Source organism: Schistocerca cancellata, chromosome 1 (assembly GCF_023864275.1).
Source record: "Schistocerca cancellata isolate TAMUIC-IGC-003103 chromosome 1, iqSchCanc2.1, whole genome shotgun sequence".
Classification (NCBI taxonomy): domain Eukaryota; kingdom Metazoa; phylum Arthropoda; class Insecta; order Orthoptera; family Acrididae; genus Schistocerca; species Schistocerca cancellata.
Genome location: NC_064626.1, coordinates 371,261,578 through 371,405,756, shown reverse-complemented (window position 1 = coordinate 371,405,756; position 144,179 = coordinate 371,261,578). Strand labels below are relative to the sequence as shown.

The following is a 144,179-nucleotide window of genomic DNA, read 5'->3' as shown; positions in this document are numbered from 1 at the left end:
ATCCGCTCTTAGCTGTTATGAAACGGCGAGATGAAACTGTCATGCCTACATTTTCACTTTGAGGACTGGTGAATTTCGTAGAAAAAAATCCGAAGATATAATCAGATAACTCGCGATATGTTATCGGAATCCCAGTAATCCCCACAGCAAACAGGGTCCCGCTCACTCTTTTCACAAGGCTCAACAGCGAACAGTAAAGAAGTGTGTCAAACAGGCGAAGTACCGGAAGTAGCAAATTTCCTGCCCGCGACAGCTCTCGTAATCGCTATTATGACATACTATCGTCTTACGTAAGACGCCAGAATGCAGCTGCAAAACATGCTTATCACAACGCAGCTACCTTTACTACCCAGTAACAAATAAAGTGTTATGATGTAACAATTCATAACTTTGTCAGCCTACTTCCATAATTCAGTAAAGCAGAAAAAATATCTATCTAAAAGACGCTCTCTGTCTGAACTCGATTTTCGATTCTGTGATGCGATGGATAGTTATTTCTACGCCTCACACTGAAACACAAATGCAATTCTTCGCATGGTAATGGAGTATTGTCGAAAAGGTAGGTTTGAAGAGTTGAAGAAAAAAAAAACTTCATTTTAGCGTATTCGATAATAAGGGTGTAAGTAATGAAATGACTTGTTCCCCTTTCGGCCTGCGCTCGGGAAGCGCCTATCTATGTTTGTGACATTCACAGATTCAACACACTAACAAAACCTCCAAAAAAAACTTCGGAGCTTTTAACAAAGTGCTCAGATCTATCGGGTCTTCACTATGTTATTCGAAGATTCCTCCACTGTCACCCGAAGTGCTCAGAACCAATCTGCATTAATTAGGCCTGTCATTCCTGTTGGATGAATTTATGCATTCTGCCGATGTGAATTATACATGCGTGGGTATATCCGTTTCATAGTTTTGGATTTGATCAATTTGTTCATTGCCCTTGGTCACTGTTCAGCATATTAGCTTTAGGTTGGTCTCTACGTTCCACGCCTGAGAGAACGTTTGTTGAGCATCATCGGGATGACTGGTCAACATTTCAAAGTAATCACACTACTTGTACATGCAGTCAATTCCCACACAACGACCTCAGTTTCCATTCCTACAAGGTACCGGCCCTTAGCGAACATGAGTTTATTAATAGCTTATAAGGGAAGATTGGGACCCTCACAGAATGCTGTACGCTGGCACCAGATAAACAAATGGTACATGTGTTGCAGATATTAACTTAGAAAGCTAAAATTCCGCTTGAATTTTAATATCTTTGTTTTGGATTTTATCGCATTTTAAGATACAGTGTTTAGGAGTTAATGACTATACTAACTGTTGGTGATCTCCGGAGCACATCCAACACGGCGAAGCTCTTCTTGGACCTCTTAATTCGAACATGCAGCATTTCTTCATTTGATTTTAACCCACTTCTTACCTTTGTGAAGTATATTACTCTTCAGATATTTCCAAGCTTAGTTTTATTAAGTATGCAAGTTCGTTCAACTCATGCAAGTTCGTTCAACTCCCTCACCACACTGTCCACAGAGTGCCTCAACACAACGGTGCCTCACTTGATGCCGCAACTCGTGCTCTTCACTACTTGTCACTATGATGATGGTCCATTCAGTACTTTACAATTTGTGGCTCTCTAACTATGAAGAAATATAAAATTTTAAAAGTTGACACACTCCCAAGCTAACATTCGCTTGCATGTTTTCTTCTTATTAAACAAATGTGATGGACTTCTTTCATTGAAAAAATTGTAATATTGGAGTTAACGGAATGTCCTCCAACCACAGCCAATAAGCCGCAAGCTCTTTATTCTATAACCAAGATGATATGTACTCTCAGGGCCGAGGAAAAGAAGACTTAGTGAAAGAAATCGTTACTACCCCTAAGCAGTCGATCATGTTACATTCCTCTTTGGCCCAAAGTATAAGCTCTTTCACAGTACAATCGCAAAACCACAGTCACAGAAGGGCTGAAAATGTAGTTATATGTGTAATATTCTAACACCCAAAATAACAGCAGTGAAACGCATGTATTATGTCGTAAACATAATTTTACCTCATTATCCTTTTAACGTGGAGTTTCAATGTGAACTAAATAAAAATAGACCATGTTCCGCAACATCACTATCGAAGTGGGAGATCCTGACTTTTAGTAAGATGTGTAGCGAATCCGACAATGTTTCGCAATTGCGAAATATGTATGGGAATTGTGTATACGTATTCCATAAGAATATTCTAATCATAAGTCGATAAGCCTTAAATACAAGATACCACTTTCCTCTTAAAACTACGACGAAGAAAAGAAAACAGCACACCGTTGTGTATACAGTTTTAGTTTAGAATTATACATCAGGAGAAAAAAATACATGTGGAAGAAAATTTGTCTTCGGTTTGATGGACATGATTTACAGGTTAAAACTGACTACGAGAAAGCAAACGAAACCGCACAGTTTCACAGTACAGCATTTCCTTTATCACAGTCAGTATGAAAGAAAATCTCTACGCCGTTGGTAAAAAAAATATGCAGCCTATATCGATCTGAATGTTATCGGAGTATCGTGTAACAATCTGAATTAAAATGGTCAAGAATTTTTTTCAAATTTTTACTAATAATCTTTCTCCTTTAAGTATTACATATATACCAGATACATTTAAAAAATATACAGCCTATGTCGGTCTGAACATCTTTTTAAAACATCATGTAGAAATTTGAACAAAGTCTGTCAAGATTTTTTCGAGAAACTGTAACTTGTCTTTACATAGTAGTATAGATGGGCAGTTACTACCATAGCAACTGGTGCCGATCTATACTGCTATATAAAGACCCATGGATACCTGTGTTAGAGAATTTTTTTTTTTGACAGAGAGAAACGAGGGGGGGCTGCAGCTAACATTCTCTGTCGTTTCTTAGCAATCTATTAACTGAAAAAATAAACACTTTTTTTTCTCTTCTTGGTGCAATTCGGCTGAGTTGGTCACAATAACAGAACGGCGCTCCTCTGTTTTCGGTCGATACTGAACTTAGAAATATTACCTCAGTCTCAGTATGTCCGCCTGTCTGAAGTAGAAGCGCCGTCGGATTGTCTTTCGACACGCAATATGGCCCCCCTCTTGTAATTGCTATGCTGCAGCATGCCGTAACAAGTTCGGACATGCAGTGACACAGTCTCTGACAAATTACCTCGTTCTTGGACTCATTTAGTGTATCCATTAGTTGATTCCGAGACGTAAGAAGAAGCAGAACTCTTCGCCGACGGATCGATGAGCGTTCTTCAGAAGACGGCCAGATGAAATCATCAACCACGTATCCCGCATTCGACAAGCTTGTCTCTCGCTTGCTCTTCTTCCTTCCTGGCAATTATTTGATATTGTGGGAAATAATGTATCGTAACTGACTTCGCCGTACGACCACGTGAGAGAATGAGCTGTAACTGTGCTTTAGCACTTATGACTTTTCGTGTTCTAATTTCGTTGATTTTAAAGCAAAAATTGTCCTAAATTTTACCCCCTCGATCCATGTAAGGCCACTCTTTGCCGCCATTTCAGTAGTCAATTTGTGTTGTGAATATATCTCTTTGCTGAAAACATACATCCCTGCATAGTCTAAACTGGTTTTATTTCCGACTTTTGTTACTATTTTTACTCTACATAAACATGTTGCTTATGAGTAACTACCTTCATCGAGTGATTAGGAATAACAATACATGATACCGCATGATTAAATGCATTGCTGAGCGTCAAGCAATTGGTTTGGTCAAAGAGACAGTGGCGCTCATAAAGCTTGAGGGACCTCTACACACAGCAACAGGCTAACCATCACAGAGCGTGGGGCAAGGAGCTAAAATACAAAAAAAATTGTTCAAATGGCTCTGAGCACTATGCGACTTAACTTCTGAGGTCATCAGTCGCCTAGAACTTAGAACTAATTAAACCTAACTAACCTAAGGACATCACACACATCCATGCCCGAGGCATGATTCGAACCTGCGGCCGTAGCGGCCGCTCGGCTACAGACTGTAGCGCCTAGAACCGCACGGACACTCCGGCCGGCGCTAAAATACAGAATCAGTGCTTTCTTTCTCGTATTTTCGTTCAACTAACATATCACAGTATTTCATCTTCAGTGTTCCCTCCGCGACCAACAAATCTAACTGTCCTACATTCTTTTCAGATAATGTTTTGCTCCTGACCTATGTCACTCATTGGTAGTTTATTTTTTACTATTTTTCCAACATCGTAATCCTTCATGACAGAACCAGTAATTTGGAAATTTATGGAATCTTAGTATTACAGCTTCTAACCTATATCGGTAACCTGCGAACTATAGCAGATCTTAATTAGCTTTCTTGCCCTTTTGTGGTTATCGTATGTTGAAATAGCAACTGTTAGTATATCATACATTTTTCTAGATCCAGTATCTGTCATTACATCAACGCACTGTCAATCTGAAATGGAGGGAGCTTAAAAATTATAGAGGGAGACAGAGGTAAGTGGGATCCAACGGATTTAAGTTGCGGAAGGTCTGTAGAAATGACGAGGCTTGCAACCGATAGCCTATCTAGGAAACCTGCATCAAACCAGTATCCGGATGATGGATCACAAGAACAACAATAAAGAAGGTGTAACTATGCACTTACAGGGCGATTGCAATTAAAATTAAACTTTCAAAACGCTGTAGAAGTAACACCACTGGTTAGAAAGACGTCAAATTGCAACGGAATACGAAGAAGGGGGAAAACGTATGACAGAAGAAAAAAAATTGTGTGAAAGTTGATCAATAGATGGCGCTGTTATGTGTCAAAATACGTAAATGGCAATACCTGTGGAGCGCACGACCCATTGAAGTTGATATAAACACGTCGGGTACACGGCTTTTCCTCCTTTCGCGTCTGTGACGTTCACCGTGACTGTCTCAATGCAGGATCGCGCTCTGCTTGTAAAATTGTATTACAAGAATGATGCCTGTGTACACGTCGCTCTGCAGAAGTTCCGGACACAAGGGTTTGGAAAAAGGCGTTAGTCCGATGAGTGTCGTGGATCTGGGGAAAATGATACGGAAATTCGAGAAGACGGGTTCTTTTGATGTGCAACCTAGTAGAGGAAGGAAACGAATTAATTCGACATCGGTGGAAGCAGTGGCTACAGCAATGCAGGAGGATACGAGTGGTGGTGTACAAACGTGTAGTGCACGTGCAAAACTGGACATAACCGTGAACACGGTGTGTAAAATCCTACAAAACATCCTTCTTTGCTATTCATTCAAAATTACCCATGTGCACGAGTTGCTTCCTGTTGACCTGTCAGCAAAAGAGATCTTTGCTTTAGAGTTTCTTGCTCCTATGTAAGTGGACAATGATTGTCCGTGGAAGATATTGTGAACAGGAGAAGCCCACTTCCAGCTAACAGGATATGTCAATACACAGAATTGTTGAATATAAGCAACGGAAAATCTCAACGCAAATCAACCAGTACCACTTCATCCTGAAAAGGTCACTGTGTGCTACGGTTTTACGGCATCCTTTATCATAGGGCCATATTTTTTCGAAGAGACAGGTGCTTCCGATCATGTTACCTGTATCGTCACTGGTAAGCGCTATGAGTGTTTTTTGCGCAACCACGTCATTGCAGCTCTCCAACAGCGTGGATGTGTGGATGGAATCATTTTTATGCAAGATGGCGCACCTCCGCACATTGCAAATCCAGTTAAGCAGCTGCTGAAGCGCGATTACTAAAATCATAGAATGATCAGCCGCCATTTCCCTACAGCCTGGCCGTCCCGATCACCTGATATTAGTCCGCGTGACTGTGGGGATATCTGAAAGATGTTGTGTTCAGTTTTCCGATTGCAAACTTAGCAGCATTGAAGATACCCATTGCGCAACACATTCTGAACGTGACCCCGGAAACGCTTCGATCGGTTGTGGAACATGCTGCTTCTCGATTTCAACTCGTTGCAGAAAACGGTGGACAGCAAATCGAACGTGTTTTGCGCTAGTCACATGGAAATTAGCCGGCCGCGGTGGTCTCGCGGTTCTAGGCGCGCAGTCCGGAACCGCGCGACTGCTACGGTCGCAGGTTCGAATCCTGCCTCGGGCATGGATGTGTGTGATGTCCTTAGGTTAGTTAGGTTTAAGTACTTCTATGTTCTTGGGGACTGATGACCAGAGCTGTTAAGTCCCATAGTACTCAGAGCCATTTGAACCATTTGAACCATGGAAATTAATAATCCGATTTGATTTTGAATGATGCTTTTTATGCGGTTTTTGGCCTCAGTACAATTAAAGCCAAATTTAATTACTGATTTTTATTCGGTTTTTGTCCTCAGGACAATTAAAAACAGATTTTTCCCATCCGATGTGATATGACCTTGCCGTGGTGGATGGGCTTACGTAAATAACAGTATCACACCTGTACACCCATGCACACTGAGTGGTAGAGTTTGTTTAACATCAAACGTACACATTAGGCATTGTTGTATGATTCATTTGTCATCTGTAGTTGACCACTATTACATGATGATGCTTACAGCGCCATCTACTTTTCTTCTGCCATATGTTTTCTCCCTCCTCCAATAACATTCCTTTGCAATTTGACGTCATTCTGACCAGTGGTGTTACTTCTACAGCGGTTTGAAAGTTTAACTTTAATTATAATCACCCTGTACATTCCACTGGCACATTCATTCATTCATTCATTCATTCACTGCTTTGCAGAGTAACTACCGTGTTAAAAATATGATACAATTGAAGGGGCCGGCGTACAAAATACTAACTCTCAATTTAGTAAGAATTATTCTGATCACAATATATGTTGTTTTTTCGACACCACCACGTGCTGGTAATTAACAGTTTCACATATACCGCTGGAAGCGGCTATCTGCTATATGAGTTTCAGGAGCACTACGTAAAAATCATAGGGCATTACAACGTTCTCCAGTGCTGAGATCGACGTTTATGCCCCTTAAACATGCCAAGGCTGTGGTCTTTTCCTGGCAATTTTGAAGTCTCTTCGTCTAGGCTGCAATGAAATTACCTTAATTACCTCTGAAGAAAGGTTTATGGGTACTCCACTGCCGACAAGGTAATTCCAGCTGCAGTAAGACGATCCTCCTAAAGTGCAGTTATACATGATACTTACCACATAAAACCATGCATTTACAACGTCTCTGACTTCAGCACACTCGAAAGGGATCCACTATTGAGTATCCAAAGATAAAATTCAAATATCACGAACTGAGCTCTACGGCAAATCTAAGCACGTTCCCGATAGTTATATAAATCAGTTCATCGTAACAGGAGCTTACGAATATTGTTATTTGATCCGCATAGGTACTTTCGTTTTCACGAATCCAACACAATTCATGAGAAGCAAATGACTTCGTATACAGAACCCACCCGTTTTGAATGCTACAGGAAGGGAGGAACGAAGGAGAAAGAAAACAAGGGCTCAACGTCCCGTCGACGTTGATGTCGTTTATTTCAAAAGTGAGTCTGTGATTCAAATTAACTTGTTAATGCAACATTTTCATCCATTAACAACCACCGGAGTATTCCCGAAGCCACAGACATTTATTCTACATTCTAGGACATATTCCACTCGTCATAAACGCCGAACTTTCACTCACGTCAGGAACAAAGTCAGCTCTTTATTTATCGTCACAAAATGTCGTGTATGTATTTATTTCACCAGACTTACCTTTATTTTTGGCAGTTACGCAGCTTTTGTAAAAAAAACTGACTGGCTATTTCTTTCTGGCATATATCCTGAGCTGAAGTGCCTTTTCTGTACGATTAAGACCACAAGTTACTGCTATTTTCCAACATGGCCCGTTATTTTCAGCCTGTATGTCACTTTCATTTATATATATCATTTTTGGAAGCATTTATCTGTGCTTCCGTTGGGACAGTAATCAGACAAAGAATCTATGAGGTAATATATTTTATGGTGTTCGAATATCTCTTAACATTTGAACATGAACGTCTTTGTAACGCTGTATCACAAATTTTGTATGAAATTTAGTTTTAGTTTTCGTGTTGGTGACAGCAGCCCAAGGTGTTCAACTGTGAAATTCAGTTAATACCAGTCACAATGAGTTGTATTGGAGCGTAACTAATGTAAAGAATGGTTTGCACTGTTGTGCAAGTTTTATTTTCAGCTGTTTCCGTCAGAACTAAAAAGCTAAAGTGATAAACCTCAGATCTTCAGATACTGGTTAAAAAGTTTGCTGAAGACACAAAGTTTATAGTATTTTCGAGCAGTAGTTGAGAGTCTTGCATTGTAATATGTATAAACAGGTGTCTGCACTCAAATTTCCACATTAGTTGTCTGAATGTTAGTAAGTGACTTGTTCGATAACCAAGCGACTTTGGCTCACGTGCTGCCGCGGACCTCATGAACTAAACAGAATTCATTGTGTTCTTGCCGGCCGGAGTGACCGAGCGGTTAAAGGCGCTACAGTCTGGAACCGCACGACCGCTACGGTCGCAGGTTCGAATCCTGCCTCGGGCATGGATGTGTGTGATGTCCTTAGGTTAGTTAGGTTTAAGTAGTTCTAAGTTCTAGGGGACTTATGACCACAGCAGTTGAGTCCCATAGTGCTCAGAGCCATTTCAACCATTGTGTTCTTCTGTGTCAACAAATAGAGGCCACGAACCTGTACTTTGCAATTATTAGTTTCTTTTGACTGATGGTACACATGTCGTCATACTGTTGTTTATGGTAAGGGAAGAAGTGGACACCGCGTACAGTATCTGTGTGCAAACTATGCTAACTCTTATCTGTGAACATTCGTTTTTTACGTGTTGAGTTTCTAGAACAGCTGTTTGTTTCTGAGAGTATGTTCGTTACAAATACAAGAAAATGCCTATTTTTCTCACCAGACGCGTTTCGCTTCATTGAGGTAAATCATCATTAGTGGTCTGTAATTAAACATTTTTACAATTTGACTTGGTTTTAAGATCGAAGAACAGTTCGTTAACAGTTTGTTGGTTTTGATTTACAGTAATTTCAGCTTGATTTCTCACCTACATCAGGAAACGCCGTCTTTTAGCCCGTCTTTTGTTTCCTTCTACGTAAAGTAGTTGGTAGTCTAATTTTTCGCCGGTGTGCAGAACTATGCATTTTTTCTGGATTTTTTTTTTTTTTACGTTTTACGCAGCACACTTTATCGCACACCACAGTTTACTGTTTGTTTTCATACTTTTAAATGTGTATTGCATTTTTAGTGTTGCAAACATTGCCACTAATTTGATTTGAACTATACATTTTGGTAGTTAATTATTTGTGAGACCAAGCGCGGTGGCGCAGTCATTAGGACACTGGACTTGTATTCGGGAGGACGACGGTTAAATTCCGCGTCCGGCCATCCTGATTTAGGATCTCCGTGATTTCCTTATATCGCCTCAAGCAAATGCCGGGATGGTTCCTTTCAAAGGGCACGGCCGACTTTCTTCCCCTTCCTTCCCCAGTCCGACGGGACCGATGACCTCGGTGTTTCGTCTCCTTCCCACAAATCAACCCACCAACCATTACTTTTATTTTTGTGTTATTCTATTTAGTTATGTTGCTGTGTACTTATACAATGTAACAGTAATGAAGCAATAGTGATGGAGTGTTTGTTTTTATGTATAGGTGGAGGAGGGAGAAGCAAAGGTGAGTGGACGTAAGTGCATACTTGTGTGATGGAAAGTGAGCTGGAGGAAAAGGTGAGGACCAAGAAATGAAATGGAATGCGGGAGAGGCGGGGGGGGGGGGGGGGGTGGGGGGGGTTGGATGGGAGATGGTAAAGGATGGAAAAGGCTGTTTTCTTTTTCAAGCGATTTTTTCTATTATTTTATGAAGTGTCCTGTTTTCAATATTTATTTGGTCTTTGAGCAACTGCTTATTTTGTGTTAATGCTTTGTGCACGTGGAAATTTTCTTGGAAAGGGAGGAGGTGACTCTTTTGCTAATTCTTAAGATGTTCATATCTTTTTCAATAATTCTTGGTCTGTGAAATTCCTGTTTTAGATGATTTTCAAATGTTGAATGCTGCGTACCGTATTTCAGTGCTCTGTATGTTTTGTGTCAAATGTCCTGCCAGTCATTCCAATGTATATCGCGGCAACTGAGCTGAGAGCTACCACATTGTTGGTATCTGTGTGGTTTTCAAATGGTTCAAATGGATCTAAGCACTATGGGACTTAACATCTGAGGTCATCAGTCCCCTAGAACTTAGAACTACTTAAACCTAACTAACCAAAGGACATCACGCACACCCATGCCCGAGGCAAGATTCGAACCTGCGACCGTAGCGGTCGCGCGGTTCCAGACTGTAGCGCCTAAAACCGCTCGGCCACTCCGGCCGGCAGGTCATCAGTCCCCTAGAACTTAGAACTACTTATACCTTAGTAACCTAAGGACATCACACACACATCTATGCCCGAGGCAGGATTCGAACCTGCGATCATAGCAGACGCGTAGTTCCGGACTGAAGCGCCAAGAACCGCTCTACAATGTTTGGTTTCGATTTCATTTTTGGGACTTGCTTTTTTATTGAGCTGTATGTTTTGTATGCAATTATTATGCATTGATTCTTGAAAATTTTACCTATTTTTTGTATGAATTTGTTATTATGTGTCAGTGTATGCCTTTTTTGTGGTAGTGCAGGTCGTATTTCTTGGTGTGGTTTGTCTCTTTATTTTTCTGTTTAGTTTGTCTAGCATTGTTTCTTTGTGTCCATTTTCAAAGCCCTTTATTTTACAACGGACAGTTCCTGTTGGTAATCACACGTGTTTATTTGAGTGTTACTGTATAGATAACTGTTTTGCCAGTGAGTTGTACCGGCCGGAGTGGTCGAGCGGTTCTAGGCGCTTCAGTCTGGAACCGCGTGACCGCTACGGTCGCAGGTTCGAATCCTGCTTCGGGCATGGATGTGTGTGATGTCCTTAGGTTAGTTAAGTTTAAGTAGTTCTAAGTTCTAGGGGACTGATGACCACAGCAGTTAAGTCCCATAGTGCTCAGAGCCATTTGAGCCAGTGAGTTGTTTTCAGTAATCGCAAAATATCTTTGTTCAGTACACACACACACACACACACGCACACACACTCTGCTCGGGCTCACCCTCGTTCCCTACGACAAAGGCGTTGTCCTGAGCGCCCGACATGTGTGGTCGGCTGGCGTAAGGTGAAACTCGACGTTGTCCGCAAGGTCAGGGCCGGCCGGCGCCTGAAAGTATGCTGCGGCCAGCCGGAAGAGGATGGAGTACCGGCAGCCAAACCAGCCGCCGTCACGGCACACCAGCTGCTGCTGCTGCTGCCGCCGCCACAGGAGCGGCTCCCGTCGCGTCAGCCTCGCCTCAGGAGCGTGTCCAGGTTACCGTCACGCTCACTATTAAGGTGCCTCTGATTGTAATAAAACCTGCTTGAGTATTATAAATGCGGAAGTAACTCTCTCCGTTACATTTTCATGACTGAACTGCTGAACCGATTTCGATGGAATTCGGCATGAAGACTGTTTTATCCCAGAGAAGAACATAGATGTGGTGTCGCCGCCAGACACCACACTTGCTAGGTGGTAGCCTTTAAATCGGCCGCGGTCCGTTAGTATGCGTCGGACCCGCGTGTCGCCACTGTCAGTGATTGCAGACCGAGCGCCGCAACACGGCAGGTCTATAGAGACGTCCTAGCACTCGCCCCAGTTGTACAGCCGACTTCGCTGGCGATGCTACACTGACAAATACGCTCTCATTTGCCGAGACGATAGTTAGCATAGCCTTCAGCTACGTCATTTGCTACGACCTAGCAAGGCGCCATTAACATTGGTTATTTATCTTGTCATGCCTGTACCGTCAGACCGATGTACACCAATTATGGATTAAAGTTAGGTATTCCAGCAGCAACGTACCTTATTGGCTATATTAATTAAATTGTCCTGCTCCAGACCTCACGACAGTCTGAGTGAGCTTAAACGCGTGCCATTCGGCTTCCTCCAAACTCCGTGAATTGGCTCCTGCCAATTCACAACAATACTCTAAGTTAAAAAGTATATAAAAAAATCAGCCCCTGGGTGGGTGAATCAAGGAACGAAACATCCTTTCATCAGTAACATAAACCATGTCCATCTCCAAATAGCTGAGTGGTCTGACTGCCACGGGGAGGACCCGAGTTCCATTTCCGGTACTGTCATGGATTTTTCTTTAATGAGAGCACTGGAACAGGGTATACTCTACCTCGTGGTGCCTATGAAGGAACAACATATGCGAGTAGTAGAGTTTCCGGATCAGAACCTCGAATTGCGTTGTGCTGACACCACGCCTCTTTATACCGGCTCAAATGACGCCACTGGAAAAGGATGGCACGGCTGCCGGTCAGTGACGATGGACCTTTCCAGGGCCTGTGGACGGAGTTCACAGTTACGAACAGAAATCATGTTAAAAATTATTAAATTTGCCGGAGTTGACATTTACAAACAGAAAACACGTTAAAAATGATTAAATGTGTTGCGTGCTATACGTACATGTTGTATAATGTACAGCTACTTCAATGGCACAATGCATAGATGCACGCTCGTACCCATGCCCCTCCACATGCTTCGGTTAGCGCGTGTCACGTCGCCGTGCGTGGGGGCAATTGGAGGAGGGTCAGGGGCCGAGAAGGGGAAGGAGAAGGGGGAGGGGGAGAGGGGTGGCGCACGTCAAAGGCTAATACTACTCGAGAATGTAGACACTGAGGCCAGCTAACCAACTATCACTCATCATCATAGAACAATTGATCTAAGAGAGCAGCCTTAGGTAACAACTAGTAAAATGGTTCAAATGGCTCTGAGCCTTGGGAGAGCCAGTCGTGACAAAACTTCTCCATCTGGTTCAAAAATGGCTCTGAGCACTATGGGACTCAACATCTTAGGTCATAAGTCCCCTAGAACTTAGAACTACTTAAACCTAACTAACCTAAGGACATCACACACATCCATGCCCAAGGCAGGATGCGAACCTGCGACCGTAGCGGTCGCGCGGTTCCAGACTGTAGCGCCTAGAACCGCTCGGCCACCCCGGCTGGCTAGCAACTAGTAGTAGTAGTAGTAGTAGTAGTAGTAGTAGTAGTAGCAGTAGTGGTAATAGCGGTAGTAATAGTAGTAATAATAATGATAATAAAATTTGAAGGCAGAAATGTTTTAATACAGCAACAATAATTTGTTTATATGAGTGCTTGGTACATTCCTTAAACAAAATTACCAAAAATTGCAATTTAAAGAGACACAATACGAAAAGTATTCAACCGAAAAACAGAAATTTACATGTGTGAGGCAATTGATTTAATACTTGCGGTGGCTAAAACCATAGCAACTTTCACAGTGTCATAATTTACCCAATATAAAATAGATGTGCACATTAACATCATCAGTATTTCTTGAAGCATTGCAATATTGAATATTGGACTGCACACTATGAGTAAGCAATGGTGTAAAATTGTGAAATTCTGTGTCAGTCTTTATTGCAGTTTTTTCGCAGTGAACGACATTTACCTTTCTGTCTTGCCTCAGTCAGATTCTTGCTGTTTACCGGTTCCACCGGCTGGACTCAAGAAGTGTGTTCTATTTGTTGTTGGCAGCAAGTATGAACAAATCCTGTGGATGAGTTTCTTTAACTGGAAAGTTATCTGCAGGCGGTAATGCCGCAAGCCCATCCACGTGTGAAGGCCCTAAAGCCGTCGGCACGTGGGACGGTGCAGCTAACGTTGACGTGCAGCTGGTTAACGTGATACTAAGCTATCAGCGCTCTCCAGCGGCAGTTGTCGGCCCTATTTGGTTCGCAAACCGCACATTATACAGTACATTCACGAAAATGGGCTCGCGCAGAATTCCTACGTTACCTCTATTGAAACGTTTGTTTCCTTTCTTAACCGTATATGCTAGTCATGTTGTTCTGCTGTGGTTTGCATAAATAAAAACTTTAGTGTCCATGAGCATGTAATAATACGAAAATGGAAGGTCCATGTCCACTTAGTAAGGACATCATCTTATCTTATAAGACCTCAGCAAATCTAACAACCTCACTTCTCACAGAGAGCGCACTTATATTTATGTAGCTTCAGATGTTACGAAAATTATTTCTATAAATTACATAGGTATGTCCTATAACCCTTTAGCAGACGCGAAGGCGAAAAGAAAATGAACTGTATACAACAGGATGCGAACCCTCGACTGATTGACCTTGGAACATGGTGCCTCGACCAATTACTCTGTGCTGAAAGTGTAATTCTTGTTACCTCGTACAATGTTCTAAACGCTTTAATCCTCGAAATACTGTTACTGGCATTTAATTATAAAAATCTAACAAGAATGAAACATTTTCACAAATCTTCTGAGGGTCGTTGTCTTACAATGGCTTACACTCATAACACGCGAGTTATAACGCGAAAACAATTAGGTAAGAAAATTCTTTAACTACCAATATGACTTTTCCGTCATTCTATTACAACAAATCGTACCAATAACGATTCATTCTCGAGACATTCAATGTGTTGGTGCTTAGGAGCAGCATATATTCAGATAGTGCAACATATGACACAAAACCCATCGAATATGAGTCTCTATTTAACACGACATATACAGTTATGACGTCTTGCTTTCTGCTTGTGAGATAGGGAACATCCTTGCTTCCTATTGGTTGATATTATTTCGTTTATCACGTGACGAAATCCCTCCTCAACGAGAAACAGCACGAAGTGAAGTCACAAAACTTTTAGAGCGCCTCGTCAACGTTGGCTAATTCGTCCTGTGTGCCGACGGCTTAAGGCAGGCAACTGGATAGCAGCTAGTAATTGTCTAGAATCCCTGTCATTTTCCAGGCTGTTAGATTTTTTTAAGCCTTCGAAAGTTGGCTGAGACAACTAGAAATCGATAAATGTAAAAACATAATTGTCTTTATAAGAGAATGAGGGGGGGTTGGGGTAGATTAATGGTCAAAATCTTTCACATTCTTTCAGTGATATTGCGCACGAATTATTAGTTTTGCAAACGTAATGAAAATTACACATCACTTACGAGGCACACCTAATTCAGTACGTTTTTATGATTATACGTATGAAGCTACATATTCCTTGGCGGAACTGCGGTTAAGACGTTAGGGAAAACTCCAATGCTATGTCAAAGATAAGTGTTTCTGGAATTTCCGGTTTTTAGGCAGTGGAAATATTCCGAGAAGCCAAGTGAATTTTTGTATCAAACGTTAATAAATTACAGGATGTAACTGTTAATGTGCTTCAGTCTGGAACCGCGTGACCGCTACGGTCGCAGGTTCGAATCCTGCCTCGGGCATGGATGTGTGTGATGTCCTTAGGTTAGTTAGGTTTAATTAGTTCTAAGTTCTAGGCGACTGATGACCTCAGAAGTTAAGTCGCATAGTGATCAGAGACATTTGAACCATTTTTTTGCTCGTAGATCTTAAGGTATCCAATTTAGCGCTCCTGTTTACTGGACATTTTCTCGTTTTAGTCCATACCACTACCTCTCAAAATATGAAATACTTTTTTCCCCAGCAGCCTGTAGACCGAGTATGTTTTACGTACGCTTCAATTTGCGCCTAACGATGTAAAACGGCCTAACAGCTGAAGCAAATGTAGCGTTCATTATATTTATACGGTCCTTGAAAATGGAACTGTAGATACGAAACGCGCTGAACAGTAATTAGAAGATAAAAATTTTCCGACGGAATATTAATAAAAAGTATCTTCCTGAGCTAGATATTTCGTAGTCTGCCGAAATCACTTTCCGATTCTACCAGGACGTCTTCCTGATTAAGATCACGGCCGAATGTTTACCAACGTCAGTGTCGAAATGATCTCGTGGTCTGTCTCCAATAACTTCCCTTTCGACACGGTATAGAAGCCTTATCCATGCTTTCGCCTTCAGATGATCTGTTTTCGTACTGTATGTACTGAAATTTTAAGCAAGTCACAATTATTTCCATTATTGTCGACGGAGGCAAAATGTGTGTAAATAATGTGTGTTTCCGTCTAAGGTGCACCGACACTATTTCTTCCTTAACTGGACCTTTAAATATCCAACTGACCTTGTGCTTCTATTTCAAGAGTGGCTTGTTTCAGGCCGCATCGATTCAGTGCTGGAAGATTTACCAGAATCGACGTCTTTGTGGCTCTCCGTGTTTCCTCAGGTACTTCGTAAGCGTAGCATCAGTTACAAAAGTAGATGATGACACCGGACTGCGCGCACCAAGACATTTTACTGAATATTAGCACTGCGAGAAGCCTAAGCGTCTATAAATATGTTCTGTATTTACATTACCTGGTCATGATTAAATATCGTGGAAAATCACATTTATTACCATTTTACACCTACAAAGAAAGACGGCCGTCATAACAGTGACATCCATGTCGGTCAGTTACATTCTAACTACACAAACGGATAGTGTCTGCATAAAATTACCTTCCCAATTGGTAAGGGTGAGAATAAAGAGAGAATATTTTCCAGAGTAACTTTTCAGTGACAATACTGTTATCAGCACACACTCTGCTGCACAGCGAAAATGTGATACTCACAATAGAGTTTTCAACTCCAGAACTTAAAATTATATCATCCACCCTTTCCAATACTCGACCAAATTTATCCCTCACACATAAAACTACGTAGATTTTCTTAGCAGAAACGACATCGAAACTTCAGAGGTGGAAAAAAAAATTGGCTGATCAGACTGTCGTCTTTCAGTTATTGCCTACCCTTTGGATGTAAGTTAACTCAGTAAGAGTCAGTACGGGAATACGTTCATAATTAATTGTAAAACTAATACAGAAGTATATTTTTATTGCGTTTCCTTTCGTGGTAAGATGCCGTAGGGAAGTAGCTTCGGTTGTCAAGTTGTCTTCCTCATGTGAACTTTCATCGCCATAAAAATGAACCTAAGAGGAGGCAGACAACGTTTTCAATCGCAGCAAGTATTTTCTCATAATCAGACACGACAGCGATCCAGTTCTCACGTTCGGTCAACGCACGATCTACTTGAGCCGCAGTTCTCATTTCTTTTTTTTAACTCAGTACGAGAAGATCTTTGTCTGCGATGACGGCACGTTTTTATTTTGAAAAGTTTATTTCAGAGCTTGAAAAACATGACAATAGCGTACCCGCTTTATTAAAATGCAATTTTCCATGACGATCACTTAGCTCGGAAGGTTTCGTAGTTCTATTTGAAAATGTATTTTCACACTAGCAACGCACAGTGGTACTTACACATTTGTATTCAAGGAGATTAAACCGTACTTCGACTACTCGTTCGACTATTGGTGGCTTTTCTTTTTCTCAGCCACTTTGACGCAATATGCTTCCAAAATGCTCTGGTAATGCCAGTCCAGACACCAAAGATTCTCACTGTGTTTCAGCTGGTGTAGAGGACCAACAGGGCTTAATATCCCGTCGACGACGACGTCAGCAAGGATATGAGAAGGACACTGCCCATGTTCTCTTCAAGCAGTCACTCAGCCACTTGTCACAGGCGATTCATAGAAACCACAGAAAATGTACATCTTGACAGTCGGACAGAGATTTACATCCTCACCCTCTCGAACCCGAGTTTAGGATGGTAACCACTTCGTCTCGTCGCTTCTACCGTATACAGCAACGACAAACCGCAACATAGAGGCATTTCAGCATCTCGACACCGAACACATCGCTACTGCCAAATGGGTGGCCCGTACTGTGTCTGTTCGCCGATTTCCCATGTAGGAGCATTTTCTGATTGAGTTCATAACCCTCGTGTGTGTTTACTGACTCCAAGAAAGCTCACGTCATGAAATTGCAGCGATTTGTGGATTTTACAGGTATTATTTCTTATATAATTATGCTTACCAGTACTCATGTGTAAATACGCGAGCATAACACATTTACACTATTCGCCAACAGACCGACGTCAGAAATAGAGACGTATAGTTTTGTGGGTCTGTTCGACGACCCTTCTTGAAGACGGTATGATCTGTGCTTTTCTCCACTCATCAGGAACAGTTCGCTCTTCCACAGACCTACGGTACACTATTGCTAGAAGACGGGAAAGTTCTTTCGCATACTCCACATAGAATCGAAGTGATATCACATCAGGTCCAGTGCAATATCAGTTGCTCGTTTATTTCCATATCTGTCATTTTGCCGTTCGAGTGACAATTTAGAGAAGCAACTGCAATGGAATCATCATTTGTGAAAGAATTCTGGGAAAACACGTTTAGCATTTCGGCCTTTTCTATGTCTTCCTCTGTTTCAGCGCCATTATGTCTAGATTCGTTTACTCATTCTACCTAAGATCAGAGCTTCTTAGAATTTCCTGTCAAGTCGGTAGACAAAATTCGCTGAACGTTCCACCCATGGTTCTCCTTACGCTTCGTTTAGTTTTTTCTTGTCTGTGAGGCTTCGGCTACGCTGTCTTTACATTCGTAGCAGCTGTGGAACCAAATCCGGTCTTTTCCATGCCTCACAACTTTGCTAAAGCTTAAAGCATATTGTTCAGTACTCAATCTGTCCATTTGTGCTCCACGGAGTCGACGCTGGAAACGAATTATGTGATGGGTGCTCAGGTAATCTGAAATCTGTTTCTGTCGCTCTTACTAAGGACAAATAGCTTCCTTCCCTCGTAGTCCTATTTAAACCTGTATCTAGTAAAGTTGTAACGGCCTTCCGATCACTGGTCTTCTCTTCTACGTTAATCGAGTCAAAATGTTCAGGCCTGTCGGTGACCAGGTTTGATACCAATTGTTCCTCCTCGTTTCTGAAGCGTTTAGGGTGCAAGTTTTCGGTACTTTGGTGTACTCTTCGTCCACGCCTGCCCTTTTCTTTCACAGTTCCCTTTGACTCTCTCCTTCTCCTCCCGCCCTTCTCCACCCTCCTTCCACCCATCTTTCTCCGCGCACCTCCTCTGAAACCTCACTGTGCGAAATGAGACATTGCTGAACTGTTGAACTTAAACATTGTCGTGGATCGCTTCTGGTATTTTGTCATGGACTTACGTGGAAGAAAAAGATCGCCTGTCTACCAGGCGATATGCTCATTTTCTTGAGGACCGATGACCTAGCAGTTTGGTCCCTCCCCCCCCCTTTTTTTTAAAAAAAAACCAACCAACCATTTTCTTGAAAGGAGTAACCGATTCGTCTGTTTCGGTCTCCAAGAAATTTGTTAGCGTCGTTTCCTTCTACTATTCGGTGTATTGACAAAACTTCTTTTTGCATTCTTCCCTCTTGCAATCTCTCAAAAATTTACTGCTAATAGCTTTACGAACCAAATTTACATAGTCAAGAACCCTGACACTAACTACGACAAAATAATTATCTCAGTTCAATATTAACTACTTGTGAGTAAGTGGCATCAGAAAACTGTTGTATTTATTTACAATTTTCCTCATTATCTTTAAAGTGAGCATCATGGAGTTTCCAACCATATTTTCTGATAGTGCGAAGTCTCATAGCACGAGGAAGAATACGTTTTCACAGTCAGTGTGCGTACTTGAGTAGGTAAGTACTACAGGAGCAAAGCTTGCAGTTGAAACACCTGTCACAAAAGGTCATCACATTGACAGAGGGCCGAATTTCAAAAAATATGGATCAGTGCATATAAGCTAATGGAAATATAGGTTGACAGTTATTAAACTATATGTTCCTGCTTCAATAAAAATTATCATTCTATGTCGTTAGGGATCTTCCTACATTCTGCGGTCCTATAATTTGTTTCAGAGGTTTGATTTTTGACATTTGTGCTAGCCTATACACCTCTGATGTAGGGTGGTTCACAATTCCTATTACAGGTTTCTAGGAGTTGCAGAGGGGACTTAGCAGATGAAGTCTGATACGAAACTGATATTCCGAAATGTACCGTTTGGATGTAAAATAGATCTCCAGCTTCACGGCATGCACACAGCAGAAACAATGAGCCATGATATGTGTGCTCTAGAGCAGACCATGACAATGAAGTGTTTGGAGTGTTTGTCATCGGGTTCTGCTGTAGGCGATGAAGGACGTCCTCTTGAAGGTCCAGAGTGCGACGTATCCGTGGAGCACTGCAGGCAGCTATCTCGTGATGGGTAACGTATCAGTTTCTCGTAGCCGTTGCTGCAGTCCTATGTTATGTCATAATTACAACATAAACTGACGACGGTGCCCTCTCCTCAGTTTGTGTGTGTACCGTGAAGCGGGGCAAATGAAAGTGATCCTGTCTTCAGACTTTTTGTCTATCCAAACGGTACATTTCCAAACCTAGATCCTTTATTGTAACCTAATCAATTAAGTTCCCTCTATAAAGCCAAGAAATCAGTAACAAGAACTGCAAAACGACCTATGTACTGTCAGTTCTTCCTGCCGTATGTTAACACAAAGTCTGCCGCCGCATTAAAGAACTTTTTGTTTTTCTTTTGATTTCTGGGATTTGCCCAGTAACGTTCTGTTAACTGTACCGCAAATTATTTAAAATTTCCTGATTTCAATGGTAATCTTCAATCTTTCGCAATAGGATACGGACAAGTAATTGAAACACAGCAGTTGTTTAACAGTTTCACCATTTATAACTATTTTAGTTCTTAAGTGTTGTTTCCTAGCCCATCAGCTCGGCTTTTGTTACTATTATCTCCAGGTTAAAGTCTTTCATTATGTCACTATTAATTCCCTGTATGTCATTTAACAACTGTACAAACGTGTGTTGGAGGTAAATCATATTTCTAGCTATCACTCAATGTCGGTGTAAGACTTTCGGCCACGGAGACACCAGAAGTTTTGAATATTTGTAGGATGTTCACAATACCATTGACAAAACTAATACGATTACCTGACACAATTTTCAAGTCTCTTTTACCTTGGTACAGATTGGAGTAAGATGGCCTGCTTCCATTTGGCGGCGACCTTTTGTAAGTGCAACCAGTCGAAAGTTCTTACAACAGTCTCGACGACAATCCGGAGAGACAAGTTCCAGCTCCCATTTTCGGGCAGTGATCGAGGACTTCGTTGGAGGCATGGTAAAACAAGTGTGCAAGGTCACCCAGAATTTCTTTACGTGTCTTGCGAAACCATCCATCACTCGGTGCCAATCCGTCACAACAGATCGTTTGTTACGGCTGCTCAAAGGCAGCATGGGATAAATCACATTATTTGGCTCCTACGCTACACGCATCGAATAATCTCTTACTTGTTCCCACTGCGTTATTATCATCTGTTCGGAACAGAGTTCCTAAGGCCACCACATCACGGAGTAAGACAGTTATTGTAATGGTGCCGTACAAAAGGACAGGCAACGGAATTAAACAAAGGGGGGCAAGTCTAGTGTAAATGATCTAGCATCAAATCGTATTTGCACAAAATTGTATGGTCGGCCATATTATTAAAATGCTTTGGAGCACTCTATCCCGTAATTTTGGTAGTAGATGTCGATTATGTTCCCCCAGCCTAACTATCAGCAACGCCACACTATGTGCATAAACGCTTCCAGGTCAGTAGAGGCAATTAGCAGTTCGTCTTCAATCTGGTCGCTCTGGTCAGTCTGCTCTATCCCTCGTGGATCGGCAAATTAGTTTGTTGTTGTGACGGTCTGATTCGTTGTTCTTAAGTTGTTCAGAGAGCTTTGAATGTGAAAAGCCAACCGTAAAAAAATTAGAACAGACGAGGCAATTGTGTAGGCCGACAGGAAAATTGAGATTTCTGGCGGAGAAGATTGAACAGAAAATGAAAAACAGTTTTTCTTTTTGTATTTTAGAGGCTCCGTCCAAATCTCCTACAGCAACTCACTCTGTTACCAATTTTGTATTTCCTCCATCTCTTCCTAGATAAGACTTTCTTCAAACTATACTGCAGATTCACTCTCGCTTCGAAGATCACGTATCACTGGACGCTCCACTCCAGTTGATACTTCACCACAAATTTAACGAAGTCTGATCGTACAATCGACTGATTGCTGTTTCCTGCTTTATTAGAGATGCTGAATCTCTCTACTCTGGGTTAAATTACTAATCTAATGTGAACCAGGCCTTAGTCGTAGACGGAGTGTTGTGAAAACTGATGAGAAACGAAAACAAGGACGTCCGTCACGGGAATAGGTTCTGTAATTCCCGGAATATTATTTGAGAGCGTAACTGCGCATTGTTTAAAGACGAAAACGGAGACGGGGAGGGAGGGATGACGCGACGCAGCAAAAAAACGTGGGTTGGTTCATAACTTGCCTAGCGTAAGTGTGGCTGCTTGGTGATTAAGTGTACCCCACTGTCTTCTGAAATCGACTGATTATTACTGAATGAAGTCACTTTCGGCTATCAGAGTGTTTTGCTAAGCAGCCTCGCGATTCACATTGTGCGTTCGCCAAATTCCACGCAATTGGCAGACCTACTGTTTACTAAACGTGGGTCTTCCATGTGACTGATGCAGCATAAATGAAACTATGTGAAATATGTGCATCGTTTCTAGAATATACATAAAAATTCTTTCATCTCTTACGTCTTGGTGCCTTTGTCACTATTTGTGCACACGTGCTTCTAGGCTGTTTGGTCTGTGTTCGTAGCTAACGAATTTTGTTAGCTCTTCGGAATATCTTTTTAATCGTCATTCGAAGTTGTATTTTGTATCACTCTTTCGAAGGCTTTCACTTTCATTCATTTCCCAATGGAACTGATGTTTTTGTGCCGAAACTAACTGATGTTTGTGTGCAGTTCCTGCCTTCTGCTTACCGACATACTCAAATAAATTAACAGAATACCAAAATTTATCACCCTGAACCAGTGGTCTCTCACGAGCAATGGATGATACACGTACTGTGCAGATTATACAATCAGGAGACAATACGAGTTTGGACGTTATGTCTTCGATAACAACTTCACTTTCTTGCATAGCCTCTTCCACTTACAGTGACGTCATGCAGAAAGACAATCATCGAAATATTATGTATCATATTCCACGCTACGTTCACGTTCTGTCCTGTTTTCTTCGGGGATTGTTGCCGGTAACGTATAAGACGCCGTACCATCGTGTCACACGCATGTTCAGTTGTAGGGTGAGTGTGGTAATCTTGTTGGTCATGAGAGTCAGTGTAATATCGTTGAGACCACATTGGATAATGTGGGATGTCCGCGTAGTGGACTTGTCGTGCTCCAAGAGCACATCTTGACGTAGGAAGAATGACACTAGAATGGACTCGATTGTGGAATGATGACTGATTTGTGGGGTGCTCAACTGCGCGGCAATGGAGCCACTATCACGAATGATAATGATGAATCGATGAGGACAGCACAAACTCCAAGTCCTCGGGCAAAGAAAATCCCCGAACAGGCCGGGAATCGAACGCGGAAGCCCGTGATCCAGAGCCAGCAACGCTAACCACTAGCCCGCGAGTTGCGGACTCGATGGTGGTATGATCGTACTGTGCATTGTTCAGTGATCTCTCAACAAACACCAGAGCAGTAGTTAGTTAGTTACATGGTAGATAGGTCACTTCGCATGAAATCCTATCTTGACTTGAAGCGAGTTAGTTTACAGGATATTAACTTAATTGGTGTGTAAATATTTCTGCATGATGATTATTTTCGTATGGGTTCACAGAACAGAACACAATACTTTGTGCTTCTTCAATTTCTACCGGTGTTTTTGATGGCTGTTTGGATACACAGCTGGCAGTACACAAGTGGATTATTTTGTCAAAATTTAGCTTAATAACACAAGTTAGTTTGAGCAATTCCTGCAATAAATAACCTACAAGTGTATATATAAAAATTCTATTGAGAAATAGGAGAAATTTTACAGAAGGTACTATGTCGACTTAGTTCCAAATTTAGCTTTGTCATTTGTCAGGCATGAATATAACAAGATATGTGCTTACAACTTTTGACAGCAGCACTATTCACATCCCTGCAAGGTGAAGTCAGTTTAAATAAAGACTAATGAAGGTTTGTTTCTGGTGCTGTAATTATGGAGGACATCTTTCTGAACTCTAATGGATTATTTACTTCAAATTTCTAGAGAGGAAGTATGTAATAGAAGCTCAAGTGATAACACCTAACTCTTGAACAATTTTCAACAACGCGATCAGTGTTAGCGCCACGTGTTAGACTTACGACACGCTTAGGTGCATTTAATACTTGCTTTCTTAATGACAACTTACTCCACAGCTAAATTCAACGCGAAATAACAGAATGAAAATACTACTGTTTTCTCTCTTGCGAAAGCTTACAGTAGCGTTAAGTGCAAAAGTGACTGGACTATTTGTTTAGAAAGCCCTAAGATGTATTTTCCTTTCCATTTAAATTTTCATCAGTATGTATAACCCCAAATAATTATAAGAGTCAGCCTTGTTTATGAACTTCTGGTCACGCTTTATACGTGGTGGAGGCGGGAAACCATGTGACCGGCTGGTAGTCCAGCTTCCAGGAAACGATTACCGATTGTCCCAGCCGGTAGTCAACACAACACTGGTAGTCGTTAATTTCTAAAGTGAGCACCACGCTTTCAGCAATGAATACTCGTCTGAGACTTTGGTCCGTGTGTGCATCTGTTAAGCATTTGCCGTCCTGAACCAGGCCAAAGAGTAAGTGTCAGTACTATTAACACACAGCGAACCCATCCCGACCAACCTCTCGGGAAACGTCTTCGAAATGCCATCCAAAACCCTAGAAGTCCACAGTAAAGACTAGCTGATTTTCAGTAAATAACACGAAATGTGTTCGACGGCTACATCTTGGTATTGGTATTATTATTATTGACTTTTTTTCTCAGACTTAAGTCTGGTTAAAAATGGAACGTGACGCGGATCTCGGTCAAGCGTGACTTCCTTGTAACTGTATGGTATATGTTATATTGCATTTAGGAACTTTCGGGTAATTGAACATGTATCAATAATTACAGATTTTTGTAGTTGTATATATATGTTTGGATGTAGCTGTATTGCATTGATGTACTGGTGAATATTGTGAGGTATGACTCCTGTAGTTGATAGTATAATTGGGATAATGTCGACTTTATCCTGATGCCACATGTCCTTGACTTCCTCAGCCAGTTGGATGTATTTTTCAATTTTTTCTCCTGTTTTCTTCTGTATATTTGTTGTGTTGGGTATGGATATTTCGATTAGTTGTGTTAATTTCTTCTTTTTATTGGTGAGTATGATGTCAGGTTTGTTATGTGGTGTTGTTTTATCTGTTATAATCGTTCTGTTCCAGTATAATTTGTATTCATCATTCTCCAGTACATTTTGTGGTGTGTACTTGTATGTGGGAACGTGTTGTTTTATTAGTTCATGTTTTATGGCAAGTTGTTGATGTATTATTTTTGCTACATTGTCATGTCTTCTGGGGTATTCTGTATTTGCTAGTATTGTACATCCGCTTGTGATGTGATCTACTGTTTCTATTTGTTGTTTGCAAAGTCTGCATTTATCTGTTGTGGTATTGGGATCTTTAATAATATGCTTGCTGTAATATCTGGTGTTTATTGTTTGATCCTGTATTGCGATCATGAATCCTTCCGTCTCACTGTATATATTGCCGTTTCTTAGCCATGTGTTGGATGCGTCTTGATCTATGTGTGGCTGTGTTAGATGATACGGGTGCTTGCCGTGTAGTGTTTTCTTTTTCCAATTTACTTTCTTTGTATCTGTTGATGTTATGTGATCTAAAGGGTTGTAGAAGTGGTTATGAAATTGCAATGGTGTAGCTGATGTATTTATATGAGTGATTGCTTTGTGTATTTTGCTAGTTTCTGCTCGTTCTAGAAAGAATTTTCTTAAATTGTCTACCTGTCCATAATGTAGGTTTTTTATATCTATAAATCCCCTTCCACCTTCCTTTCTGCTTAATGTGAATCTTTCTGTTGCTGAATGTATGTGATGTATTCTATATTTGTGGCATTGTGATCGTGTAAGTGTATTGAGTGCTTCTAGGTCTGTGTCACTCCATTTCACTACTCCAAATGAGTAGGTCAATACTGGTATAGCATAAGTATTTATAGCTTTTGTCTTGTTTCTTGCTGTCAATTCTGTTTTCAGTATTTTTGTTAGTCTTTGTCTATATTTTTCTTTTAGTTCTTCTTTAATATTTGTATTACCTATTCCTATTTTTTGTCTGTATCCTAGGTATTTATAGGCATCTGTTTTTTCCATCGCTTCTATGCAGTCGCTGTGGTTATCCAATATGTAATCTTCTTGTTTAGTGTGTTTGCCCTTGACTATGCTATTTTTCTTACATTTGTCTGTTCCAAAAGCCATATTTATATCATTGCTGAATACTTCTGTTATCTTTAGTAATTGGTTGAGTTGTTGATTTGTTGCTGCCAGTAGTTTTAGATCATCCATGTATAGCAAATGTGTGATTTTGTGTGGGTATGTTCCAGTAATATTGTATCCATAATTTGTATTATTTAGTATGTTGGATAGTGGGTTCAGAGCAAGACAGAACCAGAAAGGACTTAATGAGTCTCCTTGGTATATTCCACGCTTAATCTGTATTGGCTGTGATGTGATGTTATCTGAATTTGTTTGGATATTAAGTGTGGTTTTCCAGTTTTTTATTACTGTGTTTAGAAACTGTATCAATTTAGGATCTACTTTGTATATTTCCAAAATCTGTAGTAACCATGAGTGGGGTACACTATCAAAGGCTTTTTGGTAATCAATGTATGCGTAGTGTAGGGACCTTTGTTTAGTTTTAGCTTGATATGTCACCTCTGTATCTATTATCAGTTGCTCTTTACATCCTCGTGCTCCTTTGCAGCAGCCTTTTTGTTCTTCATTTATAATTTTGTTCTGTGTTGTATGTGTCATTAATTTCTGTGTGATGACTGAAGTTAATATTTTGTATATTGTTGGTAGGCATGTTATGGGGCGATATTTAGCTGGGTTTGCTGTGTCTGCTTGATCTTTAGGTTTCAGATAGGTTATTCCATGTGCAAGTGTATCAGGGAATGTGTATGGGTCTGCAATGTAACTGTTAAATAATTTAGTTAGATGTGAATGTGTTGAGGTGAACTTCTTTAGCCAGTAATTTGCTATTTTATCATTTCCAGGGGCTTTCCAATTGTGTGTAGAATTAATTGCTCGGGTGACTTCATGTTGCAAAATTATCACTTCAGGCATTTGTGGTATCATCTTGTATGTGTCTGTTTCTGCTTGTATCCACCGTGCATGCCTGTTATGTTGTACCGGGTTTGACCATATGCTGCTCCAGAAGTGTTCCATGTCTGTTATGTTTGGTGGATTGTCTATTTTAATGTGTGTGTTATCCATTGTTTGGTAAAATCTCTTTTGGTTTGTGTTGAATGTTTGGTTTTGTTTCCTTCTATTTTCACTTTTTTTGTATCTTCTAAGTCGTTTGGCCAATGCTTGCAATTTCTGCTTTTTTTCATCTAATTGCTCTATTGCTTCTTGTTGTGAGATTTTACCTAACCTTTTTCGTTTTTTGTCTGATATTTCATTTCTTATAAATTGTGTTAACTGTCCGATGTCTCTTCTCAGTTTTTCTATTCTGATCTGTAACCTGTGTTGCCATGCTGGTTTTGTGGGTTTCTTCTGTGTGTTGGTTTGTTCTGATCTCTGCCTAGTGTGTATATTTAGTGTAGTGAGTGCTCCTATATAAACCAGTAGTTGTAACTCTTCCATAGTTGTGTTTTCATTTATTTTGTTGTGTATGATTGTGTTGATAGTTTTTATTGTTGTTTCGACTTGTGGGTTATTTGGCGGTCTATGCAAGAATGGTCTAATGTCTGTATTTGTGTCTTTGTATTCTATATATGTCAGCTGAAATTTCTCTTCTATATCTAACACGTGTCTCTCTTCGTGTTCTATTTGTGCTTGTTCTGCTGGCTGTCTTAAGATTTCGTTTTCCTCTGATTGTTTAATTGATGCGTGTTGGTCTTTGTTTGTTTGCTCTGGGATGTTTGAGTCCATTACTGTGTTTTCTTCCTCTTCTGATTGCACATTATTTTGTTCCAGTATTTGTTGTACTTGTTGTTTGATGTTTTCTAATTCTGACTGGGGTATCCTGTTATTTTTGATTATTACACGGATCTGATCAGCTAGTCGTTGTTCTGTTAAAAATTTTAATTCCGGGTATCTGGTAATAAATGTTGTGTATACTTGTGATCTGTATCCAGTTGTGTTGGTTCCTAGGTTTGTTGCTTGGTAATAACAGAACATGAGGTGTCGATTAACTTCATCTGACCATCTCATCCTCTGTCTTTGTTTTCCTTCTAGGGTGGTTGCAGGAAGCATATCCTGCAAAACACCTCTATTCGGATTTAAATCCTTTTCCAGTTGGCTAGCAGTGTCGTTACCATTGTGGGCGGGCATAGGGTTCAAGCGTCGTCCCCGACCATGACGGCACTTGTCCGAGGCTTCTTTAGTTCTGTCCTGAACCAAGTAATCACACTAAAAGGGGGGTTAGCCCTATTAGTGGTTTGTTCTTTTCGTCGCCTTTTACGACTGGCAGAACATACCGGAGGCCTATTCTTCTCTTTATTATTATTATTATTATTATTATTATTATTATGATTATTATCATCGTCACCCGATGTAGTACGATGTTCGAGGCGGAAAAAAAAAATAAATAAAAACTCACTGACAAAACCAAATGCAGCTGTTACGGGGTCTTTCACCCTTAATACAGCGTTTGTACTCTGACCACATTACATTTCAGTTGCAGTCTTCCATCATTGACCGATACATTTTTTTTAGTCACACGATGATTTCACATTTCGTTTCCCACCTGTGCATGACATCAACTTTCTTCGTTTTCTGCATACGATACAGTATCGGAATACTTGCGGAACAATAACTACGGATGGTGTCTTAGTTTTTCTGTAGGTATTACTTATTGCCACTTTGTTTCTTGAAAGTACTCTGGCTATTGTAATTATTCTTTATAGTGCTTGTGTGGCTGTGAAAAACATTCTGTCAAATTGTTGGTTCAGTAACATTTTTTCTTAAGTGTTAAGAGTATTAGCTTCCTTTACGGATAATCATAGATAGCCGCGTTCAAATCGTCCCCGCCACGCTGTACCGTGTCGTAGAAAACCAACGAAGGACGTTCGGCGCAGCGCGAACCATGCGGTGTGGCCGATGTGAACATCAAACGGTGCCCTCTGCACCGCGGTGCGCAACCACAAACTAGTTCCGCGTAGTATCGGTACGTAGTTCATTCGTGAGCGGCTCTGCTTGGACAGTGTTTCACGTTTTCCATTGTTACTGACGCACCGTAAAACATCGTTGCGCGATTACAAATACTCTGCTCCATTCTGCGAAGTTCAGCGCCGCTCTACGTAACGCGTTTGTGTGCGATGCTATCGGTGTGGCGGGGCCTAACACGGCAACAAGAAAGAAACGATGGGATTATTTTCTTACTTTTTAACGTATGTATCCTCTAGCTTAGTCGGCTCTAGTGATATGTCGCAGTTTTAGGCTCTTGTGTTAAAGAAAATTTACATGATGGTAGTTTCTACCAAATTAAGAGTAGGGTCACAGCTGGTGTGCCTACATTTAGTTTTTTTTTTTTTTTTTTTTTTTTTTTTTTTTTTTTTTTTTTTTTTTTTTTTTTTTTTTTTGAAGTAACAAGCAATATTATGACTTTGTTAGCAGGCGATAAAACATTTGTACTGTTGCTGATAGTGATACGAGACAGGCTTGACAAAGCTGCTTAGACTGAATAATGGAAGAGCTGTGGTATCTCTTTCCCATTTCATATTTAACCAAGATAACGAACATTTTCTAAGTAGCTTCAATATTGCAATCATTTTCTAAGTAGTTTTCCTTGTTCCTGTCATTCTGGACATCACTCATCAAAGAGTAAGTACTGAGTTTTTCAAGAGATATGAGGAAAAAGTCTTTTTAGAATTATCTGTGTCATTTAAACGAGTAACGAGAAAACTTTTGAGATAGGCTAAGACAAAAAGAACACAATTCAGGGTTCATAACAGCAGGAATATAGGAAAGGGTGACAATTACACGCTCCTCGATGTAACAGCCATTAGAGACAGAGCGCTGGTACGGATTAGACGGGGATGGGAAAATAACTAGTTCCTGACTATATTACAGGAAAAAATCGCAAGAAACCGCCATCACGAGTACAATGCTTTTAGTCACTGTTGCACTCCAATTAGTAAAGAAACCATTGCATCAACCTAAAAGCAGCAGTATGACTTTCAGTGATGCGTGAGATTGGAAGTAACTACGCGAGAATTTTCTTGTGTCATCAGCCACGATCTCGTCCGTCATTTCTGTCGACTGCTAATATTTTCATCTCTACGTAACGGTATTTGAAATGCTTCAAGTATCTTCTTTTCCGCGTATTTCACTGTCCACTATACAGTGTTTTATTGCAGGCCTATACAGTATGGAACTTCCTCCTCAACTGAATTTCAAAATTTGGTACAAGTGCAGTTCTGTTGTAGAAGAAAGACATTTTCTCTTACGGTAATCTACTTATGAAACTCCATTTCGTCTGCTATCCTGTGTAGTTTTATTTTCAGGATAACACTGGTTTACTTATTGCAATTTAGTTCTTAGCTGAGGAAGGCGCTGTTGTTCTTTCAGTCCACCATCACCATCGTTTCAGCTCTATTGACCTTAAACTAAATTCTGTTTCGTTCCACTGAGAAATCCTTTACAGTCGTCCGTTATTTCGGCCAGATCGGCTGTATGGTCTACCAACCTTCACATTCGTATCTGTTTTCAGTCACCCTCAGATAATGCCACTCACCTGCTTCGTTGCTTCTTAGAGATAATAAATGATGCAGACAAGCGGTTACTCTTCATTACACCTTTCTTAAGAGTAAATCGTGGGAATACATCCGAGAAATTATTTACTCTCTGAATGAAACATGAGACGAAAACGCAGAGCAGATGAGTGAAAGCATCTTGCAATGGAATAAGGAAGCTACATAGTTGTGGAATATGCGGTAACATTTTGCTCAAGAGAGCAGTAAACACAGTATTCACTTAGTCCGTGTACTGTCAGGAGGGGGGGGAGGAAGAGGAGGGGAGGAAGAGGAGGGGAGGAGGGAGAGAGGGGGAGAGAGAGAGAGAGAGAGAGAGAGAGAGAGAGAGAGGGAGAGGGAGAGAGAGAGAGAGAGAGAGAGGGAGAGAGAGAGAGAGAGAGAGAGAGAGAGAGGGAGAGAGAGAGAGAAAGAGAGAGAGAGAGAGAGAGAGAGAGAGAGAGAGCGCTCCACAGCTCGATTTTATGAAGATAGCACTGTGCTGTGTTGTACCTTAAAAGAAACAGATTAAGTTATTTGTATACTCAAAGTGGGTGAAAATTGGAGAACGAGTACAAAAATTAACTCTTCGTAAGACTAAGACACGGACGGAGTACAAACGTGTTGTTCTGTGTACATTGCGCCCCACATATTTCCGAAATGCACCATTACCCAGCCAAGCTCATACTACGTTTCGTCGTACTACTATACATTGCACTGCAACTAATGAGGATAGACTGAATTTTGAAAACTGAACTGTTTCAAGGAGCAATTACAAACTTCTTGTCGTTTTTCAAAAAAATAGCTCTGAGCACTATGGGACTCAACAGCTTAGGTCATAAGTCCCCTAGAACTTAGAACTACTTAAACCTAACTAACCTAAGGACGTCACACACACCCATGCCCGAGGCAGGATTCGAACCTGCGGCCGTAGCAGTCCCGCGGTTCCGGACTGCAGCGCCAGAACCGCTAGACCACCGCGGCCGGCTCTTGTCGTTTTTGTTGTGGTCTCCAGTGAGAAGACTAGTTTGATGTAGCACTCCAGGCTAGTCTATCCTGTGCAGGCTGCTTCATCTCTGGTAACTACTACTATCTACGTCTACTTTAACCTGTTTACTATAATGAAGGCTTGCTATGCCTCTATGCCTCTACAATCCCCCTCCCCCTCCCCACGCGAAATTTTCCTCCATTACTGAACTGATGATTCCTTGAGGTCTCAAGATTTCGTCTATTAGTCATTCACTTCTTTTAGTCAAGTTGCGCCGTAACTTTTTTTCTCCCCAAGTCGATTCATTACCTCCTCATTACTTATCCTATCTACCTATCTAATCTTCAGAATCCCTATGTAGCATCACATTTCAAAAGCTTATATTCACTTCTTATAGGAACAATTTACTGTCCACATGCAAGTTTCGTACAACCCTACACTCCCCACAAGGTCAGAAAAGATTTTCTAGCATTTGAAATTTGTATATACTATTAACAAATCTTTGTCTTTCAGGAACGATTTACTTTCTTTTGCCAGTATGCATTTTGTGTGATCACTACTTCGGTCGGCGTCAGTTGTCATGCTATCCAAGTGTGAGACGTGAGGCGAAGAGAGACCTCTTGTTGGAGAAGTGAACTTTTCAGTACAAGAAAAATTTTCGATAATTTCAATAAAACACATTTTCGTTTTTTGTACGTTACTATAATTTACTTCATTTTGCACAGTTCGCAGCTCGTGGTCTAGTGGCTAGCGTTGCTGCCTCTGTATCATGGGGTCCCGGGTTCTATTCCGCGCCGGGTTGGGGATTTTCTCTGCCCGGGGACTGGGTGTATGTGTTATCATCATCATCAGCATCATCATCATCATCATCCATGACAGTGGCTCGATTGGACTGTGTGAAGAACTGGACTGTGTAAAAACGGACTTTGTATGGGCGCTGATGACCGCGCAGTTGAGCGCCCCACAAACCAATCATCATCATCATCATTCTGTACATGTTCGTACTGATTTCAATGTTTGAATCCAACAGGAATCAATAATATCATTAAAAGTAATCCATATCAGTCCTCTGAAAACTAAACTCATGACATTATGGGGAAATAACATTGGCCTGATAAGTGCCTTATTTTGAAAATACCGCACCTCTATATGCTATGCTTCAAAAATGCCATTTCCTAAATTTTGGAGGCATATTAAGGTGCTCCCAGTGATTTTTATAAAAATTTTAATTACATTAGTTCCAATCAAGCCAGATGGTCCCTTTTTATATTACAGCTATAAATTCCTACAGATGTTGCCAATTTGCATCTGGTCTTAAAACAGAGTAAAAAATACACATACTTTCCCAAAAGAAAGCAACACAGGCTTCACTAATTTCTCCCAATTTGTGGTCAGTTTACTTTGTTTTAAATCTATGTACACTGCAATGTGCTATAGAATTGAAGTGGTTAATCAGATAATATGTAATGTTAACTTTAAAAAAGCTCTGCACCATTTGAAAAATGGTTCAAATGACTCTAAACACCATGGGACTTAACATCTGAGGTCATCAGTCCTCTAGAACTTACAACTACTTAAACCTAACTAAGCTAACGACAGCACACACATCCATGCCCGAGGCAGGATTCGAACCTGCGACCGTAGCAGCCGTGTGATTCCGGACTGTAGCGCCTACAACCGCTCGGCCACCACGGCCGGCGCACCATTTGACAAAGGACGTTTGAAGGGTAATATACATGCAGAATCTGTTGCTTGAATATGTTCAATTAAATCATGGCAGTAAAGTGAAACTTTAAAACGCATTTCTCAAAACACCTCTTTCCCATCGCAAATATTCAACCTGTCATAACTCACTAAAATTTAGAGGCAGAATTTTTTTCAATTTGTTCAGAATTTAACGCTAAACTTAAAAATTACAGCAACTCATAATCCAAAATTTTCAACACACGGTCCCTTTCGGCTTTCCGTCTCACAAATAGTAAACATTTTCTACAACTTTTAGTGGTTCATTTACTGACCTAATTTGCCCGTCGCCTCATATAATTCGACTACATTTCATAATCCTTATTAAGTTTTGTAGATGTTCGTCACATAATCTCTTTTCAAGACACTATCCATTTGATTCAACTGCGAACCTCAAAGTTTTTATTTCTTCTTCCTGAAATTCAAGTCTCTTTCCATATGTCTGCTTGGTTTCTTTTGCTGTTTGCTCAATGTACCGATTGAACAACAGTGGAGAGAGGCTACAGCTCTGTCACACTCGCTTCTCTACTAATAGTTCCGTTGCACTCTTGCAACGGCAGTCTGGCTTATGTGTAAGTTGCAGCTGATCAGAATTTCAGAGTATGTATACTCATAAACACTGTCAAAAAGTTTTTCTAATTGTACAATGCTATAACCGTAGGTTTGCCCTTTTCAGTCTATGAAACAGAATATAAATGAATGGGTGGAGTCCAAATCAGTCTGTTTTCTCCCGATCCATGGAATATAAAAATAATTGCATTTCCACTTCCCACGACCCGTCATTGACTCGAAATAGGCATGTATTTAGACGATATGTAAGAAAATTTGTGTCAGACAGGGACTCGTAGCTGATTTCCTGCATACTGCGAGCAATCCCCTTAACCTTAGAAAATTTGATATTTTTTTTATTTTGTCCGCCTCAGTAGCATGAATATAAAATTTTTGTTGCATTTGTTACAGATTTCGGGCTGACACGCTCATTCTTAAACCGCGCACCGTGCTATTAACTGTGACCAGTCATACAATACGGTGCCAAAAGATCCGAACAGCTTCTGTACGGAAAGTCAAACTGTAGGCAACAAGTATTCTCATTGATAAGTTAGTCTATTTGTCTACTGTTGCACCTGAAAGACACAACCAAACTCCAGTTTCCTCAGTAATGAACAGTTGCATACCTATCATCCCGAGACAGCATTCCTCGAGTCAGTGTGTCCTTAAACTTGGGCTCACAGGGCACGCCTCCAAGCCAGTGGCAACAGGCGCTGAAGTCCGCTCTGGTAGCCTAATGGTTAAGAAAACGCAAGTTCGAGTCACTTCCTAGCACAAATTTTCTTGTCCCGACAGAACACAGAAAATACCAAACATACGAATTCTCTCTTCAGATGCTCTGGATCTGAATTCATTTTTTTTTAAATCTTGTGTTAAATCGATAGCATGAAAACTGATAGTCCTAGACCCTCTCCCTCTCCTTGTTCTATTCCGCTGTGCTGTTTATGTGGAGCCTGATATTCGAGGACACTGTAATTCACTACGCAGATGACGATCTTTGTCAGGTACTGAATTACTGCCCATCATTTAGCCCTAAACGTCAAACAACTTACCATCTACCTCCACAGCTCGCCGGGTAACTGCACCGTCTGTCAAAGCATGAAATACGCGCAGGTCACGTGGAGGCAGTGACACAGAAAGCGAGGGCACTGCCTGGCGCCACACGGTTGATATTCGACTCCCGCATCGCCCGTGCCTTTCGCCTTGACACAGAGTCACTCGCCTGTGGCAACGCGTCCAGCGACACCCATGACGAAATGCCGCGCGCACGCGCTACGAATATAAACGTGCCTGTGGACAGATCGGCAAGAAACCCTACACTGTAGTCCAGAGATCACGAGATGTGTCAGCGTCTACGTGCTTTCCTGTGCGCGACACAGATGGCGGAGTTGAGGCCTGTTACTGTCAGTAACTTAGCGCAGTACCAAATCCCATTTTCGTTCCGCAGTGAGGCAAGGGGCCATTTTGAACACTATTAGTGAAGTCTGAAACTGGATTAATCACTATTCATCAGAAAAAATATAATACTTATTCTCGGAATAGAACACACAAAACATTGAGATTACTTTATTAAATGCACACAGTCGATAAAGCACACTGAACTTGAATAAACACTGCTCTATTGTATAAGGAAAGGAAGTTAAGCACAACAGGCAAACGAGAGAGACAGAGAGAGAGAGAGAGAGAGAGAGAGAGAGAGAGAGAGAGAATCTGACTGCAGTTATTTGTGTGAAAAATAATTTCCACAAGTAAGCCAATGACAAAAAATTAAGCGTAATGTAAATCTACTACGGCAAGCGTTCTGCTACAAAATTTGTATTATTGTACACAGCTTTAAGGAGAAGGAAGCAATACGTCTCACCACCTAAGTCTGTAAGAGAAAATGACAATTTAAACGCTCTGAAATATATTTCAGCATTTTGCTTTTCGTTTGGATACTCAATGAAAATATCTATCAGACATGAATACATTGTGAATCAACTTACCTGCACCTTTACGAAGCGCTATTTTCATGATTCTGTAACATTCTTTCACGTTCCTAATGAATCCAGTATTTAATTTTATTGACGAAGTGTGTAAAGGCAGTGAGTTACAATTTATTCAGTGCAGTGGTATTTAATATCTATTTCGGGGATAAATTCAAAGATTACTTACACACAGTGTTAGAAGCGTAAGTTCATTGCTGCTTTCTTGGTCATCTGGACGGGGCTTTACCACGCCAACACTCAAGCGCTGAATAACTTATGATTGAACTTCTAAATCAAGTATTAATAAATTTGAACACTTATTGCAACGATGTGAAGACCTCACATTATTTATTTTATTGTGCGAGTTATGTTTGGAGCAAGGAATCTGGAGTACTGACATCATCATAGCAAAAATATGTAATATATTACAAAATATCTTTATTAGACTTCACATTAAACAATACAGGCCGTAATATTACCGTTAAATAGATTAATTACAACTTTCATCTTCAAACGAATGATATTTACACAATTCAACTAAAAGGATGAAATAACAAAGGGCGACGCACAGACACGAGAGATTGTTTTTTAATTACACCATGTCTTAAAGAAATTGCGCCTTACTAGTATGATTTTATAACAGTCACATGGTCACCTTAATCAGTGACACTTATTGTTAGAGTGATTATATGTTTATACCTCACGGACGCTAATGAAGAAAAATAAACGTGGAAGAAGTTATTTCAGAATACAACCTATTTCGACGACGAGTCATAAGCGCAGAAGACTTGTTTAACATTCCAAGACTACGTACATGACTTAACAAAGTAGGCGGAGAAGACAGGCAGACGAAAACATTTCGTGCTGTAGCTGCTATTACGTCACCGTTTAACAGCTGCTGTTTTGTCAACCCTGTATCATAGGAACTATTGTTTTGTAACTCTGACAAAACAACGCTCACTGCACTTGGAAACCAACTATCAGCGGTAGACTCTACGACGATACACTACTACTAACGGTCAATTTATCGAGGAACCCTGTGACACCTGTGAACTTGTACATTTCCAAGACACTGCGTTCATTGTCTTCACAGCTAATTGATCGGTAACTTAAGTCTTATCACCGGCGAGGGCTTTAAGCGACAAATCGGCATAGTTTTATTACTTACTCTACACGACACCGATATTCAAGCTTTAGGATACGACACAGTACCAGCAACAAACAAAGATTGCAGGAAATACTCAGGCATTTACATAACGTGCTGTTAAGCACGCTTTAATTTTCGGTTTATAAACGCAGGCTATTTGTTGCGTTTATTTCTTGTGTATTCGGAGGCTACTATGCACTGCAGTCATCTAGCCCACCTATCGCCGAGTTACTTTACATCTGTCTCCAAGCCAGTATGAATAAAATGTTGTACGCCATTTAGAATTCAGTTTAGGGTAGAAAGCGCAATTTACATCAATTTACGTAGTGCTAAAATGTTACAGATTATCAGTAGTACGGAAATGATTGTGTTATTAGCAATCATGACTCATGGTTATGTAATATATCTTTTAGTTGCTGCGGAAATAGTCGATCAATCATTTTCGATGCGCTTTTTTTTTTTCTTTCAAATGCTTGGAGAGAAATGTGATCAGCGGAGCTCTGTCTCCTAACAAGACTTCTACGGTCACTTTTAAGACTATTGTTTTTTATTCGTATTGTCAGCATCGGGACACTCAACCTCGATATTAAAAGTTACCGTCAGCAGAACTCCGTTTATTAAAATGGCCTATGTACCTTTTTGTAGAATGCTTGTATTACATTCAAAATGCTGTTGGTGCATCTCGTTATTACCATCACAGAAAATTTCAGATTGTATTACAACAGAAAAAAGCATAACATGAAATCATAAATAAATTGCAGTGAACTGACATACTAGTTACTTGCAAAAATGAGAAGATTGTCAAACAGGATTCGTAGTAGGAATTGGAAGCAACATATTTAGCTTGTACTTTTAGGATAAAAGATAAATTCAGTAAGACGAATTTCTTAATTTTGAACAAGAAAGCGGGATATTTGAACGCGAGTATTGAGTGCCTGTTTTACGGAACATGGCAGTTTCTCTTGAACAGTTAATGAACAGGTTGAAGTCTATATCAAAAAAGGCAATTAAACAGCAACCAAATTAATACACGTCCGTTAACTTACAAAAATCCGTAGTTGGATACGTTAGATTAGTTATCAATATTTTGTTACTGCCTACCAAAAAAATATTATTAATGACGACTGCCACACGGAACTAGTCACCCGGGTATCACAATAAATGCTCCGTATCTTTGCCATAACGTCAGACTGTAAGTAAAGATTTGTTATCTGGTGATGTCGGCCAAAAATTTCGAAAAATAGTACTTAGTAACAAATTATTAGTGGTATATATGCAATGTGGTTTCTTTTAAAACCTGAACATGACATTTTTATATTGGGAAGTGATGATCCATTAACAGAATAAAAATCCACTTTACAGGGATACTTACAACATAGAACACCAGAAAAGCAACTATCACAGTAGTAGTAGAAGCGTTATCACTATTCGTAGACCGTTTCAATTTGCTTTTGTAGAGTTTCACTGAACTGTAAGTTTTATGAAACGATCGCACATCAAAATATTACAGGTGTAGTTGTCTCATCAAAATCTGGAAAGTTTTCGTAGTATTCATAACGGGATTAGCAACGTCTGCTAAATCGACAGAAGAATTTCGAACATGTCTCTGGCTCGTTTTTGGGATGGATGACTATATACTACTGAAGACAGAAAGCTTTCTAGGTGCAGAGGCTACCGGTTTGGCTCGAGGTAAGATTTTTCTACAGTGGAATGGTCTGTAGAGTGTCGGAATGCCTACCAGTATCATTCAAACCAAACTTACCCACAGTGCCGTCGATTTTATTAGACACCGCCTGCCCAGCGAAGAAGTCACATTTGAGGGAGCTTTATCACTAAGACCTAGGGAAGTGAAACAGTTGTGGTCACTAACATAAGGAGATAGATCTGTAGATCTCGATGTTACTCCACAGGTAACTGCGTCGGTGAAATAAACAGCATACCATCTCTGAAGTTCTATGTAGCATGAAAGTTTAGTACCAACACCTAAGTATACATCGATGAGATGTAATATATAAAGTAATAGCAAGAGCAAGAACTTCATTCATTAGAGATGCTCGTATTGATCTGGTTATGAAGAGTCTCCCTCAATGATAATATCAAAGCTCGACAGGAACGCTTTAAGGTAATCTCCAAACCAATTCTCCTTAGACGGAATTCGACAGACTCCAGATGAAGATAATGATACCCGGTCTTGTGCCAATTAGATGGGCTAAGGCTAAGTGAAAAATGAAGGAGATGATAGAGAATAGCAAAATCGAGAATAGCAAAATGGAAAATAGATATGAATAACATCAAAACTGAAGGGGACAATATAGTAGAAGTTGTAGAGTTAGCCTATTTTCGAAGCAAAACTACGCAGGATGGCTGAGGGTAGGAATTTATCAGAAATAGATTGCCACAGACTGAACTGATATCAAACATACAAGAAGAATTCAGGAAGATGTTCCTAAGATTTTAAGTCTGAAGCAAAGAATTGAACTTAAGTGAAATGAAATGTGCTACGCGAGAAGACTATACATAAAAGTGACTAGAACTATACGAAGTGTGTTATACGCAGTTATGTCGAAAACTAAGTAGCCAGAAGGTATATGGCATGCACAAGCACTAAAGAGAACTGGTGATGAAAAATGTCAGTGAAAAATACAGGTCAACTATTCCCGGCATCCGGGAATAATCTGGCGCTGGAAGAGGTAATAGAGGGAGAAAAATCACAATGGTAAGCAAATATTAGAATATGCATGATTATCGAAAATGTTGGGCGTAGGGGGAGTTGAAAAGAAAGTAACGAAAAAGCAAGAGACGGAGCTAGACATCGTAACGGCTAAAATGCTAACGAATTAAAGGGAAACTATCTGACAAGATGCAGGAAGTATATCCAAACTTCTCGGAACTTTTTTTATCGGGCACCTGACAGCCAATGATTAAGTGGAGAGCGTTATCAGCATATGGCCGCCATTATCTTGATGGCTGTACACTGCCGAGACCGACCTATGGTAATGGCCGTGGGAGAGAGCTCGGTGAGAACAATCGGTCTTCACCAGGCTGTTATGGAACAATGCAGCTGTCGCCTTTATGTAACCTGCGCGGCAGCCCGATTAAGCAAGACGGTCTCGCAAATGTATTGAAGAGCCAGAGTAACTGCTGGTATGAAAGCGATGTCAAAAACAATATGTACCTAAAACTGAAAACCTGGTAGACAGCAAAGGAAGGGAAACGGCAGAAGCAGTATACTTCAATCTTAAGAAGGTCTCAAACCATGAATGTCTCATTTACCTAGAGGTAATGAAAAAGGTTTGGACCTTAACGTGCACTACGCATTGAGATCATTCATAAAACATGGAACAATGGCACTGCTGTGAATGGATAGGGAAGGAAATCCATCATTCTCGGATGAGGTGATTTGCTGAAACATGGGTGACCATAACGAGGGTCGCCAGACGGGAATCTGAACACCATTGCTGGCAAATACGAAAAAACTACAGAGGGAAGGAAGGTCAGCGTTTATCATTAATGAAAGACGTGGTCACTAAGTGCGAACCATAAATTCTGAAAGCACATGGAGGACGGATGCATATAGTCCGTATCTTTATAAAAGAAATATAATCAGTTTGCGGAACCAAGGGAAACCCAACTCTGGATGGCTGGTTGCGAGTTCGCAAGCAGTTCCTCCCGGAAAATTACACAGCATATACATACGTTAGCCTATTCTGCATGCAACCATGAAATTTACCAGAACTGCTGACCACTGATGGGTGTCAAGACAGACGGCGAGACCTTGAGGTGTAATGACTGGGTAGTGGCTGAGTTTCTATGCTGTGTGATGTAAACTGCAACTCAACGCATTTGTCTCTGATGACTATAATTGACGTTAAAAAGTGGACACCTCCCCACCTTTGGGAGATGCTCGTAAAATCTCTTGCGTATTCAGGTGAGTAGAAGCATGGGATGCGAGAAGTGTGCGTACTCGTTGACAGGACAAACATTATACATAATACAACTCGCAGCACATGAAGACGACTGCCTGGGTGGTCAAAATACCTTGCAGGAAAATGGAAACAACAACTCGGCTGTACATATACAAATTTAACCACAGAAGTTTGTTGAGTGTATGACTAGGTTGTTTTGTAAAATGAACCTATTTTTCGGCCATTATTGCGAATGACCTTTATTAAGGTGATCTTAGGTTGAGTCATAGTTCGTCAGCCAGATGAAAGCAACCTTTAACAACTACCGAAGCCTTGGAACGTGCTACAACATGACGCAGTCCAACACACACACACACACACACACACACACACACACACACACACTGTTCATGCAAGCTATGCATGTGTATGTAAACCTGTTTCCACAAATTAGACAAAACCATAACAAAATAATAACTCGGGAGTGGACTAAGCGACTGGAACAATAGTGGCCGGTGGGTTACCGTTTCTCCACACTTCCCCCTAGCAGAGAACATGGAAGGAAGGAAGGAAGGAGGGAAGAAGGGAGGGAAAACAGGATTTCAACATGCCGTAGACAACGATGTCATAAGAGACAGAGCACAAGATCGGAATACGAAAGAATGGGGAAGAAAATCGGCCCGGCCTTACGCTTTTCAAAGGAGGCATCCCGGCGTTCGCCTGGAGCTTTTTAGGGAACCAATGGAAAATCTAAATCTGGATGGCCGGAGGATATGAACCGGCGTCCTCCGGAATGCGAGTCCAGTGTGTTAACCACTGCGCGAGCTCGCTCAGTAACAACAGACAGGGACGCTGCCTGTGGTCTCATGTCCATGAGATACATGTGTACGTTCCTTCAGTACCAAAAGAATCAAGCCAGTACCAAAGTGCAGTTTGGAAGTAACGCGTTGAACACAAAACGCACAGTTTATGGTGTAGATAACTCTTACTATCAGTGACTCCACTATGCAAACTAATGTGCCTCGGTGCAACAATTCAAAAGTTGCGTAAGAATGGTATGGAACGAACAGAAGTAGAGTCAGCAGCGTATCAAAATACGAGACTGATGGGATAATTTGTGAATTTAAGAGGCAAACAGACTCCCCCTGACAATCTCGCAAAACTACTCAGGTTGCAACACACAGGTCATGTTGCGTTTGCTGAATGAGCATAATATAAATTGAAACTATTCCTGAACTGATTGCTACTTATAGTTTGACGAAATAATTAACGTGACAGACTCTATACCTGTGACACATTCGAGTATACGACATAAAACTAGCTAGTCCTTGACTGCTTGCTGACAGTTATTCACTTGCTCTTCCACAAACAAAGTAAAACCGCAAACATACGCACACGCACAGGATGAGACTCACCCAATACGAATTTGCATCCATTCTAACCAAAGAAAACATTGTTTTGGAGGTTTCGATAAAGGTGCTCGTGCTGAACACAAACTCTCATCAGCATTTCGTTTCTGTTTGGCGCTTCATTGTTCACCGACTCATACGTATTTTACCAGCGAGCTGCAAGCCATCGAAAGCATATGAGGTACTCTCAAGGAATTCTTAATGGAGGGTCAGGAAATTACTTGCAGAAGAATTGCAATATCAGTTACAGACACCACAGAACCCCGCCTCCCCAAATCTGTAGTACAGGTCTCGCTTCCCTTTACACGTTAACGATGGAACAAGGAAGTACATGACCTCACCCATCATACAATATTGCATGTGGAACGTCTCACAAGAGGAGGACAGCGTAGCATTTTCAGGTGAGTAATCTCGACATTAAGTTGAAGCATAAATTAATAATGAAGTGTTGAATACCTAGTTGCTCGAAATAGGAAAATTATTTGCGAATGAGGTCGAAATTAGCGTTTTCCGGAAACGAGAATGTTTGGTACAGGGTTGACATACGCAGTGTTCGTTTAATGTCTGCCTGTTTACAGCTCTCTGATGTTTAAAAGGAATTCATTCGTTTGTGACATACGAAAAAAATACACTACAACCAAATGTTTAGATGCCTGTTAATCATTAAGTTCTATAACCAGCAAGCTATATAATTTCATACTCGTCAGGAAGTTATTAGATAATCGAAGTAGGTTTCTGAAACTGCCACATCTTTTTGCTGCAGCAGAGGAAGCGTGGAGAGTTAAACTTCTTTTGTGCCTGCACACCATAATTTGTAATTAGAAGGCCGTACGGTAAAACCAAGTACTGACATATGTACCACGTTCGTAAGACGCTTTGTCACAAATGGCAGTCACAGAGTCTCATATATCATGTAACTGGAATGAAATATAAATTCTCGATACCGATAGTCAGGGAGACAGGAAGTGAACAGGGCTCGTTTTTAGCATCAGGTCTCGAAATAAGTAATAAGTCTGCATTATTTTTGGTTGTCGAAAGCCGCCAACAGCAAGAAACAGAACAATATCCTTCAGTTGTTATCTAGACACGTTTCGGAAATGGAGTGCCAAATTCGGTGAGTATCAAATTAGTTTTCTTTCACTGAAACACACTAGGTAAATGGAAATCCTTACTGTCTTACAATAGGAAATTTTGGTGAGTTCCTATGGGACCAAACTGCTGAGGTCATCGATTCCTAGGCTTACACACAACTTTAACTTACGCTAAGGACAACACACACACACAAACACACACACACACACACACACACACACACACACACACACATACACGCGCGCGCGCGCGCCCGCGGGAGTACTCGAACTTCCCTCCGCGGCTGTCTTCGAATACAGTTTCACACGGTACATTCAGAAGATGATTTCCTAATCACAGGTAAAACGCCTTTTTCTTCCTGTATCTCACGCACTATCACTTAAAAAAGGACTTTAAAACTTAATTCTACCCACAGAATAACCGACTATGAAGGCACAGCGTCCCAAAAAGACACAAGAATCCGCCCTGTTTAAGTCACAATAATGTAATTATCTCTCGTGCACAGTCTTAAAATGAAAAAGGGAATCAAAAACGTTTCTTCCGAAGGATAATTAAGGTTTATGGGTAAACTTCATTTAAACTCGTCCATTCAATGTGTATTGCACCTACAATAGCACTGCACGATTGTCATGGGACAGCAGGCGAGATTCGTTACAGACAGACGAAGAGGGAGGAAGAGACAGTTGGATTCTGGTTTACTGGAACATTTGCTTCCACAGTCATCAGAGAGGAGTCACAACGCCACTGAGGATGACACGGCACGTCACACTTTTACCGCCGGAAGTGCGAGGCGTCACTCGACGAGCAGCCACTGGTAGGACATGGTGATGACGATGACGGCGACGCAGAGGAAGCAGACGAGCACGGAGGAGGAGGCGGCGGCGGCCGTGGAGGTGTCGCTGAGGCGGCGCCGGGAGCCGGCTTTGGCGCGCCGCCGCCTCCGCAGCGCCCGCTGCTCGCTGCGGTCCAGTCTGGGGCCCTCGACCCCGGAGGACGAGGAGGAGCTCTCCTCCGAGTCGCTGGCCGTCACGTCGTCCTCCTCCTCCGCCTCGTCGGCCGGCAGAAGAGCCGCCTGGCCGTCGGCGGCTGCAGCGTCCTCGTACTCGACCACCTGCACGTCGTAGCGGAACTTAACGCGCGACGCGTTGTCCGGGAAGGCGGCCGAGTCCCGCCGCCAGAAGAGGTGCCCCGACGCGCGCCGGTCCAGCTTCCACTTGGGGTCCATGGCGGGCAGCTGGCCACTGGCGCGGTCGCCCCCCTCGTCGTCGTCGCTGGTCGACGCCGGGTCACGTGGTCCGCGCGCCACGGCTCGCGACCGCCGCTCCGTCAGCGCCGCGGAAGGCACTGCGGACCGAGCGGCCAGTCACTGTTTGTCTGACAACCTGCCCACCCGCAAGCCACATTCCGCTTGCGGCCTTGCTGCTGCTTTCTCTCTGTGCTTGCATGTACGTGGTGCTGTAGTGTTCGGGGATGCGTACGAGCAACCCAGTTCCTTCCGCATATCGCACAGTGTAGAGGACGACCCATTTAAGGGGGGTAGGACGTCAAACGGGCCGACTTGGAGCAGGAGAGGCATCACAGGACATTTTAATTTCCAGTGTCTATACTTTTACAAATAAATTTGTGAGCATGATCAGGAAGGATTCAGGATTCACACTCCTAGCAGTGGAAGTGAAAAAACATAACAAAATAAAGTTTTTTTTAGATATGAAATTTCATCATTTTTTCACTTACTGTTGGCTACATTTGTTGCTATAGGTACATTTTTCTTCACAAGTAAGAGAGATTCTTTGATGAATTTTGCACAGCATACAAACCATACTTACAGGTGTATGAAACTCTAGATTTTTCCAAATCTATTAAAAACTGTGGTAAAAATTGAGCTAATTAACTACAAAATTTGATTTTTTTCTAAACATAAAGTTTAAAAAGTAACAGCACATTCATTTTTTCATAAATTAAATAGATTCTAGAGTTTCAGACACCTGTAAGTATGGTTTTTATGCTGTGCAAAATTCATCGAACAGTCTCTCTTACTTATGAAGAAAACTGTACCTATAGCAACAAATGCAGCCAATAGTAAGTGAAAAAATGATGAAATTTCACATGTAAAAAAATTATTGTTATGTTTTTGAACTTCCGCTGCTATGAGTGTGAATCCTGAATCCTTCCTGGTCATGCTTGTAAAAGTATAGACAGTGCAAATTAAAATGTCCTGTGGTGCCTCTCCTGCTCCAAGTCGGCCCGTTTGACGTCCTACCCCCCTTAACTGACAATCCGCATGAAATGTAAAACAGACACTCGTTAAACTTACGGGCTGAGCGTCCGGCACTGGTCCTCACTTTTAAGAGCGTTTCAGGGGAGGTTGTGCTGAGAACTAATTGTTAAAAAAGAATCTTCGATCGTACCGCCGTTTCAAAATTTATCATCATTTAAGCTAGCCAATCAGGTCGACGCGCGCACAAATTCACCAGCCTGCAAGAGGTGGCATCACCAAACGACGCCTTCGTTTGGATTGCTCATCTAGATTAAATTTATTAGTACCGGAAAAGGCTGATTTCAACTGGTAACGAGTGTATCAAGAAGTGGTTAAAAAATGGTTCAAATGGCTCTGAGCACTATGGGACTTAACATCTGAGATCATCGGTCCCCTATTCTTCGAACTACTTAAACCTAACTAACCTAAGGACATCACACACACCCATGCCCGAGGCAGGATTCGAACCTGCGACCATAGCAGCAGCGCGGTTCCGGACTGAAAACAAGTGGTAATTCACGGGCCAACGGATATCTGTGCATTACCGCCTTATATCGCGTGCAAGGGGCTGCATGTGTGTGCGCGCGAGATGACCTGTTTGGCTAACTTCAATGCTAAATAACTCGGAAACGGCGCAAAGTATCGAATTGTTTTCCTAATAGTTACTTCTCAGCTGAAGTTCCCCTGCAACACTCTTACAAGCTTTTGAGACTGTTTGTAACCGCCCTATACAGAGCTACTGATCTACATCAAAACTCCGCAATCCACTTTACGGGTTGTGGTGTAGGGTAGCTACACTACCACTAATTTTCCCCTCTCTTTGTCCCATTCGCGAAGTTCTCTAATGTCTCATTTCGCGACATATATTTGGGAGAAAGTAATATGTTGCCCAACTGCTCTTCGAAAGTACACTCCCGGAATTTCAATTAAACCTTCTCCGTGATGTCTGTAACGACCTAACGCTTGCTAAACATTCACGAGACGGAACATTCCACTCTCAACTGGATCTCCTCTATCTCTACAATTAGTCCTAACTGGGAAGCGTCCCAGTCTGATGAACAACACTCAGCAATAGGCTGAACAAGTGTTCTGTAAGGCAACACTTTCGTGAGTGAATTACACTTCCGCAAGTTTCTTCCACGGAATATCGGCTTGCTATCTGCTTACAACTCGCGTCTTATGTGCCCATTCCACTTTAACGCGATTCGGACCGTTGCCCTTAATTATTTTACAGGTATTGCTCTTTCCAGTGGTTTTTAATCAATGGCGTAATCGAATAGTGATTGATCTCTTCCCCCATTTCCACGCTGTGTGTTAAATTTATCTTCTTTCAGGGTCACCTGCCACATCCCGCACAATAATCGACCGTCTGCAAGTTTTCCTGCAATTCACTACAGACTTCATGCTGTCACTGAGATTTGGTTCCCATCTTCGGGAAACATCTTAGGAAGTAAATCGGCATTTCCATCTAAAACTCAAGTACGACCTCAAATTTATAGAACTGTATAGAGAACACCACCATTCGTTACGGGATGTCGAATGCGTGATTATATGTGGCTAGTGACATCAGTCTCAATTAAAAGTAATTTACGGTTACTCTCGATGGCGCAAAATCGTCAACCATATTTTATTATATTTAACTGCCTCCGTTTTCTGCTGAAATTATTATGGTGTTTATAAATATCTTTTGTCATTCTGTCCAACGCTTATTATCATGTGTTCTGTTGGCTAAAACGCTGGTTTTGCTAAATTTCATTTCATTGCCTCCACTTTGATAAATCATGTTTCTCTACGGTCGGTTTATCAGTTTGAGGGAAGCGAGGGTTCCTTTCTCGTTCTGCAACGCGGGTGTTAATACTATATTTCGTGGTTCCAATGTCTATTTGTCTAAAACTGCATGGAATTTTATATAGGCTACCTGTCGCTATTGGATGATGTACATATTTTGCACATTCGGGTATTATTTTGTTTCCCTGCTTGGTTAAAAAATTATTGAAATCTCACGTCTGGACAAAACTTTTTCGGTGCCATCAGTAACATCGGTAATAAAAGGGAAGAAAACATTCCCTGTTGGTGCTCGTTGTTCCTCATCAATCCTGCACCCCGAACGTTGTGCTCGCCGTACCTCCTTAATGACATGACCATTTTTCTTAAAAGTCGAGCCTAAATAATTGAGTTCGACTTGTAATTAAAGTGCCTGGCATATTTTAGCATCCCTATCACCAAGGTTTTAATAATACCTCTTTTTTGACTTGGATTGTTAGACTCCTGTGGAGGTATCGAGCTCTGTGTTGATTTCTTGTACATCTTATGGACAAAAGTTCCGTATGCTGTAAAGCTCACCTTCAGCTACCGATACAGTTGCCGATTTACTGAAGCTTTATCCGTCAGTTGGGGACGGAACGTGAGTGAATGGTTTGATACGTCGACCACGGTTTCTCGAACCTGAAGTTTTAACAGAAGTACATACCGGCTGTGAAAGCCTACATTACATTAAAGATCCTCAGATTCTGTTGCGGAGTATACTCTACGACAAAGATGACTGACGGATGTTACTCCGACGTCGCTAATCCAAGCAGGTTCAAGAAGGTTTCACAAGAATAATTTGGTTACTAAAAGCAGAAGTGGAACATATTTCTGATCGACAGACGCCCACCTTCATGAACAAATCGAGGTGGTCTTTTCAACTTCAGCTAGTATATTACACGTATGTTCATCACCATTATGTGACCAGCGTACGCTGTTGGAAGTAGTGCTGACGTAAATTTCCAGATGAGTCTTCTGGGTTAAATCAGGAATCTCTCCGTGGGAGATGTGAGCATGTCGTACTGTTTAGGACGGCTCGCCGACTGGTTGAGTCGTTAAATTCGGTGACTCGTTCGTGCTATTCAGGAGAATGCGACTATGTACTCTTACTAACTATTCACCCGCTCCCTTCCTTTCATTCTGCACTGATTCATAAGAAGACGAACACAACAGCATTCCCTCCCAGTCACCTATGTGATACGAGCACACACTTGACTATGCACGACAGATTGGAGGAAAGCGGTGGACAACCACTACCAATAATGGCTTGCCCAAGAGCTCGGTGCCGGATTCCTGCATTGTCTTCAGCGTTTCAGAATGTAATTTGAACTTTTCTCGGTATGTCGGTGCCATCAGTATGACGGTGCCACCAGCAAAATTTCAAACCTGTGGATACTGTCACAAGTGAGCATGGGACGCTCCAGATGTTAATACGCACATTGGATGAGGATACGAAGCACGGTGACTCGTCTGTTATCTGCTGTCAAACTTTCAAGGGCATTTCATGTGATGCAAGAGCAATTCATTAGACAAAGCGCATATGAAAAAAAAAAACACACACACACACACACACAATACATTGCTACAAGCAACGAAGTAATGTGGATGCGCCACAAACAAGTTACGCACCTTTTCGTGGGATATGGGGTTGAAAAACGTAAAGGAGGACAAAATGCTTCGCACCTTTTTGTATAGTTAGCATTTTAAATATTTGTAGGAATATTTATACGTTGGTGGAAAAATGGTGGGCGTACTGGAAGACAACAGTACATTTCGAAAGGTATTACATTTCAGTGGCCGCACTGTCCTTTCACTTTGAGCTGACGCCTAACAACGTGTGCGACTAACATATAAAGTTAGTTACATTCCATTGTACTGTTGCCTCTGTCCGCAGCTCGTGGTCGTGCGGTAGCGTTTTCGCTTCCCACGCCCGGGTTCCCGGGTTCGATTCCCGGCGGGGTCAGGGATTTTCTCTGCCTCGTGATGACTGGGTGTTGAGTGATGTCCTTAGGTTAGTTAGGTTTAAGTAGTTCTAAGTTCTAGAGGACTGATGACCATAGATGTTAAGTCCCACAGTGCTCAGAGCCATTTTTTGAACTGCTGCCTCTGTATGTAGCATACACGATCCGACAAACCACGTACATCATTAAAGGTAACACAAATCACAGCGGAAGATATCAGACTGTCATATGAAAATCGCAATTTTTAGGACCCTTGAGAACAATCCAGGTGTAGTGGATTCACCTAGGGATAAAGAATGACGAGCTAAAATTTAGATCTTTGTGCACCTGTGTTTGGGCAACAGTGATGTCAGCCTAATACAGAGAGATAACACAAGCGTTCTCTGTAATTGATTTGAAGATGAGAGACTAAGGTGGCACGTAGATGCCTCGTCGTTTACAGTGGAAAACTTCGAAGGTTACTCCGTGGAAATTCTTGTGGCTGGACAGCTACGTTCACGGCGTGTACAGTATTCCCCCGTTCGCCGTGACAGAAACCGCTGAACAGTAACTTCGAGGGTGGGCAAAACGAAAAAGCGTAAAGTGTTCAGTTTCACAGTGTCGCGAGGGTTCCTTCTCATTTATAGTGATCATTTGTTTTAGTGCCTTCATATGGATCATTATTTATTTTTATTCTACGGAAGGCACTTCGTTTGAGTGTACGTGGTTCACCAGAGGTCCAAGAAAATGTAACCTCAGTGTTCCACCCTTAGTTTGAAACCCTTCACCTCCTCAACTTCCCCCGCTGTTATCAAACACGTTAGTTTGCGTGTCTTACCACATATGGCATCACGGCTGTAAGACATTAAGTAATATTTAGTTCATTATTAACTTCGTCTCAATTATCAAATTTTTAACTGTTTGTGTGGTATCAAGTTTCCAACAGTTTCATTTTTTCACTTTCATGGTTACTGACGTCCGTGTTTCATTTGCATTTGTTTCTGTGCCCCCACATCGATAGAATTTATTTACTGCATCCGTCGTTCCTTTCTAAGTTTTGACTGTAACACCCCGTTTGAATCATTTACACCGTTTTGTTTGTACATCGGTGTCTGTTTACCTAGTCATTAATAGAAATTTACTATAAGCAAATGTGTATCAGATTTGTAGTAAGGCTGACGACGTACGTCGTTCATCGGACCATAAATGCGACATACAGAGGCGACAGCATAGTATAATGTAGTGCTTTAGTCACAGGTTTTTTCATTCGTAAGTTCAAAGGAGAGCGAAAGGACAATTCCGTCACTCAGACTTAACCTCCAAAAGGAACTCCACCATCGTTTCACTTTACGCCTTCTCGTAGCTCCACCATTTATGAGCCCACATATAAGTAATCACTTACACACAAAAGGTACCTTAAACATGGTTTTACTTTCCTTAAGCTCTTGTTATCTTTCTCTTCCCGTTCTGTCTGTTTCAAAATCTGATACAATTGGCCGAACGGGATTAGCCGAGCGGTCTAGGGCGCTGCAGTCATGGACTGTGCGGCTGGTCCCGGCAGAGGTTCGAGTCCTCCCTCGGGCGTGGGTATGTGTGTTTGTCCTCAGGATAATTTAGGTTAAGTAGTGTGTAAACTTAGAGACTGATGAACTTAGCAGTTAAGTCCCATAAGATTTCACACACATTCGAACATTTTTTTAAATATAATTGTATAATTGAGACGAAAAACTTGGTATGATTGGGAGGTGACAGTGGTTAAAACACTGGACTCGCATACGAGAGGACTGAGCTTCGAGTCTCCTGATTGGTCTAGATTAACCATGTCAAACGCCGATTTCCTACCTTACAATGCATGCATTGCTCGATCTGTAGTGTCACTGATGTCACCGGCGCATTTAAAAAATAGTTCAAATGGCTCTGAGCACTATGCGACTTAACTGCTGAGGTCATCAGTCGCATAGAACTTAGAACTAATTAAACCTAACTAACCTAAGGACATCACACACATCCATGCCCGAGGCAGGATTCGAACCTGCGACCGTAGCGGTGACGCGGTTTCAAACTGAAGCGCTAGAACCGCAAGGCCACACCGGCCGGCGGTGCATTTAACTCCTTCCTTCCTTTCTTCCTTCTTTGTACTTCGACTCCGTAGTGAACTGTTGAGTCGCCTTGTTACACCTGAACCAAACCCTAGTAAATCTCAAGTATCCGGCTTCCATCTCAAGAAAAAACAAACCAAACGGAAACACCGAGTCATATGGCAATATGGCAAGGGGAAGATCTGAAGCATACAAACAGCCCAAAATACCTGGGAGAACATCGGACAGAGCGCTTACTTTTAAGCAGCACTGTCACAACACTAAAAAAAGGTCTGTGCCAGGAACAACATACTGCGGAAGCCAACAGGTTCATCGTGGGGAGCTCAACCACATGTTTTGCGCACCACGGGTCTGGCGCTATCTCAGCAGCGCAATACGCGGCGCCAGTTTGGATGAACTCTGCTCACACTAAGCAAGTTGACGTCGCCGTAAAAGAAAGTGTACGCATTGCCACAGGATACCTCAACCCAACTCCCAAAGGCAAAATTTACCCCATCATAGGCATTGCACCACCCACTATCCGCAGACAAGTAGCCCCGAGATCGAAAGATCAAAACAAAAGAATGATCCTCGAGACCCGATGCATATGCACCGAAAACAACGTGTCCGGCAGAAATCCCGCACGAGTTTCAACGAAACTACTGAAGAGCTCGCCACCAAGCCCGTCGCAATGCGGCTATCTCTTTGGGAAGAAATGGTGCCACACTCCACAATGGAACTACTTGAGGAGGTATCTGCAGGATTTCAACTACCTTTTACAACTTGGAGGTCATTAAACCGGCTGCGCACTGGAAAACTGGGTGCAAATCAAACCTATTTAAATGGGGCTACAGTGATAGCGATAGGTGTGAATGCGGAGCAATACAGGACTTTGACCACCTACTGATTTGCCCAGATATGTCTATAACATGCATTAAAGACTATATTTTGTAAGTCAAGCATCCGGATACGGAAGAAGAAGAAACCTGAACCAGATTGTATACCGATTAGGTTTCTTTCAGATTACGCTGATATAATAGCTCCCTACTTAGCAATCATATACAACCGCTCGCTCACCGATAGCTCTGTACCTACAGATTGGAAAATTGCGCAGGTCGCACCAGTGCTTAAGAAGGGTAGTAGGAGTAATCCATCGAACTACAGACATATATCATTGACGTCGGTTTGCAGTAGGGTTTTGGAGCATATACTATATTCAATCATTATGAATCACCTCGAAGGGAACGATCTACTGATACGTAATCAGCACGGTTTCAGATAACATCGTTCTTGTGCACGAAATAATGGCCGCTATGGACAGGGGATCTCAAGTTGATTCCGTATTTCTAGATTTCCGGAAAGCTTTTGACACCGTTCCTCACAAGCGACTTCTAATCAAGCTGCGGGATCTACGGGGTATCGTCTCAGTTGTGCGACTGGATTCGTGATTTCCTGTCAGGAAGGTCGCAGATCACAGTAATAGACGGAAAATCATCGAGTAAAACTGAAGTGATATCAGGTGTTTCCCAGGAAAGCGTCCTGGGACCTCTGCTGTTCCTGATCTATATAAATGACCTGGGTGACAATCTGAGCAATTCTCTTAGGCTGTTCGCAGATGATGCTGTAACCTACCGTCTAGTAAGGTCATCGGAAGACCAGTATCAATTGCAAAGCGATTTAGAAAAGATTGCTGTATGGTGTGGCAGGTGGCAGTTGACGCTAAATAACGAAACGTGTGAGGTGATCCACATGAGTTCCAAAAGAAATCCGTTGGAATTCGATTACTCGATAAATAGTACAATTATCAAGGCTGTAAATTCAACTAAGTACCTGGGTGTAAAAATTACGAACAACTTCAGTTGGAAAGGCCACATAGGTAACATTGTGGGGAAGGCGAGCCAAAGGTTGCGTTTCATTGGCAGGACACTTAGAAGATGCAACAAGTCCACTAAAGAGACAGCTTACACTACACTCGTTCGTCCTCTGTTAGAATATTGCTGCGCGGTGTGGGATCCTTACCAGGTGGGATTGACGAAGGACATCGAAAGTGTGCAAAAAAGGGCAGCTCGTTTTGTATTATCACGTAATAGGTGAGAGTGTGGCAGATATGATACGCGAGTTGGGATGGAAGTCATTAAAGCGAAGACGTTTATCGTCGCGGCGAGATCTATTTACGAAATTTCAGTCACCAACTTTCTCTTCCGAATGCGAAAATATTTTTTGAGCCCAACCTACATAGGTAGGAATGATCATCAAAATAAAATAAGAGAAATCAGAGTTCGAACAAAAATGTTTAGGTGTTCGTTTTTCCCGCGCGCTGTTCGGGAGTGGAATGGTAGGGAGATAGTGTGATTGTGGTTCGATGAACCCTCTGCCAAGCACTTAAATGTGGATTGCACAGTAATCATGTAGATGTAGATGTAGGCCAGAACTCCCGTTGGTCGGCAGAAGACAAACGAGAGCCGAGAGCCGGGGCCGGACAGCCCTGCAGATACTGACCACGGCTGGCACGCTGCCCACTGTGCCGCAACCTCCGCAGCTGACGAATAGTCGATACGCGTCACTGTCCTCCAAGCCATCCTCTTCTCCTGCATTACGATTGCGGTGCTGCGGATTCTGTCAGGTCAACGTCGATACATAGGCCCCTCTAATGGTTCAAATGGCTCTGAGCACTATGGGACTCAACTGCTGTGGTCATAAGTCCCCTAGAACTTAGAACTACTTAAACCTAACTAACCTAAGGACATCACACACATCCATGCCCGAGGCAGGATTCGAACCTGCGACCGTAGCGGTCGTGCGGTTCCAGACTGTAGCGCCTTTAACCGCTCGGCCACTCCGGCCGGCCATAGGCCCCTCTACCTCACATGTGAAACCGGTCAGCTTCCAGTGTACTTCATTCTTCATATTGTACATCTGCATCCGATTTCTTGGTCAAGGCCACGAAGTCATTATGACGTCATCGGGCTCGACCCCGGATGCAGCAAAATCAGCTGTTTGCAGGGTAAGAACTTTTCGTCTTTAGAGTTTGAAAGGGAGGATGGGAAAGTACTTAAACGAACCTCCCATTGTGGGGGTTCACAATCGGGCAAAACTTTTTAAAAGGTATTATAGCTGCAATTTGTTGTAGAAATTATTTTCACTGTTGAAATTTCGACATTAAGGGGACATTGTACGTGAAATTCGTTGAAATTTGACATTTTCTCTTTTCTACCCCATAATGTACCGGGTGATCAAAAAGACAGTATAAATTTGAAAACTGAATAAATCACGGAATAATGTAGATAGAGGGGTACAAATTGACACACATGCTTGGAATGACATGGGGTTTTATTAGAACCAAAAAATACAAACGTTCAAAAAATGTCCGACAGATGGCGCTTCATCTGATCAGAATAACAACAATTAGCGTAACAAAGTAAGGCAAAGCAAAGATGATATTCTTTACAGGAAATGCTCAACATGTCCACAATCATTCCTCAACAATAGCTGTAGTCTAGGAATAATGTTCTGAACAGCACTGCAAAGCATGTCCGGAGCTATGGTGAGGCATTGGCGTCGGATGTTGTCTTTCAGCATCCCTAGAGATGTCGGTCGATCACGATACACTTGCGCCTTCACGTAACCCCAAAGCCAATAATAGCACGGACTGAGGTCTGGGGACCTGGGAGGCCAAGCGTGACGAAAGTGGCGGCTGAGCACACGATCATCACCAAACGACGCGCGCAAGAGATCTTTCACGCGTCTAGCAATACTTTGGTTCTAATAAAACGCCATGTCTTTCCAAGCATGTGTGTCAATTTTTCCCTCTCTATCTATTTATTAAGTTTTCAAATTTATACTGACTTTTTGCTCACCCGTTACTTTGGACTTTCCTGAACATTTCGGTATATAGTGCATTAAAATCAGACTATTGTGAGACCTTCAAATAATATTTTGAATGTTGAGCTGTGACTGCGAAATTTCGCGGCTACGCATACACTGCTACAGCTGAGCAGTCGTATCTTGGGGTCTACACAGTCTAGAAGGCTGTGAATTCCTTTGTTTTGTGCCTACTGCTACGTCTCAGAAGTTGGCATTACGAATAAACAAATCAGTCCTTTGTTTCCGATACTAGTTTTCATTAAAATTAGTGTGATTATCGGCTATTTTTGTAGTAAGCTAACTTTTATTGCATAAGGAGAGAGGTGTCAGATATGTAAATTACTTAGGTGATGGAGACAGCAAGGGTTTCATTGCAGTACAAAACAGTAAGCCACAGGATGTTCCTATACAAGAACTTGAGTGTGTAGGACATGTCAAGAAAAGGATTGGAACACGTCTGCGTAACCTAAAAACCAAGCTGGGTAGCACAAAACTGTCTCATGGCAAGACAATAAAATGTGCTGGAAGTCTAACGGACAAAGTAATTGATGAATTACAGGAATATTATGGGAAGGCCATTAGAGATAACTGTGACAATTTAGAGAAGATGAAAGGAGCTGTGTGGAGCACTTTCTTTCATCGAATGTCAACCGATGAAAAGCCATGTCATGCTTTGTGTCCACCTCCACCAAACACTTGGTGTAAATGTAGGCAAGCTGAATTTTCTGGCATCCTGCATGAGTTTACACATACACATTGTTTTCCTTTGGCAGTAATGGAGACTATCAAACCTATTTACAAATTTTTTGGCAAATCCTGAGCTACTAAAGAAGTGTTTATATGGGAAGACCCGGAATGTGAATGAGTCCTTCAATAATGTTGTGTGGTGCCTAACACAATGTATTTGTTGGCCTTATGATTCTAAAGTTAACAGTGTCTGATGTTGTAATACCTTTTAATGGTGAGAACTACGAAAGACTTAAGGTTCTGAAGACGTTAGGGGGTAAGATTTGGACAGAACACAGCTAAAGGACTGCGGGAACTGGATGAGCTTCGTGTACGTGAAGCAAAGTTAGCTGCTCAGCAAATGACAAAAGAAGCAAGAAAGAAAAGGAGGCGGCAAGCACTGGGCTGTTCTGACACTAAAGAAGACGCAGACTATGGGACAGGGCAATTCTAGTGCGTAAAAGACGCAGAAATGTAAGTCTCTATAAGATTTTGTAATAAAAAAAGTTTAAACCTCAATATCTCAGAACTATATTTATTGCATGAAATTTTCACAGAATGCCACGTGTACGATTTAACACATATGGAAGTAGAATAATTAAAACATCCTGAGTTGTTTTGTTCTGATGTTCATTTATTTACAAAATTCTGCCAAAAAAACTGAATGTTTGAAAGAAAAAGATAACATGCCCCAGTATACAATTTTAGTAATAATTCTTGTTCAATGTATCTACGAAGGTGCATTCTATAATTATGGAAAATTGCAAGCTGGTGCCTTAAAAAGTTTCCAAGATAATGGGTCACAAAATTCGATAACTTAACATTGACGGCATAGGACATACGATGTCCCGTTAAGGTAATAATGCGGAAGACTTGCTTTGGCACATGTCATACTTTAAGAATCTTCTGACATGTATGCATGCCTTCGTCGTAAGTGACCCTTTTAACAATATTACCATATTTAACATAATTCCCAACGAACCACTGTTGTATTTACATGAGACCTGCATCATCTCACTTAATCCAGACTTAAGCTGGCAGTGGAAGAAGGGGAGGCGAAAAGTTCATGATTACTATGTAGTAATTCTCTGTATAGCCTTCCATACGTTGTGGTAAAGTGATCCCACTGTCGGAGGGTGGTGCTTAGCGCCCTATGTGCTTACAGCAACAGCTAATACGTAGCCACCAGACTGGACACATCCTTTTGCCAATCAAGGTTCGGCCAGTGAAGATTATCGCGCTGGTGGCGGTGCTGACAGCAAAAATAAAACGTCAGCGTAAAGAATTAAACCAAAACATTTGCTGGCTGAAAAGAAGGCAGTAACATATTTTCAAGAATCCCTAATTACATGAATGTTATGAATACCGCAATTACAACGATTTATATAGGTGGTCTACTCAAGCTTTTGAATGAATGTTACATTTTCGGATCGCTCTAAACTATGCGATCATGAAAGTTCTATGAACAGAGGTTCACTTCCTAAAAATGGAGAGAAACGTAGTGTTCAACGTGTTCCCATTGATGAGGTCGATACAGATTGTGCTCGAGCTCGGGCTGGGGAAGAATGAGGAAGGAATTCGGTTGTGAATTTTCCAAGCTTTCTAGAAGACCACACGAAACCTAAATAGTAGTACGTACAGTCGGATATGGATTTAAGAACCTCTATTCTCGGATACGAGTCCGGTGTCTCACCACTCCGCACGTGGTTCGTACATTTACTTGCAACTAAAGTGAATGGAAGACTTCTGTTCTTTAATAAGAAGAAAACAAGAGTTTACCTTAAAGAAATTTTTAATACGAAACAATTGTGCCGCACATAATAGAACAGTGTTCGAGCGTATTAAATCTACATGCGGTTAAACTAACTGGGAACATCGATTGTGTGTTAACAACGTTTTCGCAAGTAGAGGTTTAGTTTAAAAAAAGCTGAAAAATCCTATAAGTTTTCATACTTCACATATTCTATTAGTGAAATTAATGAGATGATAGATTAATGTATGGCACAATTAAATGGGTTCTCAGCCATGTACTTTACCAACATTTGCAGAATGGAGATTAGGCTGTTAAATCTTACCCGCCTCTCGTTAGACATTCATAAAGATATTCAAATGCTGGGGACGCAGACGTCCTAAAGGTCATGATCATTGGCTTTCCGGCCACATTGGAAGCCTATCTCAAGCAGGTAAGTATGTCAACTGTTCAAGTGCCGCCGTGGTTGAAGTAAACCGTTCATGGCAAACTGGCGCTATCCAAAGCTGGCGCCCAAGCAGTTGTAGTGTACAATGCGCCATAGATGACGGGGGCAAACGACCGCTGCCGAGATGTGTATGGGCGAACAGACTGCAACTGTTGAGCAACTGAAATGAACTAAGGAACTAGCAACAGTGACGCATGGACTACCTGTCAGCGGAAGTTGCTGCGTATGGGCCTCCACTGCAGGCGCCTGGTTCGTGCTTGCATGCTGACGGCTGTTGATCCGCACCAAGGCTGTAATTCTACATCTACATCTTACTCCGCAAGCCAACCCTGTTCCAATCGCCAATAGTGCATGGGAAGAATGATTGTCGGTATGCCTCTGTATTGGCTCTAATGTCTCGAATTTTCTCCTCGTGGTCAATACGCGAGATGTTTGTTGGGGGAAGTAATATGTTGTCCAACCCCTCCTGAAAAGCGCTGTTCCGAAATTTCAATAGTAAATCTCTCCGTGATGCACAACGCCTCTCTTGTAACGTCTGCCAATGGAGTTTGTGTAACATCTCCGAAACGCTCTCTCCCCCAGCTAAACGATCCCGTGACTAAACGCGCCGCTCTTCGTTGGATGTTCTCTATCTCCTCCACCAGTCCTACCTGAAGTGGATTCCAGATACACAAACAATATTCAAGAATTAGGTGAACAAGCGCCTTGTAAGCCACTTCTTTCGTGGATGAGTTACATTTCGTTATGATTTTGCCGATGAACCTGAGTGTTGTGTCTGCTTTTCCCACTATCTGTTTTATATGGTCATTCCACTTAAGGTAGCTCTGTGTAATTGCCACTAGATATTCTACGGCAGACGCTGCCTCCAGCTGTTTGTCATGAATAGTGTAGCTGTACAGTAGTGGATTTCTTTTCCTATGTATGCGCAATATGTTACATTTATTTACGTTCAGGGCCCACTGCCAGAGTCTGCACCATTCATCAATTCTCTGCAGCTCGTTCTGCAAATTCTTACTATTGCTACTTTGATATAGGCAACTGCATCATCTGCGAATACCCTTAAAGAGCAGCGGACGCTTTCTACTAGATCATTTATATATATATTGCAAACAGCAACGGTACTATCACACTTCCCTGTGGTACTCCGGATATTACTTACATCTGTAGATTTAGTTCCGTTAAGAGCGACGTGTTGAGTTCCATCTGCAAGAAAGTCTTGAATCCAATCGCATGTCTGCTCCGATACTCCGTAAGCTTGCATTTTTTTTCATTAAACGGAAATGCGGGACGGTGTCAAATGCCTTACTGAAGTCAAGGAACACGGCTTCAATCTGAGCGTCGTTGTCCACTGCGCTGTGGATCTCATAGAGGAACAGAGCGAGCTGAGTTTCGCAGCATCTCTGTCTGCGGAATCCATGTTGATTTTTATAGAGGAGATGTTCATTTTACAAAAACATCCTAATTCTTGAAAATAAAACATGTTCCATAATTCTACAATAGATTGACGACAACGATATAGGTCTGTAATTGTATGTTCTGTCTTACGGCCTTTCTTAAAAACGGGAATGACCTGCGCTTTTTTCCAGTCGTTAGGTACCTTTCATTGCTCCATAGGGCTACGATAAATTACTGCTAGAAGGGGAGCAAGTTCTTTCGCATAATCTTTATAGAATCTCATAGGTATGTCATCTGGTCTTGACGCCTTTCCACTACTAAGCGGTTGTAGCCGCTTTTCAGTTCCACGATCGGTTATCCCAATATCTGCCATTTCGACATTCGCTCGACGATTGGAAGTACGGACAGTGTTACGATCTTCCTTGGTGAAACAACTTCGGAAGATCGAATTCAGTATTTCGGCCTTCTCTCTGTTATCTTCCGTTTCGGTGCCGGTGTTCTCGCTGAGAGAATGAATAGATGTTTTTTGACCCACTTACTGATTTTTACATACGACCAAAATATCAGGGTTTTTACTTAGATCGGTTGACGATGTCTTAGTTTCAAAATCATTGAACGCTTCTCTCATTGCTCTCCTTACGCTCATTTTCGCTTTGTTCAGCTTTTGTTTGTCAGCTAGGTTTTTACTTCTGTTGAATCTGAGATGAAGTGCTCTTTGTTTATGTAGCGCTTTTTTAAGACGGCTATTAAAACATGGTGGATCTTTCCCATCCCTTAAAACCTCACTCCATCCCTTTGAATTTTTTCCATTTGTTCTCCACATCTTCGTCCTCATCACCGAATACTTGATGTTGGCTGCTGAGATATTCTGAAGTTTGTACCCTTCACCCTTGCTGAGCAAATTTACCTTCCTACCTTTCTGAACAGTCCTTGCAGGACCCGTCGTCATAGATGCTGTCACTGTCCTTTGCACGCCTATTCCTCATTTCAACGTCCACTCAGTGGTGATAGGTGACCTTTTCAGATGAATGGCGTTCTTTGCTTCATCGGGCAGTGGTCCACATCCCTGTCGATACCTTCCAGGAGCTCAGTGACACACTTCCTGTACGTCACACAGCGGTCTATGCTACAAAGCTTGATTATTTAAGCTTTTAACAGGTGGTCACATTAAAATGACTCGACGGTGTGTAATGTAAACGAGACTGATCAGACGAACGCAATGATACCATACGAGACCACATCCTACGACTCACTTTCGTTTGTTGCACATGTGCTGCTTTGGCTGAATGTTATTTTAAGAACTACCAAGATGTTTTATGAATCACCGAGAATAACTAGAATGCAGACACCCCCCCCCCCCCCAACACTGCGTATAGGTTTGACATTTTGTACAAGATTGGAGTGCACCCGCTGCTGTGTAAATAACTTCGTGCTGTGATGCTCGCGAAGCAGCGTCTAGTGACATATGTGGAAAATTCCGTTTTTTGAAGTCCTCAGCGCTGTTGCAGAACCAACATATGGGTGTCCAGATCGACGAGCCATAAACGGACGTAACTGTGCTGTGTGTCGTACAGCTCTTTATGACTCCGATTTCTACATCTACGTGTTACAACATATGTATATGGTCTGTCACAAGCATTACCGGCGTTGTTTGTGAAAGACTTCTGCGACGATCAGCCAGCGGACGCAGCACATGACGGATGTTTCGAAATACTTTTACAACTTCAAATAGCTATAAAGTTTTACTGCTGGTCAATTCATTTGCTTCGAAAAGGAGCTTTCCTGAAAACCTGTAACGAAATATTTTCCTTATTTCCCTGTTTACGGTATCCAGTCCATAGTGCCACATTGCACAACGGTGGACAAACGTAAAAGCAGTTTCTGCGCTCTAATGGAAACCACGATTACCGCACTCCGATGTCCCTAAGCCTGAAAAAGACAAAGGTGGGTAGTTCCTTTAGGTACAGGAATCCTAAAATACATGTTTCTCGAAACATTTAACAAACTTTTTACAGCTCTAAAGTTACTTACTACGGGGAAACAGAACTAAGAAGAAAGTGATGAAGAACTAAAATTGGATACAAGGAGAACAACAGCTTTAGTAACATCGAAATTAGGCAAGAGACAGTAGAAGAATAACATCATTTCTGATATCTAGGATGGCGAAGTGTAATGAGTCTTCAGAATCAGATTGATGTAGTCGAAATAGTTTCATACAAGAAAAGAGTTTTATTGCTATCAAAAAGTCAAATACGACTTAGAAAGAATTACCTGAAAGAGTATGTTAATATCGTATGGACGTGAAGCTTAACTCTTGGTAAATCAGACAGAACTAATATACAGGGTGACAATTACTGAACTATATGAAATAAAATCGTCATAACTTCTGAAAGGTTTCCGTTAGGACGTTCAAGCTGCAAGACTGGCCGCGGGGCATGATGTGAATTAGTACGCTTTAGCGACGAAGCCCACTTTCATTTGGATTCGTACGTCAGTTACAAAATTGCCGCATTTGGGGGACTGAGATCCGCATTTCACGATCGAGAAGTCTCTTCGCCCTCAACGGGTGACTGTGTGTTCTGCAATATCCAGTCATGGAATAAACGGTGCGATATTCCTTGATGGCACGGAGGCTACCGAACGATACACGATGGTTTTGCTGCATGATTTCATCCTATTTTCCAAAGTGACCCTGATTTCGAAAATGGTTCAAATGGCTCTGAGCACTATCGGACTTAACATCCGAGGTCATCAGTCCCCTAGACTTAGAACTACTTAAACCTAACTAACCTAAGGACATCATACACATCCATGCCCGAGGCAGGATTCGAACCTGAGACCGTAGCAGCAGTGCGGTTCTGATTTCGACAAGATGTGCTTCATGCAAGATGGAGTTGGACTCCTTCGAAGCAGGGGAGTGTTTGATATCCTGGAGGACCGCATTCTGGCTCTGGGGTACCCAGAGGCCATTAGCATGGGCCTCCATTGGTCGCCATATTGTCTGGATCTGAAAACATGCGACTCCTTTTTGCGGAACTATATTAAAGACAATGTGCACAGCAATAACCCCGAAACTACTGTTGATCTGAAAACAGCCGCTCGTCTGTGCCGCATCATCGCCAATGACAGGCATGTCGAACACGCCATAACCTAAATCTGAATATCTGTAGAGGCGTTTACGGGTTGAATAAAGTGTGAGCACGCCGCAGTTTGTAACTAGTTTACGTTTTTTTCATATAGTTCAATAATTGTCGCTCATTTCAGATATGGTGCCACAGAGTGACTTCAACATAAAGCTCGTCGTTAAACGTCAGTGAGTTATCTCATAAAACAAAAGAAACAGAACATACGAACAAGATATTTTTACATATTTTCAAAGAATTTTGAATTGGCCCCAGTTTACTATTGGAGATATTTATGAAGATGATGGAGCAAGTGAGCGAAGACATCTTTTGAATCAAATCATAGCATTGCTGCTGTGATTGCTTTCATGTTCTTCGAAATGTAAGGCACATGGTATGCACTACGACCGTCAGGGTTGTCTGTCCTACTTCAGATCTGGTTCCCCGTTGTGTTGTTTAGCAGAAAAGTTTGCTCTTAGTCACAAACGTAAATGAAACCTCTCTCAAGGTTCATCCAAACGGCCTTAAGTTGGTTACTCAATAGGAGCCAGCTCTCCTCCTCAGTCGTATCGTTGTGAATTATGACGTTTACATTGTCCTTGCTGATTATTTCAAGCGATGTATCAGAGGCGGTCTACCATTTTATGCCAGCATTTGATGCACTTGTCCAGTGTTGGTTGTTGTTCTATATTTTGATGTTCAATACAAACATGTTGCAATGTCAAGGTTTCTCTGCTTTTTCCTTCTTTACGTCCTGAAGTGATTAAAGCTATTATGAATACGTTTTCTCCTCGCGGTAGCTGATCTTTGTTCTTGAACCAACATCGCATGCTTCTGTGTTACATTTCCTCGTATTCTGTGAGAAATAATTATGATTATTGTTCCACTGTACTTTCAGTGGTATCAAAGGATCTACGCACACTACCTTCGGATGCCCACAGGCAACAGATCTACTCCAGCTTTCCGTATTTAACACTGTGTCGCTTCTCGGAGCCTTTTGTCGTGGAGACGTATATACACAAATCTACGTTTCGCGTCAATAATAGTCCAGTCACTGAACATTTTACACCCTGCATTAGATGAACAGGTGAGAAGCAAAAAATGCAAGCAGTAGAAAAAAATAAGCGAGACAAGCAGTACACGGACAGCGCTTACTAGAACATGAAACAGTTTAATGAGGCATCTAAGGCTCTGAGCACTATGGGACTCAACTGCTACGGTCATCAGTCCCCTAGAACTTAGAACTACTTAAACCTAACTAACCTAAGGACAGCACACAACACCCAGCCATCACGAGGCAGAGAAAATTCCCGACCCCGCCGGGAATCGAACCCGGGAACCCGGGCGTGGGAAGCGAGAACGCTACCGCACGACCACGAGATGCGGGCGGGCATCTAAGGCATTCCAGCATTAGAGGACGAACATTTTTAGAGGAAAAAGACTACAATACGTATAACAGATCACCGAGGATGTTAGATGTCCACTACTGGTCATTAAAATTTGCTACACCACGAAGATGATGTGCAACAGACGCGAAATTTAACCGACAGGAAGAAAATGCTGTGATATGCAAATGATTAGCTTTTCAGAGCATTCATATAAGGTTGGCGCCGGTGGCGACACCTACAACGTGCTGACATGAGGAAAGTTTCCAACCGATTTCTCATACACAAACAGCAGTTGACCGGCGTTGCCTGGTCAAACGTTGTTGCGATGCCTCGTGAAAGGAGGAGAAATGCGTACCATCACGATTCTGACTTTGATAAAGGTCGGATTGAAGCCTATCGCGATTGCGGTTTATCGTATCGCGACATTGCTGCTCGCGTTGGGCGAGATCCTATGACTGTTAGCAGAATATGAAATCGTTGGGTTCAGGCGGGCAATACGTAACGCCGTGCTGGATCCCAACGACCTCGTATCAGTAGCAGTCGAGATGACAGGCATCTTATGCGCATGGCTGTAACGGATCGTGCAGCCACGTCTCGATCCCTGAGTCAACAGATGGGGACGTTTGCAAGACAACAACCATCTGCACGAACACTTCGACGACGTTTGCAGCAGCATGGACTACCAGCTCGGAGACCATGGCTGCGGTTACCCTTGACGATGCATCACAGACAGGAGCGCCTGCGATAGTGTACTCAACGACGAACCTGGGTGCACGAATGGCAAAACGTCATTTTATCAGATGAATCCAGGTTCTGTTTACAGCATCATGATGGTCGCATCCGTGTCTGGCGACATCGCGGTGAACGCACATTACAAGCGTGTATTCGTCATCGCCATATTGGCGTATCACCCGGCGTGATGGTATGGGGTGCCATTGGTTACACGTCTTGGTCACCTCTTGCTCGCATTGACGGCGCTTTGAACAGTGGACGTTACAATTCAGATGTGTTACGACCCGTGACTCTACCCTTCATTCGATACCTGCGAAACCCTACATTTCAGCAGGATAATGCACAATCGCATGTTGCAGGTCCTGTACGGGCCTTTCTGGATACAGAAAATGTTCGTCCGCTGCCGTGGCCAGCACATTCTCCAGATCTCTCACCAATTGAAAACGTCTGGTCAATGGTGGCCGAACAACTGGCTCGTCGCAATACACCAGTCACTACTCTTGATGAATTGTGGTAATGTGGTAAGCTGCATGGGCAGCTGTACCTGTACACGCCATCCAAGCTCTGTTTGACTCAATGCCCAGGCGTATCAAAGCCGTTATTACGGCCCGAAGTGGTTGTTCTGGGTACTGATTTCTCAGGATCTATGCACCCAAATTGCGTGAAAATGTGATCACGTGTCAGTTCTAGTATAATACATTGGTCCAAAGAATACCCGTTTATCATCTGCATTTCTTCTTGGTGTATCAATTTTAATGGCCAGTAGTGTATATTCAGTGATGAAAAGATTCGCACATGAGAAGAAGAAGAGGAAGACAATATAAAACCTGTTTTAAGAGGGTTTACTAGAAAGTGGGCAAATATTTTAATTGTTGCGCGGTATACTGGGTGTTTCAGAAGTAATGGTCAATATTCAGGGATATGACACGAATGATCATTCTAAACGAATAAAAGTCAAAGTAAACGTGAGCTCTAAAACGCATATCTTAAGAGCTATGAGCAGTTCCTGATCTTCAACACTGTGAATCTGAACTCTTCTACTGCAAGCTGTTTGTTTTCCATATTTTGGGAAGTGGTAGTATGGACCAATCAGCTTGCAGTAGAAGATATTTGTTTCACAACATTGAAGATCAAGAATCTGTCATAGCTCTTAAGGTATGCGTTTCAGAGCCCATGTTTACTTGACTTTATTTGGAATGATCATTCCTGTTATATCCCTGAATATTGACCATAACTTTTGAAACACCCTGCATGCAGTTTCGCCTGGAAGCCAACACTTCAGTGAAGACGAAGCAGAAGGTATGTACACATTCCGTTATTTTCTGTGTAGTATAGTTTGTATATTAATCGTTTGTCCCACATATTCTGCAAAAATCGCCCTGAACGTATCTGCCAGTAGTATGAATGAAGACTTTCTGAGAGTGACACTGAGCGGAAACTTACAGATAAGACCACCTAACCGAAAATTTTTGGTGCAGCAGCACGTGGAGCAGATATCTAAACTATAGACAAATGTTCCGCAATGAATCATTAGTAACTTTCCAAATGGTAACAAAAACAAACTGCTTAGCAAGCAAGAAGTAACATGTGTGGGAATAAAGAACGTCGCAAATGCGTCCTGTGTGATAGAGTCACTGGATCGTTTTTCCATTCTGAGCAGGAATGTTCCCTTTTATCACTGACTCGTCTACAGAATAGGGTAGAATTATTATTTGTAGTCGCGCGCACTGATTTCGCGGAAGGCCGAAATCCATCAGCTTGCGACTGGTCTCAGTAAGTGGCACAGCCAAAAATAATCCCAGCACGCCAGCCACTACTGCGATAATACGATAACTAAGTACTGGAAAACGGATTGCAGTTCCGGCAGTGTTACATTCAAATCGACAATCGAATGACCACATTACGAGGGCGGTGACGTGTAATAATTCTTGGCACTTACAGGTAACTTCCATACTTGTCCCTTTCAACACAGAACGTAGAATTCGTACATCGTTTTATGTCACCAGTTTTATGTGTCTATTACTGTGAGGGTAAGAGCGAAAGAGTTGCGTCGGTCGGTGGATTCTCGGCCGGCGGGCGTAGCTGCACAGTGTTTGCCAGAAACTTCCGCGAGCGCAGAGGCCAGAACCGCCGCCGGCTGCACGTGTTCCTGTATCAAACGCACACACACCGCGGTGGCCAGGCAATTTCACAGTTGAATACCGGCGCTGTATCCGGAATGAGATGGCCACTTGAGCACTTCCTCATTAACCCTGAATAGCACAGAGAGATGCGGCAGCAAGTGCACGGAAATGCTGGCTGCACACCTTACCCCAAGCAGGCGGTCAGCTCACCTGCTGACCGACCGTTACCACGTCTGACGAACAGAACATCAAAGGACAAGTAATAACTACAGATAACTCCTTGTTTGTAATGGAAATGCAACAACTGAAACAGTTCCGTATTACTGACTAACTGAAAAGAATAATTTATTAAATTTGACATGGTGTCAAGCTGAGATACATCCGCGACAAGCGATTAATATTGAAACATATTTTATTGCACTCTACTGTCACATTTGTTGTTATAAATAGATACTGGTTTCGTTCAAATTTCGGATGCATTCAGCCCTGTTAAAACAAATGAAAGACATCCTCAGTTTCCTCTCACATAGCATACCTCAAACATACTCTTGATGAATATAAATGTGTGCACGATAACAACTGCAGTTACAGCAACCAGTGAATTCTATGTGTTGTGCGCAGCTTCCGTGAGTCATTTATCTACGTACCGGGTGATCAAAAAGTCAGTATAAATTTGAAAACTTAATAAACCACGGAATAATGTAGATAGAGAGGGAAAAATTGACACAAATGCTTGGAAAGACATGGCGTTTTATTATAACCAGAAAGAAAACAAAGTATTGCTAGACGCGTGAAAGATCTCTTGCGCGCGTCGTTTGGTGATGATCGTGTGCTCAGCCGCCACTTTCGTCATGCTTGGCCTCCCAGGTCCCCAGACCTCAGTCCGTGCTATTATTGGCTTTGGGGTTACGTGAAGTCGCAAGTGTATCGTGATCGACCGACATCTCTAGGGATGCTGAAAGACAGCATCCGACGCCAATGCCTCACCATAACTCCGGACATGCTTTACAGTGCTGTTCACAACATTATTCCTCGACTACAGCTATTGATGAGGAATGATGGTGGACATATTGAGCATTTCCTGTAAAGAATATCATCTTTGCTTTGCCTTACTTTGTTACGCTAATTACTGCTATTCTGATCAGATGAAGCGCCATCTGTCGGACATTTTTTGAACGTTCGTATTTTTTTGGTTCTATTAAAACCCCATGTCATTCCAAGCATGTGTGTCAATTTGTACCTCTGTATCTACATTATTCCGTGATTTATTCAGTTTTCAAATTTATACTGACTTTTTGATCACCCGGTATAATACGAAGTCGATAATCACAAACGCGTGTGACCGAGCATGTTACGAGGCGTCGCCATTTAATTGTGGAACATCACGACGATACACGATTTAACACAACGGTTGATTTACTACATACAGAGGACGGCACCTTCCAACATTCTTGAAAACACCCCTTCATAATTACTGACTTTGTATTGGACTGGTTGGTTATTACTGAAATGCAGCAGCTCACGGAGACCCAGAATGGGCTGCAGATATATTACGGCAGCGAAACTTTGTAGATACGCTAACGCGTTAATGCGGAACAGATTTACTCCAGAGAGAAATTAGTTCCCGTTGTCGACACCGGGTGCAAATTTGGCGCTGCGAAATGTTTGGATGACGATGTGACTTCCATGCCGACATCTGAAAAGCCATAACATGAATGAACAGTGTGGCTATCGAGAAGAGAGGCGTGCGCAGTTACTGAAATTATTTTACGTTTACAGCAGCAGCTAAAGGGCTGCATTGAAAGAGTATCTGCGAGTGGAAGGTCTGAGGAGAGTCCCTATGTGATTAAATGGTTTAGAGATGATGATAATGAAATTCAAAAACACGCGTGAGCTTGGTGTGACACGTGGAAGAGGAAGGCGTCCTCTCGCGGAGGAAGTTTTTGCCGAAGTTGCTATTGCTGTAACTGACCATGCAGCACGTGTCCTTGGTAGTGCTAGTGCTCGTGCAGTGTCACAAGAATTTTTCATCTCATGGTCAACAGAACAGAAAGTTTTGCGGTCTCTTGTACACTGATACCCGTACAAGGCATAGACGGTGCAGCGACTCAAACCTCATAACCCACAGCAACATTCTGAATTTGCTCATCGGTTTCTGGCACTAATCGGAGTAAATGACATGAGGCCGGGTAATATTCTATGGTTTGACGAAGCACATTTCGCACTACAGGTGAATGAATGTAAACAGTGGGTCTGACAGGCGTACCGTGAATTCTGCACGCTATCGAGGCCTTCTTGTAGAGCAAGCGATTCCCGCAATGCAAAAGCGCAACTGTTCGGAAACCACTGGGGCAACATCTCATGTCGCTCGCCATCGAAAGCTCTGCTTAATGCAACCTTCCATGAATGTGTTACCTCGCTAGGTTTTCCACATGCATGGCTTGCAAAATCACTTAACCTTTTGGCCCTGGGGATATCTAAAAGAAGACGTGTACCACGGACACCCTTAACAGGGACACGTTCGGTCTCTACATGTACTGAAGGTCAGTGTACACTTACACGTTGCTCAGATTCCACTGGAACTGCTGCGAGCAACTGTTGACCCCGTCGTATTACGGATGCAGCATCTCGTTGACGTCTCCGGTGTCCGTATTGAACAAATTGTGTAAGCGGCGGGTAATAATGACATCTTCAAATGCCTTTCTCGTTTGTTTGTCCTTGTCTGCTCATGTCCAATTCCTAATCCATTACATATGGAAACATTTACATATGCTTTCCTTGCAGTCACAGAGCTAGATTTTCACTGGTGATTAAAACTGGAACTCCTTTTTTCCGGCTTAAATTAATTTCAAATTAACGAATCAGCACATCTATCTAGTTTCGCTGCCATGCATCACACACAGGAGTTCTGTAAGTAGCTACACTTTGATTATAGACGTTCGTTATCTACAGTAATGACATGGGAGCTGTACACAGCACATAGAACTACAGTTGGTATCTTACCGTTTTATAGTTATCGTATGTGAGTTTGAGATTAATTTACCTAGCTTGAAATTCAGCATATTTTCATTTGTTTGAACAGGGTTGAAAATGTTCGACATTTGAACGAAACGGGTACTCATTATCAAGAAAAATACGACAGTAGACTTAATAAAATATTGGTAAAGAATAATGCCATGCACTTGTTTCAAACTCTGTAGATGTATCTGCTGGTGACAAAGACTATTGAATTTTTCCGATACGTCAATGGCGGCGAGGCGAGAGGCAGAAGACAGCGGCTATGTTAAACCATTATTTGTAACTTGATGCAGCCATTTCATAATTTTGTAGTAAGAAACATTGAAGTGGAGCGGTTTCAGATGGGAACTTTTGGTAAAACAAATAACGAAAACACTGTTTACAATTCAGTTTAAGTTGGGAAACGAGTTTTTCAAGAGGGTGAGATACAAGGAATTATAATGATTTTTGAGAAAAAGTGTCCTTGGTGTAACCCTGCAATCTTCCATATTTATGACGATAAAATTGACAAATAAGCTGACTGCGTCAGACTTAACTGAAAAATTGGGCGATATGTGGCAGCAGACACATTGCAGAACTTCCATCGTAAACATGCAGTTAGGAAACAGTTATCCTTCCCAAAGGCGCTGTGTACAAGAGACATTAACTCATTAGCTTTAATTAGGAAACAATTCTACAGGCGCTTGTAAGTAATAGGTATCGTGTCATTAGCATTAACGTTTGGAAAGCATGTTCGCAAAAATGCTGTAGTCGAGTTCGAAACAAATGACGGCATTATTGTACCAGAAATTGCAGCTCACACTGTATTTACATTACACGTAAGAAATTTCCCGTAATGTTCATTTCTACTGTATGATCTATCGACTAAAAATACAACTAAAAATATGTTTCTTATATACTATAATTAAACTGTTTTGAATGAAAGATTTACAAATAGTATACGTAGAAAACGAATAATGAACACCCATATTTACAAACTTTAATATTAATCTGTTTGAAATCAGGTGCATTACGATTACGATACAAAATGTAAGAGGCTGCTTGGATTTTGTCAAATTACATAGCTGAAGTCTTATGTATTAGATCTCTTTACATTTTTTCTATATTTTTCGTAATTCAGTCACTTGTAGTCACATAATCTTAAACTTCCCTGTTTCATTCAATTTACCATGCAGGCGTGGATCCGTATCTTATCCGAAGGACTTTGTATTATTTTTTAGCGTGTTCGATTTACAAATTCTCTCTTTTTATAAAGGACATCATACGCGCCGCTGACTGTAGAAATTATTTATTTCACAGTTGCAGATTCGGCCTTTGGGCTATCATTGAGTGATGTTGCAATACCTAAAAGAATACATAAAAGAAGCAGAATGTTTATGTAGAGAATTGCACGAACGTAATACTGTCTACATGACACATTTGTGCATCTCTGTATATACACATTGTGCTTCACTTTTATATTCTTTTTGCTTTTGCAGTACCACTTGATAATGGCCCAAAGGCCGAAATTGAAATTGTGAAGTAAGTGATTTCTATAGTCAACAGCAGACATGATGTCCTTCAAAAAATTCTACAAGACTGTGAAACTCGACTATGAGAATACTCTCTTTCAAATTATGTAAATAAAAGAATGAAATAATTACATAAACAAAGTTTTTAAATTTCTAAGCAAATAAGACACTTTCATTAACGCAACTTCTTTAAAAATTTTATTGAAGTAAAACCATCGATCATCAAAGTGACGGTTTGGCTAAATTGCGCGATGCTTTAGTATGGATTGTTTTATTCAAAGTGGTAAGCCTGTGGTTTCCTGCGAATTTTGGCTGAAGCAGTGGGGGGGAGGGCTGTGAAGTTTAATTTTCCGTGCAATTTACCATAGCCGATATGGTGTAAAATGTAGCAGTTTCTAAAATCAAAAGGCGTGAGTTTTATTAAGGCATTTACCGAACAAGATACACTTCCCAGCTAAATGAAACAAACGGAAATTAAAGCAATAAAACAAACCTTAAGTTTGTATGTATGTACATTTTCCGAGAAACCGGGTTCGTATGACAACTGCTGCTTACCTATGTTGAAGTAACAACACACGTTCTACACTGAAACGACGCTAACCTAAAAAAATATATAAAGAAAGAAAAAGTCCTGCGATTTCTTTGTTGACAGTTCAGTGAAGCTAACACATTTGCCGGAGATGACTGCAAGCTGTAATGTGCCTGTGTACGATAGGCCCTTCTATACAAGAATTGCGCAACAATGCCACAACAAAACCGGAGAGTAGCAAGTAATTCAACAAACCAAGCAACCGTCTTAACTTGTGTACATCTACGACTTATAGCTTGGAGAGATAAGATTCTCGCAGACGATAATGCACTTACTTTGAATCCAGCGCTCGCGGCCAGCGGACGCCTAGCGTTCTACGGTGGGAATGATACGGCGCTATCGGCGTTCACAACTGCTGACAGGACGTGCCGCCGCCGCAGTCTTTGCACTTCAGACTTTCTGCTCGCAGCGGGCGACCAAACAAGCGCCGAGCTGCGCCCGCAGTCGGTGTGGGAGGCCGGGCGGGCTTTTATCGCTGCCGACCTCCTGATTACAGGCTGTGCCGTGCTGTGTCGTCACTGCAGCTTGACGTCAGTCACATCTCTGCCGGTGCGCTCTCCGGTCCTCGGTAAAGGTGCCGTTGCGTCTCACGGCGGTCCCAAGCTTCTGTAGTACCGAAGCCCCTGTCACTTGGCGCCAAGTAGACGGTCCCTCGTGCGATGATTAGCGTGGGCAGGAAACGGATGAGGTGACGTGCGGCGGCCGATGACAGAGTTCATTCCGTGATGCGACGCCCGGTCAAGTAGCGGAGCAGTGCGGTTGCTTAATAAGAAGTTCCCGCTCCAGTGAAGGCAGAAAAGAGGGCCGCAGCCGGGAGTGGGGGGAGACCTAGGGCAGCGGCGGTGGGGGGCGCCACGTGACGTAGCGCAAGGGCGAGGGCCGCCCAGAAGACGCGGCGGGCGCAAGCGGGAAGTAGGTGACCTGGGTCTGGCCGGTTAGCCACACTACCCTCCACACAACCACGGCTCCTTGTCCGGACACTAACACACACAGACACACACACACACACACACACACACACACACACACACACGTCGTGCGAAACGTGATCGTTAATCACAGTTACTAAACTTCATAAAAGATCTTAGAAGAAAGATTAAGGAAAGGCAAACCTAAGTTTTTAGCGTTTGTACATTTAGAGAAAGCTTTTGACAATGTTGATTGGAATACTCTCTTTCAAATTCTAAAGGTGGCAGGGGTAAAACACAGGGAGCGAAAGGCTATTTACAATTTGTACAGTAACCAGATGGCAGTTATAAGAGTCGAGGGGCATGAAAGGGAAGCAGTGGTTGGGAAGGAAGTGAGACAGGGTTGTAGCCTCTCCCCGATGTTATTCAATCTGTATATTTAGCAAGCAGTAAAGGAAACGAAAGAAAACTTCGGAGTAGGTATTAAAACCATGGAGAAGAAATAAAAACTTTGAGGTTCGCCGATAACACTGTAATTCTGTCAGAGACAACAAAGGACTTGGAAGAGCAGTTGAACGGAATGGACAGTGTCTTGAAAGGAGGATATGAGATGAACATCAATAAAAGCAAAACGAGGATAATGGAACTGAGTTGGGTGATGCTGAGGGAATTAGATTAGGAAATGAGGCACTTAAAGTAGTAAAGGAGCTTTACTGTTTGGGGAGCAAAATAACTGATGATGGTCGAAGTAGAAAAGATATAAAATGTAGACTGGCAATGGCAAGGAAAGCATTTCTGAAGAAGAGAAATTTGTTAACATCGAGTATAGATTTAAATGTTAGGAAATCGTTTCTGAAAGTATTTGTATGGAGTGTAGCCACGTATAAAAGTGAAACATGGACGATAAATAGTTAAGACAAGAAGAGAATAGAAGCTTTCGAAATGTGGTGATACAGAAGAATGCTAAAGATTATATGGGTAGATCACATAAATAAGGACGAGGTATTGAACAGAATTCGGGAGTAGAGCAGTTTGTGGCACAACTTGACAAAAAGAAGGGACCGGTTAGTAGGACATGTTCTGAGGCATCAAGGGATCACAAATTTAGCATTGGAGGGCAGCATGGAGGGCAAAAATCGTAGAGGGAGACCAAGAGATGAATACACTAAGCAGATTCAGAAGGATGTAGGTTGCAGTAGGTACTGGGAGATGAAGAAGCTTGCAACAGGATGGAGTAGCATGGAGAGCTGCATCAAACCAGTCTCAGGACTGAAGACCACAACAACACAATAATGTGAATGGAAATTATGTCAGGCTAGTTCTTGTTTCAAAACGCAGTTACCTTTTTCGATCAGCCAGTAGTCATCATCAAACAGTTTCAATGTACATACTGCAAGCGGTGACGTACGTTAACTTACGCTGATATAGCAACGGCGACCGTAACGTCACCATTGCCGATGAGTCTTCTGAGCCCTATGGCTGTAGTCGAAGAAATTTTTCGGTATGTGACGTTTCGTCCAGGGCTAAACTGGACATCTTCGCAGGTGCTCCTGGCGACGCTGCTCTGGACGAAAAATCAGCAACAGAAAAGTTTCTTCTACCACGGCCGTCCAGCACGGAAACCCATCAGCAACTACGACATCTGGTCGCAGTAGCCTTCAATGTACTTAACGTCACTAATTGTACATATTATGTCGAAACATTTTGTTAATTATCTTCTTTTATTTTCTTGTGACAAGGATCCCAAAGTAGGTTAGAAACTCAGCTACCGGTTTGTGAACTGTTTAAATGCACATGCTGCAAACCGTGACATCGCAGCAGGAAGCCTACGTCGCCGCTTGTAGGATATTCATTTAAAGTGGCTGTCTGTAATCAGTAGCTGCATTTTGAAACATTTTTTAAATGTATGTTGCAAGAAAATAAAAGAAGATAATTATAAAAATAATAATGGTTCAAATGGCTCTGAACACTATGGGACTTAACTTCTGAGGTTACCAGTCCCCTAGAACTTAGAACTACTTAAACCTAAATAACCTAAGGACATCACACACATCCACGCCCGAGGCAGGATTCGAACCTGCGACCGTAGCGGTCGCGCGGTTCCAGACTGTAGCGCCTAGAACCGCTCGGCCACAGTGGCCGGCTTATAAAAATATTTCGACGGAGTATGTACTAGATATTCCGAAAATAATAAAACAAAAGATAAACTGTACAGGATAAAAAACATACGATATCACTAGCGATCGAAACAGTACCATGTTTACGACTAGTACCCAGTAGACTACCATAATAATTATGGAGCAACTCACACACAAGCGAATGGGTGTGTCCTCCTCGTGCACAGAAAGGTGGACGTGACATGGCGTGAGGTCAACGCGAATATAGAGCCGAATGGGGCTCGTCTTTCAACACGAAGCAATTGAAGGAACGATGAAGATAGTGTGTGTCAATCAGCGAGCAGTTGTGGTGCACTGTGATGCTATTCCTCATTACAGCAAGGCGAGGAGACAACATTTGGGTGACATTTTGTGCCAAGAGCATAGGAACTGGACCCACGAGGAATGCGGTCGCAACCTCGTCGCGGATTGCAGCAGGTACAGTCTGAGTAGTGAGTCTAAGAGTGTCCTTATATGGCGAGGGATTGAAACACGTAATGCACCCACGAACACTGTGCCGGCCGTTGTGACCGAGCGGTTCTAGGCGCTTCAGTCCCGAACCGCGCTGCTGCTACGGTCGCAGGTTCGAATCCTGCCTCGGGCATGGATGTGTGTGATGTCCTTAGGTTAGTTACATTGAAGTAGTTCTAAGTTTAGGGGACCGATGATATCAGATGTTAAGTCCCATAGTGATCGGAGCCATTTGAACCACGAACACTGTCGAACATGATCGTTTTGGCAGTCCAGGTGTAATGTTGTGTGGAGGAATATTGTGGTTGGGGCGTACTCATCTCAAAATCTTTGAACACGGTACACTCACTGGTCAACGTTATTGTGAGAACGGACACTATATGTGTCTTTTTAGGGGTGCATTCGGACCTCACTTCGTATTTATGAACGACAATGCGCGATCGCATCGAGCTGTGCAGGTATAGGAGCTCCTGGAACGAGAGGACATTCGGCGAATCGACCGCCTTACAACAAGAACTCCTTTCCAACCTTGTGGCCGGCATGGGAGCACGTAGCATTACATGCACTGCTGACAGTGGTGGACACGCATCCTATTAAGAACAATATTCCGCCTTCTGCAATGTCCAGTATATCATCATAAATCGCGGTGACTTAAGTGTAATTAGTGTATTTGAATAAAATTTTTATTTCTGTTGGTCTCGTTGCGCTTTTTCTCAGTAAACTATTGTACTACCCTGTATCAGTTCTTTTCATGTATGTTTCAGGTTTCATCGTGTTATGACGCTTGGCAGTAACACGTCCTGGGAAACTTACTTTCATCCTACAGTTTCGCACACTAGTGCACATAAACGATTTATCAAGTATGGTCAGCAGCTCTATGATTATTTGCTAACGTTGCTGCTGTCTCCAGGTAAGTATCGCTGACGTGTCTTCGTGAGGACATGCACAATAATCCGGTCCACTTGGTGTTGTAAATGGCAGCTCTCCTTAAATGCTGAAAACCCAAGGTAAAGAACCGGGTTCTTTCGTGCAGCTCAACGGCCTGGTGCAACTATTTAAACTGTACGATATTTCAGCGCCCAGTGTGTACGTCGCCTATCCCAGTAAGGCTACTGGAGAAAAGGGACCTACAGTTTAACGCGGAAACGAACTATGTGTCGTTTCTTGAAAATCTTCACCTCTCTGAGAGATGAAAACTAGGTTAAAGGCAGAATGACAATTCTGTGATCCTACAGACATTCGATCCCGTGACCTTCCAGTTTCTAGATATTTATTTACCACTGGACCACCTCGGCCGACGGAAAAGAACCGTGTACTATCCGACGATAAGACAAATGGTGGTCCTCAAGAGCGCATCACACCGTTTGAATATTTGCTGGTAATACCAAGAAGCTATGTGAAATGCGACGAACACTTCATGGTAGATTTGCTTGCAGGGTTCTGTGGAAGTGAAATGCACCTGTAAAGAAAATTGCATGTAAGACGACGGTCGGATCAGTTCTAAAGAGTACTACTACAGCAATTGGAGCACTTATCAATTACACCTGATAGCAGACTTTGAACGAATACAGAGATACAATGCTAAGATAGAAAGAAGTCGCTGTAGCCCTTACAAAAAAGTTATAGAAGTGCTCGGGACCTTAAAGGTGAATTTCCCCATGGAAAATGAAGTTGTTCGTGAGAATCCCTGTTTGGTAAATTTAAGAAAAAACAGAGCCCCTGCTAACGAATGTGACAGTAACACAGAAGAGATTATGGGCATAGAGCTGCGTATAACATCATTTTCCCTCGTTGAGCACACGAATTGAAAAGGAACGAAAATGGCTAACATTGTTTGGAGATGTTCACCGCCGCAGACCGTATAATGGCTTGCAGAGCTCATGTGTAGATGTAGAGGCCCAGAGGTCAGTGAGTTCTGAGTCTACAACCATACTCCACAAATAACATGGTTTTCGTTATACCATATACTAGATTAATCCCTGTTTTATTCAATGGCCGAGCGTAAGAATAAGATGGGTTAATAATGCCTCTACTAGTGCTCTAGGTAGCCTAATTTTATGTTATCGGGAACGACACAAGAGATGCGTAGGTTATGTGTGACTTTGTAAGTCTAAAGTATGGTGATTTAGACAAATCGGTGGCAATTTTGTCTCTAATCAGAGACTTGTTAGTTATATAGAGAAACTGTTGGTCGAAGAAAAGACTTGATGACGTCTTTTAAAGTTAGGAATAAAACATTCCTGTTTTCTGAGAAAACTAAGTGTTTGGATTCGTTTTGGTTTACTGACTGCATTTTTGGACTGTTATCCCGACACTTTTTATTCCTGAGGTCGTCAAATAGTTGAAGAGGAGGGGGGATTGGTAGAGGAGGGGCCATGAGTACAAGGAGCCAATTTATTCCAGGTTAACGCTACGCATGCGAATTTTTAGGGGTGAATGTGTCCAGTCTGGTTACAACGAGGCCAGTAAGCCTTACCAAAACTTTGGCAGCGTCATAAATTTGCAGAGTGTCGATGCGGGTCCCCGATTAATATTTTGTTCGTCCACATTGGTGCAATTACTCTGCTTCGTAGGATTTTTCGCGGCAAAGAGGCGCTTTCACTGTTCGCACTTTTGAGAAAAGGAAGCAGGTCGACAAAGATTGCATAACTTTAAAAACTAGTTACTTGTCTTTGCAATAGATTCATACTTTTTGAAAATTTGTTTGGATATTACTTCAATTATTACCATATGACTGCGTCGTCTGCCAAAAGTATGAGACTACAACTAACACGTTTTTCCTGAATACATCCTGGTCCGCAGCTCGTGGTCGTGCGGTAGCGTTCTCGCTTCCCACGCCCGGGTTCCCGGGTTCGATTCCCGGCGGGGTCAGGGATTTTCTCTGCCTCGTGATGACTGGGTGTTGTGTGCTGTCCTTAGGTTAGTTAGGTTTAAGTAGTTCTAAGTTCTAGGGGACTGATGACCATAGATGTTAAGTCCCATAGTGCTCAGAGCCATTTGAACCATTTTAGCCAATACATCCTGGCTCCATGAAGATCGTTTTGTTGCTGATAGACTTGAAATGAGAACATGCTCAACAGTTTTGATGCTACCTGAGATGAGCATTAACACAGACGCGTATACTTGACATTTTTATAAAAAAAAATGTCAAATGGCATTATTGACTAACAGGCCGCAAGAAGTCTTAACGATGGCGGTTTTCTTAAACTGTGCGTTTTCGCTCGTTTCCGTCGCGAAGTGTGAGTAATGAAAGAAACCATCAGTAGGATATAACCTGGTGCTACCGCGGACCATGCAGAGAGTGAGGTACCGCATTTAACGCCACTATCCGGCAGATCGAACACCATCAACAGCATCATATACTCTCCCGATTTGAGATAGGTTTGCAGTTGAACCCACGGCACTGGGGTGGAGTCTAAAGACTGGAAACTACATAATGTCATTTATCTTCACCTCACCGAAAAAATGCTGATAATAAACATTTCTTCTGGCACCAGCGCTCACTTATTATTATATATATTCCCAGACTACCTTCTCTACCCAGCGGTTCCTACCCCTGTAACCGACCCCGCTGCAAAACCTGCCCCATGCATCCCCCCACAACCACCTACTCCAGCCCCGCTACTGGTAAAACATACACAATTCAAGGCAGGGCCACGTGTGAAAATACACATGTCATTTATCAACTGACATGCCTGCACTGCACAGCCTTTTACATCGGCATGACAACAACTAAACTGGCTGAGCGCATGAACGGACACAGACGAACTGTCCGCCTAGGAGATGCCCAATACCCAGTAGCGGAGCATGCCCTCCAGCATAATTCTAGGGACCTAGGAACCTGCTACACCGTATGTGCCATTTGGCTTCTCCCACCCAACACCAGTCCGTCTGAACTGCGGAGATGGGAACTTGCACTCCAACACATCCTTTCATCCCGCCATCCCCCTGGACTGAACCTACGTTAAACAACCTCACTCCCATTTACTCTTCAGTCTTCTCCTCTTTCCCTTTCCTCTTTAGCCATTCACGCATCTTTTCATCCTACATAGTTGTGTTTATCTTTATACTATATACCTCTTTACTTCTGTATGCATCCTCTTTGGTTTGAAGCTGGCACAGTACTTACAGTAGAATATCTTTGGCTTCCCTCTGACAACCATGCCTCCATCCTTGCTACCCTCCCTATTTTCCTTTCCCTGTTGCTTCATAGCCTGGGTTGTGAGTAACTGAATCTCCTTTCCCTTCTTCCCTTTCTTTCCCCTCTCTCCTCCCTGATGAAGGAACATTTGTTCCGAAAGCTAGGAATGTAAATTTTCGGTTCTGTTTTATGTGTATCTATCGGCTGTACTGAGCTGAGGTAAGTACTGGCCAGCCCCTCTATCTCTTTGTTAGTCTTTGTTAGTATTTGTTTCACATCTTTATATGAGATTTTCCATTAATCATTTATTATTATATGTGATCGACATCGGGAACTTGAATTAAATTCTACATTTTTGTGGAAAGTGATCTTCACAAACGACCTACATGTGAACCGTGGAAGAAAAATCATGCTGTTACGTTTTGCACTGTCAAAACGGAATATCGCCTCATATTCTAATAGTTACTATTAAATAGCACACACACCTTTTAAATACTTTGGGCTACACATTTATTAGAAGACGGATTATCTACGTTGGGGAGTCTATTATCTATTACTATTTACTTCAACCACTTCGATCACTGCCAAGTTTTAAAATCTCGACCATTAACATCTTGAAGTGTAATATTGTGGGATGACTTTATAAAAGTGGTAAGGTATTCTTTGGACAAAAACAAGTTGCTGTACATTTATTTACAGAAATCTCAAACAACAATTTGAAATTCGTTTAAGTTATTCTCTGATGTAATTACCAGCTGTCCATGGCAATTTAAGCCCAATGATAACACGAACACAATAATATAGGGACAAAACATCTTGGTTAACTTGTACTTATGCTAGCAGCCGTAACCTTTTACGCAACTCTGTTACAGATATAATAACACGGAAACGACCGAAATATTTGAAAGTGAAACAGAGTTGGAATGGCGTCTGGAAATATCATTTTCTCAGTTGAAGCTCTAAGGCTATCCGCCAAAAGGGAAAAATTCAGATTCGTACACTGTCAGCGTTACTCTGCAAGTTCGACGACACTATCGTAAATTTGAACTTTAAGAAAACAAAATGTAACTCCCTTTTCTTGACGAGACTTTGATCAAAGGGAGTTCCTCCACTGTCAATTATTCACCTGCAAGTGTGCACCTGTACGTGAATTTAATTATCTGTTCTATAAACGACGCATACCACCCCGGAACATTCGTCTTGAATATTAGTTATAGAACTGATAGTAATTTGCCTGCTATTATTTGTTGAACTGGATGGGTTGCTATTAGACGATAGTTTCAGTACTAATTTATGGTTTTCGTTTTTATATTGCCCATCGGTAGCTTGGCTCAAATGGCTCTGTGCACTATGCGACTTAACTTCTGAAGTCAGCAGTCGCCTAGAACTTAGAACTAATTAAACCTAAGTAACCTAAGGACATCACACACACCCATGCCCGAGGCAGGATTCGAACCTGCGACCGTAGCGGTCGCTCGGCTCCAGACTGTAGCGCCTAGAACCGCACGGCCAATCCGGCCGGCTCCCATCTGTAGCTCGTAGGCACTATTACGAAATTAGCAAATACCGCTAACTATACTGACACTAATACTGTTACTTGTATTTCTCCTTATACAACAATTATCCAGTCATACATGAAAATATACACTCCTAGATACAGAAAGTAAAGATTGTGCATCACTTCAGTAAAGCAACAAATCGATATTCCGTGTTAACCTACAGCCAGGATGCTTTTACTGCCCTCGTCATAGCCGACAAGTCAGTGGACAACACGGCCTTTCAGTGCGGTCAGTATTCCAATATCTGCGGTTATGTTTTCTCCCCAGCGGGGAGCAACCGATGGGGTACAGTGACGTCTGATGAGCATGTCTGTAAGCATACCAAGTCACTGGATTCTGTGGAGGTGGTACAGCGTGGGACAGTTACAAAATATTTACGAGTCAACGAACAGCTAGTTTATCAAGATGTGTAGGCGGCTGGGAAAAATAGCATAGAAAATTATATACTTTGCAAGTGATTAAAACTGGAAAGAAAGAGCTGTTGCATTTTAGTATGCAAAAGGAAACTACTATAAACTGTCAACCCAGAAATATAGTAATGCTAAGAAATGCAAACGTTACAATTCTGTGACCGTTTTCTAATCAGCCAGGAAATCACTAATACATAGATCGAAGTATCGAAATTGCTGTTTAAAAATCACTAATTTCACCGTGATGAAATAATGATGATACAATGAATTAAGACTGGGAAACCAGCCTTGACGTAGCTACAACGCTATTACTTGCAGAATGCTGGTGAGTACGGTTTCTTAGCCTACTCTCAGAGTACCACAAATTTAATAGTTTAAAGCCGTTAGTCTACTTAACTGTACGAGGAGTAGCCTTAAATCAGCTGTTATAATTTTTTATCTCGTAAATTGTTGATAAAGTGTAAAAGATGTGCCTTGGGCGCCAATATTCTAACCTCCCCCCTACGCTCTAATGAATAACTATGGCTATTGGTAAATATGGTCGTGTAATGTCATCAAATGACAGCAGCATAGTGCTTGGTAAAATGACCTACATTGATATGCTTATTCGACAACGGGCACTCCTACCGTATCTGCAAGTAGGAAGGTTTTGATTACCGTATGATGAAAACAAGTAAGTGTATACAACATTTCTAGACAAGAGTGTACACACTCACATCTAATTCTCTGAACCATTCAATTATTTCTACCGATGCGTGGTGAAACTCCGTTGTTGTTCCTTTGTACACTCGAAGGGGACAGTCAGTAACGATATGCTGGATTGACTTAAGGGGACACCACGGTCACAATTGTCAGAACTAGACTCTTCTCACTTGTGCGTTACATAGCCACATCTGCCTTGTCCGGTTCGAATTCTCCGCTGACGTCTGGAAAGATCTAATCACTGTATTCGCATAGAAGGGTTCTCAGCTACATGTTTGTTGAGCACAGATGACTGCTTCCACTGGATTTTTCATGAATGTTGCACACTGAAAAAGGACTCAACAAGGCTGGTCGTTGTTCTCCGTAACGGTTGTCTTGATTTCAAGCGTTGTGGTTCAGCGTATGCAATATGTCGTTGAATGGCTAGCTGAGGAGTCTTTCTAAATGTTGTTCCAGACCATCAGGAGAGTATCTAATCTTCTTAGAACTGGAGGTGGGATACTGCCGGGAATAGGAAGCCATAGGGTGTTCGCACTTCCAATACATACCAACGTAATTGTTTGCACTATCTTACTGACTCGCATGTCTATCTCCTTCGTGTGAGCGTTATTGATTTAAGTCGAAAAGCAGTATCCAGCGATAAAATGTAAGGGCTGAAGCTGTGGCTCCTGAAACATGCGCATTAGATTCCCATGCGGTACCAGCAAGTTTCTGAAAAATTTTGTTTCTCGTTTTGGCTTAAGCTTTAGCTACATTCGAAAGATGCTACCTGAAAATGTTGTTGTTCTCTCCAGTATTATTCCTAGGAATTTTGATGTACTGGAGTCTAGCAAGGCTTGGCCTACGAATTTGGTTTTTGGTTTGTAATTTGCTTGTCTGCTGTGTTGGTGAAATACAGATAAAACGGTTTTCTGAGGACTTAGACAGAGGCACCATTTCTTGAAGTATACATCCAAGCCATCCATGTAAGTGGATAAAGTGATTTCAGCATAACAAAAGTTGGTGCTCTGGGCCACCAAACAATTGTCATCAGCATAAATTAATATTCTTGGAGATGATTCCTGTACGTTGTGTGCGTACGCACTGAACAGATTGGGGGGGGGGGGGGCAGAACAGATCCTTGAGGTAAGCCATTATTTAGTTTAACTACTCTGCCTCTGTCATTGTCACAATAGATCTGGGAGGACGTATTGCTTTAATTTTTGTTAAGTAGGTCTATTAATTTACCATGGATCGAATGAAGCGATCGCATGTTGGAAGGTGAAACTCCGAATAACCATCACCAAGGAGTGGATAGTATCTCCGTCGGTGCTAGGGTGGTAACCAAAACCCTATATTATTTAAAATTCCAAAGATTTTTAGAATTTAAACACCCATTAGGGGGATTAAGTTTATTCTGTAACACTTTAATGAGACTAACATGTTAGAGTACAAAATAAGACAGATTTGAAAATATATATTTTAAGCCATGCAACCATGTTGCCTTAAAGTCTTTTATCTTTGCCAGTTTTAGTTATTTATTGAACAGAGGTATCAGCTTGCTTCTTATTATTCCCTACTGGCACCTTTGCTGTTATCGCAGTAGTATTTGTGCTCTTATGGCTTTCTCTGTTGTAACGAGAAAAAAATATTGCAATTTTTAGTGGCAATAATTTTCAGTCATGAAGGTTTGTAATGGAAACTTTGGTGACTTACAGGTTACGCTACGCTGTTCCACCAACGAAAATATTAGCCTCTTTCGATACTCGACTGTGAAACCAACTACAGATGAGCTAATATAATGACTACTAACACAATAAGACGCTGAGATACCCATCAACTTCACGCTATTAGTAATCGCTCTACGATTTTTCTTTTTGTTCTGGAGTGAGGCCATTTACATTTATACCATTTGCAGAGTCCTTTTGGCAGTTCTCGCGTGACAGGGTCATAATCTAAAGCAATCCGTCTATCAAACTACTGAAGAGGAAAAAATGCAAATTTAGTTGGTCACTGTCAGAATTTACATTCCGTGCATTTGCAAGCGGATGCAACCGATACCACACGGGAGTATTTTAACTGGTCTCGCTGGCTTTGCTCCGATGAAGTTTCGATCGATTCCTGTGGTGCACTACCTCCGCATCCGTAATGCTTTCCGCAGGCAATATAATTACCATTGCGTGATACAGGACGGAATCAAAACAGCCCTCGTGGCCTACAAGGGGGATGATTTTAACTATGCATGGCCTCCTCTGAGCTAGAGTTCTGGATTAAGAGCTGGAAAGGCGAAGTTCTCGGTCATTCAAGGGCACGAAAAAAGTTCTCGTTGCTCTGCAGTAAGGCAAAATATTAATCTGCACGTCCATAATGAGTCCTTCTAATGTGTGTCCAAAGGCTCTAAAATTTCTTTAAATGATGTCAATTTCCGATATTAGGTGTGACTTTTTTTTTGTTCTATTGCAACTTCGGATTACATGCTATTGTCAATCATCTGCAGAGGTATAATAGTACAATGACCCAGAAACATATGGGAACAGTGAGTATAACATAATTTGCAGGCTGGTTCCGTTCACCTATTTTCAACATTCGAATCCATGTTATAGCAAACGATCATGTTTTAAAAAAAACCGCAACTCTCTTGGAGGGATGTGTCAAGTTTAAGCGTACGTTACTCGTGTCAATGGTAACATCCATTTTCTGTACCGTAATTATTCTCGCTGCAGTAAAGGGGGTGGGGTGGGAGGGGGGGGGGGGGGAGAGACACAATCCTACGAGTGCGTTGTTTCTTTAAGCTGCATTTATGCAGTAACGTGACATCGAATTTTGAAAGTATGTAAATGTTAGCAGAATGCAAATTTTCTTGTACATTCAGCTGTTCTATTATCTTTCCTGGTACTTGTATTATGTGTTTGCGGATGTTAGACAGCAGCACATAGATTGACACTGCAATACAAAGGCAGTTACAGCCAGAAGTGGAAAACGACGTTAATTTTCATACTGGATGTTATTCGGGAGATACACTGCCCTCAAGGAAACGAATCTTCCCTGCAGACACGTCCTAATGTTGCATTACAGAACGAAATCATGGTGTAGTCAGCTAGTAGTTGCAACGTCCAGTGGAGTGTGTAAACGCCCGGTCGACATTGAGTACGTAAGAGACGAAGCACATACGTGAATAGGCAGGAAATCGACCGATGTCTGATCAAAGGTATCATCTTAATGTTTGCATTAATTGCTTTAGAAATATGCGGAACACCTTTATGTGGATGATCGGAAGGGATTTGGAAACCTCATACTCCCGGATGCGAGGACTGTTGCGTTCAGCTTCGGATTGTCAGACTTCATGTACATACACACGCATTCTGTATGTTCCTAACATATGTTTTTCCATTTTGTTTCACAAGTATTATACAGGCTACCTATAGGTTTTATGCAAGCCACAATGCCTTAAAAAACCACACGAGAGGTTTTCATATTCTGTCAAACTATTAATCCTACAGAAAATTGAATAGGACATTTTTGTAACAAATGCAGGATGTGCCAGGAGTTAAGGTACAGGGTTTGAGTGGTAACAGTATAATTATTCTGAACAAACAACTTCTTATGGGAACAGTGAATGGTTTTCGAGATAGACATATGTAATAATACTTCGTTACTTATTTTCTGTGTTACTCGAACATCGTTATTGTTCACAACGTACGACGGTAGTGTAGGAAGCTGAGACGAACAGTTTGATAGAGAACGCCTGTGTTCGATCAGGTCGGAAAATTACTTCAAATTGGGCTAAGCTACAGCGCATGCGCGCCACGTTTTCAGTAGCCTCGCACTGTCTTTGGGCAAACTGTAAGTCCTAGAGAAACATGAATGGGTCCTTTTTTTGTAGGAAAGTGAACGTAATTTTCTACTGCGATATGTTTTCGCTGGAGGGAGCTGGTTTCGAGTGATACAAGAAATCGTACGAAAGTGGTATTACATGTGTTCTATCTCGGAAACCATTCGTAACATTGCATTTGCCCATATGTAGTTTTTTTATTCAGAATCACTAATGCTATCATCCTTCAATGCATGTATCTTTCCTCTTGACTCACCTTGTATAATGTAGTTAAATTTTGTACTGGGATACAATTCGCTAGAGGCCGTAGCTCCCGAATTATTCAAGGAAAAGGTACAACAATAACTTTCAAAGGCGTTTTTCTTGAATAACTGTAAGACTGTGGCCTCCAGCGAAAACCTATACTAGTTCAAAATTGTACTACATTAGATTTACTAAATAAAGGTCCTGATCATTTTTCCGTAAGACTAGTAGTTTGCGCACTGTGAGAGAGGGAGTATGTACACCCCGACTGTGGTCGTGGATCCCATAAAACTCATAGGTAGCAACAGCTGAATTACCCTGTACGTGGGTACCGATTAGAACTCTGTTGATGTCTGCATGGAAATCAGTCTATTGTAATATCTTCCTTCACACAGTTACAGAACTCTAAGCATATTCTAAGTTCGAACATAATAGAGCTCCGTGGGAGGACGGATTTAGAAAGTATCACTAGTGCAAAACAGCATATCCCTTTCTTGCACGATATATTGTGCAACATGATTAGAGGGCAGAAGACAGATTCCATATTCCTACATTACTGGAAAATGTTTGACACCGGGCCACACTGTAGACTGTTAAGGAGTACTCAGGGTTACGGAATAGATTCTCAGATATGTGACTGGCTCGAAGACTTTTTAAGTAACAGCATCCAGTCCGTTGTCCTAAGTATTTATCTGAGACAAAGACATCGTTAGGAGTGAAACAGGGAAGGGTGGCAGAACCGCTATTATTCTCTGACAACCTGAAGGACAGGGTGAACAGCAAACTGCGAGACTTTGCTGATGATGACGCAGTGTACAGGGAAGTATCGATGTTTGGTGGTTGCAAAAGGATACAGGTTGTCTTGACAGTATTTATATTCTTTGTGATGATTGGCAGCTTGCTCTCAATGTGGAAAAATGGAAGGTAATGCAGATGATTAGGAAAAATAATCCTGTAATGTTCGAACAAAGTATTAAATGTGTGCTGCTTGACACATTCACATCGATTAAATATCTAGGCATAAGGCTGCAAAGTGATGCTAATTGGAACAAGCATTTAAGGTCGGTAGTAGAGAAGCGAAGTGGTCGACTTTGGTTTATTGGGAGAATTCTAGGAAAGGGGACGCGTATAAAGGCACTCCTCTGACCAATACTTGAGTACGCCTGGAGTGTGTGGCATTCCCGGCAGGCCGGATAGAGGCAATTTAGAGGCCTAACCCCACCCTCCCGCACCGGGAACGTCTCCTACCAGACGAGTGTAACCCCAAATGTTTGCGTGATAGAGTACTTATGGCGCACGTGTCATGGAGACAGTGTTTGTGCAGCAATCGCCGACATAGTATAACTGCGGCGGAATAATGGGAACCAGTCTCCCTTCACCGAGGCACATGGGAAACCGCCTTAAAAACCATCCACAGACTGGGCAGCACATCAGACCTCCACACTAATCCGCCGGGCGGATTCGTGCAGGGGACCGGCACGCCTTCCCACTCGGGAAGCAGCGCGTTAGATCGCGCGGCTAGCCGGACGGGTTTACCTGCCTTCGTATCTTGATCACTTAATTCTGTTTCTCTTTTAAATTCTCTTTCTGAGAGCGATATACAACAATCTTCTCTCTCTCTCTCTCTCTCTCTCTCTCTCTCTCTCGAACAGAAAGGTTTAGATGTTCGTTTTTCCCGCGCGCTGTTCGGGAGTGGAATGGTACAGAGATAGTATGATTGTGGTTCGATGAACCCTCTGCCAAGCACTTAAATGTGAATTGCGGAGTTGACATGTAGATGTAGATGTATCTATCTATCTATCTCTGACAAAATTGTAATTTTATTCAAATATGACTTTTCAACGTTTTAGTCCATCGTCTCATCAGCTTTTTCTATGGGTACTACAGACCTTACCGTCGTGCACCCATTATCGAAGAAAGAGCTGCCGTTAAGAATGGACGAAACTGCTTGTCACCGACAAGCGTCAATACCATAGTATGGTGGCGTCCGTTGAAAAGTGCTGTTAGTTGCGAGACTCTGCGGAAGTCAGTACGATGTTACGCCATTACCCATTCAAACCGGCGTCCATATAGAGTGCAGCCAGCTAGTCAGAAGACTACTACCGAATTCTGCTGCCAAAAGCTGGAAAGATGCTATACTGAAATGACGAAAGCCTCTGCTCGGGCAATGGAAGAGCCAGTTACCTCACGTCGAGCCCTGTCCGTGCTGTCGGGGCCGGTACACTGTCGAAGCAGAATGGTATGATGGCCAAAGTGCCGCAGTGATTACCTAGACTATACAATGCGTGGACGTGGAGTTGCGTAGCTTCCGCGTCGCATACGATCAAAAGTGACGTCCTGCCACAACATGGTCGGGTCGAGCAGCTATGAATACTGCCTGCCCTGGCCGTGCAGTATCAGTTGTCAACTGCAGCCACCTCTGGCAAGTTCTCCACGCCAGTCTTCGGCCCGATGTGCGTCATCCAGCTTCAACGACTGCTAGATGTTGCCTCCGCGAGACACAGCTCTACGGCTTGCGCCTGTACCCGAAACTCCCAGAAAATAAACTGGTGCTATCCAGCTTGGCGGGGGGCGCGAAGGCTGCTGTTGAGCTGTTGGCTGACTTCAGTTCACCCCCACCCTGGTACGCCTCGGTCTGAAGATCACGCCAGAGAGCGCATCGTTTGCGACCTACTGCCATCGGCTATCGGCGTTCGGCGCTCCTGTGACTTTGCTGTGGGCGAGCAGCCGGTACTTCTTCGGCCGCAGGCGTCCATGCATAACTAGCACGCCACCCTTGTGCTGATGCGGATTCGGCTGCTTGCGGGCATTGCACGCCATCAAGATGACGCCTTCGGCTGTTGTACGAATTCTATTAAATAAATCTCTTGTCATTTTCACTGTCTCTGATACCACGACGGCCAAAGAGCTCACTGCCTTGTCTACCAATATGTAACGTCCTTGAGACCTGTTCGCTAGGACCGTAACACACGTTGAAAGGTCTATGTTGGATTCCTTTCATGTTAATTTCTTAAATATATTGTCATTTACGGCATAAATTCCTCTTCTAAATTTACCGTTGTGTTTCTGACTATCTGGGAGGAGACTGAGCAGTGGAACGTGTTACTTTTACACATAAACAAGAACGATCTGTCACACTACTACACTTTAAAACACAGTTTATATGTAATTCATGTCACATAGTCCCATACGGAACCTACATCCACTTTCTTTTATATACTGTATATGATAAGATACTGTCATCCCCCTTCCCTTCTGTGTGAGAGGATGAATGAGCAAATGTATTTCTAGTTGCATGCTTGATGGTAGCAGACAAGCCTGTCTGCTAGAGAACAGTAGGACCAACGTCGGAACAGGTAGCTACGCTTTCTAAAAGCAGAGAGGTTTCTATTCTTAGTATGGTCCTGTCCGTCCCTTGTCATGTTGGTATAGGAAGCTGCCTCTCTGGTCACTTCCGTTTGTATCTGTTAAGCACGCTCGATAGGGGCCCAGTGCAGGCTGTTCGCGGCGAGCGTCTGAAGTGGTAAGATCTCCAGCTAAGCGCGTGTCTGCTAAGTCCGTAGGACAATGGATTTCTTAAGTTCAGCCTAACTGAAAATTTAATCACCTTTATTTCAGGTTTAGCTCTAAAATATCTAATGTTATCTTAAATTGCAGCGCAGTGTAATTCTCGTGTGAAGTTCAGAATATCTTCCGGTAGTTGCTTTGTCACTACTTTGTGAGTAAAGTGTAACCACGTGTTGATCAGTAACTGTAACTAAGATCATCAATCTTAAATGCGAATGTGCGTGATATTATACCGTCTCGTCTTGACAATATTTTTCAATATAGCAACTTTTCTTTATGTTCAACCCACGTGGGGTGTTCTTTGTGAGACCAGTACCACGTGCTTATACAATTGTTTGACCCATCAGGTTAATAGTAAGACGATAGTAACCAGTTCGAGGTTTTTCTTTTGTAAATTGCGTTTCGATGTAATTTACTTTAATTGTCAAAATTATTGTGGAGTTACACTCTTTGTGTAAACCAAGTTGACCACGTGAAGCATGTGGTGTAATCATCAAAGTAGCGCTCAACTATTCTTTTTGGGAAGATTTCACAGAGAGTTAGTATGAATTTAGTATACCAGTGTGTGGTAATTTCATGACGGACAGGATTGCGCTACGAACGTAACTTCTTTGGGTGAAAATTGAATCGGTTGGTTGTGGTTGATTTCGTCTTGGATATGTTTCAACGTTCTTCGTGTGTTATTTTATGAATGCAGTGTTATATGTAGTCTCCCAATTTTGGCTCCCTATTTGATGTGGTCCGTAAGATTACAAACTCACATTTTCACAATCCTAAATAGAGCACCAGTTTAGTTGTGAATCAAGTCTGATATGCTGAAATTTTCAACGGAACAATGATCAATGTTAAAATAAATGTCCAAATACAAACTGATTTATTTCTTTTTATTTAAATTGTCTTTATATATATATACTCCTGGAAATTGAAATAAGAACACCGTGAATTCATTGTCCCAGGAAGGGGAAACTTTATTGACACATTACTGGGGTCATATACATCACATGATCACACTGACAGAACCACAGGCACATAGACACAGACAACAGAGCATGCACAATGTCGGCACTAGTACAGTGTATATCCACACCTTTCGCAGCAATGCAGGCTGTTATTCTCCCATGGAGACGATCGTAGAGATGCTGGATGTAGTCCTGTGGAACGGCTTGCCATGCCATTTCCACCTGGCGCCTCAGTTGGACCAGCGTTCGTGCTGGACGTGCAGACGGCGTGAGACGACGCTTCATCCAGTCCCAAACATGCTCAATGGGGGACAGATCCGGAGATCTTGCTGGCCAGGGTAGTTGACTTACACCTTCTAGAGCACGTTGGGTGGCACGGGATACATGCGGACGTGCATTGTCCTGTTGGAACAGCAAGTTCCCTTGCCGGTCTAGGAATGGTAGAACGATGGGTTCGATGACGGTTTGGATGTACCGTGCACTATTCAGTGTCCCCTCGACGATCACCAGTGGTGTACGGCCAGTGTAGGAGATCGCTCCCCACACCATGATGCCGGGTGTTGGCCCTGTGTGCCTCAGTCGTATGCAGTCCTGATTGTGGCGCTCACCTGCACGGCGCCAAACACGCATACGACCATCATTGGCACCATGGCAGAAGCGACTCTCATCGCTGAAGACGACACGTCTCCATTCGTCCCTCCATTCACGCCTGTCGCGACACCACTGGAGGCGGGCTGCACGATGTTGGGGCGTGAGCGGAAGACGGCCTAACGGTGTGCGGGACCGTAGCCCAGCTTCATGGAGACGGTTGCGAATGGTCCTCGCCGATACCCCAGGAGCAACAGTGTCCCTAATTTGCTGGGAAGTGGCGGTGCGGTCCCCTACGGCACTGCGTAGGATCCTACGGTCTTGGCGTGCATCCGTGCGTCGCTGCGGTCCGGTCCCAGGTCGACGGGCACGTGCACCTTCCGCCGACCACTGGCGACAACATCGATGTACTGTGGAGACCTCACGCCCCACGTGTTGAGCAATTCGGCGGTACGTCCACCCGGCCTCCCGCATGCCCACTATACGCCCTCGCTCAAAGTCCGTCAACTGCACATACGGTTCACGTCCACGCTGTCGCGGTATGCTACCAGTGTTAAAGACTGCGATGGAGCTCCGTATGCCACGGCAAACTGGCTGACACTGACGGCGGCGGTGCACAAATGCTGCGCAGCTAGCGCCATTCGACGGCCAACACCGCGGTTCCTGGTGTGTCCGCTGTGCCGTGCGTGTGATCATTGCTTGTACAGCCCTCTCGCAGTGTCCGGAGCAAGTGTGGTGGGTCTGACACACCGGTGTCAATGTGTTCTTTTTTCCATTTCCAGGAGTGTAGTACTGAAAACTTGTGATGGGTGATTTTTAATACCTATGGAAATACTTGTATCATTTAAAACGGAAAACGTGAGTGCCAATATACAGGGTGTAACGGTCATAAGTGGAAATAATTTCATGTATGTTACCTTAACATGTATACGCATCAATCTGATAATTTTTTTTCTCTCTCTGTGTCAAACAGTCTTCCCATAAGCATATCACATGATTTACTACCTAATGTATTCGTGAGGTAGTAATTGCACCATTAAGTAGACAGCGCTGATCAGTATAGGCTAACCGATTTGCTATCATGCTACCGTACTTCAACACCTGACCTGCTTCCCAGGGGAAAATATGCATTAACGGCTTGCCCTTGCCACATGCACTTCGAGGAATTAAACGACCTAAAAACATTCTACTCCTAATAGCTACAATTATTAGTCTGCAAATGAGATAAATACCAATATAATATTGTCCAATACACTGTCGTAAATCGACACCTACATCTACCAGGGCTACTGTGCAAATCACAATTAAGTGCCCGGCAGAGGGTTCATCGGACCATCTTGATAACAATTATGTTATTCCACGCGAACGAACACCTGTATCTTTCCGTTCGAGCTCTGATTTCCCTTCTTTCAGTATGATGACAGTTTCCCCCTGTGTAGGTTGGCGTCAATAAAACTATTTTCGCATTCGGTGGAGAAAGTTGCCGATAGAAATTTCGTGAAGAGATCCCGCCGCAACTACAAACGCCTTTGTTTTAATGATGCCTCAAGTCCTGTATCGTGTACGTGACACACACACACTCGCTATTTCTCGACAATACAAAGCATGCTGTTGTTGTTTGAACTTCCTCGATGTACTCCTTTAATCCTATCTGATAAGGATTCCAGACGGCGCAGCAGTATTCTGAAAGAGGACGAACAGACGTAGTGAGGCAGTCTCTTTAGTAGACCTGTTTCATCTTCTAAGAGTTCTGCTAATAAAACGCAGCCTCTGCTTCGCCTTCCACACAACATTTTCTGTACGTCCTTCCCCATTTAAGTTGCTGGTATTAGATTTGACTGATTTAACGTGTAAACGAAGTTTAACGGATTCATTTTGGCACTCGAGAATGACTTCACACTTTTCATTATTTAGGGCCAGTTGCCAATTTTCGTTTTGTAACTGATTTTGATCCTCTGGTGGCTTTACTAGGCGATAAACGACACCATCATCTGCAAACAACCTAAGACAGCTGCTCAGATTGTCTCTTGTAACACTGACTTGTGGAACGCCAGAAATCACATCTGTTTTACTCGATGACTTTCCGTCAATTAATATGAACTGTGATCTAACTAGTATACAATCTGGACTGGTAGACTTGCTTTTATTAAGTGATTTAAGTTGCTTCACTCCGAGGATATCTGCTTCTGAGTTACTCATGTTGGCAGCTGTTCTGGAATCGAATATTTCCATCGTCTGCTTTGGCGACGGAATTTCGGAAGACTGTGCTCAGTAACTCTGCTTTACCTGCATTGTCGTCTATAATATTTCCATTGCTATCGCGCAAAGAATGCGTTCGTTTAAATTTTCTTCTTTCGTTATTTCTGCAACAGCTTTCTGGTCCGTTTCGTGTACCACGGGAGATCAACTCCGACTTTTATTAATTATTTGGTATAAATCTCTCAACTTCTGTCGATATTATTTCTTTGAATTCAAGCTATATCCGGTCTACATTTGAGTGTTTAGAATTGGACTCAAGTTATCAAGAATGACCCCTACCCACACTAACTCATAGGAACTATCCATATTTCGCTACAAGATGAACTAATTCGAATAGCAATAAACACGCTACTGCCAACTGTATTTAGCCTACCCTTTTTGAATACCGTTAGGGCCTTCATAAGAATTTCGGCCGAACTTATTTTCCGGCTTTACCGAGCTGTCATTGCCTTAACGATTTGAGCATCAGTAATTTCTATTAGCGCTTGTAGCTCTGATACTTTCACAACACACTTACGTCAATTCGTAATTATTATACTGATAGTTACTAGATCTACCTTCTTCCTGTGTTAGACCGGCATCCTTTGAGACTGAAGCTCTTTCTGTGATTTCCAGAGGTCCTCTAACCTAAATAACCGCATAGATTAAGTCACACAGCTCCAGCTACCTGTGTACTCCCTCCTGCGTGTAATAGACTCCTGACCTATTTAGTGGAACCCGAAACCCTACCGCCGATAGGCGAAAGCCGAAGAATCGGCAGCCTACACGGCCGCAGAACCATCTGAGCCTCTGATTCAGACTCTGTACCAAAGGTCCGCAACCGGTCGTGTCGACTATGTTGCAAACGTTGAGCTCTTTATCATCTTACAACCAAGATTGGCAGCGTTTACGACATTTGATAGCCGCTCGAAACCATAGGGAATCTCTTCCGAATCAAAGCGACACACAACATTGGTACCGACATGAGTCAACACCTGCAGTTGGCTGCACTCTGGCATCCGGAAGGAACCCTTACGTATCAGGAATGACTCCACCCGGTATGCACATGCAGCGCACATTGGCTTTTTTCCCCTCCTTGGCAGCCATAGCACCTGGAACATGTTTGTCAGACTAACCAAGAAGGCCTTGAGTTCGGCACCCTGGGAAATCTTTCGCAGTGCCACGCCACGAGGCGACTTCCGACTTGACCATGGGTGAGTGGTCAACCTCAATGCGAGTAGTAATTGGGCTGGCCACTGGTGCGCAACGATCGGTGGAATCGTGGGTCATATTGGACATCTATTGGATCCCCAAGGCTGGTTCACAGCAGCTATGCCCACTCACTGCAGTCTCAAACTGTCTAACCGAAGCCTGGAGCTCAGCGCAAAGTGTCACTAACTCAGTTCGCATCCGCACACAGCAATCACAATCCCTATCGATACCAAAGATTGTGGAAAACTACACTACACAGAGAAACAAATGACTATCAACACGCGCTACGACACTCTGCTGTAGACACTGACGAAGACGCAAGAACTGTGTGTAACAAACTACATTAACATGCAGAGATTAAAAAACTAGCCTTCCAGTGCACACAGATGAGACGAAGTAATTCGCTCCTGGTTAAGAACTCATAAAATGTCACAAAATCGGTCACAAAAAATGGTTCAAATGGCTCTGAGCACTATGCGACTTAACTTCCGAGGTCATCAGTCGTCTTGAACTTAGAACTAATTAAATCTAACTAACCTAATGACATCATACACATCCATGCCCGTGGCAGGATTCGAACCTGCAACCGTAGCGGTCGCTCGGTTTCAGACTGTAGCGCCTAGAACAGCACGGCCCCTCCAGTCGGCAATCGGTTACAACCCTTATGCTGCTCTGTCTTGGCCGGCGGCTCCTGCCTCACTCACCAATTTAAAAAAAATCTACATTTATACCCGCTACACCGTTTACAATTGATGCATGATTAGTTCAGATTACTATTATTTACTACATGTATCCCAGATATTCATTTTAAATCATTAAATTGTTTCCATAGCTATTAAAAACTGATTATCACATATTTTCGGGACTATCTGTATGTTGTCAGAAACCGGTATGTGGTCAGCAGAAATTATTTCATACTTTGTAGTTCAATTTAAAAACACAGTATACTAAAAACTGATTCTTATTTAAATAATTATTTTAAACAGAGTTATTTAATCCTCGTCTGATTTTCCAAATCGCCTGTCCGCGTGAGAGATCCTATGTGGCAGGAGGCCCCACAATGTACACACTTTTCATTCTTCAGCTATTCGGTCCTACACCCCGCTTATAACGTGGTGCAACTGAACCAAACAACACATTTCATCCTGAATAAATCAATGAATGTCCCTCTCCCTCCGATGTCATGCGCAGAGATATTGCTAAGATAGAAAAAATTTCTTAATTTTTAAAAATACGACACAGAAGTACCAAAAATTGTATTTCTGAGATTCTCTCAAGAACACCATTTTTGATATTTCTGTATTCTACCTATAAAAATTCAACAGTGGTGCAGTGAGACAACTCAGATTATCTCAACGATTACCGTACTGGCATTCCAGTCACCCTTGTCCTCAGTTCAAGATGTGGTTCCTGGAAACCTCACATCATTTAGATGCAACAGAAAGAATACATTTGTGTATCACTGTGAAGAAAATGCGGAATCGTCTCTTTGAAACGTGGGTCTTCCAAAAGAGTTTATACAATGTTGGTAACTTTATTTTTGTCACAAGTTTAACTAGTTTATTCATGACGCGATAGTTGTCGAATTCTTTGTCTGTGGCTTGCAGTGCTTCTGTAAGAGTGGAAAGATGTTTTTTCGGGCAGAATTTATTGTATCGAACTCTGAAAGTTCATCGTGCGAAGTCTCTCTTACGAATCAGTCACTTGGGAAAAAAAAAAAAAAAAACCATTTTCATAGCGGGCAAATGGAGTCAGAGAATCATTGTTAGAAAACTCCAGCTGTGCTCTAAACATATCATACAAGTACCAAAACACGTGGATTTGTAGTTTACAGACTTTTAAAAAACAATACAGAGTGTACCTCTGCAATGCTCTTATAAAAAGTACCTTCATATAGGATAGTTAGCCAATTTTAGGATTGGATTTGGGTCCGCAGCTCGTGGTCGTGCGGTAGCGCTCTCGCTTCCCACGCCCGGGTTCCCGGGTTCGATTCCCGGCGGGGTCAGGGATTTTCTCTGCCTCGTGATGACTGGGTGTTGTGTGATGTCCTTAGGTTAGTTAGGTTTAAGTAGTTCTAAATTCTAGGGGACTGATGACCATAGATGTTAAGTCCCATTGTGCTCAGAGCCATTTGAACCATTTTGATTGGATTTGGATCATCCTAATAAGTCGATTTCATCACTGTATCCCAGACTAAGAGTTAAACACAGGCAAGCAAATTTCGATGTGCCCCGGGTAAAGTAAAAGATTTAGCGGACAAAGTTCGTTATAAACCTAAATATTTTCAAATGATACGGTTGTCTTGAACGAAGAGAAACCGATAAAAACAGTACGAAGATCAAGCCACATTGTTGTGCTATTGTAGTGTTGGGCAGTTGCATGTGAACAGCGCGTAGCGTTGCGCAGTCGGAAGTGAGCCGCCAGTAGTGGTGGATGTGGGGAGCGAAATGGCTGAGTTATGAGCGGACGATCTGGACGTGTGTCCGTCAGAAAAAGGAAATTTGTAAGACTGGATGTCATGGACTGATATATATATATATTATGACTTTTGAACACTATTAAGGTAAATACATTGTTTGTTCTCTATCAAAATCTTTCATTTGCTAACTATGCCTATCAGTAGTTAGTGCCTTCAGTAGAATCTTTTATTTAGCTGGCAGTATTGGCGCTCGCTGCATTGCAGTAGTTCGAGTAACGAAGATTTTTGTGAGGTAAGTGATTCATGAAAGGTATATGTTATTGTTAGTCAGAGCAATTCTTTTGTAGGGATTATTGAAAGTCAGATTGCGTTGTGGTAAAAATATTGTGTGTCAGTTTAGTGTTAATCAGATTAAGTAAATAGAGAAATGTCTGAGTTCGTTCAGTTTTGCTCAGCTGTTTGAAAAGCAAATAACGTAGAGGTTTACCAGCACAGTCATTCTTAATTTTTCTAAGGGACGTTACAGTATTCGTGCTCATGAGGGTCTCATCTCATAACGATGTTGACCACAGACATCAATTCCGAATGGAATGTGATGAACGTCTTCAAACGAAGTTGGGCTTGATGGTGTAACACTTTCCATTTCAGTCGTTTGCAAACACATGTTCACTCTGCTATCCTGACAACGATTTGACACTAATTACCACAGAATACAGATAACATAACACATGCCACTTTAACGAGGAAAATCTCCGTATAAATCTCTACCAGTGTTGTTGATACACAACTAGTGCCTAAGAACACTTGACTAGTGAAATTATGTTCATCTTTAATAATGATTAACATTATTTACTTTCTGTTTCTTGTTTTTTCTAACCTTTATACCGTGTCTTCTCGGGGTCCGCTTGTTAATTTTGTGGATTTGGCAATGTTAATGGTAGATGGTATACGGATGCCCTTCCTGTCGCCACCCCTTCCCCATTTGTCTGCGTCTAATGTTAATCCTTCTGAAAGTGTGCGAAGTTATCTAAATGTTGCTAACCGAATTGAGGCGGGACGTGAATACCAGACCGACTTTCTCCTAGTCGGATATGGGAATCCGTCTGAAAAACAACAACAAAGACGACCGGCACATTGGCCATCATCGTCAATCCGCTTGGCGGATTAGATTCGGGGCCTGCGCGCCTCCTCCAAAACCGGAAGGGGTCGTGCTAACGTGCGCTGCTCTCCGGACGGGTATGAATATAATTTATACTGAAGAGAAAAATTGTTAGTGCACAAAACTGCTCTTTTCTCAGAATCTAATGTTTGCATTATCAAGAACTATTCGTTCTATTTTTTTCACGCACGGGTACTCTTGGTGCGGGAGATGGGTAAGACGATCAGGCAAGGAGAACGGTGATGCATACCTGCGGCACGTTATTGCAGACAAGGCAGACACCGCGAGCGACAACAAATCTTCCTCAGCACAGTTGCTCAAGTCTTCCCACGCTTATCGCACTTGTTCCCTTACGACGTTAGGTGATAAAGTTTACAAATGCAGCTATAAATCCATGTCTCGTAAAACCACTAACGAAACTAGCTACCTGTGTGTCTCTTAGCTACCGATGTTGTAACGCAATCGTGATGTTCATTAAGTTACCGAGACACGTTCTGTGAAACTTCACGTGAGGGTCTGATACATGTAGTTTCTTCACGTACTCCTAATAAATCTCGAATTAGATGGTATATTGCGAGGACACATTAGAGCAGTGCAGCAATTGTAGTAATGTATTACCGTGTATGATAGAGTGACCTATGAGGTATCGTCCAAACAAGGCATGCGGCAAAGAAACCTGCTTCCGAACGGTTGACATGCGTGTACAGTCGTAAGTCAGTCAAGTCAGCTGCTGCAAGCGTTTAATGACCTATTGCCCTAAACCAACAACCGCTCAAAAGTGCAGGAAAAGAACGTAATGTTATTCATGTACATTTATTTTGTCGTTCTTCACAAAAATTTAGAGAAATGTTGACATTTCCAGAACGAATTTTCACGTTGAAGCGAAGTACGCACTGAGCTGAAACTTCCTGGCAGATTAGAACTATGTGCCGAATCGAGACTCGAATCTTTTGCAGCGAAGTGCTTTACCTGTGTAGTTTTCTTCTTTAACTAAAATCATTTTTCTGCTGAAATACAATAAATTACAACTTTGTACAAGCGCTGAAATAAAACTAAAGCACTACCGACAGGTGAATCAAATAATTACATTTAGGAAGGAATTAATTTTAAGAAATCAAGTAAAAAACAAAGGAAAAGTAATAATAGTGTGCATTTTTATTCAGAAGAAGGTAACTTGTTTAAACAACATAAAATAATGTTAATTTCTTCGTGCAGAACATTTTCTCTGCGATACAGTGCTCGACCTGCTTTTAAATGTAAATTAGAGGAACACCAAGCACGGCTCATGAACCGTCCTCATAGCTCTGCTTCAATTAGTACAACTTCTTCTACTTTCCAACCTTCACAGAATTCTCCTGAATGCCTTACAGGGATTCCTGGAATAAAGGATACTGTGGAGAAATGCCTTAGCCATAGCCGAAAGGATAGTTTCCAGAATAAATTTTCAGTCTGCAGCGGAATGTGCGCTGATCTGAAATTATCCAGTTGATTAAAATTGTGTGCCGGACCGGGACTCTTACAATTTCTCCACAAAATGAATTCTTCCAGGAGTGCTAGAAGTGCACGTCTATGAATTTTGGAAGACAGGAGATGAGATGCAGGCAGAAGTAAAGCTGTGAGGGGAAGTCATGAGTCGCGCTTGGATAGATCACAATACAGCACTCGTCCTTGCAAGATCCTCGGTTCGAGTATACGTCAACATCTTCATGGTGTACTAGTTGTTACAGCCCCTTGTTGTTCCAATAACGTATGGAGCGCGGGAAGAATGACTGTTTAAATGCCTCGCTATATTTAGTCTAATCTTTTCGGTAGCTATACGTACGAGGTTCTTTTACATTTTTAGATTCATAATTTAAAGCTCTTTCTTGAGATTTTTTAAGGGCGCTGCCTCGTGACACTTTGTATATCTTGCAAGACGTCTGCCAACTCAGTTTCTTCACTCTCTCCGTGAGTCTCTGCCGTCAGTCACTCAGAACTGTGAGCATTAAGTGGTGTTGGTCCCGTTTGGGACGGGTCCGCCACACTTGAGCAATATTCTAGGCTGGGTGGCGCGAGTATATTGTAAGCGGTCTCCTTTGCATCAATGCTCATTTCGAGACTCACTCCATTTACCCAGTATTCTACCAACTAAACGTGGTCTGCCACCTGATTTACCTACAAATCGGCCTTGTGATCGTTCCTTTTCATATCCATAAAATTTTTTACACCTAAGCTTTTGTTTAAAAAAATGTTCAAATGTGTGTGACATCTTACGGGACTTAACTGCTAAGGTCATCAGTGCCTAAGCTTACACACTACTTAACCTAAATTATCCTAAGGACAAACACACACACCCATGCCCGAGGGAGGACTCGAACCTCCGCCGGGACCAGCCGCACAGTCCATGACCGCAGCGCCTTAGACCGCTCGGCTAATCCCGCGCGGCGCTTTTGTTTATATGAGGTGGCCGACTTCATTTGTGATTCACTTATATTATAATCACAAATACTTCGTTTTAAAGTATTGAGAAGTGCGCAGTTTTACATTTCTGAGCATTTTAAACAAATTGCCAATATCTGCAGCACTTTGAAATTTTATCGTGATCCGACGGAATGTTTATGCAGCATTTTTCATACAATTCTTCACTGTAGGTAAACACATATCTGCGAAAAGTAGGAGGCTACTACTGATATACAGTGAATGGTCATGGATCAAAGAGGGACTCAACTCACTTCCCTAGGGCACACCTGAACTTATTTCTACATTTGTCGGCAACTCTCCATCCGAGGTAACATGCCGCCTCCTACCTACCAAAGGATTCTCAATGTTGTCACAAAGTTCGCGTGATACCGCATACGATCGTACTATCGCTAGTATATGTAGGTGTGCTACTGAATAAATTGCCTTTCGGAAATCAATTAATACTGCGTCTATCTGACTGAGTTGATACGTGGTTTTCCCAGCCCGTTACACAGTTTTGATTGGCCAGTAAGCTGCACTGTTAATGTGTCAGTGCTGATTAACTTCCAAGCAGCATTGCCGTCGCTAATGTTAATTGATAGCCATTTGTGCTAGTCAGTGAGCCGTGTTTAGCATAAAACGGGAAAACAGAGTTACCGTAAAATCGAAGTTTATTACTATGTCAATGGAATACTACAAATGATCTCACTCATTCTTCGAATGCTACAGGGCCCCACCAGTTCGGCGACCTACATTTTCCTCCTCTGACACCACTAAGTCCGGCTACAGATGACTCCTAGCCCCATCTTTGTCGAACTGAGACAGTGCTTTAGCGATAATTGTCTCAATGTCGACCGAAGTTTTAATTCATCTTTCCATGACTAAACCCACCTTTCCCAAAAAAAAAACAAGTGTATAGGCCTATTACTTAGTAGCTCCCTTGGATGTAATATTATGATAACTTTCGTATCGGTTTCTCAAATGTAGAAACATGCAAATGTAAATGAAAACAGCTGAGCTTTCGAGCAGAAATTTTTAGAATGCCGTGTAACACCGATGACTAAACACATTGACTGAATTGGGCGCTTCGAAACGCGAACCAACATCCATCCCACAGAAATAAACACATGGCGCAGTGGCTGGTGTGGTGTAATAACTGGCATTTCAGTGAATCCTGGTTTTACAACTAGAAGAAACTGTGTTCAAGAGATACAGTCGCTGAAAATAATGTCAGTGCACAAATTATGTCCACATTGTCGAATTTATTTCTACTTTTCTAGTGTCATCAGTTGACAGCGAAACTAAATTCTGAGTCGAAAACTTATTTCTCCAAAATTAATACAGACATGAACAATGTCAATCGAAAAAAAAAGAATGGTTGAGCCCCAACAAAATTTATTAAGTGTGCTTTGACTGTTTATAGCTCCGATGCTGACATTCCCTTTTTAAAGTATTTCCTCGTGCTATACGTTCATAATATGTTGTAGCTGAACCGAAGTATATAGCTGACATCTTTGCATCGCAAAGCTATCTCAGCATTACGCAAGGTGTCCGTAATTAATGTTCCAGTTTCAAAGCGGTGCAGAAAGAGAATGACGTCGAACTCGAACTGCTTATTACTCGTATTGACGCAGGGGGAAAAACCATCGGAAAAAAGCGAAAATTGTACCAATAGATGGCCCCGTAAGCGTCTAAACGTAAATGGGGCCACCTACAAATAACAGCTGAAGCGCAATACTAGACTACGGTTTGAGCTGCACATTACGAGATTCCACTGTTCAATGTGTATGGCTGCACAAGTTCGGCAGTTAACAGTTGTGGCACTGTTAGTTACGTAGGTCCGTCCACCACGGCAAGATCGTACCACAACGAATGGGAAACACCTGAGGTCAAAAACCGGATAAAAAGCAAAATCACATCGGTCTCAAACTGTCGTAAGACTGGCGCAAGACATTTTCAATATATTGCCCACCCACCGTTTTCTGCCACAGGTTGAAATCGAGAACGAGCATGTTCCTTAACAGATCGGAGTTTGTAGGGGAACAAGTTCATAATGCGCTGCGCAATGCGTGCCTTCCATTCAGCTACTTTCGTAATTGCATCATTGAACACAACATTTTCCAGATAACCCGCAGACGGAAGTCCCATGGATTAAGATCAGATGTTCTGGCCGGCCACTGTACCCGAGCGGTTCTAGGCGCTACGGTCGCAGGTTCGAATCCTGCCTCGGGCATGGATGTGTGTGATGTCCTTAGGTTATTTATGTTTAAGTAGTTCTAAGTTCTAGGGGACTGATGACCTCAGATGTTAAGTCCCATAGTGCTCAGAGCCATTTGAGTCAAATGTTCTGGACGGGTAGGCTGTAGGGAAATGACGGCTGATAATCTAGCATTACCGAAATGCCTCTGCCGCAGCCGTTTCGCTAGCTGAGCAATGTGTGGATGAGTGCTCTCTTTCACAAAAATAATCCTACCCATCTTTCCACGTTGTTGAATGGCTGGAATGACGTTGGTCCGCAAAATACTCTAAATAGTGTTTATCATTGACGATACAGGTAAGAGGGCCCGCAGGACCAATCTTCTTGAAAACATACGGCTTTACGATAAAAGATATCAACGCGCACCATACAGTCACCTTTTCAGAATCAAGTGATATTGGTGGACACACGTGCGGGTTTTTCTGTTGCCCATATTCTGCAATTCTGCGTATTTACATGTCCTTGGAGATTGAAATGGGCATCGTCTGTCCACAGAATGTTCCAAGGCCATCCATTGTCTACTTCCTTGCCAGCACGAAATTCCAGAGCGAGCTCCCTTTGTTGGAGGGTCAGCAGGAAACAACTCCTGAACATGGGTGGTTTTGTATGGATAGCAATGTAACTCACTGTGTAGTATTTTATGCATCTTACTAGGAAGCATGTCCAAAGTTCGGGCAATTCCCCGAGCACTTAATGTCTGCACACCGTACTCGACCCTCCTGCTGTGCTGTGGCCACTTCTTTGACAGGCGTCGGATAAATTGCTTTCCGCCCTCTGCCACACTGCACTTCAAACGAATCTATCTTTTCGAATTTCGTAATCATTTTCTCCAGACCCTTGGCAGACATCGGACCATTGCCCTTTTTCATACCCTTGAGTGTCCCGAACTCCTACACGGCTACTGACGCACAGTCACCGTTCCTGTAAAAGAGCTTTGCCAATAGCATGCTTCTTCACGGAGGAGGGTCACGTTCAAGGTCTCTAACGCAAACAGGTGAACAGCCGTGTGCCGAGTGTTTAGTGATGTGTATATTCTGACGCTTACAGCACCATCTATTGGACATATTGTCGTTGATCTTTGTACCCCGTGACGTTTCGTCCTGCTTCAATAACAGGCTGTTCAATTTTGACATCATTCCGAGCAGAGGTATTCTTTCGACAGAGTTTTGCAACAGGATCTTTATTTATGGACATCATGCGCATGTAGCTTTACCAGATCAATTTTGACTTTAGTTTAAGGATCTCTTTAACCAGAACAATAACGCGATTCAGGAGCGTTATTGTCAATTTATTAAGACCATATAATTTTTTTTTTATTCTGTTAACTCTGCTTTTTTGTCGACCATAACCGACTCTCGTGCTACTGCTGTAAAAGAATGGAGCTACTAATACTCTGTTAAACAAAAATCATGCCGCATGGAGTGGCCGCGCGGTTTGAGGCGCCACGTCACGAACTCTGCGGTCCCTCCCGCCGGAGGTTCGAGTCCTCCCTCGGGCGTGTGTGTGTGTGTGTGTGTGTGTGTGTGTGTGTGTGTGTGTGTGTGTGTGTGTTTTCTGTTCTTAGTATAAGTCAGTTTAAGTAGTGAGTAAGTCTAGAGACCGATGAGCCCCGCCCCGGTAGCTGAGTGGTTGTTCGGTCAGAGGGTTAGCAGCCCTCTGTAATAAAAAAACTGAGCTAATCGATCAACAACGAACTTAAACGGATGTCTTACGACGTCCGCCCCGAGCAGATGCAACGATCAGAAGCGAACAAAATGAGATTAATAAAAATTAATAAAAAGTGGTCAGCGTGACAGACTGTCAATCCTAAGGGCCCGGGTTCGATTCCCGGCTGGGTCGGAGATTTTCTCCGCTCAGGGACTGGGTGTTGTGTTGTCCTAATCGTCATCATTTCATCCCCATCGAAGCGCAGGTCGCCGAAGTGGCGTCAAATCGAAAGACCTGCACCAGGCGAACTGTCTACCCGACGGGAGGCCCTAGCCACACGACATTTCCATTTTTTGTACCTCAGCGTTTTGGTTCCTTAGGAATTCACACACACACAGATCATGAATGTAACTACACCGCTACTCTGCAGTAGACTAACGTTGTTGTGTATTTTTCCTGACACATTAAAACTGTATTCTGGATCAAAATTCGAACCCGACTTTTTGTATTTGTGGTCAACTCTCAGAGAGCGAATGCAGGTTCGACACAGTTCTAATTTGTGGTGAACTGTCATAAATATTGTCAACCTCCTTTTCCTATATAAAATAAATGTGTAAAATGTATAAAAACATAGAAAAAAGAAGTATGTGCTTCGACTAGTCGATTATCGTACATAGACGAATTGAACTGCGAAATCAAATCAATATTAAGCTGCGGATCAGCCTATCTTTCTCGCTCAGTCATGGATTCATTGGTTGGTTGTTTTGGGGGAGGGGACCCAACAGCGAGGTTATCGGTCCCTTCGGATTAGGGAAGAGTGGGCAAGGATGTCGCCTGTAACCCGTCAAAGGAATTATCCTGGCATGCCTGAAGCAGCTTAGGGAATTCACGAAAAACATAAATCACCATGACCAGAAGTGGGATTGAACCGTCGTCCTCCCGACTGTGAGTCCATTGTGCCAACCACTGTGCCACCTCGCTCGATCATGGATTTATGAACAGTGGCGACATCAGTACGGAGATAATTATCGTTTTCACTGTAAATTAATCCTTGTCGGGTTAACATCCTGCCTGTTTACAAACTCAAGAAAGTAAATAACTTCTTAACACACAATATCTACGATGTTACACTTTTCATCTGTTAAACAAAAAAATGGCTTTGAGCACTATGGGACTCAACTGCTGAGGTCATTAGTCCCCTAGAACTTAGAACTAGTTAAACCTAACTAACCTAAGGACAGCACACACATCCATGCCCGAGGCAGGATTCGAACCTGCGACCGTAGCGGTCTCGCGGTTCCAGACTGCAGCGCCAGACCGCGCGGCCACTTTCGGCCGGCTCTGTTAAACACATCGAAGAGAAATATAAATAATACACGAAGGAAAATGATTTAGAATTATCATTTATCTATTTAATTTGAAAAATGGAGAACTGCTGTGCTGTTTCTGAATTTGCAGCGAATTTCACATTGACGTAGAAATGTAGTTAGTGCGCATTGCAGATATTACTTGGTTCCGATCCGGCGATACCCTGGCGTCCTTCGGCAAGCATCGGACTTCTATTGACCATTCAAATAAGCGTATCGACCACGTGTTATCTCGGGCTGATATCGGGCGGGAGATACGTATATTCACTTCCGCTGGCGAACAGCGCTAGAGCATAACTTGTGAGAAACGCGACCGCTTGCGTTACAAATCAGATTATGCTATCGTTCAAATATTTCAGACAAATGCTGAACGGTAAATTTTCAACAAAAGCTTTAATGTGTAATGCGAGTAGGCGTACTACTTTCAAACACAGTGTTGGTCTTGGAAATATGCTTCGTCTACGCAACTACAAGGAAAGTTCTTTTGTACCGTATGCTTTCAGCTTCTTTTTTATTCATGAAGCATCTTCACTGGCCTGTAATACATGTTTTTTTATGCAGATAATAATTACGCTCTAGAGTGCCCTATTTCCAACGTTTTGGAACTCGTTTCACTCCAACATTTCACTTCCTCTGTGTTTGCTGTATATGTTGATGTATATAATGGTGCCCACTATGCTGCGTGATTTTAGGTCCTCATACGCTAGTGTTGTGGTGCCTGTGAGCAGTTTTATATTTGTGTGTGTAACGTGGGTGAATGTGTTACTGTATGTGGGGAAACCTGCTGTGGGTAAAAGGCGGAATTTTGAGTGCAAGGAATCGCAGATAACCGTTTCTTCAATGTCTGTCAGACGTGAGGCAGGCACATACCGCAGCAACAGATTTTATAGCCTCCAGGATCACAATAAAGTCATGTCGAGTCAAAGTATGACAAGTCTGGCAACTTGCTCTAAGTGTTCAGAAACGTTAATCTGTGCACTTCAGAAAACGAAAAAGCATAGTATCCTAAGAATACAGTATCAATGATTTACCTTCGGAGTTGGTCAACTCATACAACTTCCTAGGTGTACAAGTGCGCAGGAATACGCAACCGAACTGTGACATAGGCTCATAGTCTGTCATAGTTAAAGCTGGTGAAAGACTTCAGTTCACTGGTAGAATACGAGGGATATGTAACAAGTCCATGAAGGATATTGCATTCAGTTCCTCTGAAAAACCCATTTCGAAAACTGTGATAGCCGGCCGCGGTGGTCTCGCGGTTAAGGCGCTCAGTCCGGAACCGCGCGACTGCTACGGTCGCAGGTTCGAATCCTGCCTCGGGCGTGGATGTGTGTGATGTCCTTAGGTTAGTTAGGTTTAAGTAGTTCTAAGTTCTAGGGGACTGATGAGCACAGATGTTAACTCCCATAAAAAGAAAGAAAAAAAACTGTGATCACGATCGTCAAAAGATGCATATGCCCTGCTCTCGGCAACGATAGAAGGGCTTATAGTATATTAGTATGAGCTAAAATTAGTAGCTATCGATGTATTGAAGAAATACGTGCGTAAATTCATTTGCAAATTTTCTCTACGCCGACCGTTTGCATAGCTAAGCCGTTGTAGGCGAGGAAGTTTTTAAATTCTGCATCTCTTTCATATTGCAAAAGCCAAGTCCTTCGCACATTCGGCTGTATCGCCATGTGTATGACCCTGTACCTTGTTACTCTGTTTACAGACATTTACGCACGTTTTCTGTGAAAGGGAATGAAACTCGCGCATGACTAGGGGACTTACATTTCACATTTAATGTCATACGCCTAGGTACTTGGTGAAACAAATAAGGAAATATATCATCGTTAGTTGACGCTTCTTCTTTTAATAAAAAGCAATGAAAAAATAAATTTTCCGGGAAGGAAAGGAGAGAATATACAGTATGAAAAGGAAGCGAAAGGAGTAACCCATTATCAAGAGGTTGTGTAAAAAGGTATGAAAGGCAGCATTTAGCGCTGGACGGAAGCTCAGTTTGAAGTGAAGGGTTGGATACTGTCACCAAAAGAGATCTGGTAGTATTTTATTGATTATGTTAGGAGGTAGGTTGTTTATAGTTGCTGCTTAGTCAGACTTGGCACGAAAATTTATGGTACTGAAAGTAATTTCGATTGCCATGCTCGAATGTCTGATGAGTAATATTGATGTAGGAATGACATGAGAGCTAAGGGGAGAGGTAAAGTAAAATTATTAGTACACTTTCAACTACAACTTTTTATTATTTCTTTACTTAATCACCATTCAGCTGTAAGCATTTAGCATCTGCCTTAACCTGTCGACAAGTTCCCTCTGAACGAAACTGTGCCTCTGAGACTGCAGCCAAACTACCAACCTATGAAAGCACATGTAAGTTCTTCGTCGGAGTCGAAACAATGATAGACAAGCCACATTTTACGTGCAGAAAGAAGGGAAAATCGTGGAACCAGTTCGTAGCTGTAGGACGGATGTTCATATTTGTGACATTTTGACTGACGCAGAGTTGAGTTGGTGTGTTAAAGCGAAGGATGTGTTAACGGCGTCTTCCGTTACTTCTCTGTAGAACGTAACTACAAAAATCCAAAAGAAAAATTGTGTATCTTCTGTAGTATTAATTTATTTCGTTAATCGGTTTTCATCTAAGAAGACAAGCATCAGATTTTAACTGATTATATTCATCAAAGAGGCTTCTATTCTGGTGAACAACAATAAAAAATATGTTACACACACCGAGTGAGGTGCAAACACAATATATATGTCATCTTTTACAGGTCACTGTTCACGTAATTGAAGACAATGAGTGGGGGGGGGTTTGAACCGCGCGTGCATGCGAAACTGAAGTGGAAGGGGGGAGGATAACATTAGCAAAGAATCAGACTCGAGTGGGAAGAATATATACATTGTGCAACACAATTATAAAGTCACTTGTTCGAAACCCCTCAATTGTCTTCCATTGTGACGTGTAAGTTTGAAATTTGGCTGAAACGTGCCTACAGCCTTCCTCCGTAATGGTGGAAACCCTGCGCCATGAGACGTCATTTAGGGTCTCGGTGACACTTGAAACACAAAGATGTCTACACATGCAGAAGTTTATGTGAGCTGTAAGGTGGGTTAATCATGTCACATTGGCACCACATTTTACCACAATACTGCCCAATGCCACCGAGGACGTGTCAGACAATACGAAGGTCGTCACACCATCTCTTACCCACATTTCATCCGTAATTCTGAAGCCTCTGCTGTGGAGGTCAGAACCGCGACACTCAGCGTTGAAATCACGTTCTTTTCTTATAGGTGGCCAAGGAAAACGTTTCAGACACACCGCCGCTCACAAACTACATAAAAAGGCCTCAGGGGGCAGCTTAAAGGCGTCAGTGTACCCACCCCTTCCACTGAGGCTTTGAATCTCACACATTTCGAGGTCTGAAACGACCGTTCGCACTGCGATGACCAACAGGATGATGTTCTTGAAAACATTCAACACCCATACCAACCCCTGGGCGTTTCAACCGCACTGTAAGAACGTCAAAGGGCTGCAACCACCTTGAGCATGATGTGGCCCCTTTTGGAGCGTAGAGCGACTGCTATTTTTGCTCTGGTATTTGGGTCAGAGCCACTAGGCACCGTCCAAAACCATTAAACAAAATCTGAACGTGATCCGAAGCAGAAAAGTGTTTTTACCTGTTAGAAACGTCGACATACATTCAGGAGGTCGCGGAAAAGGAAGGATGAAAAAGCTTACGAACGCTTGCCTGCGTCGTATTACGTTCAGATTTCGTCTATTGCGATTGAACGGCCCTTGTGTTCCATCCAGAGTACTGGAGCAAACGCTGCGGTCGCACTACACTCCAAAGGGATCAGATATCGTTCAATAGGGTTGCACCCCACGATGTCCTTAGAGGAGAGCTGAAAAGGCCAGGGGTTGGTGGAAACGTTGAACATAGTCAAGAACGTCGTCCTGTTGTCATAGCACTGCGAACTGTCGTTTTAGCCTGCAAAACGTGTGGGAATCAAAGCGTCAAGAAAGGGGTGGTTTCATTTAAGCCCTGAGGACTTTTCATCTAGATTCTGAGCACCGATGTGTCTGAAATGTTTTTCATGGCCGCCTATATGAAAACAGCGTGATTTCAAGGCTGGGTGTCACGGCTGTGTCTTCCACAGCAGAGACGTCGAAAGTAGGAGTGAAATTTCGGTAAGAGCCGGTGTGACGTCTTTCGCATCGTGTAACTCGTCCTCGCTAGCATTGGGCAGTATTTGGATAAAATTGCTGCTATGTGATATCATAAACCCACGTTACGGCTGTGGCCTTTTTTATTCTTTTTCTCCCATCTTTCAAACCGAGCGAGGTGGCGCAGTGGCTAGCATACTGGACTCGCATTCTGGAGGACGACGGTTCCGCGTCGGGCCATCCTGACTTAGGTTTTCCGTGATTTCCTTAAATCGCTCCAGGCAAATGCCGGGATGGTTCCTTTGAAAGGGCACGGCCGACTTCCTTCCCTGTCCTTCCCTAATCCTATGAGACTGATGACCTCGCTGTCTGGTCTCCTCCCCGAAACAACCCAACCCATCTTTCAACACTTTGATGTCCGAAGCGCCGCCGAGCCGGAGGTTAGTATCATTGGGCGCCATGTTTTTGCATCGTTACAGAGGAAGGTTGTAGGCACCTTTGAGCCAAATTTAAATCTTATACGTCGGAATGTAAGAAAATTCAGCGGTTTCGAAAAGTGATCCTTTAGTTTTGTTCCGTTGTGTACATTCCGTAAAACAGCCTAAAATCCTGTATGATCATTTAAATAAAATTAACAATGAAATAAAATTATTGCAGGACAAGCGTATTAAAGAATAGCTTGAAGAGGTGTTACATGTGGAAGGTGATGCAGAAACAGAGTGAACTACATCTATTACATCTACATATATATACTCCACAAGCTACCTTGCGGTTTGTGGCGGTCGGTACTTTGTGTACCACTTCCATTCCTCTCTGTTCCTGCTCCAGTCACAAATGGTTCGTGAGAAGAACGATTGCCAGTAAGCCTCTGTGTGTGCTCGAATCTCTTTAATTTTACATTCATTGTCTATTCACTAAACATACGTAGTAGGAAGCAATATGTTGGTTGACTCTCCTAGGAATGTACGGTTTCGGAACTTTAACAGTAAACCACGGCGTGATGCGGAACGCCTCTCTTGCAGCGTCTGCCGATGGAGTTGGTTAATAATTTATGTGACGATTTCGTGCGTAGTTTACGAACCTCTAGCGAAACGCGCTGCTCTTATTTGCATCTTCTCTACTTCCCCTGTCAGTCCATCTGGTCCAGATTCCAGACTAATGAGCAATATTCCAGTATCTGTCGAACTTGGTTTTTGTAACCTAACTCTTTTGTGGATGGAATACATTTCCTGAAGATTCTTTGAATGACTCTCGGTCTGCCGTCTGCCTAACTTGCGAGTAATTTTATGTGGTCGCTCCACTTCGCACAGCATACTCCTAGATATTTTATGAAAATAACTGCTTCTAGTCATTATTCTACAATTATGTAATCATACAATAAAGGATCTTTCTATGTAGCGATAATAAGTTACTCCCTTTTATGTTGAGTGTCTATTGCCACTACCTGCACGAAGCATCGACACTCTGTAGGTCTTCCCGCAATTCGCTACAATTTTCTAGCGTCACTATTTCTATACATCATCCGTGAAAGGCCTCGTGGAACTTCCGACGTAACGCAATAGGTCATTTAAATACACGTGTTTCCGCACGAGCGTGCAAAAATGTAACAGCAAATAGAGAATGCTCCATCGACTTACTGTGATATTTATTTACGTGTACACCCTTTATGTGCTGTAAGGCAACAAGGACGACGAGCATGATTACTACGAAATCATGATGCAGGTTTTGGTTACTTTATTGACCATAAGATGGCTCTCTTGTACTGTTTTTACATTGTCCCAAGACAGAACGTGCTATGAATCAACGACATGCCCCCTTTTTTTTACTCAAAGAAAAAAATGGTTCAAATGGCTCTGAGCACTATTTGGACTTAACATCTGAGGTCATCAATCCCCTAGAACTTGGAACTACTTGAACCTAACTAACCTAAGGACATCACACACATCCATGCCCCAGGCAGGATTCGAACCTGCGACCGTAGCAGTCGAGCGGTTCCAGACTAAAGCGCCTAGAACCGCTCGGCCACCGAGGCTCGCATTTTTACTCAGTGCTATTCAGAGACGTACAGTACAATACTATGGAGCAGCATCGGTGCAGTTTCGCAGATCTCACCGATAGGCACCTTGTGTATGGGCAAGTACGTTGCATTGCTCTGGGTGCTGAAAGGCCGTACAGGGAACGATTTCCTAACAAGCGTCATCTGTCACGGCGAGTGTTTATTTCTCTCCATCGACGAATGCGGGAGACTGGTTCATTTGAAAGAAGAAACGAGGGACCTAGCTACACGAAGACCACTCGAACAATCGATTTTGAAGAGATGATGCTGGAACGTGTTGTAACGGACCCTATTACAGGTACTCGTCGTACTGCACGTGAAAAGGACGCTGCACATACTACCGTGTGGCGAGTACTCCACGATCAACAGCTACACCCGTATCACCCACAAAAAGTCCATGCAGTGCTTGTGACTGACTTTACGCCAAGGGTCGCAATGTGTCAGTGGCTGCTCCAACAATCGATTAATCCACCAGATTTCCTCCAAATCGTGCTGTTTACTGACGAGGCCGCAGTTGATACTGGTGGTATTTCTAACAGCAGGAATAGCCATGGGCGGGATAAGGAAAACCCTCACGTTGTAGTGGAGTCATGCCGTCAAGTGCGTTTTGCTGTGAATATCTGGGCGGGCATTGTAGGCAACAGCCTCATTGAACCATGTCTTCCACCTGCCCGTCTGAAGAGAGTTGGTGCAAAGAGTTCTGCCTGAGTTGTTGGAGAACGTACCCTTGGCTGTTCGTGAGAGGATGTGGATACAACATGACGGCCGGCCGGTGTGGCCGTGCGGTTCTAGGCGCTTCAGTCTGGAACCGCGTGACCGCTACGGTCGCAGGTTCGAATCCTGCTTCGGGCATGGATGTGTGTGATGTCCTTAGGTTAGTTAGGTTTAAGTAGTTCTAAGTTCTAGGGGACTGATGACCACAGATGTTAAGTCCCATAGTGCTCAGAGCCATTTGAACCATTTTTTGAACAACATGACGCTGCACCGCCTCACTTCCGGGTGGATGTTCGCAACCACCTCAATGCTGTATTTGGTGATCGCTGGATTGAAAGGGGAGGTACTATTCCATGGCCTGCGAGTTTACTGACATGAATCCCATTAATTATTTCCTATGGAGATATCTATTGTCAGCTGTGTATGAGACCTCAGTGGATACATAGGTGGAATTAGTTGCCAGAATTGTTGCTGCCTGTGAAGTGATCTCGTATCGCACGCGCTCTTTTTTTTCTGAGGCGGGAGCACGGAACTGTATTGAATAACTTCCGGAAGTCAAGGAACACGCCATCTAACTTGGTACCTGTGCCCACTGCTCTCTGGGTCTCGTGGACTAACAGAGCGAACTGAGTTTCACACGATCATAGTTTTTGTAATCCATGTTGGTTCATACAGAGTTGAAAATTCACAATACACATGAAATACACAACCTAAATTATACATCAGTAATAGAAAGAACTTCTCTTACTATGACGAAGAAGTACATTTTACAAAACAAACGAATTAAGAATGAGATTTTCACTCTGCAGCGGAGTGTGCGCTGATATGAAACTTCCTGGCAGATTAAAACTGTGTGCCCGACCGAGACTCGAACTCGGGACCTTTGCCTTTCGCGGGCAAGTGCTCTACCATCTGAGCTACCGAAGCACGACTCACGCCCGGTACTCACAGCTTTACTTCTGCCAGTATCTCGTCTCCTACCTTCCAAACTTTACAGAAGCTCTCCTGCGAACCTTGCAGAACTAGCACTCCTGAAAGAAAGGATATAACGGAGACATGGCTTAGCCACAGCCTGGGGGAGGTTTCCAGAATGAGATTTTCACTCTGCAGCGGAGTGTGCGCTGATATGAAACGTCCTGGCAGATTAAAATTTTGTGCCCGACCGAGACTCGAACTCGGGACCTTTGCCTTTCGCGGGCACACAGTTTTAATCTGCCAGGAAGTTTCAAACGAATTAAGGTTGTCTATTTACTTCATAATTCTATAGATGCCTTGTGTTTTATTCTATGGTGATTGTTAATTTAATTTTAACTTTTATATAAGCCGTGCAAGCGGCGCAACTATCTTTTTATATTTGTTCAGCATTAATATTTTTCTGGACTGTTCTGTTTGTATTCTTTTGCTTTTTAACAGTTTCGATTACGTTACAAATGGACTGTCAAAAACGACATTTACTCTGAGTTACATCTAACTCTTGCCGGTTAACTTCTTTTACAGTTCAACAATTTCGTACTCTCTTTGTCGTCGATAATTAAGGCCTGACGATCGTCTTGTAACCCGAAAACCGATAGATAAACTTACATCGTGGAAGATCCACAATTTCATCTTTCTCATTTATAACCAGGAAACGCGTAGCCGAACACCGCCGTGCTAAAACACACTACCGTGTCAGGTTACCTAATGTCTCACTGTAGGCATCAAAATCCCCAAAAAAATCCCTTCGGCGTAAAAAAAAAAGCTTTACTTTTCTAGTTGACAAACAATCATTCCCCCTCTGTTTTATCACGGCATAGCACAGCAAAGTCGTTTCTCGCCACCGGTTACGTTTCTCTTCGGTAGGCCTTCGGTTTCCGCAATATAACTAAAAATTAGAGAAGTAGTCATCCGTTGAGTTTTGTGATTCTTGGAAACGAGTTTTGACACACAACTAGCACAGAACTTCCGTGTTTTTAATAGTTTAGCCACGATATCATGCAGAACACTCCGAGAAACCCGACGAGAACTGTCCAACAGTTGTGATACGGTGAAACACCGGTTATTACGAATTTATTCTTATTTTTTATCACTTCGTTGCTGACTAGACAGACAGACGGCCAACTCTGACATCAACGTGTGCATTCTCAGACACGCCAACAACTGTCGCAGAGCATTCGGTCCAAGTACAGAACAAATTTGGACAGCTGTGTCCACAGCACAGATTTTTTCCCCGCTATAAACGGTATTATAGAACAGCTTTTTAATTTGGGCAGATTTCCCATTGCAACTGCTACTGTAGATGTGGCATTCCTGTCATCTCAGCCGGGACTGCTACGGTCGCAGGTTCGATCCTCGGGAATGGATGTGTGTGATGTCCTTAGGTTAGTTAGGTTTAATTGGTTCTAAGTTCTAGGCGACTGATGACCTCAGAAGTTAAGTCGCATAGTGCTCAGAGCCATTTGAACCTTTTGTCATCTCAGCTCTAAACATACTGACCTACTGCAGGCGTCAGTGTAGTGACTGCTCCACTACATTACATAATACTGTCACGACTATCGAGTTTACCGATGTAATAATAATCACGGCTATCTAATTCCAGCGATGTAACGAGATGCCCGACGCGTGTAACGGCGGGAAGCAAACCGGGCCACAGCATCGACAACGCACACAGGCGAAAGTGGAGCGCCCACTGAGCCAGGTCACTGCCAGTCTGAAACGGGCCAAAATGCAACACAGGTAGCAGCGGCTAGACAGTCGAGACAAACACGGAAATGACAGCAAGGCCGCTTGTGTCTGAGAATCGTTTCGGTTGAAGTCGGACGTTTCCAGAAATTAGAGAAGAGTCAGCAGAAAGCAAACCCGTTCAGGATCTCTGAAATGTGTATCAGTATATGAGAGGTAGGCACAGAGAGCCGCGCTACGGTTCAGAAGCAGTCAGTGCCATAGCCGATTCATCGGGAGCGGTACTATAGTTAAGCCTCGGAGTCACTATAGTGTGACATTTTGATGCTGCTGCAGTAGAACTACGAGAATCGGTACACATTCGAGGGAGGATGACTGTTTCCGATCAGTATCCATCAACAGTTATTGTTTCGCGTTCTCTGACTGTTAAAGAAAAATGAGCACCATAGAGTTTCTCTCTTTTTTACAGAATATGAAGAGGAGCCAATACTGTCTCACACTTGTCTCCAAGGTCAATGAAGTACCTGATTGTGCAAACAGTAACGATGATAGTGGATATTTTCCGTGTGTCCGAATCTAGGGAGGGGCAAGCGCTGTCTCGCATTTGCCTCCTAGAATTTACCTGACTGCGGAAGTCGCCACAAGTAACAGTTAAAATTGTCTCTCTGTCAGAATAAAAGGAGGAACACATGCCGACTCGCACTTCGATCCTACCGCAGTTAAAATATTTGACTCTGGCACGAGTTGCAAGCAGAGCGCTCTCTCTGAAAGCAGCAGGTAGAACTGAGGAATTGGGAGTTGTTGGAAAGGCCTTAAGATACAGAGCAGTAGGGTGTAGTTACTGATGTGGGAAGATATACTGCCAGTGTAAAACACCTCTCTGAATAATATTGAACTACTGGGAAAATAAATTGTTCTTAAATTACAGCATTAGCTGTTTCCTCTCTTATTTACTTCCTATGAATCACAACTTCCCTCTCCGTTGCAACATCACCTATCCTAAGCATCCTGGGAGACTTTCTCCTCCTCACTCCGTTAAAGGTGACTCATCAGACTTCATCTTCATCTGCATCTACATCTACATCTACATCTACATCTACATGGAAACTCTCAAAATCACATTTAAGTGCCTGGAAGAGGGTTCATCGAATCACTTTCATAATAATTCTCTATTCAATCTCGTACAGCGTGCGGAGAAAGCGAACACCTATACCTCTCCGTTCGACGTCTGATTTCCATTATTTTATTACGATGATCATTTCTCCCTATGTAGGTCAGCGTCAACAAAATATTTTCGCATTCGGAAGAGAAAATTGGTGATTGAAATTACGTGAGAAGAATCTGCCGCAACGAAAACAGCCTTCGTTTTAGTGATGTCCACCCCAAACCCTGTATCATTTCATTGACGCTCTATCCCCTGTTTCACGATAATACAAAACATGCTACCCTGCTCCGAACTTCCTCGATGTACGCCGTCAGTCCTATCTGTTAAGGGTCCCACACCGCGTAGCAGTATTCCAAAAGAGGACGGACAAGCGTAGTGTGGACAGTGTTCTTATTAGATCCGTTAATTGATGTTAGTTCATGAGCCCACTCGAAACGTAAATGGTTGCGAAAGCATACTTGACCTCTTTGCAACAAATAATCCTGGACAAATAGTATCATGAAGAATACAGGGATTAGCGACCACAAGGCAGTTGCTGCTAAGCTGAATACCGTAACACCTACAACCATCAAAAAGAAATGCAAAGTGTATCTATTTAAAAAAGCTGATAAAAATGCTCTTAAAGCCTTTTTAAGCGACACTCTTCACTCCTTCCGATCTGATCATGTAAGCGTAGAAAAGTTGTGGAATGGTTTCAAAGAGATAGTATGGACAGCAATTGAGAGGTATATACCACATAAATTAATAAGTGATGGTACTGATCCCCCATGGTACACAGAACGGGTCAGATCGCTTTTGCAGAAGCAGCGAAAAAAGCATGCCAAATATAAAAGAACGCAAAATCCCCGAGACTGAAAAAGTTTTGCAGAAGTTCGAAATATAGCGCATACTTCAGTCCGAGATGCTTTTAGTAATTCCTACAACGAAAATCTGTCTCGGAATCTGGCAGAAAACTCGAAGAGATTCTGGTCATACACAAAGCACACCAGTGGCAAGATGCAATCAATACCTTCACTGCGCGATAACAACGGTGAAGTCACAGATGGCAGTGCTTCTAAAGCAGTGTTATTAAATACGGTTTTCCAAAACTCCTTCACCAATAAAGACGAAGTAAATATTCCTGAATTCCAATCAAGAACAACTGCCAAGATGAGAAACATAGAAATAGATATCCTCGGTGTTGCAAAGCAGCTTAAATCACTTGAAAAAGGCAAGGCCTCCGGTCCAGATTGTATACCAGTCAGGTTCCTCTCAGAGTAAGCTGATACAATAGCTCCATACTTAGCAAATTATGTACAACCGCTCGCTCACAGAAAGATCCGTACTCAAACTGGAAAATGGCTGAAGTCACAACAATACCCAAAAAGGTAAGTACGAGTAATCCGCTGAATTACAGGCCCATATCACTAACGTCGATTTGCAGTAGTGTTTTTGAATATATACTGTATTCGAACATTATGAATTACCTCGAAGAAAACGATTTATTGACACACAGTCAGCACGGATTCAGAAAATATCATTCTTGTGAAATACAACTAGCTCTTTATACTTATGAAGTAGTGAGCGCTATCTACAGGCGATGTGAAATTGATTCCATATGTTTAGATTTCCAGAAGGCTTTCGACACCGTTCCTCACAAGCGTCTTCTAACCAAACTGCGTAGCTATGGAATATCGCCTCAGTTGTGCGATTGGATTCGTGATTTCCTGTCAGAAAGGTCACAGTTCGTAGTAATAGACGGAAAGTCATCGAGTAAAACAGAAGTAATATCCAGCGTTCCCCAAGGAAGTGTTTGTTATAGGCCCTCTATTGTTCCTGATCTGTATTAACGACATAGGAGATAATCTGAGTAGCCGTCTTAGACTGTTTGCAGGTGATGCTGTCATTTACCGCCTTGTAAAGTCATCAGGTGACCAAAGCGAATTGCAAAATGATTTAGATAAGATATCTGTATGGGGCGAAAAGTGGCAATTGACCCTGAATAAGGAAAAGTGTGAAGTTATTCTCATGAGTACTAAAAGAAATCATCTAAATTTCGATTACGCGATAAGTCACAAAAATCTGAAGGCTGTAAATTCAACTAAATACTTAGGGATTACAATTACAGATAACCTAAGTTGGAATGATCATATAGATAATGTTGTGGGTAGAGCAAACCAAAGACTGCGATTCACTGGCAGAACACTTAGAAAGTGCAAGAGGTCTAGTGAAGAGACTGCTTATACCACGCTTGTCCGCTCTATTCTGGAGTACTGCTATGCGGTGTGGGATCCGATTCAGGTAGGACTGACGGCTTACATCGAGAAAGTACAAAGAAGGGCAGCTCGTTTTGCATTATCGCGAAATAGGGGAGATAGTGGCACAGACATGATACGTGAATTGGACTGGCAGTCATTAAAACAAAGGCGTTTCTCGTTGCGACGGGATCTTCTCATGAAATTTCAACCACCAGTTTTCTCCTCCGACTGCGAAAACATTCTGTTGCCACCCGGCTACATAGGGAGAAATGATCATGACGATAAAATAAGAGAAATAAGGGCTCGCACAGAAAAATTTAACTGCTCGTTTTACCCGCGTGCCGTCCGAGAGTGGAACGGTAGAGAGACAGGTTGAAGATGGTTCACTGAACCCTCTGCCAGGCACTTCATTGTGAATATCAGAGTAATCACGTAGATGTAGATATTACATTTTCTAAGTATCATGCCTATAAAACGCCGACTTTGGTTAGCCCTCCAAACGTTTTCGATGTGCTCCTTCGAATTTAAGTTGTTCATAATTCCTAGGTATTTAGTTGAATATACGGCCTTTAGATTTGATTGATTTATCGTGTAAGCGAAGTTTAACGAATTCCTTTTAGCACTCATGTGGATGACCTCACACTTTTCGCTACTTTGCGTCAATTGTCAATTTTTGCAACATACAGATAACTTTTCTGATTCTTTTTGCAATTTGTTTTTTATTCTGATAACTTTACAAGTCGATAACAGACACCATCATTTGCAAAGGCTTAAGACGGCTTCTCAGATTCTCCCCTAAGGCGTTTATATAGATAAGGAACAGGAAAGGCCTGTACACTATCTTGGGGAACGCCAGTTATCACATCTGTTTTGCTGGATGACTTTCCGTCAGTTACTACGAACTGTGACCTCTCTGACACGAAATCACAAGTTCAGTCACGTAACTGAGACGATATTCCATAAGCACGCAAATTCAATACAAGCTGCTTGAGTGGTATAGTGTCTAAGGCCTTCTGGAAATCCAGAAATACGGAATTAATTTGAAATCCCTTGACAATAACACCCCATACGTCATGGGTGTTAAGGGCTAGTTGTGTTTCTAAAAACGTGTTGCTTGTGTGTCTATAGACCGTTCTCTTCGAGGTAATTCACGATGTTCGAACACAATGCATGTTCCATAATCCTGCAGCATATCGACGTTAATGATATGGGCCTGTAATTTAATGGATTACTCCTACTACCTTTCTTGAATATTGGTGTGACCTGTGCAACTTTGGGTACGGTTGTATACTATTGTTAAGTATGGAGCTATTGTATCAGCATACTCTAAAAGGAACGTAACTGGCATACAGTCTGACGCGGAAGGCGTGCTTTTGTTAAGTGATTTAAAAAAAAAAATGGTTCAAAGGGCTCTGAGCACTATGGGACTTAACTTCTGAGGTCATCAGTCCCCTAGAACTTAGAACTACTTAAACCTAACTAACCTAAAGACATCACACACATCCACGCCCGAGGCAGGATTCGAACCTGCGACCGTAGCGGTCGCGCGGTTCCAGACAGTAGCGTCTAGAACCGCTCGGCCACTCCGGCCGGCTAAGTGATTAAAGTTGCTTCACTACTCCGAGGATATTTACTTCTACGTTACTCATATTGGCAGCTGCTCTTGATTCGAATTCTGGACATTTTACTTCGTCTTCTTTGGTGAAGGAATTTCGGAAGGCTGTGTTTGGTAACTCTGCTTTGGCAGCACTGTCATCTATAGTATTTCCATTGTTATCACGCAGAGAAGGCATTGACTGTGTCTTTCCGCTACCATACTTTACATACGACCAGAATCTCTTTGTATTTTCTGCCAGGTTTCGAGACAGTTTCATTGTGGAAACTATTGTAATCATCTCACAATGAAGTCAGCGCTAAATTTCGAGCTTCTATATAAGATCGTTAATCTTGGAGATTTTGCGTCCTTTTAATTTGGCATGTTTTTTTCGTTGTTTCTGCGACAGTGTTCTGATCCGTTTTGTGTACCGAGGAGGATCAGCTTCGTCGTTTGTTAATTTGTTTGATATAATCATATGACTTGCCGCCGATACTATTCCTTTGAACTCAAACCACATCTAGTCTCTGCTTACATTGTTAATTTGGAAGGAGTGGAGATTGTCTCTCAGGAAGGCATCAAGTGAATTTTATCTGCTTTTTTGAATAGATATATTTTTCGTTTATTATATTCAATCTCGCTACGAGAACACATTGCCGACAGTGTCCTGACTGCACTAAGCAGCCACACCTTAGTTCAGGTGGTGGTAGGACCTGTGCTGGGACCCGACACTACATGAAAACTGAAATTACTTTTCAGAAAGCTATCGTGCAATAACATGTGACAAGTTGATTGCTGATGGGATGAAACAATAATATGCGCAAGCCCCCTCCCACTGCGTGTAAGTAACCACGATAGCTTCCTATAGAGAGGGTTATTATGATCATAGAGCCATGTGCCTGAAGCGTATACCCAACGGCAGTTGAACTCGACACCTATAAAGCAGCGTTGACATCTCCTTTCGCCTTAATGACACCGTTGCCTCGTTGTGAAATGCAGTATCTGCTCAAAAAGTATATGGACACTTTTTTTATCCTCGTGTCAGCAACATACTGTTACATGTAAATACATTTTACACAGTTATGATTAAATTACTTTTGACCAAAACTTGGCCACTTCCAGTGCATTTTCTGTTGCTTATTGAACATCATCTTCTGTACAGGTGACTGGACACAATCGACACCGAATCATATGTCGGACTGTCTGTTCTTCTCCACAGTCACACCCAATATAATTTGGATCAGTGTATCCCCATTTAGCCTGGTTAACTTTTGATCTTCCAACTCCTGATCTCAATCTGTTCAGGGACTTCCCAGTTGTCCATTCCCTGCCATGGCCTGGAGCTAAAGCTTCAACAACTGTTTTCCAACAGGTAGGTCGTAGCCCCCCATAGTTGTAACCTAGCTTTTTCAGCAGTGGTTTTAAGTTCCTTTGATGTCCTAAGCAAACTCTTCCTTGGCTTCAGTCGTTGTGGATGCGGTTCATGCCCATACAGAGGATGAGTAATTTCCTGTTCCACTGCCTTTCTTTCCTTGCTCGCAGCTATCTCTCTTCGAACAGGTGATGGTGCTATTCCTGAGAGGTGATAAGGCTATTCGACTGGAGTGGGTTTCAAGCAACCTGTGGAAATTCTAGAGGTTTCGTCGAGAGCTACATCCACCTATTTGGCATGAGCTGAAATATACCAAACAGGACAGGTATACTCTGCTGCAGAATAGCATACTGCCATTGCAGATGTTTGGATTGTTTCAACGTTGACTACCCCACTGCGATCCGGCCAGTTTCCGTAGGAGATTGTTCCTGGTGGAGACCTTCGACTTCCATTTCATGCAGTGCGTTTTGAAAGTGAGAAATCTGTCAAAGGTCACTCCTAGGTGTTTTGGAGTCTCGTAGTGTTCCAGTTCAACCCCCGACCATACTATTTTCAACTTGCGAGTGGCTTCCTTGTTTCTCAAATGAAAACCACACACTTCGGTCATTGAAGGGTTTGGTTTAAGCTGGTCTGTGTTGCAGTATCTGGATAGACCTTCAAGAGCATTCGTGAGGTTGTTCTCCACTGATTCAAAATTTGTGTTGTGGGTGGCTAGAGCGAGGTCGTCAGCGTATAGAAGCTGCCGGTGTTTTGGGCTATAGGTTCGTGTATATATTAAACAGAATTGGAGCCAAAACACTTCCTTGCGGGAGGCCATTCTTCTGTAGTCTACATCGACTACGCTGTCGTTGAAAGTCGACGAAGAACCTGCGATTCTGCAGAGGGAGCCTGGTTAGTCCTGAATCTTTGGTCAGATTGTAGACCTTGACTAGTGTAGCTGGTGATTTACCGTATCATACGCCGCTGATAAGTCGACAAATGCCACTACTGTCACCTTCCGACCTTCAAAGCAAGATTTAGCAACTGTCTAGTACAGCTTTTACATGGACGAAATCCACATTGCTGAGGTATAAGTGAGGGGTCAATTGGTGGTGATAGGCGATTTAAAATCAGTTCAAATGGCTCTGAGCACTATGGGATTTAACATCTATGGTCATCAGTCCCCTAGAACTTAGACCTAATTAAACATATCTAACCTAAGGACATCACACAACACCCAGTCATCACGAGGCAGTTAAAATCAGTCTTTCCAGCAATTTGTAAAGATGACAAAGTAGTGCAACTGGTCTAAAATTCTTCGTATCATTTCCTTCTTTGCCAGGTTTCAGCAAAGCAATCACTCGACTCTTCCGCCATATCTTTGGAATTTGGTTTCTGCTTACACAGTTATCGTAAAGCTGGAGAATCCATTTCTTTGTATTGAAGCCGAAGTGTTTGATTCGCTCGGTTCGTATATCATCCAAGCCAGCTGATTTGCCATTTTTACTTTGTTTGATAGCCTTATGTAGTTCTTCCATGCTGAATCATGGTGTAATGTCTTTACCCTCCTCTTGCTCTTCTCTTTGCAATTTCGATTTTTGTGATTTGTGTGTTGGCTTCCCGTTCATCAGTAACTGATGTGCTATTCGAATGGCAGTGATATTATCATGTGTAATTGTCTTAGTCGGATCATTGTTTAGGCGTCTCACAAGGCTCCAAGCTTTATATATATATATATACTTATAAATGGATATTAATAAAGGATGTAGCCACCCTTCGCCTTTTTGATGGCTTGAATTATCCTGGGGAGAATTTCAATCAGGTGTCTGAATGACTTGAGGAGCCGCCACCAGAGCAGGTAGTTAAGTTGGTCGCTGGAATCTGATACGAAGCCGACATTTTAAATCATCCCAACAGGTGGGGACTCTGTATAGACCAGTGCCTTTTCGGAATGTTCATGTCCCCACACCATTGCTTAACAAACGCTGCTTTAAGAGAGGGTGCATTGTAATGCTGATACAATCATTAACTGCGAACTGCTTCTCTACTGTACTCAGTACGCAGTGCTGTAAAATTCGTTCATATCCTTCCGAACTTAGCGTTTTCTTATGAGTACAAAGTGGACCACATCCCAAGCACGAGAAACACCTCTATACCCTAACGTAACCTCCTGCTCACTTCATTGTTGGACCACACATGATGTCAGGTTGCATTCTCCAGCCATTCGCCAAACACAAACTCGTCCATCGACGTACCACGGAGTAGAGCGTGGTTGATCACTTCAAATAACTCGTTTCCAGTCATCCACTGACCAGTGGCGTCGCCCCTTACACCACCTCAAGCGTTACTTAGCAATGACGATTGAAATGTGTGGCTTATGAGGACCTTCTCGACCATTATACACTATTCCTTCCAACTCCCTACGCACATTGATCGTGCTATCTGGGCTGCTGATAGCACTTTGGACTCGAGAGTTATTCCTTCCGCTCATTTCGTGCTATTTCTTACAACCCTCCGCAATGTTCGACGGTTAACGTCCGTCAGCACATAAGGTCTGTCTGGTCTTGGTTTAGCCATAGTTGTTCCTTCACGTTTCCACTCACAGTCGCATCATCAGCAGCCGATTTTGGCAGCTTAACAATGGTTGATGGGTCCTCACCGACCCATTCTGCTGTTAGTGCTTCACTACTAACGACACAATACTTTCCGCCTCTCGTAACATCTAGTGACTAGTTTCGCACTACATGTGGGTGTTTGGAAACTTTTGATCTGATAGTGTATACTCTTCAAGCAGCAGATATCATTCGGGAGCCACTCTGGTCCATGACCAGCGTATTCAGTTACCTAAGCATGCAATACTATGAGGCTGTACCTCAAAAACGGCGGAAACAACGCAGCGGAAGTGATAAATGGTTCAAATGGCTCTGAGGACTATGGGACTTAACATCTGAGATCATCAGTCTCCTAACCTTAGAGCTACTTAAACCTAACTAACCTAAGGACATCACACACATCCATGCCAGAGGCAGGATTCGAACTTGTAGCCCCTAGAACCACTCGGTCACTCCGGCCGGCAGCGGAAGTTACAGTGTAGCGTATTCTTTTGCGGTAGCTCGTTTTATTAATCTAGTTCATCTCCTAAAGCAATGGCTGAAAATATTGACTACAGTGGGAAACATTGCCTGGCGCTGCAGTCCGGAACCGCGGGACTGCTACGGTCGCAGGTTCGAATCCTGCCTCGGGCATGGGTGTGAGTGCTGTCCTTAGGTTAGTTAGGTTTAAGTAGTTCTAAGTTCTAGGGGACTTATGACCTAAGATGTTGAGTCCCATAGTGCTCAGAGCCATTTGAACCATTTTTGGGAAACATTGCATCTAAGTTATAAGTTATAATAAAAATGCTTATATCATTCTAGGGCAGCTAATTTGGTTCCCCGCCAGCGATGATGCCCGTGCCATATGTGGCACGTTGAGGAATAACGTCTCAGTACTTCTTCCACATTCTTTTATGTCGGAGATTTTACAGTTATTTACATGTGGGTCTATCACAGTTAACGTTGTTTGCTTTATCGATAAGATTTGGACTTCTGCTAGGGACCTGCAGAGACAGTGCTCAAAAAGCATGTTAATCCACCCCTTTGACTCCCCGTGCCAATGCACGGACGTGCCGTTATACACGTCAGCAATGTTTACCCGTGCCTACCGAAACAAGCAGCACAGAGGCTGTTTACTGAGGGGGAACTGTCCGCGGGTGTCGTAAATCAGTGCAGCTGAACACTCCAACCACAATAAACAATGTTCCGTGTGACACGTGCGATTTACTGACGAGCCATAAAGCTTCTGTTATTACCGAAAGGTAATCAATCCGTGTTTGCACAATTGCTAAGCAGACACCATCCTGAACTTTAAAAGCAAGCATGAGATTTTAATAGCATAGCCGTAGCCTTCGACGACACATAACTGCGGTACGGCGAAGCTAGAATTACATTATTCCAGACATTTTTGTTTCCAGGAGATATTACAGAAATGATAACTTAAATATGAGAATTTTCTTCTGTACAAGGATTTGTTAATGTGAAAGACGCCGAACTGCACAATTGTCCGGATTCCACGTTGGGCTGTAGATCTCCTTGTAACTGGCTCCGTAAGTCCTTTTAAAGGTCGGAAGTAGGCAAGATCATACAGCCTTCAACAGAACCCCACACAGTAAAGCATTGCAATGTTCACGCCAACAATCGCGCTGAGCACAGTTTCACCTTCGTTTTTTTGGTAATTCGAGTCACTTCCTGTAGTAAAGTTGGAATGGTTGGTTAGCTTTACCCCTTGTGAGTTCTTAAACGCAATGTAATTGGAAGTTAATTCCGCCATACGCTGCTCACTTGTTTAAGTTAATAACACAGACATGTAGGATTATAGTCTAGATTTTTCCAAAGATTTTTGTGGTGTGATACGTCACCCTAGTAATAATCTATGTTTCATAAAAATGTCACGTACAATAGTGGTTCAGATTTCACGTTAATCTGCAGGGTACAACCTCTCCCCATTTTAGTGAGGCTAATCTGCTTCTCACGTACGACGAAGGACTGATCACACTACAGCCATTGGTTCATCTCTACTAATGAAGCATTTCGGTAGATGAGTACAGGTTTGAATTTATTTCAGTTTTACATCTACACTTCATCCAGTTACCAGATCTGTGCAAAATTTATAAAAATATTAAACACACATTAACGGTTGAGGAAGTCGCAATTCCGAGAATGGAAAGGCCTAAATAAATCCAAGGCAAAGAATGGAAAAAAATTATACAAAAACCAATAAACAAAAGCGATGAAGATTGCAGAGCGAAAATTTCCACACACAATCGGTACCACCCTCCCTTTCATAGCAGATTAGCCATTAGACGAGGTTGAAACTGTTGACTTTTTCGACGTCAAATATCAGCATTTCACATCCATATCGTTAACAGAGTGTGATGTACAGTGGGAGAGTCAGCATTAATGGGGGTCAGTGGGTATTTGGTGGCATTGCTTTGGCGACAGTGGGACTTATTAGGGGTCATTTAATGTTTCTGAATTGCTGAGTTCGAAAACAACAATTAGATCTAGATGCGAGGAATTGTTTCAACATTCCGCGACCGTTTGTCTACCATGGGGCATGCTGCAACGACAGTGTTGTTTGGGTGGAGCCAGTGGGTGGACTGTGACTGTGTAGCGTGACCATAGCAAGACGTGACATACCGAAACGGAACATAAAGCTTCACACGTAGATTTGTTTCGATACCAGAGCATTGTAAACCGTGTGGACCTGAATTCGACGAGGGTCTGACATGTCTCCTCCGTCACGGATTGACAAATTGCTTCCCCTTGTCCAGCAAAGCACAAACATCTTGAATAAAAATTTGCACACCCTATCCTCACCATTTGGATGAACGCCAGAATCTGGTGAGTTTGACGAGTCGCAATTCGATTTGTCCTGCAATGATAACTGAGTGTGAATTAGGAATATCACCATCCGGCAGCCGGAACGGACTGTCATGGGCAAACACCGTTGTGATGGTTGGAAGTACCACTGCCTACAGCATTTGACTTTATGTCATGTACATAATACCTGAAATGTAATACAGTATCGTAAATGGTCCCATGTCCGAAAGTTTTCTAACAGAAAAAATACGGTGATGGACATAGCAGAGGTAGAACGTAACTTTCTCTGATGCCATTTTTAGCGACGCTAAAGGCATAAACGTGGAATTCCGCCAACATAAGCAACTTTAACAAGGAGCAGAATCTTATGGCCCAGTGCGTTGGAATGAGCACTTTGGAAACGAAGAAACTGTTCGTCATCCAGATGAACGGCTGTATGGATGCAGGCTGGTAGGAGAGGGGGGGGGGTGACATTTACATGAGCTACCATAGAGCTGTGGACCAAGTGAACACTATCATGGACCACCTGAATCCCTTCATGGCTGACGTCTTCCCCAATACAAATGAAGTTCTCCTCCATGACAACGAAAGGCCTCACACTAGTCGACACACCCGCGAACAGCTCACAAAATTTCATTGGACTGTTCTTCCTCATCCATCCTACAACCCGGGCCTTGCACCTTCAGAGTTCTGTCGGTTCGGTAGTTCGGCCCAACGAAGAATGCACTCCGCGGGAAGTAGTACGTGGATGATGGGCGGATTATTGATGCAGCAAGACGTTGGCTCCGACGTAGACTAGGGGTAACGTGCGGGTATACAGGCTCTACCACTAGGGTGGCGTAAGTCCTTCACATTGTACGAAGACTATGTTGACTAGTACAGTTTTGTAGCCAAAATCGTGGGGAATAAAATGGTGCATTGGAATCCTGAATAAAACCAACCTGTTTTCAGAAAAAAATGTTACCTTTCTTATTGAATGCCCCTCCTATATTCTCTACAAATAAAAATATTTTTACGATTATTTAACTATAACCATAATAATAACAACAATAACAACACAACTTTCCACGTCGCAAGATGTAACAACGGCAAAAAAAAATGATGTGAATATGATGTATGTTATGAATTAGGCAACAGGACTAAAGGCAGCAATGTATAAACAGAATAAATAATCTTGACTTCCGTGTATTGAGGGAAACTGAACATCAACAGCTGCATCAGAAATGTTTTAGAGTCTGACGTACTGATCGTTCTTAAGCCGTTCCGTGTGCCTTATTTTACCAGCACTATGTCCGACCACCTTTGGCGAACAATGCGCAAGCCTTTCTCGAAGAATGAACAGCATGAATCGTTTCTCGGTCTGTTAGTTAATCCACCAAAAGACGTATGATGACAATTAGATGGAATCATAATGTAAGGAATGGTGAGGTTCTCCACATCATTGCAAAGGGGCATTTGGAAAACATCGGCACAAGAAGGGACGGCATGATAGGTCCTGTGTTCAGGCCTCAAGAAATAAATCACACGGTACCTAAGGGAGCTGTAGAGGACAGAAACTGCAGATGAAGACAGGCATAGGGACATGTCCAGTGTGTAATTGAGGACGTTGCGTGTGAGTGCTAATCTAAGATGAAGATTCTGGCACAGGAGAGAAATTCGTGGCAAAAAACTAGACAGAAGGCTGATGGATGCCCAAGGCCCCTCAAATTCCACCCCATGACGCTTAATGACTCTCTTTGTAATGCATGGACATCTGCGTCCTATTGAATACGCAAAGGCTAGATCACGATTATATCTGTTATCCTAACAATATATGTATCATCATAAGCTAATTCGGCGGTATGAAGTTCTGTCAGTCTCATGTAAATTCCTGCTTATTTTGATGAAAAAGAATGTTGTCACAGCATTCAAATTAGCTATTATGCAACCGTTATGTAGAGGCCATCATTAACTGCAGAAAAACTAAAGTGGCCTTGATATATGAGTCATCGGAGTCTAATGACTGTCAAGTTTCGTATAAATTTTTCAGCAGTGGCGCTTGGGAAAGTAGGGATGACTATATGAACTTACTATGCACGAATTCGACACCAGCTGTGTTTATTAGTATCTTTCCTTTTACTGGTTATCTTCTGGTGTACTCACATTTACTCGATCCTTTCATTCACTGTTTTTCCCTATGCATATACAATGCAAAAAATCTAAAATTTAAGAAATGTGTTCCATGTTTTTCTCATTCCACCAAATTCCGAAAGTAAAGAGTTTAATATTATCAAATTGACGTACACACATCTGGTTGAGAGTGACTATAACCAGTCTTCAAATATTTGAGAGTGGGAGTTAATTTAGTATGGACTAAGAGGATCGAAATTTCGTTTTATGGACAAGGATATGAACTTTTGCCTTACTATAGTACACACGGTATTCAGAACAAAAATTCCACTAGTCAGCGAACCAAACGGATAATATTTTGCGTTCTATACACACACAATAACACGCCACTTGAAGTTCTTGTATGGTTTGATATCATTAAGTCTAAGATCGTCAGGCCTCACTAACTCCAAAAGCACCTACTCTGGCTTACCATATCTAGCTTGAGCGATCTCATTCATTACACTGTGATTAATTGTTTTGTTATCTTTCCTTAACTCATAATTTCCTATCAAACATAGCAGATTTTTTGCAACGCTGACTGGAAAAGATCATAATAATTTGAAAACTTTTAGATGTTATTTCATCCTTTCAAGGAAAAATTATTTGTAGTTGTAACTCATTTACGTTGAACATATGACCATGAATACAGATTTGCGTTACACTTAATTTCTGTCGACTTTTCCACGAGTGACAAAGTTTAATGTTGAATAAAATTTCCACGTCTTCCATTGCGCTGTTTTCCTTATTTAACTAATCATCATAATACAATGCGCTAATAAAATACTTGGACGCACACACAATTGTCTGGCGATAAGGTTACCTATCTAAGATGGCTTTTCTGTCCGTCCTGTCGTCTTCAACAGCTCCGAACACTGTACATTATTTCAGTTTCAGTACAGCTGACTTTCAGGCTAACTTTCAAATTACGTTCTTCCTATTCTTTGTTAATGTTTATCTGCACTAAAAGCAAAGAAACTTCGGTTATTCAGATGTGTTAGATTGTCACGTATTCCTTCACTTAACCAGTTTAAGGATCTGAAAAATTCCTCCAAGGCTGTTGAGAGAATTTTTAGTGTATATCTTGTACATTATGGAGAGGATGCTGAGAAAGTTATCATTTTCATAATAGCTTATGGTTTGTCTGTTCCTTTTCTTGTGAAGGACAATAGTAACTAAGGTGTTGCAGTTGTGGTGAATAATCTTGTTTCGCAGACATTCTATATACAATACTGCGAGTTCTTTTTGTACTTTTCCTTTGACTTCAATTTGTATTCTATTTGTAATCTACTGAAAATCTGCCAGTCCTCTCCGTCATACGTAGGGCGGCTGTTTACACACCAAGTTGTCATTACTTCTGGTATCTCGATAATGTGTTACCGCTATCTTGTCTAAGACGGACATTATTAGAAACATGGCTGCAGTAGATTCATAATGACCGTAGCTCAAATACAGCAATCAGATAATAGCAAGGGCATAAAAAGGTTTTTCGTTTTTAACCATTACCGGTTTCGGATGTTCAAAAATCCGTCGTCAGATCATTCTTATAACCTTTCACAAAGGGGACTCACTTTGTGCTCGTTAATTGCTTAGTGGTACGGCGTATATCCCTGAACGGCGCTGTCGTAGAATATTTCTGTAGTACTTTTAAAAACACAGAGAAACAGCTGATAGTTAATTGTGAATAATGTGTAGTTCTGATTAATCTGTTGAACTACACAATTAAAAAAGAATCTTGGATTTTCGTGGTTTCAGTTACGTCTGTTATACAGATACCGGTTATGGTCAATCCCAAAACCATGTTTCAGCATCTCTGTGCCTTCATCTATGGTTACTTTTATTCAGTTCTTATTTATCGGTGCTAGGTTCTGTAGGTCCGTCTTTATATTACTGTATAGCTTCTATCCGTCCTCATCTATATCTAATACATTGTGAGAATACACGCAGAAACACGGAACATGTTTTTCAAGATCTCTACTAACAAGCTACTGCTTTTAACTTCACAAAACATACTATTTATGTCGCTATTCTGTGTTTTGGAAAATATAGCATCAGAAGATGGAGAACTTCGTAGTTACTTGCCCAATGTTCTAATAAAGCGTCGACGTCCGTGGCCTAAATTCGCCAATTTAGAATCAACGTCTGCTTTCTGGAAGTATGATATCCAGCAGCCTAGAAGACTGAACTTACTCAGCGGAATTAGACAGTGGATAAGCTTTCATCGTTCTGGTGAGGATCCTATGAGCAATAACACATTACAGTTGGAAGTGAAATAGTATTTTGGAGTAACACTAATATTAATTTCGCGAACTGAAGAAACGTAATTTGCCCTTAAATCCACCAGAAGTTTGTTTAAAACGTGACAACACAAAAGGACATTGCACCATCTTTGTGTGTAGGTTATATTATCGACGATTTTTCCAATACACACTGGATGTGACACTGACATTAATAAGCAATAAGCTTTTCCCGTGTTGATTTCCGTTGTACCATTCCCATCACGTTGCTGATGAAGGCAAATGTTTTGTATGGAATCGGCCAGCGTAATTCCGGGAAACCAGTAGTATTCCGGATGCTTGCGTCGTTGAGGGCCACCCGTGGGAGACAAGGTCGTAAACCATGTCCGAGAGAGAACTCGGCAGCCAGTCAAAGGCCGCGCTCCCGCTTACAAGCAATATCGAACAGTACTTCGAGTAAGTAATAGCGGTATCAAGTATTCTCTGCGATACACTACACACCCCATAGCGGACTAACATATACCAATGGCGTTCAGTAAGTACCCAACACTTTTTTTGCAGGGAATTTCGGTTGAAAAGAGCGGAATTTGTTGTGGAACATCGTGGAATTTCCCGCTTCAGTTCCTGTAGTTTCATGAAGGTCTGACAGGTGGTGGCGCTTAAATGGTTCAAATGGCTCTAAGCACTATGGTACTTAACATCTGAGGTAATCAATCCCCTGGACTTAGAACTACTTAAACCTAACTAACCTAAAGACATCACACACAACTATGCCCGAGGCAGGATTCGAACCTGCGACCGTAGCAGCAGCGCGGTTTCGGACTGACGAGCCTAGAACCGCTCGGCCACAGCGGCCGGCAGGTGGTGGCGCTATATGTAGCCTTCAAAATGGCGTCTGTAACGTAGGTGCGTGCCAAGCAGAGAGTTGTCATTGCGTTTCTTTGGTGGATAATTACAGCATCACAGATATTTATAAGCACTTGCAGAATGTCTATGGAGACCAGGCAGTGAACAGCAGCACAGAGTCATTGGACGAGGCGTCTGTCATCATCGCGACCTGGTCGCGCAAACCGATTTCCCACGTGGCTATTAGCCACATACACCTGTGACTCGTGCAATGTAACGTGCGGACACTCTCATTTGAGGTGACTGACGAAACAAAACCAAACACCTCACTGCTCAAATGGACGACTCTGCTGATAGTGCTGATAAACTCGTCGTCAGCTAGGGTACTCAAAGGTTTGGTCCACTCAGTTTCTCGCCGCTTAAGAAGACTATAAAGGCAATAAAGTACCGTCTGTGCGGAATAGCTTGAGCTTTACGAGGCTGATCGTCCAATTTTTTGTGGAACGTAGGTTCATCACTTCAAACCAGAAATCCATGGAGTGAAGTGGCGCCACACCACCTCTTATTTGAAGAAAAATTTCAAAGCTGCACCCTCAGTCAGTAAACTCAGGGCAACTATCTTCTAGGACACTGAGGGGGTTATTCTGTTTGATGCCCTCCCTCAAGGTGCAATGATTAACTCTAAGATGTATTGCGTACGCTCAGCAAATTCAAGAAACAGTACGAAAATGCAAACGAACTTCTCCTTCTCCATAGCAACGGATGGGTTCCCGTTGGTCTGCGAACTGGAAAGGAGCACTCAAAGCTTCACTGGACTGTTATTCTTCATCCATCCTATAGCCGAATCTCCCACCTTCCGACTGATAACTGTTTGGCCCAATGAAGATGCATTCTGCAGGAAGCAGTACGTGGATGATAGGACGTTACTGATTCATCAACAAATTGGCTCCGACATCGACCAGTAGAGTGCTACCATGTGAGCATATAGGCCCTCGCATTAAGGAAGCGTAAGGCTGTTGCAGTGAACGGAGATTATGTTGAAAAAATAGGGTTTGTAGCCAGAAGAGTGGGGAATAATATGGTTTATTGGAATTCTGAATGAAACCAAGCTGCTTTCAGAAAAATGTGTTGCATTACTTACTGAATGTCCCTCATATGTTGAGAGGCACCCACATGCCTTGCTCATACTGTGGCATCAAGCAGTCAGGCCTGCAAGATGAGTTGTCTGCCATGCGAGTGGGCTCATTCTTATTTATCGAGTAACATGAGCTCTAGTACTCACAATTAAGTTACAAATTATTCTCCTGTTTGAATATCACGCAACGGAAACGCACATCTGACTATTAGTAATTTACACAACTCCGACTGTTCACTACGAACTGGCAATACCACATTTTCTTTCTTATTTAACGGCTTTGATCAACACGTGGCCATCGCACCGAATATGAATGGCGCACACATTATAAATTCTGGTATCATGACAACATACTATTCGAAGGAAAAGGCCACCAATCTTTTTCTTTTCACTATCTTATTTATTCCGATAAATTCTATAACCTAAACACACAAATTCTGTAACCTACAACAATAACACATGAGAAATTCGGCCCAGTGGGCATGGATTTACATTGGTGATTCTCTATCTTATGGTCTCGTAATTATTTAACGCTACAGTGCACTTTCTGGATAGGATGGTGGATCTTTTGCTATATCTCACACTTCGACTCTCACACCCATCATCACGAAAATTTCCTCCAGACCGAGTGGTACAAAAAGGAACATGCATAACCCACTGCCTCTGAAACTATCTTATTACTCTCCCATATCAACCACACATACTTAAATTTCACAAATACATCACACTGGCAACATACAATACAAAGAATAGTCACAACGTTATAATCACATCACTTTCAGCTTTCCCACTTCAATTAGTATTTATCCCAGTTTCACACGACACTGCCCCACTTCGTAACTTTTCTTTCGCACTATGAACTCTGGAGGATATATGCACGTCTTCCTGTGCAATGCAAGCCAAGTGGCGTTGCTGGATAGATGGCTGACTCACCTTGCTTCACTCTCAGAGTATTATAGTTCGAATCAAGCGTCACACGGGAACATAACATGCAAAGTAATATTAAGAACATATTCATCACACACGCGAGTCCTCAACTGATACCATGGACGAGTACTTCTCTTTATCCTTTGTCTCACACACAGATTGAGACTCACACAGTACTCACCACGTGGAAGTACTCGTCTCTAATTTCAAGTTCTGCACACGCCATTTCTTAAATATTTCCAACTTATAGTACACACGCCAGTAATTCAGCTTAACATAAGCACTCGGAAGTATTTCAACTTATTGCTACACGTGGTTTCATTGTGACCGTTGGTCACTTCCGAAGATTACTACGATCCCCTTAGTATTACCTGCCTAACATGTAATTCTCCCCACAAAAGTTCCTGAAATAGAGAAATTATTATTCCAAACTACTCTTAAGTATTTCACATGCATACCATGTCTCCACTCTTTTGTCTTTACGGAGCACAAGTAGGACAGGTCTTAACAACACTAGATCCAGCGGCAGAGTGCTGAAACATGGCCGTTCTTCAGGTCATCTCGCACCTCTGTCGAGGTGGGGGAAGACCATGCTACCGTATTGGTCAGCCATATTTCAGGCGCTCAAAGCTCAGGTAAATTTCATCTCTTTGGTCCCACCAAAGGTGACCCAAGTACAGTCTCAAAGATGATCATATATTGCACATTCCCTATCTGTGGTTAGCAGACGACCATACATTCATTCATTTCGCAGATCTCACCAAATTGGATGTAGGGATTTATGTTGTGGGAGTGCACATGTGATCAATTAAATAAATAAATTGTCATTCTTTCGTACACTGGTATCCGGCTTCGGTGTATTAAGTGAAATTGAGTTATTATTACAAAAAATATGTTGTTCTGACAAGAATAACGAAGAATGTTGTACCTATTTTCAATGTCGGGCGGTACTGTACCCTTTCAATGTATATCTATATACTCATATTTGTGATACTGCTCGAACTGTGATACGTAATAAAGTTATTCTGTTTTTCGTAATACATCGAAAACAATTATAACGATAATGTTCAATCCTATACCATAAAACGGAGCTATTTAGTGTCTAAACAATACTAAAAACACTGCTAAGAAATTAACAGCGACCAGCGGAATCTTCTGCAACACATCTAGAAAGTCAGATTTCAAAACACTATAATTATTCCCTTAATTCTAGCCCTGCATCTACATCTATACTCTGAAATCCATTGTAATGTGCAAGGTAAAACATACCGCACATTTTCCACTTATCAGAGCTTCTTCCCGTTCCATTTACGTATGGAGTGCGGGAAGAATAACACCTCTGTGAGCGCTGTAATTAATCTCCCTAATCTTCTCCTCGCGATCCCTATGAGAACGACACGGAGAAGTTCGTAGTATATTTCTAGATTGGTCATTTAAAGGTGGTTCTTTAAACTTTATATGTCGGCTTCCTCGGGACAGTTCCCGTCTATGTGATCTTTTTGGTGGTGGTGGTTAGTGTTTAACGTCCCGTCGACAACGAGGTCATTAGAGACGGAGCGCAAGCTCGGGTTAGGGAAGGATTGGGAAGGAAATCGGCCGTGCCCTTTCAAAGGAACCACCCCGGCATTTGCCTGAAACGATTTAGGGAAATCACGGAAAACCTAAATCAGGATGGCCGGAAGCGGGATTGAACCGTCGTCCTCCCGAATGCGAGTCCAGTGTGCTAACCACTGCGCCACCTCGCTCGGTATGTGATCTTTTTGTTCCAGCCCATACAACCCAGGAATTTGCATGTGTTGATCGTTCCCACTTGCGGCTGGTTGATACGGTAGTCATATGATACGAACCTTTAAAATAAGTCACCGATCTTGTACCACTTTGAAATCTTATTAAGATCCGACTGTGAGTGTTGAACCGAAACATGGGTATCGTCAGGAGTGGCCCAGGGAAGTGTGACAGGACCGCTGCTGTTCTCTATATACGTAAATTATTTGGCGGACAGGATGGGCAGCAATCTCCGGTTGTTTTTTGATGATGCTGTGGTGTATGGGAAGGTGTCAGCGCTGAGTGACTGTAGAAGGATACAAGATGACTTAGACAAAATTTCTAGCTGCTGTGATGAATAACGTCTAGCTCCAAATGTAGAAAAATGTAACTTAATGCGGTTGGGTAAGAGAAACAAAACCGTAACGTACGGCTACAGTATAAGTAGTGTCCTGCTTCACGCAGTCACGTCGTTTAAATATCTGGACGTAACGTTGCAAAGCAGTATGAAATCGAAGGAGCATGTCAGGACTGTGGCAGGGAAGGCGAATGGCCGACTTCGGTTTGTTGGGAGAATTTTAGGAAAGTGATGTCCATCCATAAAGATGATAAAGGTGACCGCATATAGGATGCTGGCGCGACCTATTCTTCAGTTCTGCTGGAATGTTTGGGATCTGTACCAAGTCGGGTTAAGGGAAGACATCGAAGCAACTCAGAGGCGGGCTGCTAGATTCGTCACAAGTAGTAGCTAACAACGCGCAAATATTACGAAGATGTTTCGGGAATTCAATTGGGAATCCCTGGAGGGAAAGCGACGTTCTTTGCGAGTTACACCATACAGAAAATTTCGAGAACTGACTGCCGAACGCTTCTACTGCCGCCAACGTGATTTGCACGTAACGAGCACGAAGGTAAGAGAAATCCTGGCTCTCATGCAGTGGCATATAGACAGTCGTTTCTTTCTTCTCGCCCTATTTGTAAGTGAAACAGGGTACCCGCCGCCAGGCGCCCTACGGTGTCTTGACAAGTATCGATGTAGATGTAGATTTAGAATGCTTTGGCAGCTTTTCTCACAGTACTTTATTACGGGTACCTGCATCACTAGCGAAGTCTTAGGTTACTACCAATAATATCTGCAAGGTCATTAATAAACAACAAGAATAGCTATGAGCCCAACACGCTTCCCTGTGGCACATCCGAAATTAATTCTACATCTGTGATGACATCCCATCCAAGATAACATGCTGGGTCATTCTTACCAAGAAACCCTCAATTCAGACACAAATTTCGCGTGATACCCCATATGAATGTACTTTTGGTTGTAAGCATAGATATTGTACTAGGTGAGATGCTTTCCAGAAATTAAGAAGTACTCAATCTAGATGACTGCCTTGACGCACGGCTTTCAGGATATCGTATGACGAAAGTGTGTTTTGGGTTTCACGAGATCGATGTTTTCGAAATCCATGCTGGTTGACGCGGAGATTATTAGGTTTTAGATATTTCACTACGTTTCCGCTCAAAATATTTTATTAGATTCCTCAAGACACTGATGTCGAGAATAGTGTAGGGTAATTTTGTTTATCACTCTGGCGATCATTCTTGTAGGCAGATGCGTCCTGTTCTTCCTTCCTACTGCAGGGTACGGTGTTTTGTTAGAGAGATCTACAGTAGATTACAGCTAATAGTGAGTTCAACTGAGTCCCAAAGTTGAACGTTGAAAACTGAGTTCAGTGTTTCTGTTGTCATTTTGTTATTTATCCGTCAAAATCTTAAACATGGCTACAAAATAGCCACTGTGTAAATCTGAGAAAGTTGAAAACTCAGTCAACCAGTTGCAGATAATGGTTTATTAGCCCCTGACCATGGTCCCGATATTTGAAAAAATATCTTTTTCATAAGAGTGGCCATATTACGTCACATGATGGCACAATAGATTAGATGAAGCCGAGCGGTTCTTGCCATAAACGAATTTGGTGAAACAAGAATTATTGCAAGCCGTGGCTTTAGATAGCCCCAGATTACATATATCGTACTCCATAATGATTACTCATTAGTAAATGCCCATAGGTAGAGGATCTTGTCAACATAAAATTTTAATAGATGTCACAAGATAAAATATTTACGTAAGTTACATGCACCTTGTGCTAGAGACCAAGGCCAACTGCAGTTGCAAATGTAGTTCGCCTTAGTCTGCGGCATAAAGTATATTTAACTTACGCACTGTGACGCCTATTACAGTTTTATGTTGATAAGAGCCTCTACGTAAGAGCATTTACTAATGAGTATTCATTCTGGACTACGATATATGTAATCTGGCGCTATATAAAGCCATGGCTTGCAATAATTCTTGTTTCATCAATTTCTTTTATGATAAGAGTCACTCGACTTCATCCAATCTATTGTGCCCTCACGTGATGTAATAATGCCACTACTTCTGAAGAAGATATTTTTACAAATATCGAAACCATGGTCAAGGGCTAATAAACCTTTATTTGCAACTGGTTGTCTAATTTTTCAACCTTTTCTTATTTATCTATCATACTCTCTGGTTAGTTAAACACACCTGAGAGAAGGGCAAGCTGAAATTCGCGTGAGCTATGCTTTTTAAATCCATGCTGATCTGTTGACAAATGCTTTCCTGTTTCCAAGGATATTTATTACATTCGAAATGAGAATATGTTCCACAGGTCTGCAGCAAACCAATGTTAAGGATATTGGTCTGAAATTTTGCGGGTCCGTTCTTTTACCCTTCTTATGTACAGGTGTCACCTGCGCTTTGTCCGCCCCCGGTAACTGAATGGTCAGCGTGACGGATTGTCAATCCTATTGGCTCGGGTTCGATTCCCGGCTGGGTCGGGGAATTTTCTCCCCCCCCCCCCCAGGGACTGGGTGTTGTGTTGTCATCATCATCATCCTATCATCCTCATCGACTGCATGTCACCGAAGTGGCGTCAAATTGAAAGACCGGCACCTGGCGAACGGTTAAATAAAACCTGTGTTTTTTCCAGTCGCTTGGGCCTTTGCGGTGAGCGAGAGATTCGCGATAAATGCTAAAAAAAATGGCTCTGAGCACTATGGGACTCAACTGCTGAGGTCATTAGTCCCCTAGAACTTAGAACTAGTTAAACCTAACTAACCTAAGGACATCACAAACAGCCATGCCCGAGGCAGGATTCGAACCTGCGACCGTAGCGGTCTTGCGGTTCCAGACTGCAGCGCCTTTAACCGCACGGCCACTTCGGCCGGCGATAAATGCTAGCTAAGTAAGGGGCCAGTGCCACAGAGTAGGGTAAAACTGAACTGTGATTATGCCGGTCGGCGTGGCCGAGCAGTTCTAGGCGCTATAGTCTGGAAGCGCGCAACCACTATGGTCGCAGGTTCGAATCCTGCCTAGGGCATGAATGTGTGTGATGGCCTTAGGTTAGTTAGGTTTAAGTAGTTCTAAGTTATAGGGGACTGATGACCTCAGAAGTTAAGTCCCATAGTGCTCAGAGCCATTTTTTTCGAACTGTGATTCCATCTGGACTTGGCGACTTATTTGTTTTCAGTTCTTTTAGTTGGTTCTGTATGCCAGGGAAGCACATTTCTTTGTCCTCGATGAGGAAGTTTGTTTGTTTGTTCTTCCCGTGTGAATGAATTCCTAAACGTGAAATTTAAAACTTCGGCTTTCCTTTTGCTTTCGTCTATTGCCACCCCAGACTAGCCGACATGTGGTTGGGTAGAAGCTTTCGACTTGCTTAATGATTTTACGTCTGACAATAATTTTCTCGTGTTCTCGGCAACATCTTTCGGTAAGGTGTGATAGTGGAAGTTGTATGCTTCGCGCATCGCTATTCGTACGGACTCACGAATTTCCATTATCCTTTCCCAGTCGACATTTGCACATTCTTTTTTGAAGCGAGAGTGCAACAATCTGCGTGTCCTCTGCGTTTTCCGAACTTCTTTATTGTACCACGATGGGTCTTTTCAGTCTTTAATCCACTTACTTGGTACTTGCTGTCCAGAGAGCGATTTACATTAAGTTGAATCTTTGCCCGTAATTCCTCTACGTCCGTGATACTGGGACGGTGTCCAGTTGTTGTCCAAGAGGGATGCTAACAACTATCTATCTGCTCTTTCCTAGTATAAATAGTCTCCTAACCTTCTTAATGGATTTTTTACCTTTAGTAACCATTCTCGCCATAATGATATCATCATCTGCAACCTCTGTCCCTATACTGACACTATCGATGAGGTCATGTCTGTTTGTAGTTACAATGTCTAATATATTTTCATTGCATGTGGATTGTTGAACTAGCTGCTCAAAACAGTCTTAGTAAAATGTGTAAATAACCACTTCACAAGACTGACTGACTGACTGACTGACTGACTGACTGACTGACTGACTGACTGACTGACTGACTGACTGATCGACCATCTGCAAAGAATCCAGGTCTGCACTCGACATATTAAAGTCGCCACCAACTAGTATTGCATGATCTGGGTATTTCCGCGCTACTGAGCGAATATTTCTTGTACGCAAGAAGGCGGTCCTGAACTCGTTAATACACAGAGAAAAAGTTATTCCTGATGACGAATACCTACAGTCTCAATTGCAGCATTTGAAACACGTGGTCAGAGGGAATGGTTGTAGCAGAAGATACATTGCAAACGCTTACGGGTGCTACAGAAGAATGACACCTTTTGAGTCTGCTAAAGAGACCAAGCCGGCTGCTTTCCTGAAACGCTGTGGGGTAACGAGCAGCAAGTTAGGATGTATATTCTGCAGAGACATAGACTGAGACCAGTGTTCCGGCCCGCCCCAAGACACGAGATATGCTGTGCCCTGTTAAAGTCGACATAGCTCTTCGTGAGCCCGGCGTTTATGGTGTCCCTTGCGAATGTGGCAGAATCTATACACATCAGACAATTCGCAGAGTTGCAGAGAGATGTACCAAGCACAAGTGACGTATTGAGCAAAGGAAGCTTGACAAGTCGGTAATAATTGAGCACTGCCTGGAAAACGAGCACAAAATATTGCTTGAAAACACGAGAGTCTTGGCTCATGCGTCAACATACTTGGATTCTCTTATAAAAGAGGCGGCTGAAATTAGAATGATCAGCAACAATTTTAACAGAGATCAGCGGTACACACTAAGTAGGGCATGAGGGCGGGCTTTGGATCTCGAAAGTAATTAACACGAATGCTTGACGTTTGTAGGAAGGCGGGAACGGCAGTTTCAAACGTGGCGCTTGTCCCTTGCGCCAATGACGTCACTCCGCCGGAGCTGCTATGAACTGCCCTATCATCATCCCCGCACACGTCGTTTTGGTGCCAGAGGCAACAATCGTGGCTTTTTAAGCGGAAAGCCGTGCCATTACCGGGAATCAGTGATTCTACTCCTGACGACGATGGCGGGGATGGCTACCGGAAGTTCGAGAATTTTATTCGAACTGACGCAGCTTGAAAACCGATAGATTTTATTCAGGTAGGTCGACGCGAAAGACTGAGGACATATACAGGCTGTTCAGCTGAAGACATTGAAATATCTCGAAAACTAAATACAGAATCACGAAAAGTTATAATTGAAATGTGTTTGTCTAGGAGGGGGTCCTCCAACGATACCACGCTCGACCGGCCACCCCGCGCGTGCACGTGACGGAGGCAACATTGAAATCTTTAGTGGGAACCCCGTTTTTTACTGCAGATTAAGATTCTACGGCAGAATCTACAAATGTTTCGTCTGAAGCATTTTCTTCGTTCCGCCACAGATGGCACTGTAATCTTAAGAATGGAAATGGGTACACAATCGCAGTTTGCGACTTGTTACTCAATGGCCCTCGAATATCCAGTGGCGTGAGGGACCCAAACTTCATGCTTCGAGAGTATGACAGGCCAGTATTTCGTAACTTCTAATTAGAAACCCCATTCGCAACGTTGTACTCGACACCCCACTGTAGCCGTGGCTCGAGGCGAATGCTACTCTACCTATCCAATAAGAGTAAGTGTTCCAATGTAGTATCGCCAACTTCAATACACTCATAGATCCGCTTTTCAAGTGACCGTACACAGGACAAAAGCGTATCAGCGGTAATGTTAGCACAAGCGTTTCTGATGCAGTCGACCACGTCCTGTTGTCACTTGCCTGTACATCTTTTTTTTTTAATATTACCCCAGAAAGAAATCTGGCGACGTCAAGTCCGGCGACCTAGCGGACCAATTAATAGGGCCACGTCTGCCAATCCACCGACCAGTGTAAACACGATATAATACCTCCCGTGCTCAACTGCGTAATGTGCTGGGCGACCGTGCCTGGTAACATCCTGTAGTAGTACCAGTAGTTCCCCCGAAAACGTTCGATATCTGCGTCCCACGATCGCGCCGTCGATAAAAATACGGAGCGATGAGTTTGTTCCGCATGACGCCACACCATACGTTACCGGACTGAGGACGTTGATGGTCAATTTACCGTAACCAGTGGGGATTGTCTACACTCTAGTAACGCTTCCTCTGGAAGACGCGCGATATACAAGGCAACAGCAACGTTTTTCCTACATTCTCCGTAAATCAGAATCATTTCAATTTTTTCTTCTATGTTAGCAACATTCATCGTCCTCTTGTACGTCTGTTCTCCAAACGATACATACGTGTACAGGCAATAAATACGGTGGAATATAACGTTGTGAATGTGGTTTCCAATTATCAATAGAGCAATATTTTAGCAAGACTGTCATTTTTCCACTTAGTCAACACCATTCATTATGCACTTTTGCCAACGATGAACCAGACCATGCATTCCACGCTTGTAAAAAATCGGAACCAGCTGAGGCTAACCATTTCCTACAACTTTGACAGCAGCATCCGAGTCTTGAAAATGTTCGCCACGTAGTCCATCTTTCAGAGGCCCAAAGAGATGGAAGTCTGAAGGCGCTAAATTGGGATTGTACGGTGGATGTGGTACGACAGTCCAGCCGAATTTTGCAATGAGTTGCGAGGTATGGTGTCTGGCGTTATCATGTTGTAAGTGAAAGCTGGTCTTCTTCTCTGGTCTTATCCCGGAAATTCGGGCTTTCAGTTCAGCCAGTGTCGTCTCGTAGAGTGCTGAATTGGAAGTTTCTACAGGCTCCAGGACATTCAAAGAACGACACCCTGGCTATCCTAGAAGACTGTGCGCAACAATTTGCCTGCAGATGGCCGTATCTTGAATTTATTCTCTGACGGAGAATTCGCATGTCGCCATTGCATGGACTGCCTTTTCGATTCCAGTTCGTAACGGTGACACCCCGTCTCATCTCCTGTGGCGA

General features: G+C 42.5%; 1 non-coding gene across 1 annotated transcript; it reads right to left on the bottom strand.

The window, feature by feature from the left end:
- Nucleotides 1-112,591: 112,591 nt before the first annotated feature.
- Nucleotides 112,592-112,675, bottom strand: Trnas-gga (transfer RNA serine (anticodon GGA)). The gene is given in 2 exon segments: nucleotides 112,592-112,626; nucleotides 112,636-112,675. It is a non-coding gene; the product is annotated as a tRNA-Ser (tRNA).
- Nucleotides 112,676-144,179: the final 31,504 nt, after the last annotated feature.